Below are 144,179 nucleotides of genomic sequence, written 5' to 3'. Positions count from 1 at the left end.
TGCTTCCTTAGAAAAATTCTTGGAAAACAGTTTTTACAGTTGTTCCTGAAAGTAAATAATTTCTGTCTTTATTGTCTAGGTTCCACCTTTGAGAACACCCCAAGCCCTCACACAAGCACATCTAGGGATATTATTATTTTTAGAATGATTTTTATTGTGGTAACACCTAGGAGACTCAGTCAGGGATGAAGAGCCCATAGTGCACTAAACAAACACATAACAAAAAGATGGCCACTACCCCAAAGAGGTCACAATCTAAGTATAAAACAAGGAGCCAGTTGGATACAACAGAGAGGGGAGACATTAACAATGAATTTACAAATAAATCCCAATAGCAGAGGGGTAAAACAAGAATACAGAAGTCAACTCCAAGCTGTGAAAGACCCAAATCATAAAACATTATAAGTCAGAATCAACACGATGTAGACAAACTGGAAGGTAGTTCTAAGTAAAATTTCTGAAAAATTCTAAGTAAATAGTAACTACATTACATTCAGAAACGTCAGCTTGTGTGGAATGTGGCTACCCATTTACTCATGGCTGTCAGAGCAGCTCTTAAGCCACTACCTTCCCTGTCTCTGGTAGAGGAGGCATGTCTGAGGGGAAAGGACATGGCCAGGGTGCTACTACATTTGACTAATCTCTGGCTGCCAGAATGACCCCTTGGAGTTGTGGGTAGCTGGTCATACTAGAGCTGTCCACAGGGTGGTCTCAGGATTGATGAGGCAAAGGTTATTTGAGCCATCTTTATCCACATGCCTCTCTAGTTTTACACGTACTAGTTTGACCAGACTAGCTATGATTTTTTTTTCAGAAGAGACATTTGAAAACTTCATGTCTGTGACTGCACTCTACAGTCTATTACTTGACAGAAAGTGCAAGTATGCAAATTAAAAAGTCATGAGTATGACAGTGCACAAGTAGAGTAAAAGGACTTTAAAGGAGAAGAAATATATCAACAAGGAGTGTTCTGAATTATAGGGGGCAATTAGACAAGGGAGATAAAAGGACTTGTCAAACACTGCAAACTGTTCTTAGCTACAGTTTTACCATTGTGCCAACATGGAGTGCTGAAGAAACAGCAAACAAAACAGGATCTCTTCAATAACTGTGATATTTAATGTGACTACTGGATTCACAACATCATGAGATGCCCGTTGAAACAAAGACAAATTCTCTTTGAAAATGCTTCTTGCATCATCAACATGTTGGAGATTCCCTGTGGATTTCTTAATAGGCTGAGCAGTCTACCCAAGCACATAATGTTACTCAACTCCACTACCATGGGATTATCTCAGTTATGGATTTATACCACCCTCTGATGTTTGGTGATTTAGCCACTATTAATGAATTATTGTAATAGACCAGGGCATAGGCATTCTGGCCTATTGGTCACAGCTGGGCTGATGTCCACAAATCAAGGATGGCCACAAGGTGGTAGTCAATGAGCAGGGATTGGAGTAAGAACTGAAGCTGGCATCAATAAACAAGAGTCAGGATCAGAGTCAGACAAGGGTTGGCAACCAGAGACAGTTACCAGGCTGCAATGAAGAGCCACGAGTCAGGGTCAGAGACTAGAGATCAGAAGGCAAGGTGCAATCTGGAGTTGGAGCAGATCAGATGTCTGTGTTGTTGCCCTGTGACAACTTCTTGGGGCACCATCCAGGGTTAATTAGTATGCTTGGCCAATCAGAGGGCCACAGGGTGCTGTCACTGTGGAACCTTTGGGCAGTACTTCCTGTGTTTTTAATCTCCACAGTACTCTCTGCAGGCCCTCTCAGTGGTGATATGGGAATGTCAGTTGTCCAAGGCTCTGCAGCCCAAGAGTTTAAGTCCCGCAAATCCTTATGTTACCCCCCAACCTCCTACATGGTTGGTGCCAGGCCTAGTTTGTCCAGATGGTTTTGACAAAACCTTTTTACTGGAGCATGGACATGGGCAGCAGGTTCTCAGGAGCACTCTTCAGGAGCTTCCCAGTCAACGAAGTAGGACAGTCTCCCCCTCTGCAGTTTAGAGTTGAGGATAGCATGGACAAGATATTCCTCATGCCCTGGGACTAGGACTGGTGGGGGTGGAGAGGCTCTCCCTTGAGCCAGCTGAAGACAAAATGAAGGGGTCTAACAGGGGTTAAAATAGAGTTTCTCTTGTGGGTGGAGAGCCCCTCCAGTCTCCTATGCAAAATCCAGCTCCAAGATGGAGTTTTTGAGTCACATGGGCAAGTCACATGTCCATGCATGACTCCGTTTTTACAGGCAGCAGCCATTGCCCACATGCTATCTGGAATATGTCTCCAGTAAGACTTCTTATGTGGATTGGAGTCTTCCAAGATCCATTGTTCATTAAGTGTTTCTTGATTGGGCACTTAATTTGCACATTCCTTTCTCAAGAAGCTGACCAATGCTTTACTAAGGCTACTTAAAATCAAGCAAGTACACAGCCAATATTCATAACTTCGAGTACAAAAATGACACATGCATACAGATAGGATGAATATATTCAGTAGATCATAACCTTTACAGAGATATGTTACATGGCATATGTAGCATGAAACGTATTCTAGTTATGTCATATATACATTCATAAGCATATTCCCATAAAGCATCTTGGGGTGCAACATCACACCTCTGTGTAAGGCTTCAGAATAAATTCATGGAAAACAGGATATATCTCAAGGAATCAGGGGAGCTGCAATTTGAAGATGATGGGATGATTTGCTGACACTTCTGGAATGATTCAAGGAACTGGTGGTCTAGCTTGCAGGATGACTTCCAGAGGTCCCTTCCAACCCTCATATTCTATGATGAGATCCCATTGTGCGTGGAGCATTGCATTCTGATTCTGGCTTTTAGTGGCGTAGGCTGTTATATCACCTACTGGGCTAATGGATTGCCTCCTAAAGGAGATTCGATTAGATCAATCAGATCTTGGTGTACTGCAGTACTAAGGAATTTATGAGGTTTTAGAAGACAGGATGGTTCTTGATTAGGCTCCTTGACCTCTTGGTAATATTCCTTCTTTCTGTATAAGGCATCGGCTTTCCCATTCTTACTTCCTGGGCAACAGGTGATGATGAAAATTGATCTAGAGAAGAGTAATGCCCACTTGAGTTGTCTTTGGGTTCAAGGGTCGCTCAAGCCTTAGGCAGATATTCAAGGTTCTTATTGTCAGAAAAGTTTTGCACCGGGTGTTGGGCTCCCTTGAGGTGATGGCAGCCCTCTTTGATGGATTATTTAATCATGAGTAGTTCTAATATTTCATAATTCTATTCAGCTGGGGTGAGTTTTTGAGAGTAATACGCACAGGAGTGCAATACTTACTCTCTCAAAGGTGCAGCTTAGAGCATGACCCCAATGGATACATTGGATGTGTCAGCTTTTATTATGAAAGCCTGGGCCAGGGCTGTATGTGCTAGAATGGAAGCAGTGATGAAAGGAGCCTTGAGCTGTTCAAAGGAGTGGTGAGCTTTAGGCATCCAAACAAATTTGATGGCCTTTTGGAGGAGGTTTGTCATGGAGGCTGTTTGCCTTAAGAAGCCTGGAATAACCATCAGTAAAAATTTGCAAAGCCCACGAAACACTGTATCTCTCAGGGGGAACTGTGCACTGCCCAGTTGTGGATGGCCTCCATCTTTTGGGGGTCCATCTCAATGTCTTCTGGGGAAAGGATATAACCCAAAAATTCTGTGGAGACCAGTCAATTTCACATTCAGGCTGTGCTTCCATGGTCTTTCTAGAACAGATGTGGTAACAATGCTGCTCAGCATTATCTGAAAACACAAGACTATCATCGAGATAGCTGACTACATACTGGTTCAGGATGTCCCTAAGTATATCATTCACAAAGTGTGGAAAGGTTGCACGAGTGTTGGTCAGAGTGAATGGCATTACTAAATATCTGAATTGCCCATAGTGGCATTGAAAGGCAGCCTTCAATTCATCTCCTGCCCTAATGCACACTAGGTTGTAAGTCCCCCAGAGGTTCCATTTGGTGAAATTTCTGGCAGAACACACATGATGTAATAACTCAGAGATTAAGGGTAGGGGATACCCATTTCATACTCTCATCTGGTTTAGAGTCCAATAGTCTGTGCAGAGGCTATTTGTTTCTTAACAAAAAGGACCAGAGCCCCCTGCTGGGGAGCTGGAGTGCTAGATGAAGCCGTTGGCCAGGTTTTCCTGTATGTACACACAAAGGGCTGCCAGTTCTGACTTGGACATTGCATAGATCCATCTATATGGGACTTTTGCCCTGGGTTGTAGGTCTATGGGGCAGTCACAGTCCTGACGCAGAGGTAGCAGATCTACATTTTTCTTTTCAAAAACGCTTGCATAATCCCAATACTTATCAGGGAACTGGAGAATCAGGCTTGGAAGTGGTTCCTTCTGGCTAGCTGCCACCATGTGGTGTTCCTCCACAGTCATTGTAGCTTCTGATGGGCTGTGGCAGCACTGAGACCAGAAAGTTAGGACTGACTGCAGTCAGGCAGACCCTTTGGCAATATTCAGAGGGAAGTTGATCAATACTCTGTCACCAGGAGATGCAAGGGTTGTGCTACTCCAGACAGGCAACGCCAATAATTAAGGGGAAGTGTAGTGAAAGGATTGCAATGAATTGTAGCGCTTACTGATGACCCTGAAGTATGGCCTCCAGGGTTACTGTTTCCTGCATCACTGGCACCAAGGACAGGAGTGACCCAACTATCATCTTTATGAGAACAAATAGAGGGGGATTTGTAGCATATGAGTGGCTTTAGAGGCTATGAAATTATTAGCAGCCCTGGAATCGATCAGGGCCCACTGAGGGGGAAATCAACTTGGCCCCATCTGTGGTATGTAACTGTATTTGTTTTTGGAAGTTTGGGAGGGCCCATATGTCCTGGGTCAGGTTTCCTTCAAGGGCTGGGGGCTAGTTCTGGAGGATAGTGCCCTGGTGGTGCCCAGGCTGGCTCCCCCATATGGACTGGGCTTACTCATTTCCCTATTCCTTGCTGGTAAAGGTCTGTGCACCCCACAATAAAAGCATAGGTTATTATGCCATCGCCATTTCTTTTCTTCCAGGGGCAAGTGTCAGTAGCCCTGATCAACCTGCATCCATTGCTGCTTGGGCACTGGGGTTTTCAGCGTGAGGTGTGGGTGAAGTGGTGGCATGGTGCCCCTCCTCTCCTCCTTTTGCTCATGGAGTCAATCATCGATATGTAGTGAGAGAGAGGCTAATACAAGCATTAAAGCAGGTCGGGCTATCAGCACAGGCTAGCTCATTCTTTACCTCCTCTCTAAGTCCACACCAGAATTGGTGCAATTGGGCCCCCTTGTTGCACTCAGTGCTGGCACTGGGCAGGGTATGGTGCAGTTAACCCTCACCCTTGCTCGAGCCTTCATAGTGCAACTTCTGTGAAGTGAGCACAATAAGGATCATCAAAAAATTGTGGAAAACACTTGCAGGAAGGCATTCCAAGCCATTAACACTGGACTTTCCTGCTCCAGCAAGGGTCCAGGGGCCAGTCCAGTGCTTTTCCAGCTAGCAAACTGATCACTAGTTCCACCCTGGCCTGGTTGGTGGGATGCATTCAAGGACAGAGAAGGAAAAGGAGACAGCATTGGTTCCCATCAAAATATTTGCTTAGAAGTACTGCAGGACCCTGTTCAGAAGGCACTGGGCCAAACCCAAGCATGGAGCTTAGACCTCTCTTCCTGGGAATGGTGCTAGCTACTCATGGACGGTCTGATTTTCTGTTAGGAGCTGTGCCATATAGGACCACAGCACATGGTTCTTTTGGAGTTGAATGACACACTGGTCCTGCAGATCTGGTACCCCACTAGAGTTCAGTGGGTAGTGGTAGACTGACACCTTTCAAATCCCTGCTAAGGGGCTTCCATAGAGGGGATTGAAAGTGGGTCTGGGCAAATGGTAAGGAACCAGGGCAAAGGCAGTCTGGCCTAATGGCACAACTGGGCTGCTGTCCACAAGTCAAGGACAGCTACAAGGTGGTAGCCAATGAGCAGGGATTGGAGTAATTGCTAGAGCCAGGACCAATAAGCTAGAGTCAGGCCAGGGTCAGAGACTGGAAATCTGAGATAGTACCAGGTTGGAATCAGAAAGCAGGGTCAGAGTCAGGCTGGCATTGGAGACTGAAGATGGGGCTGGGGGGGAGTGCAGTCTGGAGTAGCAGCAGGCTAGAATCTGTGTGGTTACCGAGACAAGTTCCTGGGCCACCCTCCAGGGTTAAAAAGTGTGCTTGGCCAATCAGAGGCAGACGGTGCCATTGCTCAGGACCATTTGGATAATACTTTCCTGTGTCACCTATTTCTACAGTGCTCCTTTGATATGGCACTGCATGGCCTCCCAGGTGCAAAGTGGGAATGTTGTCTATTTTTGACTCTGCAGACTTGGGTTCTAGTCCTATGGATCCATACTATTATGGCTGTGTGAATATCTCTGATATAGCTAAAGGCAAATAAAATCTGCACCATGCTGCTGTTTGAGTATCTCTATTAAGGACATATGCTGGAAAGTGAAGTTTAGTAACTTATCAACTATATAGTTTCCTATAAATTACAGGCTGTAGGTGATAGTGTAGTAAGAACCACCGGCATATCGATTTCTAAACAAGCTACTGCAATAGCCTCCCCTTTCATGAACACATTACTTGAGTAAAGGTGGAAATAAATGCTCTTCAACATACGCAACCTTTTCCCACTACTTGTGCAGAAGAATAATTATAATCCCAAAGAAGAATTCACAACAACAGGTTCCATGACTGTTCAGTAGATGAGGGTGACTTGTATGTCCAAGAATCTGAAATATTAACATTAAAATATATTTTAAACCCCTTAATGACTAAAAAGGCCAATTTATTTTTTGGGGGGGGGGGAAGGATGAATAATATCATTTTTTCATATTGCACATAGTGAACCAAGAAAGAATTTCCAACATTAGATACATTGAGGGAGCAATATACAATATATTAAAAGATAGATGAATCTCAGAAATAAGGTTTCTGAATTATACCGCAGATCTCTGCCTTTTTTATCATCAGAGGAGAATTAACCCTGAGAATAGTTTGCCAAGTGCCTTAACCAAAAGTATCCATACAATTTATGTCTCTATCATGACCAAATTCTTTCAATTACATGAGGGTTATTTGGAACCTAGCAACCTCTCCAATGGACTATTCCCATTTTATTCTTCTTATCCCAACAGATGACAGGTAGTTGCTGAAATTGATATATTTTATGAGGTTCATAATACGCTCTTCAAATTGCTGTGCAACTTCTAATCTGCCTCTCCTTTCAAAGGTCCTAAGAAAGGTTAATAGCCTGTATGATAAGTAGTACCACTGTAGCCATGAGCTAGAGTACAGAAGTTACAGACTTAGTCCACAAAACTGAGCTTCTGCAATCCTGTCATTGGCTTCACTTTGGATCAGATAACCATTTGAGGGCAAGATTGTGTCAGACTTACTCATGTTGAGTAGTTTCTTACTCTGAGAATCGTCCCATTGATACTCACAAAGTAAGGTACTACTCATTGTAAGTAAGCCTCAAGGGTTCAACCCCCAAAAGTACCTATTGACCACACTTCTGAGTGATCACTGTGCTTGAGAGCAACCCCAAAGAACTAAAAGTATATTTTGAGGAAATGTTCTGAACTGTGGTTCTTATCTTTTACTTTGGTTTTCAGTGTATTTCCTCATTTTCCTGCTATATTACTTTGTAGTCACATTATCTATTTGTAAGTTTTGAAATGTGACACTACAGTAATGACATCTTCATTAGGTGATTTTCTAGTGGTCTGCTAGGACTGTTTTAAGGGCTGCCTTGCATTAGCGTTGTAAAGCAGCTGCAGTGCAGCCAAGAATCAGGACTACGGTGCTAAGGGGGACTGAGTTTTCTAAGTACACAGGAATATAGATTATGAACATGATTAGAGCCACAGATGGAGAGATTTCAAAACCTAATTTAGAAGAAGAATAAAACAAGAAATTACAGAAGTATATGAAATATATACTATATAAACCAATTTTAGGAAAGCATGTCAATTCAGGACAGCACTTAAGTGTATATTAAAGTGATGTAAGTATGTGCACAAATTCTATTAACATGAATCAAATATAATTACTGGCTCACAGACAAAGTGAATAGGGTGATATTATTTATGCTTTCAAATAATACATGAACAAGAGGACACCCAACAAAATGAAATACCTCCCTTTTAAGAAAAAACAATTTATAACTAACCTGTGGAGCTCCTTGCCACAAAACACAGTTAAGCTTAGTAGGATTCAGAAAGGAATTAAACATGTATAGCAAAGTGATACATGCCTTACACTTACCATAAAAGACTAAAATGGAACATCAGAGAGAAAAGTAGCATAATTTGATGTGATAATGCCATACCTGGCACAGTGATGTGGATTGATATTTTAAAATAGCCACAAATCCACTGTTGCAGCGAGTTCTGAACTGGTTTTACACAGGTTGAAAGAGAAAGACAAGAAGTAAATCTGTTCCACACACCGACCATGGAGCACCCCAAGATTTCTGGGACTAGAATATTTTCCAGCTCCATTTGGGCTAGCTCCACTTCAAATTGCATCTACCATTTAAGCCCTCTGATGCAGTCAGAAAAAATCAATCATAGGTTAACTCCAACTTTTTGTAACTGAATGTTAAATAAAGCCTCAAACTATTTTGCTTGGACTTTCAATGAGATTTAGGCTTCTCTGTACATAAGTCAGATTTGAAAATGTGACTTAGGCACTACTGAAAATCTGACCCATTTTGCAGAAACGCTTTCGGATGTAGGTGTTGTTCAAAAGATTCTCCAATACCATGAACAACTGTTACATACTGAGAAACAGTTGAGCATGGTGATTTTGATATTTATAAACCTTCTAATACAATGAAGAATGTATCTTTTCCCCCATAGTAAAGCTTATGTAAAGAAACTGCTATAAATGGTACATTTGATGATTTTCACTACAAAGACAAAAAAAAGCATATTTCATTTCTTGAAAAGGTTAGCAAACTATTTTGTAAAATGGTTTCCTTGGGGCTCTCCGGAACAACTGGGCCAATTCTATGTAGAAACAACACACAGAAGATAAGGGGACCAGACTCCTTTGAACCAGCAGCTGTGTAACCTGCGGCTCTCCATAACAAGCAGACCAATTCCATGTGGAAACAGAATGAGCACAAGATATAAAAAGATCAAAATTGTTTGAACCAGCAGCTGTGCTACCTGCAGCAGTTAATCTTTCCTGGCAATCTGTTGAGACACACATTCCTCAGGCTAAGAGGACTAAGAGGCTTTTGCTGACTGCTGTTCCTCTGAGAGAAGCCTAGTCCAATTCTCCTTCATATTATTGAACACTTAAACTGTGGACTGAAATATATTGGGAAAAAAAAGTAACTTTTGTTTGGCATTGTATGAAACTGGAAGGACATTTCTGATTAGGTGCTTTGGATAAGAGTATATCCCAGGTTCCCTTCTTAACCTGAACCTAGCTCAACTAATGGTAAGATATTTTGCTGCCAAGAAAATAAGTCTTATTTGTTAATATGTATATAAAATGATGATGGTGGGTGGAAACAAAAAAATACTGAAACCTGGCAATCTTAGCTGTAGCTGACTAAAATATCTGCTGAGAAAGGAGAAATAGGGTTTCAGGTAATTATCGAGTTAGAATTACAGTTTCTTTTCTCTTAAAAAGAATGTCTATATTGTTCCTATTTAAAGTTCAATTCATCTGTTATTCTCTATGGACAAGTCATCTCAGAACAATACATGCTATTGTGTTTCAGAAACCTCTATTATCCTTTCGAAGATGATTGCAGCTTCTTTCATTTCTACCCACATTCTCTCGCACACACAACTACTGTCATCTTTTACAGAATTGGAACATAGTGGGAGCTTAGTAGCACCGCTGAACACTTTCCATTATATTTTCACATATGCACTATTTTGCAAAACACATTTTTGGGATTTAAGTGTTCCATGCTTCTTGGTCATAGCCCAAAGGTGACTTTTGGGAAGGGGGAGGGGGGAGAAGGGGAATTTGATCAATCTTTTCAACCACTTTTGAAAAATGGACCCCTTTTTCTATTCTAAAAATATTTTAATTGCACTTAAATTGTAAAAATGGATGGCATTTGCAACATGAAAGTTGGCATAGCCTGTAACTAGTGAGAGAGTTTGGAGGGTTGAATGAAGAAGTGAAGTTTTAAAGGCTGAGGCCCTGATCCACACAGGGACCTAGGCATTGCAGCACTCAGCTGCAGAAAATCACAGGAAAACCACTGTGATCCACAAAGCCTGAGTTAGGCACCTAGGTTCCTCTACTCCAAATGGAGAGAGAGAGGCACCATAGCAAGCAATCCACAAAAACCAGCATGCTTGGCAGGGAGCTGCCTAAACTAGCCAATGGGAGATGCCAACAGAGGTGTGTGCTGAGCCCCCTCTCTGTCATGGAGATAGGTGCCCACATCTGAGCTGTGGAGAAGTGCCTAGGTCTGCTTGCTGATCCACAAATGGGAATCCCTCTCCTGGATTCAGGCAGCTTAGGTGCCTAAGCCTTTTCTTGCAGAAATGAGTTAATTACTGCCTTGCTCTGCACACAAAACTGTCTGGAGGAGAAGTACTGCTGATGGTGCCCACCTTATAACCTTTAGCTCAGTGCTTAGAGCACTTGCTGGGATGTGGGATACCCAGATTCAATTTTCCACCCCCTGCCAAAGGGGAAGAGAGAATTTGAACAGGTATCTCCCAGGAGCATTATTTCAGGTTTTAACAGGGGAGGACAACTTTCAGAGGTCCAGGTGCCACATAGGTCCCTGGAGGCTCATTAAAGATAAAAATCAGTCTATTTCAGGACCATTTTTTTTTAAATATTTTCAAACAGTATAGGTTTTCTATGACCAAATTACCATCCCTGACCCCCTGCTTTTGTTGTCAGCAGGATTTGAACTTAGAGCATGAGGTTCTACTGCTTGAGCCAACAGATTAATTCCTTTAGCTATTTGCTTTAGAAAGTTCTTATTTTTTCATGTGGAGCAGCCACTAGCAGAGGACAGAGACACACTGAGCTAGACAGAAGCAAAGACACTGCATTATGTAGGTTTCAGAATGGTAGCCATGTTGGTCTGTATCAGCAAAAAGAACGAGGAGTACTTGTGGCACCTTAGAGACTAACAAATTTATTTGAGCATAAGCTTTCGTGGGCTAAAACCCACTTCATCAGATGCATGCAGTGGAAAATACAGTAGATAGAGGATACACACCATGAAAAAAAATGGGTGTTGCCATACACACTATAATGAGAGTGATCAATTAAGGTGGGCTTTTATCAGCAGGAGAAAAAAAAAGCTTTTGTAGTGATAATCAGGATGGCTCATTACAAAAGGGTTTTTTTCTCCTCCTGTTAATAGCTCACCTTAATTGATCACTCTCATTACAGTTGGTATGGCAACACCCATTTTTCACCTTCTCTGTGTGTATATATATCTTCCTACTGAATTTTCCACTGCATGCATCTGATGAAGTGGGTTTTAGCCCACGAAAGCTTATGCCCAAATAAATGAGTCAGTCTCTAAGGTACCACAAGTACTCCTCGTTCTTTTTGCATTATGTAGGTTACAGAACATTGGCAGATTAAGAATTGCCTCACTGACCCATTGGCCTGCCACTGGGTAGCCCGGTGTGTCAGAGATCCCATTGACACCCATCCACTGCCTCTCCCAGGACTACTAAGGGTGGAGTTGCATATATAGCCTCTCTTTCCCAATGATGTGGAGCCCTGCTCTGTCCCACACATCAGGATCCAGCCATAGATTGGTCAGCAGACTGTTATAACTACAGCTTTTGTCAAGGTTTTTTGTGTGACCATATTTGTAACAATTCAGGCTGGCTTCATTATCAGTGTCCCAAAAGTTTTCATGGAGATGGACTTTGTTGGGAGTTTATAAAGATGGATTAAAAAAAAATTAAAAAACCTCTGACTCCTGACCCTCTGACACTTTGCCACTCCTCTGACACTGCAGGAGCAAGAGGCTGGACACATCTCACGCCGATCCTCCTGGGGAAGCTGGCATGGGCTAAGCCACAGCCTGTCTGCAACAGGAAGGGGAGATGGAGGGGAAAAGGTGCTGAGCAGCTTCCAGGCAACAGTGGCCAGAGCACTGTAGAGCCATTGCAGCTTCGCACTAGGGTGGTCGAGGGGCAAGATCATCACCTTCCCCACTGCAGAAGCCCCCTACCCCACCCCGCCCTCCACAGTTCCATACCTTTCTGTCCCTCTCACTGACCTTCTCCACACTCTGGAGAACACTGCCCACACCCATGCAAGCTGGGGACTACCAGGGCAGCTGCCACTGCTGGCGTTAGAGGGGGGCTGGGTCTCTTCCTGCCTTGCTCCGACGCCAGTCAACGCACATGGTAAGCATCAAATGGCCCCTGGTGTCTCCCACCTCTCAGGAGGGTTCTCTAATCACTGAACAATGGGATATTCTGAGTTGGGGCTTCCTCAGTTACTCCAGTTGAAGCTGTTCCAGTGGGGATAAATAAGTGTGATTGGAGCCAGAGGGACTGGACTGGACCCTGGGTTTTCCACTTCAGCTGGGCGCCCAAATCACTGGACTACAGAGTCATTCTCTCTCTCTCTATCCTCCTCCCCCTTTCCCTCAGCCCAGTAACTATTTAAGTATTTATCCACTGGGTCAGAGACAGATCAGATTGACCCCTGCACACAGGATAGGCAAGCAAATGCCTATCTTCCCTTGGTTCATGAATTGCTGTGGGGCTTAGGTGAGAGAGGTGTCTGGATGTCTCGCACGAGGCATCAAAGTACATGCCCACTGGTATAAACATAGTTGCAGAGAAACTTTTACCCTGAAACCATAGGTGAATGACTGAGTTTAGATGCCTACAAGGCTTGGCAAGAATTTTGTGGATTGCAGTGGAGCCTAAAACTGGACTAAACCCCAGACTTGGTCACATATGTATCTTTGTTGATCAGTGGTGAGTTTACTAATTTTCAGAAGGTGTGGTAAATCTCTGAGAGGATGCTGAAGGGCAGAGCCCAAAGTGGATACAACCATATCCATGTGTTTTAATTACATTTTAAGCTACATGAGGAAAGAATAAATACATTTCAATGTGTGAGAATAGGTTGAAAAGCTTTTCATTCAAACAGTTCACATTCTTATCACCTGGCCAATTAAGCTTTACATATACCAATTAAAAGTTATGGGACTGTCAGTGACAAAAACTGCACATTTGCCCTCAAGAAGATTGTTAATGATTCAAAGCCATTTCTGCTTTCCCAGGAAATTCACCATTAGGTCTAATTACAAGTAACCACAGCAACCTTTTGGGGATTATTTCTACTTAATAAGCAAGATGTGACACCACAGAAATATTACTGAATCTTGTAACATATAAAATGCCAACAGAATACTTTATGTAATCCACCAAACCATCCTTCTTACAAGAGACACTACATTTGTTCATCATACAGTCCATTTTAGGAAAACAAATTCCAGCCTCTGAGGCTCTCCTCTTCCATGTTTCCCCCTGTTCCTTCCTCTCCCCATTCTTTCTTTCCTCAGTATTCACCTCCATTGTCATTCACTCCCATCTGCCTTCTCCTCATCCACTTCCACTCTCACCTGCAGTCAGAGTTGCTTTCCCTCTCCCTCCTCCTTTCTTCACACTCCCCCACCCCAAAACACACTCCATTGCACCTTTGCTTTTCTGTCCCTCTATTTTCTCCCAACAATTCTGCTTTCGTTCTCCCTCCCCTAAAACTCTCCCTTCTCCATCAAACTCTCCCTTTTTCTCCACAAATAAATTTTCCCTATCAAAAAAGCAATCCTCCCCCACTCTGAAGTCAGCCCGTTAGATCAGCTCAGTCTGTCCCTCCCACTCCACCAATTCATCCCACACCTATGCAGAGTCCACAGAGATCAGCCCCTCTTTCCAGCCATGGATAGGAGACACCACTGGGAATATCTTCCCTCTCACCCCCAAGCCTGCTGGGGTAACAATCACTTATCTTCACTTACCCCAGTCCTCAGGTGCAGAGTTGTCTTGTCTGCACATAATTAGGCTTGGGAAGGATTGACAGTTATGGATTCCCCAAGGATTCTTTTCTTCATGCCTGGAGATGGGTGAGAGATTTTCCACCTTCATTCACACATCAGGTCTGAGCTAGGGGTCCACAGCTGCCTGATTTTCACATTTCCCTCACTCAGAGGTGAAAGAATTGGGGCAGGAGATAGGCAGGAAAAGATTAGTACCTGACTGTTTAGAGACTGGAGCATAAGCCACGTCTATGCTTCCCTCAATTTTTCTGCTCTCAGACTGCAAGCGCTGAGGGAGTAGGACAGGGACAGATAAGAGCTTCTGCTTTTTGGAGGCTTCACACCCTCTTGGCTGCTGGTGGATGGCTTATTGGGCTGCTTTCACTGCTTTCCTGCTCCCTGACCCACCTCAGGTGGCAGAGGTGGTTGGTCAGTGTAAGGCTGATATCTTCCGAGGGAGCTCTCTGGAACAGGGGAGGCAGTCATTTGGCAGCAACCAGTTTGTGTGTAGGGGACTATGGACGTTCTCCTCCTTGGTTTATGCCAGGCAGCAGTGACTGCATGTGATTCCTGCATACGTCACCAGCCATGGCTGCTGAGGCCACCAACTTCACATGATAGGCCAGGGGAGTGTCATCTGCAGCTAAGCGTTCCATACAGCCCTAGATCCAGTTTTGTAAGGAATTGGGGGTGCGGTGGAGGGGGAATCAGTGGACTGAATATTAGGATCAGAGTGCCACTGGAGCCAATGCAGAGAGAGAGAGAGAGAGAGCGAGCGAGCGAGCCCCAGGCACAAAGTTTCCAGTCTTGAACCCAGGTGTGGAAATTGCTATCTTGGCTGCCACATCAAAGATTGACCCAGGGACCTCCAGAGCTAGAAGTGTGAGTTGCTATAGCTTGAGCTAAACAGCCAGCCTCAGCATGCTCACATCTTCTTGGATCAGGTGCAGAGATGGACATGTAACAGACAAACCAGGGGGCTACACAGGCACATTAAGTACCTCAAGTTGTGGTACTTACATGTGATTAACTACCAAAAATCAATATTTAATAGCAAGCTAAATTTGCAGACATAAATCCTTTATTTCTGATTAACTCTGCATCAGTAAACTCACCTTTCACAATATGTCAATCTCACAGGGGCCCTCTGTTATGCACTTTTACGGTCACTTCACCAATACAAATAGTGCAAAATCTTACTTCTTTGCTTTCCTAGAAATTTCTCAAGAGGTATAAACACACATCTTACATTGTTACTACACATACAAAAAGAAAATCATGGTAGTAACTAGCACCTCTCATCAAGAGTGTTTAGAAGATGAGTTCAGAACCTCTAAAAACACTCACAGGAAACAATAACTGTGCATAGGAGGAGTGAACAGCAAACAAGTCAGCCTCATTGGAATTAGCGATGAAGATACTGCCACAATTTCAGGGTAACTGCACCAGTGTCCTCCACTCCATTGTCTTCTCCAGGATTTCCCAGGCAGGTCTCAGGTCTCCAGCCATCTCCTGTCTCTGGGCAGAGACCTATGTCCCACCGCCTTCTGAACACACAGGCCGCACAGCTCCCTGATTTACACTGATATCCCCCGCAAGCCAGTCTGCTGAATGGCTAGCATCTGTGCTTTGCTTTTTCTTCAAGGGCTATGACAGGTGTGATTTACCCATAATCCCAACTGCTCTTTCTAAGCAAACACATTTATTCTTAATGAAAAAAACCAAAACAAACAGATTTAAACACACACTAAATATACCAGCAATCATTAGCCTTATAGGTAAATTTGGAACGATTAGATTTTTATGAATAAATGCCCATTTGACCACAAAAATAAACCAATGAAAATATATTTGTATTTATAATAAAAATGTAGAGACAGGCAAAGAAAAATGCTACTTGACGACTTATTAGTGTTTGAATGTAAAGAGATTTACTTGGAATATTGTGACATGTACTGTTGACAAATTGTGTTTTAACACTTATATGGCTTTAATTTTTTGAATCTCAAGGTCAACTGTCATTAAATAATTATTGTTTGACACCCTCCACCCCATGATTTCCCACAACTGAAAATATAAATTTTTATTTTTATCAAAGTTCTTAAAATCCATAGTTTTGTGTAACTGAAAATTTAGAGCAATAAAAATTGAAAAATGCTTAATAGACCAATATCATCTGTCCAAATTCTATAAAAATATAAACATTAATTCTTCCAAGCCTACTTATGGAGCCTTAGTAGGCCAAAGTCTTTCCAATCCTTCCACAAGCATTTGGATAGAAGGTCCTGTCTGTTTGCTGGATCAGAAAGAAGGCCCTGTGTTAGTTCAAACTGAGCCTTTTTATACCAAAAGACCTTTTTTTGTTTGATTCTCTGGAAAACCTAGTTTCAAGCAGTATATGCAAACACCACACGGGTAACACTTCTCTGGAGTTATTTACAATCTCAGGGGTATTCACCCTATTTTTAATTCCTGTAGGAGCTGTGGTAATCATACATAAATGTATGAATGGTTTAACACAATGGCCCCCAAAAGATACTAGATGGGGTTTCAATACTGTCAAAGTTGCAACATCTGTTATAGATTCTTGCATCTGGGAAAGCTGTCCTCAGTTAAGGAACTTAGGGGATGGTGCAAAGGTGGTATCCCTTGCTCTTTAATCTGATGACATCTGGGGTCTGTTTAACCCTAAGATTGCTCTACATTATGCTAACTGGATAACAACCCACTACAAGGCCATTACAAAGCCAGGTTTTGCTAGAGGAGAAAGCCTAAACATGCTGAAGAAGAATGTTGAAGAATGTCAGATCCTTCTGGTCCCACGAGTGAAGGAAGACAGAAGGCAGAAGATTCTGGAGGTTATAGGGTTTGAGTTTTGTGGAACATTGGTCCATCTGTTATAGTTTGGATGGCCTTCATGTCAGTAGAAGGGAAATGAATCTCCTCAAGGACAGACTGGCTAGAGTAAGCAGGAGGGGATTAAACTAATAACAAAAAGGGGAAGGTAAGAAGGGGGAAGATATCTCAATTTTGGGCTGAAAACATCAATCAAGAAACCAAAGAATATGAAAAGAAGATTTTCCTGAATTGCCTATACAACAGTGCAAGGAGCCTGGGTAAGAAACAAGAGGAATTGGTTAATGCTTATTTATGAGCATACATTTGATGTAGTTGGTATTATTGAAACCTTGTGGGATGATTCACATGATCAGAATGTTAAAATCAATGGTTACAACCTATTTAGGAATGATCAAGTGGCCAAAGCGGAGGCAGGAGTGGTACTCTGTGTCAAAAATGGCATTACCTGTTTCCAGATTACTCATAATTTGGAAGAAAATGATCTTGAATGCTTATAGATCTGTGTCCTAATGGATAAAGCACAAGACGGAGCATTGGTTGGTGTCTTCTACAGATTGCCAAATCACATTAAGAGACATGATGACTGATTCCATATCCACCTGTCTATAATGTGTAGGGGAAAAAAGTTGTGTGATCATCAGAGACTTTGATTTGAGTGACATATGCTGGAGATCTCAGGCTGCCAGTACTAGAACATCCTTGGAATTTCTAAATATTGTAGATGACAATTTCCTAACTCAAAAAGTGTTGCATCCAACAAAGGGGAATTCTATATTAGACCTCATCTTGACAGATAAAGAGGAATGGATCACAGAACTAAAAAATGATAGTTTAAGTACAAGTGAATACATTTATAATATGCAAACCGAATAAAGTCCAGATGAGTAATATATACACTTGACGCTTTAAAAGGGACAATTTCACAAAGCTGAAAACTATGAGCCAAATCAGCAGGAAGGAAGAATTTAGTCAGAAAAATGTAAATAACTGGGAATTGTTTCAGAACACTTTACTAGGAGCCAAAAATATAACTTAATTTATGGAATTATGGGTAAGGCCTTATTGGTTAAAAAAAATTACCTAGGTTAGATGAGAAGCAAAGGCACCTATGAAAAATATATACAGTGGAAGAAACCAGAAGTTGAATATAACTCAAAAGCTAGGAATTTATAAACTTGTTAAGGGAAGCAAGTGACAAGGAGAAATCTATGGCCAGCAGAGTTAAGAACAATAAAAAAGATTTTTAAGTATATTAGGAACAAAGAGAATCCTAACAATGATATTGGTCCATTACTAAATGAAAATGGTAAAATTATCAATAATAATGTAGAAAAGAAGTGTTCAATAAATATTTCTACTCTGCATTTGGGGAAAAAGCCAGATGATGTAATCATATCATATGATACATTCTTTCCATTCCATAGCATCTCAGTAGGATGTTAAACAGCAGCTACCAAAGTTAGCAAAAAGAAAAGGAGTACTTGTGGCACCTTAGAGACTAACCAATTTATTTGAGCATAAGCTTTCGTGAGCTACAGCTCACTTCATCGGATGCAGCTGTAGCTCACGAAAGCTTATGCTCAAATAAATTGGTTAGTCTCTAAGGTGCCACAAGTACTCCTTTTCTTTTTGCGAATACAGACTAACACGGCTGTTACTCTGAAACCTACCAAAGTTAGGTATTTTTAAATCAGAAGGACCAAATAGGTCTTTTAAAACTCTTGGATGCAAGCTGAACTCCCTGGACGATTAATGTTGATTTTCAGTAAGTCTTGGCTCCACGCTGTGCCAATATTTAGAGAGGCTAAGTGGGATGACCCAGATAATTATCGGCATTGAATCCAGGCAAGATAGTTGAGTGGCTGATATGGGGCTCAAGTAAGGAAGAATTAATCCAGATAATATCATTAAGGCCAATAAATATGGGTTTATTGGAAATTGATCCTCTCAAACTAACTGGATATCTTTTTTGATGAGGATATTACAAGTTTGGTTGATACAGGAAATAGTGTTGATGTAATATACTTAGGCTTCTATAAGGCATTTGACTTGGTACTACATAATATTTTGATTTTTTTTAAAAAAAGGAAGTATCTAAAAATAAAATGGCACACACTAAATTGATTAAAAGCTGACTGACAGGTCTCCAAATGCAATTGTTAAGGGGAAGCCATCATTGAGCAAGTATGTTTGTATTGGGGTCCCACAGGGATCGGTTCTTAGCCTTATGCTATTTAACATTTTTATCAAGGCCGTGGAAGAAAACATAAAATAATCACTGATAAAGTTTGCAGAGGACACAAAAATTGAGGGAGTGGTAAGTAATGAAGAGAACAAGTCACTGATACAGAGAGATATGGATATTTTGGTAAGATGGGCACAAAAAATTATATTTGTTTTAATACTGATAAATGTAAATGTATATATCTAGGGACAAAGAATATAGGCCATACTTACAGAATGGAAGCCTCTACCCTGGAAAGCAGTGATTCAAAGAGATTTGTGGGGAAGTGGATAATAAGCTGAACATGAATGCTTAAGTGCAAGTGCTAATGCAATCTTTGGGCACATAAACAAAGGAATTTCAACCAGGAGTAGAGTGTAGAAAGGTTATTTTACCTCTGTATTTGGCATTGGTACAACTGCTGCTGGAATATTGTGTCCAGTTCTGATGTCCACAATTCAAGAAGCATATTGATAAATTGGAGAGAGTGTTCTGAGAAGTGCCATGAGAATGAATAAAGGATTAGAAAACATGCTTTCAGTGACAGACTCAAGGAGCTCAATCTATTTAGTTTAACAAAGTGAAGGTTAAGGGGTGACTTAAATAGTCTGCAAGTATCTACATCAGGAAAAAATATTTGATAATGTGCTCTTCAATCTAGCAGAGAAAGGTATAACAAGATCCAATGGCTGGACAAATTCAGACTTAGAAATAAGGTGTACATTTTTAACATTCAGGTTTTAATCATTGGAACAATTTAGTATTTCTTCAAATGAAATTAAGGGGGGAGATTTTTTCTAAACAATATGTTCTAGGGATTTTTATGGGGAAGTTCTATGGCCTGTTTTATACAGGTAGTCAGATTAGAGGATCACAAAAATCCTTCTGGCCTTGGAATCTAGGAATGCCCTCTATGCTAGTGGGAGCCAGGAAGAAGCAGTATAGAAATGGCTATGCTAACTTTATGTCATCTGGACAAACTTACAATTTCAAAACACCGTGCAATCACCAAGACCCTGCATACATATTCTAAATGTCCAGGAGGGCTCTTTGTCTTTAGACTCAGTGTGTCTTTATATTTCAGTGATGACACACTTGTACTGTTCCTTTCTGAAGCTGCCCTAGGTCTTGTTGCCTTATGTATATTTTTTTATATATATTCTCTATAAGTTGTCAGAATTCCATTTAAGAAAACTGACCCCCTCACAAATCTCATGTCCACTAAAGAAATATTATGCCACACACAAATCAATTTTAAGGAAAGGCACAAATGAACCAACCTGTCCCAAGCTTCTTCACAAGCTTGGGACAGATCCTCAGCTGGTATAAAGTGACATGCTTACATCACCTGAGGATATGGTTCACTCTTGTTAAGCAGAAAATATAAAGTTGGTTTCTTTGACTTCAGGAAACATTCAGTATATACTTCTTTTTACCATGAATATCTGGTTTGGGTTGCATTCAACCCATGATCCCGTCACATCTCTCATGTCCCTGGAAAATGTGTGAGAGACTGTTTTTCCAGGAAACAAACATTTAAACTAATATGTCACAAGAGACCACATTTGTCTAATTGTTAGGTACAGAACTGGAACCAGAAAGTCTTGTAGTTAGACATTAACAGTGACTTTTTAGAAAGCTTTGTATAAATCACTTAGCTTCTGGGGCAATTAATCCCTGGCGCAATGTCACTGAATTCCATTGACAGACATCTGTGAAATAAGGGCTTTAATATTTTCTTATGTACCATATTTGAAGATTTCTAAACTTCATGTTCTAATAATTAGAGTACTCACAGAGGTATGGAATACTACTACAAGTTGGCATTTTTTCTGGTAGGAATGGCAGAAATAGAGCATATAAGTTAAGTAAAATGAATGCTCTACAAAAGGGGATGAATTCTTCTAACAAAGAGAAAAAAAATGCTGCTATCAATAAACCCAAATGGCAAGGAGGTTGTGAATAAGACATTTAACATGCCATTGTCTTTGACAGGTGGAGAAGGGAGTACACTTTGGAACAGAATGAGCAATGCTGACCCCTCTTCAATCCAAGTGTCTTCCGGTTGACCATTTCTGTTGCACAGCTACTTCAGATGATAAGACTAAAGCCAGGCAGGGATGAAATGGCAAAGAAGGTAAACTACCCCAAGCAACATCACTTAAGATCAAAAGAAAATATATTTTTGGAGAAAGAAATTAACACTCAGCTTTTGTGCAAACACAGTAGTTACAGAAAAAAACCTGAACAGAAATGAGAGGTCCTTGAGCAGGCCTTGGAGATATTTATTTTAACATAAGAAAGATTTTGCTGAAGTACATGTGTGTTTAGGTCTACTGCACTTAGGAATATCATTCCCAACTATGTTCTAAATAAATGCATCTTTGCATTTGCCTTGCTGCAGTCTCTGGGCAAGCTGATTGCAATCGGACTTAAGGGTTTTCAGAACCTCCTCAGGCTCTTTGTGATCAGCCTCAGACCCGTTTACACTTTCTGAAATGGGACTAGCCACTATGCTCAAGTCAAATCTTATTTCTGGCCTGAATTCAAAGCCAGAAAGATGCCTTCTGTACCTCTTCTGCAGCTTTTCCATAGTCATCCATTTTTCTCTTTATGCACAATGCCAAGTGTGCTCACCATTCTCTGTGCATAATACATTGGGATTTTACAAAGCTCTAATTTTTTGTTTTTGGATCAGACATCAAACCAGCATTTAGATGAAACATTAAACATTTTCCTAAGATTAAGCATTTATCATGCTTATGGAGTTCACTGCCCTTGGGAATGGAGATTGGACTATTCTGAAGTCACCTGGTGTTTTTCCATCTTCAATAAATAAATGTTATCAAGGTAGCTTTACAAGGTTACCAAGTGAGAAGAGAGGCTGATTTATTCAAAACAAAAGTAAGCACTCATGCTCCAGAGGGAGCTCAGTCCCATTAAGAACTTTAGACTTCAGTTTTTAAAAATATATGTATACATGAAGTAAATATTTGCATCACTGCATTTTTAAAAAAATGTTCACTGTACTATCATTTGGAATATACCATAGGAAGTGCGTAAAATCTACTCAAACAGATTTTGGGAGAAAAATTAGGTAAACTTTTGTACGGAAAAAAAGTGTATAAACTGTTCAGAGATTTGTTGCTGACAGTTATGCTCAATAAACTCAATTATATATTAAGCATATTTACTATAATACATATTTCCAAGCTATCGATATAGTGAGCAGGAAACTAAATAAGTAGTTAAACATAGATTTGCTACCTCCTAGCATAGTTTGGCTAGAGAAAGCACTTCAGGTCACTATTTAAGGAGAACAGGTTACATTGTGGTTACTAAAAAATTAAACTGATAAATGTAAATGTATTTTGTGTAAATGAAACTGAAGGTGCAAATTTTGGACAAGTACGTGACAAACTGGAATGTTCCCGAACATTGTACATATATTAGGTTCATAACATTTTTGTAAAGAATAAATCACATGTACTCTATCACTCAGCATTCAGTACGCATATGATATGAACATTACAAGATATCTTTAACTAACTGTATACCAGAGGCCTAGACAAATGTGGATCAAATGAGAATTGTGATTGGCAAAGCTGATGAGTCCACTTTAATCTTATAACCTACCAAGTTCTTCCCCCTGCTACCATTTTTCTCTTTTCTTTAGACTTATATGTCCTTCCTTTGGGTGTTTGGGGAATGTGATGAGAACCAACAATTAATGCAGCTTGGTCCTAACTTCTTCTAGATACTTCTTTTCACTCTCTCATACAGCAATTACAATCCCCACTCTCTCTCTCTCTCCTGAAGTTGGTGCCATGTATTGACAGACTCTACAGACTCAGAGGAACCTTTCATGGCAAGATTAGTTTTTATAGATGCCCCTGAAGGTATAAAATAAATTGCTATTGCTAAGGATGGCTGAATCTGTCAGAATCAAATAAGAGCCAACCTGAATCTTTGCCCAAACTCTCTGAATCAGGCAGAGCAGGGACTTAAACCAGGGTTTCCCACATCCCACCTGTCTGCCCTAACCACCAAGTTATTGGCTCTTACACAGTTGCTCTTGCTAAACCAAGAAAACTTCTCAGCCTAATTTTTGTTGACCCAAATACATGTCCACAATAAGTTTTGGTTTTGATGAAAAAAATGTTTCACTGAAAAATTCCTGACCAGGTATAATAATGACTAAGCCTGATCCATAAGACTACAGGCCTTGGGATCAAAGATGTTGGCTGCTGTTAGAATAAACCTCCAATACATTAGGTCTTTATCCAAATTTTCCAAATCATCAAAAGTAATTACTGCAACAAGTCACTGGTCTAACTTCCTGCATCCAAATTGGATTATCTCAATATAGAAATGGAGGGCCAGATTTTTAAAGGTATTTAGTCACCTAGAGATGCAGATGGGCATCTATGGGTTATCAAAATCTTACTGGGTGCCTAACTCCCATGAAATCAATGTAAGCTAGGCACGTAGGAGCTTTTGAAAATCCTAGTAGGTGCATATCTGCATCTTTAAGCACCTAAATACCTTTAAAAATCTGGCACAGAGTCCTTCATCTAAATATTTTAAATGTTAATTGGACGGGTATCAAAACTGGAAAAGCACAAACTGGAAAAACAAAACCACAAATGTAAATGCTTCACTGCGTAGTAGATTTTTGATCTTGGAATCATCCCATGGACTAAAAGATTAATAGAAATTGACCATGCTTACTTTAATTACATAAAAATGAGTAACAGTCAACCACTCTCATCACAGAGTACTATTGTAATAGATGCGACAAACATATAGATAAGACTTAATGGGAAGGGATTGCTGCAAGACAGTAATAGCCACTATTGTTTTTGATTTATAAAAGGCTATAAATATTCTTCATGATATGGAAATAATTGCTTAAGACTCATTTATTTTAATATAGTAAAACAAAAAAAACAAGACACCAAAAAGCACACAGGATTATCAAGTTTCAAATTTAAGGAAATTCATTCATTCATTCATTCATTATAACAATGAACTATAGAAAAATGCCACATTCTCATTTAGATAGTCCAAACCAACCCAGGCAAATCACATAAATAATTCAATTTTATCCATATCTTTATTTTGTTGATTAACTGAGATTGCTGACTTTTAAAAAAAAAAAAAATCAGGGATGCACTCTTGTGTATGATACAGTAGTATAACCTTCTGGGACAACAATACAGATTTAGTAGACAAAAAATGAAATTGAACTTAAATTAAGCTTAAGATCTCTGTGAAAAAAATTGCTTGAAATTGATTAATAATGAGATGCTGAGTTCTAACTTTGAACTGTTTGATTTCTGAAAGAAATCAGTGTATATGGTTTTTTTAAATCTATATTTAGAGAGTCATTATTTTCCCATTTACTACAACTCTGCTGAATCAAAGCCAACATACATTAAAATTGACAAACTAACTCAGATTGGCTAAAGTAGTCAGATGACTAGCCTCATAATCATTAAGAAAATATTGTTGTGTTTCTATTAAATGTTTGCTAAGCAATAATAAATTTACCTCAGCTGAGACTCCGAGCTAGATTTTGCAACCTTTCATTCACATTAACAAGTGCTTACTCCCAGGAGAAACAACAATGACTACTCATAAGAAGCAAGTGCTCAGCACCGAGAGTTACAGCTGCACAATCTATCCTTTAGTTCTGATCTATCAGTATCTCAGGCAAAATTCCTATCTAAGTGAATGCGAGTGCTAACTACATAAGCACGAAGGCTTGTCTACACTAGAAAGGGTTTACTAGTAGAGCAACACCAGCAAACCCTCCTAGTGAAGACGCATCTAATACCAACAAAAGAATGCTTCTGCCAATATTGCTTATACCAGTTCCAAGAGCATTTTTTGCTCATGTAACTGTATGTACTTTAGAGTTTTTGACAACATAAATATGTCGGCTGGGGGATGCGATTCCTTCCCCTCGCTCACACACACACTCCTGACCAGCATAGCTATGTCAGCAAAACTTTTAAGTTTAGACCAGCCCTGAGTATAAAGTGAGGCGATGTTTATCCCCCTGCTTCCCAGCAGGAGCGCTGGGGGGGACGGAGTGGGGCAAGCCCCTATGCCCTGACCCTGCTGCCCAGCAGGAGTGCTGGGTGGGCAGGGGAAGGCCCTGCACCCCAATCCTGCTCCCTGGGGCAGGGCAAGCAGGCAGAAGGGGTGGGGAGGGTCCCCCACTTACTCTGGCCCAGGGCCCCACAAAACCATAATCTGTCTGCTTCTATTAGACATAAAATTTTATATCTGATGTGATTTTAGACAAATCATTCCATAGATTTCAAGGGAATCTTTCAAAATACTAACAGGCCTCTTCTGCCTCTGGAGATGGTAACCAGAGCATGCTGATTAAGAAAATGCTTGGGCCATGGTTTAAGTTGCCTCTATTCCAGCTGGAAGGCACAGGCTCTTCTGTGCTGCTCCATCTCTACTGTAGTTTAATGTATAAAATATGGCTGTCAAGTGATTAAAAAAATTGCACGATTAATTGCACTGTTAAACAGTAATAGAATACCACTTATTTAAATATTTGGATGTTTTCTACATTTTCAAATATATTGATTTCAATTACAGCACAAAAATACAAAGTGTACAGTGCTCACTTTATATTTATTACAAATATTTGTGCTGTAAAAAACAAAAATAGTATTTTTCAATTCACCTCATACAAGTACTGTAATGCAATCTCTTTATCATGAAAGTTGAACTTACAAATGTAGAATTATATAAAAAAATATAACTGAACTCAAAAATAAAACAAAGTCCACTCAGTCCTACTTCTTGTTCGGCCAGTCACTCAGACAAACAAGTCTGTTTACATTTGCAGGAGATGCTGCTTCCCCCTTCTTGTTTAAAATGTCACCTGAAAGTGAGAACAGATGTTTGCATGGTACAGTTGTAGCCAGCATTGCAAGATATTTACATGCCAGACGCGCTAAAGATTCATATATCCCTTCATCTTCAACCACCATTCCAGAAGACTTGCATTCATGCTGATGATGGGTTCTGCTCAATAACAATCCAAAGCAGTGCAGACCAATGTATGTTCACTTTCATCATCTGAGTCGGATGCCACCAGCAGAAGGTTGATTTTGTTTTTTGATGGTTCAGGTTCTGTAGTTTTCACATTGGAGTGTTGCTCTTTTAAGACTTCTGAAAGCATGCTCCACACCTCCTCCCTCTCAGATTTTGGAAGGCAGTTCAGATTCTTAAACCTTGGTTTGAGTGCTGTAGCTATTTTTAGAAATCTCACATTGGTATCTTCTTTGCATTTTGTCAAATCTGTAGTAAAAGTGTTCTTAAAAGGAAGAACATGTGCTGGGTCATCATCTGAGACTGCTATAACACAAAATATATGGCAGAATGTGGGTAAAACAGAGCAGGAGGTATAATACTCTCCCCCGAGGAGTTCAGTCAAAATTAAATTAATGAACTATTTTTTTTTAAATGAGCACCATCAGCATGGAAGCATGACCTTTGGAATGGTAGTCGAAGCATGAAGGGACATACAAATGTTTAGCATATCTGGTACATAAATACCTTGCAATGCCAGCTACAAAAGTGCCATGCAAACACCTGTTCTCACTTTCAGGTGACATTGTAAATAAGAAGCAGACAGCATTATCTCCCGTAAATGTAAACAAACTTATTTGTCATAGTGATTGGCTGAATAAGAAGTTGGACTGAGTGGACTTGTAGGTGCTAAAGTTTTAGATTTTGTTTTGGTTTTGAGTGGTTATGTAAAAAAAAAAAAAAAACCACACATTTGTAAGTTGTACTTTCACGATGAAGAGATTGCATTATGGTACTTGTATGAGGTGAATTGAAAAATACTATTTCTTTTATCATTTTTACAGTGAAAATATTCGTAATAAAATATGAAGTGAGCACTGTACACTTTGTATTCTGTGTTGTAACTGAAATTAATGTTTGAAAATGTAGAAAAAAATCCAAAAATAGTTAAACAATATAATACCAATTGAAATTTAACAGTGCGACTAATTGTGATTTTTTTTTGCATTAATTGTGTGAGTTAATGTATGATTAATTGATAACTCTAGTATAAAAACATGTCCCTGAACAGCAGTCCATATTGTATTTATTCATTTACGTGCTGTGTCCCACCCCACTTTCTTTTGTTTTGTTTTTTTGCAGACAACCTGTGTCAATGGGCCTTGTCTGCAATGAGTAGGAAAGCCCACTAGCCAGGAGAAGAGACGACTGAAAGAGATGTACTTGTTATAATACTAAAATACATACAAAGCCTTTCTAGAATACTGTCCATTCTTTTAGTGAAAGTTTTGAATTGACCTCTCTTTTGAAAATAACAAACTTACTTTGCATTGCTGACACTCTAAGGTGCCACAAGGACTCCTCGTTGTTTTATTTTTGATACTGTGTGTTTGGTATTTCCTTCTAGGTTTCTCTGAAAACAGGGAGAACAAAAGCTTTGAGAGGCAGCGAATCACTCAGTCAATGTTATACTGCCCAAGTGTTTTAATTCAATATGGCTGATGCTTGTTCGGTTTTATTATGTTGTGCATTTGAGTTACCCTTTGTACTGAGCTATCTCATAGTGAAAGAAGAAGTAGCTCCTCATGCCAGTATGGATGAGTTTTATACCCTACTTTGCAATTATATTTTCTCAACCTCCTCAGTTGCATGCTGAGCTGTCTGTTAATCATGGTGATTATGTGATTGCTACTGCTCAACACACAAGCTAATACAACCTCTTACAATATTCAGTGTACAGTAATGTTCCTTTTTTCCCCCAGTGGTAGGACGGGAAAAACACACCATGTCCAAGCATTTGAGTGTGAGCTATTGTCTCTCCCTTCTCATGAAGGCCTTCAAGAGTCTTCATTCTATTGCAAAATGTACCATTAAAAATCTTCCTGTAGGGTTCAAGCCACTGCTGCTCCATATATTGACAGTCAAGATTACTGCAGTAGAATTCCAGCTCAAACTGCCCCGGAGATGGCTAGTACCATATCCATGATGTTTTCATACTTATGGAGATGGGCACAGTATAGGCTTTTCAAAAGTCCTCAGCACCATCTAATTATGCTCCCATTGAAATAATAGCACTTAAATCATTAACCTCAGTAGACCAGAGATCAACACTGAACATTTTTTAAAATCTCACCCTATATAAAAAGATAATGTGTAAATTTCAACAGGTCCATAGGAAGTTCTAGAGATGGTCAGACATGAGCCTGTTGCACATCAGAACAAAGTGCTGTTGGTATTATCCCCAGACCAACACTAGAGGTTTCTTTATCTTTTTTTGGACCAGTTCCCACATTTATCTAAGTCACTATTGGCCACTTTGCTGCAAGATCATTAGTAATAATAACAGCATCTAATCTGGTTTTCAGTACATTGATTTAAGCATGTTAACTTCCTTTTATTGTGCAAGCTATTATCCTCCCAAATCATTCCTTGCAGCTGGTGATGACTGATTTGGAAGGCATTATTTAAACTGAAATAATATTATCCTGTCATATACTGACTTCTTCTTTCTTAATAAAGCTATAAAACATTCAGTAGTTCAGCATCAGCAGCTTTATATTTTGAAAGAGACCACACTGCTCTGTAGTGCTGAATGTGGAGCCGTAATAGCAGGATCTGTTCACATATTCTCCATGCCAGTGTCCTAATCCTAAAAAAAATGATATCATCTCCAAATATATATTTAGTGTTTAACAGTGCAAATGATCTTTCACATTTGGTTGAAAAACTTTCTAAAACTCATTGTGTAGATAAATGTTCTGCTTGAATACCTTCTTCTGTATTTTTCTGTTTAAGTGCTATGCGTTAAAGATCTCTCAGAATGTGGCTAATCGCTGGCTAGCTCATAATTTGAATCATCTGTTTGTATAAGAAAAGGTATTTGAATTGGTGATATGTATCTTTCCTTTCAGTTGGTTTTCAGGCAGTGGTAGTGCTGGTCCTGTAAACAAAGACAATTTTCTCACTTGTGTTCTAGAGTATATCTGGACATGTTTAAAAAATTATGCTAGCTGCTTTGGTCTCCTGGGATTCTCTTACAAAATGGCAGTGTTGTGCCATGTTCCTTTTGTGTCTCAAAGTTGCAATCTCCATTTTAAACTATGAATAATTTCATTATACATTGGAACTGGAAGTGTCTCATTTTTGTTTCTCAGTCCCTTTGGAGCACATAATTTATTATTGATTATCATTTAGATGGCAGTAGCACCTATAGGCCTCAAACAGGTTGGCCTAGCACAATGGCACATTGCACAAACTTAATAAATAATAGTCCCTGCTTGTAAAGGCACTACCTCTAAAGCACCTCCAAGTTTCTGGGTGTGATACCATAGTCCTTTTCTCACCCCTGGGGGCCTTTGCAGGCAGCTGGCTGATCGTCACTAGCTTAGCCCTCTGGCCAAGTCAAAGTCTGACTGAACCCCTTCTGGAGTATTAAAGGGTCCAATAAATAAACAGTCTATTTGCCGTTGCTAGTGTCTTCAACCCCAGCTCTTGAGCCTTTACATTTATCTTTTTGTTTGGGCTTTCAAATAAAGCCCTGTCCCCTTCTCGGGGGTCTGTCACTTTACCTGTGACCAACAGGGGAACCCAGGTCCACTCACCACTCCGAGTTCCAATCCAGGGACCCTACACACAGCAGCCACATACTGCTTACTTCAATCTGTCACTACTATTTCCCTGGGCCTCTTCTACAGAGCCTTTTAATCTCCAGCCCTACCTCAGAGCCGCCATCCTCAGGTCTTCTCCAAGCTATGTAAGTTCAGCTCACCACAAGCCAGCCAGCCAGCCAGCCAGCCAGCCAGCCAGCCTGTCTGTCTGTCTGTCTGTCTGTCTGCTTTAGCTGCAGAGGAGCAGCTTTCTTCACTCCTCTGGTCCCAGCCAGGAACTGAACTACTAAGGCCAGGCAACTCCTTTTATCTGGACTAGCAAGGCACTGATTGGCTGTTGCCAGCCCCTCTAGCCCTTGGAGGACCAGTTCTCTATAGTTTCCAAAATGGCTGCTCCAGAAACTTCTCTATAGGCAAGCATAGAGGACCTACCTTCGCTGCTATTTTCCTCTCAGCTCACTGCTTCTTAGGACAGGGTGTAGTAGGACCCCAGGGCGCACAATAGGGAGCCACAGAGGCCAAATACACCACATCACACACTCAAAAAGGCAAGACATTACAGGTTGATGAGCCAAACAAGCAGGCCCGATCGAGTGCAGAGGAGATAGGGCAAACATAATAGCATATGTACAATTCTTAGGACGTCAGTAGGAGAGCTGGTTGGTAATCTTTTGACAAAATGTATTCTTGACAATCTCCAATAGCTCATACCCAAAAAATATTTTGGAAAAAGTTTTAAAATTGTAAAAATATCCTATTTTGATATTTCAGAACTGAAAGATTTTTTTGTGGAGTGTTAATTGAAACAACTCTTTGGTTCAAAATTGTAGTAAATTTAAACTAAAAAGATTTTAAAAGAAAAATATCAAAATTGAAAGGAGAGTGTTGGGGGCAAGTGTGCCCCGTTTCCTCTTTGGGGTGGGGTGGGGTAATTACCTCCCTGCAGTCAGTCCTTACAACCACCCTTTGTCATGGGGTGGTGAGTACTTATAGTAAAAGTCAATATGGTCACTCTCTCTCTCAGGGTTGTATGTTCCAATGGCCAGAGTCAGGATGATGACCCCTTCCCACAGGGCCATGGGGTCCAATGACCCAAATAAAAATGGCTTTCCGGTTTAGCCAGGGTGTCCCACCAAGTGGTCAGTGTCAGTGTGGCCACCTAGCTCAGTAAGGCAATATGGCCTAATGACCAGAGTCAGTAGAGCTGCCATCTCTCGGGGCTGCTCTCAGGGCTGTGTGGGTCAATGGACAGATTTGGTAGGGTCACCTTCTCTCAGGGCCACATGGCCTAACAGTCAGAGTCAGGGTGGCCACTTAGCTCAGTAAGGCTGTGTTGCCTAGTAGCAAGAGTCAGTTGGGCAACCCCCTCTCTCAGGGCTGAATGGCCCAATGGCCAGAATCAGTCTAACTGCCCACTTCAGTAGAGCTGTAAGGCCTAGTGGACAGAGTCAGTATAACCTCCCAAATCAGAAGGGCTGTATGACCTAACAGTCAGATTCAGTAGAGCAGCCCTTTCTCAGGGCTGCGTGGCCTCGTAGCCAGAGTCAGTATCACTGCCCCTTCCATGGGATTGCATGGCCTACTGGCAAGTACGTCTGCCACCAGGTCAGCAGGGAATCTTCCCAAAACACCCTGACTCCCCTCGGCACCACAACTAGTCTCCCCGAGTTACTTCCTACCCGGTACGTGATGCCAGGGTCCCAGTGTCTCCATCGGCTCTGGGCTCCTCAGTCAGGGTGGCTCCCAACAGCTCTGCCATGCCTTGGGTGTTCTTCAGTCTCAGTGTCCCTGGTTCCCGCCATCTGGGGCTTCTGCTATTCCACAGCTGGAGCTCACAGCATGCATTCTCTCTCTTCAGCAGCCAGCCCTGACTGAGCTGAGCTGCTCCCTTTTATACCCAGTCTCCAGCTGGAGCATGCCCAGCAGTGCTGTGGGGGCATGGCCTCTTCAGCCCAGAGAGTGGAGTTAACCTTCACAGTATCAGTACAGGACAAGTGCACTCCATCACAGAGACATATCAAAATTATCATAATAAGATGTTTCAATTGAGCTAAACTGATTTTTTCCCCAGATTTTTGGTTTGCAACATTTGAGATTTTGACTATTCATCCTGATTTAGGATGGGAACATTTTTTGACATCTCAAAATTTTTAACGGGATGGGAAGTCAATTTCCCACTGAGCTGTCGACGGCAGTGATCACAATTCATCACCTACTAGTTGTTTCCATGTATGTATGTATGTATTGTGGAAGATATGAGTTTGGAGGTGTCAAGGTTCCTCCCCCACTCTGAACGCTAGGGTACAGATGTGGGGACCTGCATGAAAACCTCTTAAGCTTATCTTTACCAGCTTAGGTCAAAACTTCCCCAAGGTACAAAATATTCCACCCTTTGTCCTTGGATTGGCCGCTACCGCCACCAAACAAATACTGGTTACTGGGGAAGAGCTGTTTGGAAACGTCTTTCCCCCCAAATACTTCCCAAAACCTTGCACCCCACTTCCTGGACAAGGTTTGGTAAAAAGCCTCACCAATTTGCATAGGTGACCACAGACCCAAACCCTTGGATCTGAGAACAATGAAAAAGCATTCAGTTTTCTTACAAGAAGACTTTTAATAGAAATAGGAGTAAATAGAAGTAAAGAAATCCCCCCTGTAAAATCAGGATGGTAGATACCCTACAGGGTAATTAGATTCAAAACATAGAGAATCCTTCTAGGCAAAACCTTAAGTTACAAAAAAGATACACAGACAGAAATAGTTATTCTATTCAGCACAATTCTTTTCTCAGCCATTTAAAGAAATCATAATCTAACACATACCTAGCTAGATTACTTACTAAAAGTTCTAAGACTCCATTCCTGGTCTATCCCCGGCAAAAGCAGCATATAGACAGACAGAGACCCTTTGTTTCTCTCCCTCCTCCCAGCTTTTGAAAGTATCTTGTGTCCTCATTGGTCATTTTGGTCAAGTGCCAGCAAGGTTACCGTTAGCTTCTTAACCCTTTACAGGTGAGAGGAGTTTTCCTCTGGCCAGGAGGGATTTTAAAGGGGTTTACCCTTCCCTTTATATTTATGACAGGAGGAGAGACTTGGAGGAGCACTGGGTGATGGTTTCAGAGCTATTGACTGGGAGCTGCCCCCATACATAAGCAGTGGCATGGAGAAAGTACTTTTGGAGAAGCATGGAACTGGGTGATCAAGGCTGTCACCAGTCCCTGGAGTGAAGCAGGGAGTTGACCTTGCAATAAGATAATAAGTTGGATAGGAAAGATGAGGCTCAACTGTGGATGGGTTTGAAAGCAAAGAATATAAAGTTTGTATTTGATGCACTGGAAGAGAAGATACCAATGGAGGGATTAAAAAAATGGGGATGGGTGATGTAGTTGGAGTGACCAATGAGTTAGATGATCTAAACCGTCATGTTTTGAATGGACTTGATAATTCCACAGAATAAGAAATTGTTTGTGGGAGATACTTTGAAAATCTATTATTGTTTTAAGAAACTATTGTCTTTCTAATGTCTAGTGATTATTGGAAGTTACAAAGGTAGAATACAACACAATTGCTCCATTTTGCATTGCTGCTGTAATACTTTAAGGTTAAGAGCAGCTTTTACTTGTAGAACCATCAGGTTAAAAAGCCACATTGTCAACAGAGAAAAATATTTACAAAGGCACCCAAGGTCTGGAAGCCTGGCTATACCCCCTATATTATATCTTTGGGATTTAGCCACACAGCTTCCTTTAATTTAAATAGGAGCTGAGTAGCCAAAATCTGTGCAGGTCTTTGAAAATGTGTTTTTTCTTGATAGCCTTCAGAGGCTGATTTGAATGATGATGGGCTCAATGTACATTTTCTACTGAAGCAGATTATTATTTTTTTCTAGATGAGGAGTTCTGAGGGAGCAACAGACACGACAAGACATTAACATACCTGCTGTCCGTTGCCCAGGAAGGACAGTGTGGATCAGCATACAGTTGAGTATGTTCAAGTGTAAAGGCTGTTGCCAATTTGTGTTACTTTTTGTTTTAAGATCATTTCAGCTACTTTACTAATCAAAAGTATGTTGGTTTGTATTGTGAAACTCTGATGAACACAAATCTGACCTAAATTTTGAGATATACAGCATTTTGGAACAAATGTTCCTGTTAGAGCAGGTGACAACAAATTTAATTTCTAATACTGCACTATACATTGTAACTAAATAAGATACCCGACAACAAATGCATTACATTAAGGGAAGAATGTGTCAATTTCACTTGATGGAATTAAGTTTTAACTGTACTTATAGATGGGGGAATCCTCTTAAATACATTCACAACATTTACTCATTCTAAAATTTGCCTTTTTGAAATAAACGGGTGAAAATCTATAGTTGTCTAGTTGGATAATGAAGACCTGTGGATGTAAGGAACAACCTTAAATTCTGCCTCATGAAAATTTAGTAAGTTCCAGGCAGTGATAAACCATTGAAAACATCTTCCTTGAAACACAGGATTGTTACCTGGAGTGCAGGTTTTTCCTGTCTTCACAGTTCCAATGAGACTCACACAGAGATGTCACCAGCAAAATATGGGATGTGAAAATGTGCACCTGAAGGTCTAATTTAGATTATAAATCCTTTATTATTGATGAAAGGAAAAAAACACAGCTTCACTTTTAGGTCCTAGGTTGAGTTTTCAGGGCTTTCAGTTAGAAAATCATGTTTTATTTATAAAATGAGCTCATTTGGTCTGTAAACCACTCACAGACAATTTTCAGAGTAGCAGCCATGTTAGTTGTATTCACAAAAAGAAAAGGAGTACTTGTGGCACCTTAGAGACTAACAAATTTATCTGAGCATAAGCTTTCGTGAGCTACAGCTCACTTCATCAGATACATTTAATATCAAATCCCAAAATATCTTTTTTTAAAGTCGGTTTTCAAAGTGCAACTAACTTTGCTCTTGGGCCTGATCCTACAAACCGCTTATTTACCCAGGTAGTTCTAGTAAAGCCAATGGGACTACTCCCATGAGTAAAGTTACTTATGTGAGTAAGGGTCTGCAGGATTGGATCACTGGGTTCCAATAGCAAGCCCTAAGGTTTGGGGAACCAACTGTGAGACTGTCCTCTGTGGTCAAACTCTGAAAGCCCATTCTATTTAGAAACAATTTTAGCTGTACAGTTTACTATAAAATATGTTTTCAGGAAAGATGGGGTCCTACTTGGATGCAAGTATCACTAGTAATAAAACAGAGAAAAGAAATTTTTGACTTGCTACATTCCAATTGGCTTAGAAAAGAGTTAGACATGGAGAAGGGATGCTATTTAATTGTGCAAAAAGCATTTCTATATATATAGATTTTGACAGGGAGTAAGAGCAATGAATGGATCTTTGCCTGAACCCAAGAAAGGGGAATACTATTTCTATTTAAACTAGAAGAGCTCTCATTGTCAAAACCACTAGTGATCCCTTATCCCTGGGAGAATTGAATTGGTTTCATTCACAGAAACTGCTCTGTGGTTTTCCAGTTCATCCAGCTGAACAATGAGGAATAGATAGAATTTTTGAAAGGCAAATTTAAAGGTGGACAATATCTGATTATAGATCAAGGTTATATTTTAAAGCCATTTGGGTGCCTAGTGGGATTTTAAAGTGTTTAAAAATATGGCTTTTAGTGCCGCTTTATGTAGTTTCACATACCATTAAGTGCAGTGTAAAATATTATAAAAGAGATCCATATTGTAAATGTACGATATTTGAAGGGCATTTTTCACCTCTCCTCAAGATGTTTCTGTATAATTTTCCTATTACAAAACTCTAAGGGGTTGATCCAATGCTAAGTGAAGTCATAGGAAAGACTCCAATTGAGTTTAATGGTCTTTGGATCTGGCCCTAACAACAAATGTTTTATTGTAAATTGGAATTTACATAATCTGGAAATGCAAAAATAAAAGAAAGTGGGCATGATATACCCCAAAGTGGATTCATTAATTTCATTACATTAATGGCCATCTCTACACTACAAAGTTAAGTCGACTTTATGTAAGTCGACATTGAGCCTCCGATTTAAGCAAGTCTATCTTACATGTCCACACTACGCTCTTTGTGTCAGCGGAGTGCGTCCTCACTAGCAGGGTTTGCATCGATGCATGGAGCACTGCGGGTAGCTATGCCACAGTGCACATGGCCAAGTAGAATTTTGGGTTGGGCTTCCAATGCTTTATGGAACCATTGCAAGCCCCGCAAACATTGGCGTGAGTGGTTATGGGAACATGGTGTTAGCCTCCCATGATGCACCTATCTACCTACCTACCGTGAAATCAACCGCAAACAAATCAACCAACCCTTTTTCATGCCTTTTTTCATAAGCCTGGGTTACCCACACAGATGCCATAGCTTGGGAAACATGGACCCCGCTCAGCTGCACACTGTTGTTGTGAGCATTACAAACACCTCGTACCCCATCCTGTACTATTTATACAGCCAATACAGGAGCCGCTGCACGGAACAATGTGATGCCACACAAGCAGCCCTGCTGGAAGACATAGAGCGGAGCAATTAGCAGTTGCTGGCAACACCTTGACACATTTGAGCACCATTGTCACACATCACCTTGACACACTTGAGTGCTGTTTCTGGCCCGGGAAACAAGCACTGACTGGTGGGACCACATAGTTATGTGGTCATGGGATGGCAAGCAGTGGCTGCAGAACTTTTGAATGTATAAGGCCACTTTCCAGGAACTGCGTGAAGAGCTTTCCCCAGCACTGAAGCACAGAAATACTAAAATGAGAGCTGCTCTGACAGTGGAGAAGTGAGTGGTGATAGTGGCGTGGAAACAGCGGGGCATCAATTTGGAGTGGGTAAATCTACTGTGGGATACGTTTTGATCTAAATTTGCAGGGCCATTAGCAGACTTCTGCTAAGGAGGGTAGTGATTCTGGGAATGTGCAGGACAAAGTGGATGGTTTTGCCACAATGGGGTTGTCTAGCTGCAGTGGGGCAATAGACAGAATGCATATCCCTATCTTGGTACCAGACCAGTTTGCCAAAGAGTGCATAAACCAAAAGATGTTGCAATGGTGTTGCAAGTGCTGGTGGATCACAGGGGCCATGAGGCGTGCATCTTTAGGAACAAAAGTCTGTTCAGTAAGCTGCAAGCAGGGACTTTCTTTCCAGATTGCAAAATAACCATTGGCATTTCAACATCACCAATTGTGATCCTGGGAGACCCATCCTACCCTTTGGTCCCATGGCTCATGAAGCCATACACTGGCAGCCTGGACAGTAATAAAGACCGGTTCTACCACAGGCTGAGCAAGTGCAGAACAGTCTTTGTATGAAATGGAATGTGTCTTTGTATGTTTAAAAGATCGCGGGTGTGGTTTGCTTACTAGGTTAGACCTCAGTGAAAGCAATATCCCAATGGTTATTTCTGCCTGCTGCATGCTCCATAATACTGTGGAACAAAGGAAGAAAAGTTTCCATCAGGGGACGGGGTTGAGGCAGATCACTTGCCAGCCAATTTTGAGCAGCCAGACACCAGGGCAATAAGAAGAGCACATCAAGGGGCTCTGCATCTCTGTGAGGCTTTGCAAACCAGTTTCAGCAATGAGCCAGAGTAAAGTGTGTTGTTCCTTACCAAACTGTCCCCGCCATTGCATTTTCTCCCCTGTAAACTCCGCACACCCCCAACCCCTGTGTGTTGAATGAATAAAGAGCCTTTTCTCCTCAATCCATTAAGTTTTATTATGTACACAAACACAGAGAAACAGCAAAGAAAAGAAAGATAATCTGGGGAAAAAGTACTGATAACACCATGGCAGGAGAAACAAGGAAAGCTTGCTTATAGATGCACTGCAATAACAATCATCAGTGTGGGAATGTGCGCCTTCTGGTCCTTGTACCCTCCGCTGATGTTGAGCGCAAGGGATACCAAACTCCACCCCCTCACATCCGCCTCATAGGACATTTTGGGGAGGAGGATGTAGAATTGGGCGATGATGGAAGCAGGTTCAGCATAGGCTGCAGAGGGACCCTAGCATCCAGCTGCCTTTCCTGAACCTCAACCATATGCCTCAACATGTCTGATTGCGCCTTCATAATCTGCAGTATCTCTTCCTGCGTGGCATGCTCTTGTTCCCTGCATGCTCTCCTGTCCTCCCTATCCATGTCCAGGTTCTCGGACAGTGTAATCCTCCATGCTCTGAGCTCCATCTTGTTACCCTTAGAGGCGCGCATTAACTCATTGAACATGTCCTCCTGAGTCTTCTTTTTCTGCCTTTCACTCTGGGAAAGTCTCTGTCCCGATGTGGAGGATGCGCTGATGGACAAGGTTTGAGCTTCAAGGAATGCAGTGCACAAGGGTAGCATTGACAATGCATACATTGTTTTTGATGCAAGGTTAATTTTTTTTAATAAAAAATACACCCCTCACTGCAAGCCACAATGTAATCACAACCACTAGCTATTGCAAGTGTCTGTTTGCTGCTCCAGGCATGGTAAGGCCATGAGGCATGGGGCGAGAGGTCTTGTGCTGCTGCTTTTTTGAAGACATCCTTGGGATCACAGCTTGGAATTGAGAAAAGCCCCCTTTCTCCTAGCAACCTGGATGGTGCTTGATGACAGGCACCAGCGTAAAGCCCTCCAAATAGTGTGTTTTTTACAAAAGCAGCAGTGGGTCGGGAGGGAAGGGAGACAGGGAGCCATCCCCCCCTTTTTTTCCCCAATGCTGCTTGCAATACATGGTGATCCCTTCCAACCACAACATGTTTCGGAAAGTGTGGTTGTATGACCCATAATTCACCAAACGGGGGGGGGGGGGCGGGGGGTGGATTACTTGTTGAACTGTTTGCAGTTTAAGGGCGAGCACAGAAAAATTTACCCATTTTCCGTAGGTGACCCTATGCCATATCACTCTCCTGAGGGTAACAGAGGCGGCAAGGGAGCAGATGCTGCAAGTGTCTGGGTACAGACCTGGTCCTTATGCTGCAATGCTGTGCGCTGCAATGATGCCAGCAGAGTTAATACAGGAGTGCCGTGGGAAAGTGTCTTACTATGGTGGACGAAATAAGGCAGCCCTTCCCAGAAACCTTCAGCAAAGGATTGCAGAGTACCTCCATGAAAGCTTCCTAGAGATCTCCATGAAGGATTCCTGGGCCATCCCCATGCACATAAGCAGTCTTTTTCAGAGAGCACCCTCTGCATAGCTGGAGTGGCCAACGACACCCACTACGCCTACTTTTTTGTTCAGATTAAACATAAAAAATAAAGGCATGTAACCCCTACAGTTTGACTGGAAATGTGTTCTCACCAAAGGTGCCTTCCTGGGCATCATGCTCTGCTGCCAACTGGTTCTGTGAAGGGATGGGCTTCTGGGTTAAAAATAGTTCTTGACTGTTGGGGAGAATGGATCCTCTGCTTTCCTGCCTCACATTCTCCTCCTCCTTCTCTTCCTCATCAACAATGTCCTCTTCATTGTTGCTCAAGGTCGCCCGGGCACCCCTGGGAGGTGATCCACAAAGAATTTTGAGGTAGTGGTGGGGTCGCCGCCAAGAATCACATGCAGCTCCTCATAAAAGCAGCATGTCTATAGAACCACTGTTTGCCTCCTTTGTCTTCCGGTATGCTTGCCGAAGCTCTTTTATTTTCATGCAGCACTGCTGTGTGTCCCCAGTGTAGCCCTTCTCCCCCGTGCCCTGTGCAATTTTGTCATAGATGTCAGCGTTTCTTCTGCTGGATTGGCACTCTGCCTGCACAGACTCTTCTCCCCATACAGCAATAAGATCCACCACCTCCTGTGTACTCCATGCTGGAGCACGTTTGCGGCTTTGAATCTCCATGATCAGCTGTGCCGGCGAGCTTTCCACGCTGATCAAACAGGAAATGAAAATTCAAAAGTTCCTGGGCTTTTAATAAGGGAGTGGCTGTTTCCTATGTACCCGGCTGATGTGCAGTGGAGTTGATAGTGCTCTCCAGAGCAATCACAGTGGAGCACTGTGGGACACCTCCTGGTGGCCAATTCATTTGAATTACACAATGCAGTGTCTACACTATCCCCATGTCTACTTGTGGATGTCGAATGAAGCGTTACGCCTCTCACAGAGGTGGAGTACAGAAGTCGACTTTACAGGCAACTTAGGTCAGCGGAAGGGACTCGGTAGTGTAGGCACATACATTACATCGCCTTAACGCAGCTTATGTAGACCTAAGTTTGTAGTGTAGACCAGGCCATTGATTGTTACCATTTCTAGTTGCAACCTGTCATTATATAATACCTTAATCAGTGGTCTGACTCAATATTATGGCTCAGATTTGAAGTCTCAGAGATTGCCCTTCAATTATTTGTGCTTTTAGACCAATATACTTTAATATTGTGTGCTTTCACATTGTTAAGTTAGCGTTACATTCTCTTCTTTTGCTTAATGCTGTCATTTTTAGTAGTTATTTTTTCCTGTCAAAATTATCAGCAAGCCTTGAGTTCTGGCCTACAAACTTTCTTGCAGTTTTCTTCCCAGAAGAAATGGCAAGTGAAACAATTCTTAGTTTCATCTTTAGTGAAAATTCAGCTTGGATTTTTTATTTTTGTATTTTTGAGGGGTTAGGAATCATGGCATGAAACTTTCAACTCGCATTCCACATGTTAAAAAAAAAAATGAACGCTGGTTACTAACATCTAAATCTTTTAGTAGATCAAATAGGCACTTTGTCCTTTATACATGCAAACAAGGACCACACTATATCAAAGGGACCCAATGTATCCAGAGCAGATCATGTGAAGGACTGCCTTTTTCCAATCCTTTCCATTGCTATTTGTTGCACAGTGGGAGTTCTGAGGAAAGTACAGTGTTTTTAATGTTCAAGACATTTTAAATCACATTTTTCACCAACGATAAACATTTTATCTCGAAGCTTAAAATTCAGCAAAAGAAAAAGTTGGCAGGTCTAAGTGAATCAGTCCAGATTATTTCCCCCTGGCCCAAACAACCAATTCCTCTGCAGTAGCATTTTTCATAGGAATACAGTCTAACTCTAGTAATTTTGCCTGAGTAGGGATGGCTGTGATATAAAAATAGATTTTTTAAAAAAGTAACCCCATTTAGGACCTGATGTAAAGCCTATCAAAGTCAATGTGAGTTTTCCTCACTGACTTCGATAGGATTGCAATCAGATCAATTCACCTCAACCTCAGTGAGTGTTTGACTCCAACAACCTAATAGGATCAAGCCTGTAATGAGTACTTCAGATGTACTCATGTGAATAATCAAGTGAATAGTAAATACATAAACAGAGTGTAGAGTGCAAGGTTTGACCATTATGCTAAGCTCAAATTGTGGTAATAATGATGGATTTTTGATATCCGGAAAGATATTTGTTAAAATCCTATTTGTTGTTGTTTAACCAGTTACGCCAAATGACCAGTCAGGAAACAGGGTGCTTGCTGTGGTATAAGAATTTAAAGAGAATTTTAAAAATAATGACTTTGAGCATAGAGACCATAAACATGCCCAGAGAAGTCATTTTGGAAGAAATGAATAATTTGGGATAGACAGAATTGACAGCTAGAAGTACAAATATATGTTTTAAATAAAAATGAATATTGAATAGTATTTATGATGTCTTAAAAGAAAGTGACATTTGAAGATCCTCTCTCATGTCTCATTATTCTATTCAAATTCATCCATCAACCAAAGCTGCACATCCTATAGAATGTATTCTATTTTATTGCTCTCCGTGTCATTCAGGGTTAACCCCCGTACTACAGACATAATGGTTTGTCACAAATTTTCTCAGCATTTAACTTTTCGATCTGCCTATATGTTTTATTTTTCTCCCCATACTCAGTGTGTCTCCTTTACTTCACATCAGCACCTTTCAATGTTTGAAACTTAAATGGTGAAAGTTAAAGAGCATGGAAACCATAAAAATAGGTTTGAAGCCTAAGCTGTTACTACATGCTTTGAAGACTCCTCATAGGTGCCCATCTAGCAAGCCTCTAGAAAGTCATTGAAAAGGCAATCCTGCCTAGCTCTCATCTACTAACAAAATTATATCTTTTCCTTTCTGAAGTTGCAGAGGAAAGTCAAAATTATACTTGACGGGGAGATAGAGAAGAAATACATATGCCATGAGTAAGGAAACGAAATAATAAACAGCTGAGTTTTGTCTAAACAGGTACTATAGGAGGCCAGCTGTTCAACCACACATGGATTTTCAGAATAATTTGTCCTTGTGTATGTTTTCCTTCTTCTGACAAAGATGAATTCTGTATTACAAACAGCATGCAAATTAAATTCATATTCAAACATTAAGAGAAAATGAAAATCTAATTGAAAACATCACTTTTATTCAAGTACACAATACAATTAGGTAAAATATAAACTGTAAAGGAGCCTATGATGGATGTGGCACTCTTCTGTAATATTTATAAATACTGTATGCTGACCTGGTTATTGGGATATTTATTGTATGAATGTGTTGGCTGTAAGGAAAACAAGCAGGAAGTGAAAGAATGACTAAAGATAAGCCATCCCTCAGCACACGCTTGAGGGCTCCTAAGGGGCAATGCCCAAACTGTTGTCTTTCAAGATTTTACCTCCTCAGTCAACCTATAAAACGAGTTTGTCCAGAAGGGCCAAAGCTCGGGAATTCATCAAATCAAAAGAACTGAGGCACGTTTAAAAAGGAACACTCCGAAGGGAGGGGGGATTGTTCAGTGGAACTGAGATACAGACAGCCACCGAGTGTGTACAAAGAAGTTAGGCCTGTCAAGGTTACCGTCAGGGCATGGTAAGCCTTTAGGTAAGATGGATATGTAGCCTGATTTAAAATATTTTTTCTTTAATTTCTTTGTTCCCACTACAAAATAAACAAACAATGCTTTGACTTTAAGAAGGCTGGTTTTTCACTGGATATCACTGGTCACAAATTGCAGAGCTCAGTCAGACCTGCTGGGTAAGCATGGTTGATATGCAGTGTACTGTAGCCCAGGGCCTGGTCTAAGAGTGGAAAAATTGTGGAACTCCACCCCGGGAACAGTAAAAGCATGAGGCCTGACACCTGACAGGGTACATTCAGAGACACCCAAAGGAACATAGGTGCAGCTAGTCCTGTAACAGTGACAGTGCCCCAAATAAAACTTTGACAAGTTTCAGAGTAGCAGCCGTGTTAGTCTGTATCTGCAAAAAGAACAGGAGTACTTGTGGCACCTTAGAGACTAACAAATTTATTAGAGGTTTCAGAGTAACAGCCGTGTTAGTCTGTATTCGTAAAAAGAAAAAGGAAAAGGAGTACTTGTGGCACCTTAGAGACTAACCAGTTTATTTGAGCATGAGCTTTCGTGAGCTACAGCTCACTTCATCGGATGCATAGCATATCGTGGAAACTGCAGAAGACATTATATACACACAGAGACCATGAAACAAAACTTCCTCCCACCCCACTGTCCTGCTGCTAACAGCTTATCTAAAGTGATCATCAAGTGATCATCAAGGAAGGCCATTTCCTGAAAAAGCGCAAGATCAAATCCGCACAGACACACCCCTGGAACCCCGACCTGGGATATTCTATCTACTACCCAAGATCCATAAACCTGGAAATCCTGGGCGCCCCATCATCTCAGGCATTGGCACCCTGACAGCAGGATTGTCCAGCTATGTAGACTCACTCCTCAGGCCCTACGCTACCAGCACTCCCAGCTACCTTCGAGACACCACTGACTTCCTGAGGAAACTACAATCCATTGGTGATCTTCCTGATAACACCATCCTGGTCACTATGGATGTAGAAGCCCTCTACACCAACATTCCACACAAAGATGGACTACAAGCCATCAAGAACACTATCCCCGATAATGTCACGGCTAACCTGGTGGCTGAACTTTGTGACTTTGTCCTTACCCATAACTATTTTACATTTGGGGACAATGTATACCTTCAGATCAGCGGCACTGCTATGGGTACCCGCATGGCCCCACAGTATGCCAATATTTTTATGGCTGATTTAGAACAACGCTTCCTCAGCTCTCGTCCCCTAACGCCCCTACTTTACTTGCGCTATATTGATGACATCTTCATCATCTGGACCCATGGAAAAGAAGCCCTTGAGGAATTCCACCATGATTTCAACAATTTCCATCCCACCATCAACCTCAGCCTGGTCCAGTCCACACATGAGATCCACTTCCTGGACACTACAGTGCTAATAAACGATGGTCACATCAACACCACCCTATACCGGAAACCTACTGACCGCTATTCCTACCTACATGCCTCCAGCTTTCACCCTGACCACACCACACGATCCATCGTCTACAGCCAAGCTCTGCGATACAACCGCATTTGCTCCAACCCCTCAGACAGAGACAAACACCTACAAGATCTCTATCAAGCATTCTTACAACTACAATACCCACCTGCGGAAGTGAAAAAACAGATTGATAGAGCCAGAAGAGTTCCCAGAAGTCACCTACTACAGGACAGGCCTAACAAAGAAAATAACAGAACGCCACTAGCCGTCACCTTCAGCCCCCAACTAAAACCCCTCCAACGCATTATTAAGGATCTACAACCTATCCTGAAGGATGACCCAACACTCTCACAAATCTTGGGAGAAAGGCCAGTCCTTGCCTACAGACAGCCCCCCAACCTGAAGCGAATACTCACCAACAACCACATACCACACAACAGAACCACTAACCCAGGAACCTATCCTTGCAACAAAGCCCGTTGCCAACTGTGCCCACATATCTATACAGGGAACACCATCACAGGGCCTAACAACATCAGCCACACTATCAGAGGCTCGTTCACCTGCACATCCACCAATGTGATATATGCCATCATGTGCCAGCAATGCCCCTCTGCCATGTACATTGGTCAAACTGGACAGTCTCTACGTAAAAGAATAAATGGACACAAATCAGATGTTAAGAATTATAACATTCATAAACCAGTCGGAGAACACTTCAATCTCTCTGGTCACGCAATCACAGACATGAGGGTCGCTATCTTAAAGCAAAAAAACTTCAAATCCAGACTCCAGCGAGAAACTGCTGAATTGGAATTCATTTGCAAATTGGATACTATTAATTTGGGCTTGAATAGAGACTGGGAGTGGCTAAGTCATTATGCAAGGTAGCCTATCTCCCCTTGTTTTTTTCCTACAAACCCCCCCCCCCCCCAAGACGTTCTGGTTAAACTTGGATTATTGCTGTGCACATTGTAAGATGAGCTATTGCCAGCAGGAGAGTGAGTTTGTGTGTGTGGTTTTTGGAGGGGGTGTGTGTGTGTTGGGGGGGGGTGGTGAGAAAACCTGGATTAGTGCTGGAAATGACCCACCTTGATTATCATGCGCATTATAAAGAGAGGTTTCAAAGAGGGATGGGCTATTACCAGCAGGAGAGTGAGTTTGTATGTGTGTCTGTGTGTGTGTGTGGGGGGGGGGGGAAGAGTGAGAAAACCTTGATTTGTGCTGGAAATGGCCTTCCTTGATGATCACTTGATGATCACTTTAGATAAGCTGTTAGCAGCAGGACAGTGGGGTGGGAGGAAGTTTTGTTTCATGGTCTCTGTGTGTATATAATGTCTTCTGCAGTTTCCACGATATGCTATGCATCCGATGAAGTGAGCTGTAGCTCACGAAAGCTCATGCTCAAATAAACTGGTTAGTCTCTAAGGTGCCACAAGTACAAATTTATTAGAGCATAAGCTTTTGTGATCTACAGCTCACTTCATTGGATGCATAGAATGGAACATATAATAAGATTAAGATATATAGATATATATACACACATACAGATAAGTTGGAAATTACCATACAAACTGTGAGAGGCTAATTAGTTTAAATGAGCTATTATCAGCAGGAGGAAAAAAAACTTTTGTAATGATAATCAAGATGGCCCATTTAGACAGTTGACAAGAAGGTGTGAGGATACTTAACTTAAGGAAATAGATTCAATATGTGTAATGACCCAGCCACTCCCAGTCTCTATTCAAACCCAAGTTGATGGTATCTAGTTTGCATATTAATTCAAGCTCAGCAGTTTCTCCTTGGAGTCTGTTTTTGAAGTTTTTCTGTTGCAAAATTGCCACTCTTAAATCTTTCACTGAGTGGCCACAGAGGTTGAAGTGTTCTCCTACCGGTTTTTGTATGTTATGATTCCTGATGTCAGATTTGTGTCCATTTATTCTTTTGCGTAGAGACTGTCCGGTTTGGCCAATGTACATGGCAGAGGGGCATTGCTGGTACATCATGGCATATATCACATTGGTAGATGTGCAGATGAACGAGCCTCTGAGGTGTGGCTGATGTGATTAGGCCCTATGATGGTGTCCCCTGAATAGATATGTGGACACAGTTGGCAACGGGCTTTGTTGCAAGGATAGGTTCCTGGGTTAGTGTTTTTGTTGTGTGGTGTGTGGTTGCTGGTGAGTATTTGCTTCAGATTGGGGGGCTATCTGTAAGCAAGGACTGGTCCATCTCCCAAGATCTGTGAGAGTGAAGGATCATTTTTCAGGAGAGGTTGTAAATCTTTGATGCTGCGCTGGAGAGGTTTTAGTTGGGGGCTGAAAGTGACAGCTAGTGGCGTTCTGTTATTTTCTTTGTTGGGCCTGTCCTGCAGTAGGTGACTTCTGGGTACGCTTCTGGCTCTGTCAATCTGTTTTTTCACTTCAGCAGGTGGGTATTGTAGTTGTAAGAATGCTTGATAGAGATCTTGTAGGTGTTTGTCTCTGTCTGAGGGGTTGGAGCAAATGTGGTTGTATCTTAGAGCTTGGCTGTAGATAATGTATTGTGTGGTATGTCCTGGATGGAAACTGGAGGCATGTAGGTAAGTATAGCGGTCAGTAGGTTTCCGGTATAGGGTGGTGTTTATGTGACCATTACACATATTTGAATCTATTTCTTTAAGTTATGTATCCTCACACCTTCTTGTCAACTGTCTTTATGGGCCATCTTGATTATCACTACAAAAGCTTTTTTTTCTCCTGCTGATAATAGCTCATCTTAACTAATTACAGGTTTCAGAGTAGCAGCCCTGTTAGTCCAATGAAGTGAGCTGTAGCTCACGAAAGCTGATGCTCAAATAAATTTGTTAGCCACTGAATGCATCCGATGAAGTGAGCTGTAGCTCACGAAAGCTTATGCTCAAATAAATTTGTTAGTCTCTAAGGTGCCACAAGTACTCCTGTTCTTTTTGCAAACAAAACGTTGGGCTTTTTAAAATTGGATCTTAGCAATTTTTTTTAAAAAATGCACCCACGTGATTTCTCCATACAGTGGATGAAAAATGTCCTGCTTTTTAAAGAATTTACACTATGTTAGCATTTTGATTCAAAATGATCATTATGTTTCAAAGTCCCTACATGAAACAGTAATTCCAACCATTTTGGTGTTTCTATAGCTTCTAAGGGTATGTCTACACTACAAAATTAGGTCGATATTATAGAAGTCGATTGTGTATGTCCCCACTAAGCGCATTAAGTTGGCGGAGTGCATCCTCACGACCGTTGCTAGCATCGACTCACGGAGCGGAGCATTGTGGGAAGCTATCCCACAGTTCCTGCAGTCTCTGCTGCCCATTGGAATTCTGGGTTAAGCTCCCAATGTCTGGTGGGGCAAAAACATTGTCGTGGGGAATCAATTTGGAGTGGGCAAATCTACTGTGGGGACTGCTGTGATTCAAGTAGCCAATCCAATTACCGACGTTCTGCTATCAAGGGTAGTGACTCTGGGAAATGACTAGGTCATAGTGGATGGCTTTGCTGCAATGGGTTTCCCTAACTGTGGTGGGGCAATAGACGGAACGCATATCACTATCTTGGCACTGGACCACCTTGCCAACCAATACGTAAACCGCAAGGGGTACTTCTCAATGGTGCTGCAAGCACTGGTGGATCACAAGGGACATTTCACCGACATTAGCGTAGGATGGCCGGGAGAGGTGCATGATGCTCCCATCTTTAGGAACTCTGGGCTGTTTGAGCAGCTGCAAGAAGGGACTTACTTCCCAGATCAGAAAATTACTGTTGGGGATGTTGAAATGCCAATAGTTAACCTTGGAGACCCAGCCTACCCCTTGCTCCCCGTCTCATGAAGCCATACACAGGCAGCCTGGACAGTAGTAAGGAGCAGTTCAACTACAGGCTGAGCAAGTGCAGAATGGTGGTAGAATCCGCCTTTGGATGTTTAAAAGCTCACTGGCACTGTTTGTTGACTAGCTTAGACCTCAGTGCAACCAATATTCCCATTGTTATTCCTGCTTGCTAGCTGCTCCATAATATCTGTGAGAGTAAGGGGGAGACGTTTATGGCGGGGTGGGAGGTTGAGGTAAATCGCCTGGCTGCCAATTTTGAACAGCCAGACACCAGGGTGATTAGAAGAGCACAGGTAGGCGCGCTGCGCATCAGAGAGGTTTTGAAAATCAGTTTCATGACTGGCCAGGCTATGGTGTGACAGTTATGTGGGTTTCTCCTTGATGCAAACCCGCCTCCTTTGTTGATTTTAATTCCCTGTAAGCCAACCACCCTCCCCCCTTCAACCACAGCTGGCAAAGGAAATAAAGTCACTTTTGTTTTGAAACCATGCATTCTTTCTTTATTAATTAGAAGAAAAGGGAGATAACTTACAATGTAGCCCAGGTGGAGTAGGGTGGGGTGCGGGAGGAGGGAAGGACAAGGACACATTGCTTATTGTAGCCACACTACAAATCAAAACTGTTTGAACAACAGCCTTCTGTTGCTTGGGCCATCCTCTGGAGTGGAGTGGCTGAGTGCCCGGAGCCTCCCTCCCGCGTTCTTGGGCATCTGGGTGAGGAGGATATGGAACTGGGGGAGGAGGGCAGGCGGTTGTACAGTAGATGCAGCAACGGTCTGTGCTCTTGTTGGCTTTCCTGCAGCTCCACCAGATGCCTGAGCATGTCTGTTTGCTCCCCCATTAGCCTCAGCATTGCATCCTGCCTCTTCTCATCATGCTTACTTAATGCTTTCCTGGCCTCTGCCAATGAATGCCTCCATGCATTAAGCTGTGCCCTATCAGTATGGGAGGACTGCCTGAGCTCGGAAAAGTCATCACGAGTGCGTTTTTTTCGCCTTCTAATCTGCGATAACCTCAGGGACGGAGATGATAGGGGGAGCATAGAAACATTTGCACCTGCAGGGGGATAAAAAGGGAGAGTAAAATTTAAGATGATACATTTCTGAGAACAAAAGGGAGACTCTTTCACAGTGAATCAAGCAATTCACAGCAGACAGCACATGTGCTTTAGGTACAAAGTCGCATTTTGCCTTTTATATTGAGCGCCTGCCAGTATGGTGACACATCACATGCGGCTGGGCAACAGAATTCGGTTTCCAGGAAGCCATGGTAAGCCAAAGGGTACATGGTTTTGGCTTCTAACTCCTTCATAACATGTGGAAATGTTTTCAGACTGCACCGTCCTCCTTTCCCATAGCAAGCAATGCCGGTTGGGTTTGCCATTTAAAAGGAGGGGCTGCAGTTTGTGGGTGGATGTGCAGCACAATGCTACCCCCACCCCTCCACGTGGCTATTTGAGATGATCCCTTCACCCCTACCCCTGCCGCATGGCTATGGGATGACCCTTTTAGCCAAACGCAAACAGCCCTGCATGAACGGGGTCCTTTTACTGTTCCCTTACAAAAATTCCCCTATTTCAAGCTAGTGACCATGAATGATATCACTCTCCTGAGGCTAACAAATAAGATAAAGACCGAATGTTGCTTGAATGTGACCAAAACCCAGGACCATTCACTGCCATGCTTTGTGCTGCAATGATTCCAGACTACTTGCTACTGGCTTGGCGTGGTAAAGTGTCCTACCTTGGAGGACGAAATAAGGCAGCCCTCCCCAGAAACCTTCTGCAAAGGCTTTCAGAGTACCTCCAGGAGAGCTTCATGGAGATGTCCCTGGAGGATTCCCGCTACATCCCCAGACACGTTAACAGACTTTTCCAGTAGCTGTACTGGCTGCGAATGCATCCCAATTCTTCAGGGAAAATTAAACATTAAACACTATTGCTTTTAAACCCTGTACTGTAGTTACAAATGTGCACTCACCAGAGGTGCCTTCTCTGCCTTCAGGGTCGGGGATCCTGCCTGGAGCGGGTATTGGCTCCAGGGTGATGAAAAGGTCCTGGCTGCCGGGGAGAATGGATTCATCACTTGCCTGCTGCGCATTCTCCTCCTCCTCTTCCTCATCCACAAAATCCTCCTCCCTGTTGCGTGAGACTCCTCCATTACAGGTGTCCACGGACAGTGGTGGGGTAGTGGTAGGGTCCCCCCTTAGAATGGCATGCGGCTGACCATAGAAGCGGCATGTATGGAGCTCTGACCCAGAGCGACCATTTGCCTCCTTTGTCTTTAGGTAGGCTTGCCTGAGCTCCTTAACTTTTACGCAACACTGCTGTGTGTCCCTCTTGGAGCCTCTGTCCACCATGCCCTGTGCGATTTTGGCATATATATTAGCATTTCTTCTTTTTGATCGGAGTTCTGCCCGCACAGATTCTTCTCCCCATACAGCAATCAGATCCAGTGTCTCCCGTTCACTCCATGCTGGAGCTCATTTGCGATTCTGAGGGGACTGCATGGTCACCTGTGCTGCTGAGCTCGCCACGCTGACCAAACAGGAAATGAAATTCAAAAGTTTTGGGGGCTTTTCCTGTGTACCTGGCTTGTGCATCAGAGTTGAATGTGCTGTCCAGAGCAGTCACATTGGAGCACTCTGTCATAGCTCCCGGAGGCCAATAACATCGATTTGCATCCACACTACCCCAAATTTGACCCAGCAAGGTTGATTTTAGCACTACTCCCCTCACTGGGGAGGAGTACAGAAGTCGATTTTAAGGGTATGTCTACACTATGAAATTAGGTCAATTTTGTAGAAGTCGATTTTTCGGAAGCGGTTTTGTACAGTCGATTGCGTGCGTCCCCACTAAGTGCATTAAGTCGGCGGAGTGTGTCCACAGTACCGTGGCTAGCGTAGACTTTCGGAGCGGTGCACTGTGGGTAGCTAGCCCACAGTTCCCGCAGTCTCCATTGCCCATTGGAATTCTGGGTTGAGCTCCCAATGCCTGATGGGGCAAAAACATTGTCGCGGGTGGTTTTGGGTACATGTTGTCAGTCGCCCCTCCGTCTCTCCCTCCCTCCATGAGAGCAACGGCAGACAATCGTTTCGCAGCTTTTTTCCTGGGTTAACCGAACAGACGCCATAGCACTGCAAGCGGGAGCCCACTCAGCACACCGTCACCACTGCTGTTGTGGGCAAGTCTACTGTGAGGGCTGCTGTGACCCAAGTAGCCAACGCAATCATTGACATTCTGTTTTCAAGGGTAGTGACTCTGGGAAATGTGCAGGCCTTTTTAGATTTTAGGTGCATTCCTGTCCTTTGTCACTGGTGAAGAAGTCTTGCTGGCACACATTTCACATGAAACAGCTCCAGGGCTCCTGCTCTTTTGCCTTGGCCACACAGCAGCAGCTCCTGGGTGCCTTCGCATCAATGGTGAATGGCTCCACTGCTTCCGCTGCAACTCTGCAGCAAACGGTGCAGTAGGACTGCTAGCCATCCTCATCAATGCTGTTTTGCTCGCTCCACCGCTTCCGCTGCAATTCTACTCCTGCAAGCTGGAGGCTTCTGCCTCAGGCTGCTCTCCCAGCCAGCAGCACCATGCAGTTTCACCTACCCCAGCCTACCCCTTGCTCCCACGGCTCATGAAGCTTAGACAGTAGTAAGGAGCAGTTCAACTATAGGCTGAGCAAGTGCAGAATGGTGGTAGAATGTGCCTTTGGACGTTTAAAAGCTCGCTGGCGTTGTTGGTTAGACCCCAGCGCAACCAACATTCCCATTGTTATTGCTGCTTGCTGTGGGCTCCATAATATCTGTGAGAGTAAGGGGGGGACGTTTATGGCAGGGTGGGAGGTTGAGGCAAATTGCCTGGCGTCCGATTTTGAGCAGCCAGACACTGATTAGAAGAGCACAGCAAGGCACACTGCGTATCACAAGAGACTTTGAAAACTATTTTCATGACTGGCCAGGCTATGGTGTGACAGTTGTGCGTGTTTCTCCTTGACGCAAACCCGCCCCCTTTCTTGATTTTAATTCCCTGTAAGCCAACCACCCTCCCCCCTTCAAAATCAAGTAACTATTGTTTTGAAACCATGCATTCTTTATTAATTTAAAAAACTGAGATAACGGACAAGGAAACCACCAGTGGTTTTGGGTACATGTCGTCAGTGACAATTCCCTCGCTCCCTCCCTCCATGAAAGCAACGGCAGACAATCATTTCTCGCCCTTTTTCCTGGATTGCCCGCGCATACGCCATTGCACTGCAAGCGGGAGCCCACTCCGCTCACCGCTGCAGTTGTGAGCATTGTAAACACCTCACATTTGCCCTTGGAGATTTTGGCATATATATTCGCATTACATCTTTTGGAACGGAGTTCTGATAGCACGGATTCATCTCCCCATACAGCGATCAGATCCAGTTCCTCCCGCTTTCGGGAGACTGCATGGTCACCTGTGCTGATGAGCTTGCCATGCTGGCCAAACAGGAAATGAAATTCCCGGGGCTTTTCCTGTGTACTTGACTAGTGCATCTGAGTTGAAAGTGCTGTCCAGAGTGGTCACAATGGAGCACTCTGGGATAGCTCCCGGAGGCCAATACCATTGAATTGCATCCACACTACCCCAAATTCGACCCAGTGATGTCGATTTTAGCGCTAATCCCCTTGTTGGGGAGGAGTACCAAAATCGATTTTAAGAGCCCTTTAAGTCGACAAAAATAGCTTCGTCATGTGGATGGGTGCAGGGTTAAATCGGCCTAATGCTGCTAAATTCGACCTAAACTCATAGTGTAGACCAGGGCTAAGAGCCCTTTAGGTCAATGGATCAGGGTTGCATTCATTATAAAATCGACCTAACGTGGCTAAAGTCGACCTAACCCTGTAGTGTAGACCAGGGCTAATTGTATTATTCCTTTTCAAAAGTTTTTGGAGGTCAGATTTTTGCAATCCACTACTTGACATACTTTGTTTAACAGCTAGTATTCCTCACAATGGTGACTTTTAAACCCAGCAATAAGAAATGCTCATGAAAAAGGGTTATTGTTCTGTATCATTGTAGCAGCACTTTACATTAAGTGGCACTAATTGCTAAATAATGGTTATATAAATTGCAAACTAGAGTTGGAAGGAAACAATGGTGTTCCTAGTTTTCGTTATTCAATACCCTATAAAGACAGTCAGTTTGCAACAACTGCATTTCTGAATAATGCCCCAAATATGAAGTGTTAGTGTGGGTCCAGTTAACACAACTCCAGTTGTAACATCATTTTAATTTAAAGCTATACTATCGCAACTCCAGCTAGCACTGCTAAACTTAAGAGTCAGTCTGAATTTCCATTTTAAACTCTTATTTATAATGATTTATAGCTAAGCTGTAAGACTCTGCTTCAGTTTGAATCTTGGCATGGCATATACTAACAGTAAGGCTGTGAGTTTGTCACAGAGGTCACAGAAGTCATGGATTCTGTGACTTTCCATGACCTCTGCAGCAGCTGGTGCACCTGGCTCAGGGGCAGCTCAGGCAGCCCTTGTGCCCGTTGCACTGGCCGCTGCTGGGGCAGTCTTGGGCCACCGTGCCCCTCCCACCCCCAGCAGCAGTAGAGTTTAGGTGTGGGTGGGGGCAGGGGCATGGGACAGGGTGAAGCGGGGTCTGGGCAGCGCTTACCTGGGGGGCTCCCCAGAAGCAGCAACGCCCCCCTCATTCAGCTCTTAGGCAGTTCCCAGCCAATGGGAGCTGTGGGGGAGGCGCCTGCACGTGGGAGGCAGCACATGGAGCTGCCTGGCCACGCCTCTGACTAAGGGCTGAACAAGGAGCTAGGTAGGGAGCCTGCCAGACCCCCCAACCGCACCCCCACCCCAGTACCAGTGGAGATCCCGGGCCACATGCTGCTGCCGACCCCCCCCAGCACCAGTGGGGGTCCCGCATGGTGCACCATCCCCCACACCCCCAGCACCCAGGCCGCCCTCCCCCAGCACCCACAGTGCCCCCAGCAGACCACGAACCCCCCCGCCCCAAGTTCTAGTCCGGGGTATATAGTAAAAGACAGATCACGGGCCATGAATTTTTGTTTACTGCTCATGACCTGTCCGTGACTTTTACTAAAAATACTCGTGACTAAAACACAGCCTTAACTAAAAGTGATTATTTTTCATGTGATTTCAATCATAGCGGTTTAGCTGTTTAATATAAAGAAATATAGTTCACCAATTTGGAATTTTGTTTCAGTGTTTATTGTTGTAAACAGAGTAAAAGTTAAACATAACTGGATTAGAAATATTTATCCTTTGGCTTTTTTTAAGTCAATATTTAATGATCCACCATGATGTTAGGTGCTTGTGGAGGTACCATCTGTGGGATGAAACCTGAAACAAAGATCCTTATGTCTTGTGGTCATTACAAATCCCATGACGAATCTTATAAAGGGGATGTTTTCTCTTAGATCGTATGCAGCCACTATTATTCAGAAGGGGAATTTTTTCTTATTCCCCAAACCATGTATCACTTTTTTTTGTTTTTCTTTTTTTTGTTCCAGAAAGGCCAAATAGCTTCCTAATGGTTCATTAAGGGAATGTAGGAATGTGGTTCCAGCAGAAACATTGTTGTTTTTTTAAAAAAAGGCAAATCAAGTTCAATGTTTTTAAATAACTGTATTTTGGATCAGCAATATCAGCTATCTGCAGGCAAAATGGCTCACCTTCACCACAGGCTTTCCAACAATAATCTGGACTATTGAAAGTAAAGTTCACCTGAAGTTCCTTTGCTATATAAGAAATGGAATATTTGGACATATGTTTCCAGCCTGTCTTACAATCTGTTTCATTAAGTCAGTGGCAGAGGGCTCTGCATATTTACTGCATAGAATCAATTATTATTTTGTGAAAAATCCTCTCTAATTGCATCAGATAGACTTGAACTTAACCTCTTCATGTATGATTTTTTTTCCCCAAAAGCTACCAGCTCAATTCTTTAGTAAATTGAGATGTGCTATTCATTGATGAATCACTGTTACTCACTGATCCAAATCATGGTTTCTTCCTGACGTTCTCTTTCATTCTTCCTTATTTGTATATTTTGCACTCATTCTTACAAGTCCAACCTGATCTCATTATTTCTCTCCATCCCACCCATGTGCTCCGCTTCCAATTTGTTGCAAAATCATGTTGATTCTGCCTCAAACACTTGAGAAATTTATTTCCTCTTTGTACCTACGGCAAAAACTAGCTATGCACTAATCATGTCTTGCCTTGATTGTTGCATGGTTCCTTAATGCAGACAGTCCCCATTATTCTCTCTGTTTCTTTCCTGTAGCCCACATACAAAACTACTGGTAAAATTATCTTCTCCACTACTCTGTTTGCACCTTCATTTCCCGTCACCAACTTCCCACTCAGTGAATCTTTAATTACTTTCCTTCATCTTTGAAGGGTTAAAATCTATTGCTGATGTAATAACCTGGTATATGGATTTGTATACAGGCCCAAAGTCCAGAGTTTGGTCAAAAGGTCTGAGGCCTAGCAAATCGTGATTAGCTAAGAGAAAGCAGAATAACAAAAAGATAACTTTGCGTTTTCTAAGATATGCCTGGTCAGCAATATGCCAGATGTTGGGGGCAATAATTGTGTCTTATTCAAATTTGCAAATAGAACAAAGAAGCCCTGTTTCTGTTGTGTTAGTTTCTTCTGCAGGGAGATGTTCTTTCAACCCTGAGTTTATGAAAGGTTCAAGCATGTCAGTATAAGATATGGCCTCCTCCCACTTCCCTTTCCCAGGGACCAATGCCTCCCTTAAAACACAAATGAACAATTTGAAAGACAATCTTTATTGCCATATACTTTCACTGTTTCTTTGCCTTTACCCCTAGATATGTATCCTTCACTCCTCATAAGCCACCTATCTGACTGCTCTTCTCCACTCTCACCTCCTTGACTTCTTCCATTAGACCACTTGGGATGGTCTTCCAATTATTGTGCACCACTCCACTATCTTCTCCTCAAATCCCTCACATGCCCCCCCCTTAAAATACACTTCCTAAAATAAAGCTTTTACAAGATGATTCACCAAAGATAAGTACTTTAAATTACATAGTCAACTCAAATACAAAAACAGTTCCAATGCAACTAATATAGCTGGTTGAAAAATGCAGAAAAATACATTTTGGAAAAACATTTAATAAAAGTTTATAAAATTTGAAGAGTTTCCACTAGTTCTAGTAACTTAAAGGAAATATACTAAAACATAATATGCAATCCACCCTCTGAAGGCTAACAAATTCCTACTAAAAGGCAGCATTCCTCTCTCTGCCTCTCTCTTGCTATGGACAATTGCCAGTTGTGTTGTACTTTGTATTTCACTTCCAATTCAAGGATCTGAACTAGCAAAGCAGTTAAGCACATGCTTATATCTGACTTCAATGGGACTAGTCATATGGTGTCATTAATAAAGGGAAGGGTAAACCCCTTTAAAATCCCTCCTGGCCAGAGGAAATCTCCTCTCACCTGTAAAGGGTTAAGAAGCTAAAGGTAACCTCACTGGCACCTGACCAAAATGACCAATGAGGAGACAAGATACTTTCAAAAGCTGGGAGGAGGGAGAGAAACAAAGGGTCTGTGTGTCTGTCTATATTCTGTCTTTGCCGGGGATAGACCAGGAATGGAGTCTTAGAACTTTTAGTAAGTAATCTAGCTAGGTACGTGTTAGATTATGATTTCTTTAAATGGCTGAGAAAAGAATTGTGCTGAATAGAATAACTATTTCTGTCTGTGTATCTTTTTTGTAACTTAAGGTTTTGCCTAGAGGGGTTCTCTATGTTTTGAATCTAATTACCCTGTAAGGTATCTACCATCCTGATTTTACAGGGGGGATTTCTTATTTCTAATTACTTCTATTTTTATTAAAAGTCTTCTTGTAAGAAAACTGAATGCTTTTTCATTGTTCTCAGATCCAAGGGTTTGGGTCTGTGGTCACCTATGCAAGTTGGTGAGGCTTTTTATCCAACATTTCCCAGGAAAGGGGGGGGTGCAAGTGTTGGGAGGATTGTTCATTGTTCTTAGGATCCAAGGGTCTGGGTCTGTAGTCACCTAGGCAAATTGGTGAGGCTTTTTACCAAACCTTGTCCAGAAAGTGGGGTGCAAGGTTTTGGGAAGTATTTTGGGGGGAAAGACGTGTCCAAACAGCTCTTCCCCAGTAACCAGTATTTGTTTGGTGGTGGTAGCGGCCAATCCAAGGACAAAGGGTGGAATATTTTGTACCTTGGGGAAGTTTTGACCTAAGCTGGTAAAGATAAGCTTAGGAGGTTTTTCATGCAGGTTCCCACATCTGTACCCTAGAGTTCAGAGTGGGGGAGGAACCTTGACATATGGTATAAAGTTAAGCGTGTGCTTCCAGTTTCCCCATCTGAAAAATGATGTAATAATGCTTACTTCCTTTGTAATGTGCTTAGAGATCTATTGTATAAGAGATAGTTATTAACAATAATACCTATTTGCTGAATGGGGGCCTAACCTCTTTTGGGAAGGAACAGTTACTTTGATTTACCTCTGAAATACGATGCACAACTTTGGAGCCATATGGAGGGACCCGGGCATGGATGATCAGGCCTAATGATTAGAGTCAGGCACCAAGACAAAGGTCAGAGCCAGAGATAGCATCAGGTGCCAAGCCAGGGATCAGAGCCAGAGTCAGGAGCAGGGACCTGGAGTGAGGCAGAAAAGTGGGTACCCGGAACAAACAGGAGTATGGGATGAGGAGGACAGGAACCAGGAATAGTTGGTGAGGCAGGCGTCAAGACAGGTATGTAACTAGACAAAGTCCATAGTGGTAAAAAGAAAAGGAGTACTTGTGGCACCTTAGAGACTAACCAATTTATTTGAGCATAAGCTTTCGTGAGCTACAGCTCACTTCATCAGATGCATACTGTGGAAAGTATAGATCTTTTTATACACACAAAGCATGAAAAAATGGGTGTTTACCACTACAAAAGGTTTTCTCTCCCCCCATCCCACTCTCCTGCCGGTAATAGCTTATCTAAAGTGATCACTCTCCTTACAATGTGTATGATAATCAAGGTGGGCCATTTCCAGAACAAATCCAGGGTTTAACAAGAATGTCTGAGAGGGGGCGGGGGGGGGGGTAGGAAAAAACAAGGGGAAATATTCTCTATTCAAGCCTAAGTTAATTGTATCCCATTTGCAAATCAATTCCAATTCAACAGTCTCTCGCTGGAGTCTGGTTTTGAAGTTTTTTTGTTGTAATATCGCAACTTTCATGTCTGTAATCGCGTGACCAGAGAGATTGCAAATTGGATACAATTAATTTAGACTTGAATAGAGACTGGGAGTGGCTAAGTCATTATGCAAGGTAACCTATTTCCCCTTGTTTTTTCCTACCCCTCACCCCTCAGACGTTTATGAATTTGCAGAACTCTGGAAACATAAGTGCTACCACAGTATTGAAAATGACTCCATTTTTTCTTTTTTCTTAATGGGTAACAGCTAATTTAGGCACCATCATTTGGCATGTATAGTTGGGATTATATTTTGCTATGTGTACTACTTTGCATTTAACACTGAATTTCATCGGCCATTTTATTGCCAAGTCACCCAGTTTTATGGGGTCCCTTTGTAACTCTTTGCAGTGTGTTTTGGACTTAACTATCTTGAGTAATTTTGTATCATCTGCAAACTTTGCCACCTCACTGTTTACCCCTTTTTGCCAGTCATTTATGAATATGTTGAACAGCACTGATCCCAGACAAGTACAAGCCCCTTGGGGGATACCACTATTTATTTCTCTCCATTCTGAAAATGGACCATTTATTCCTACCCTTTGTTTCCTATCTTTTAACTGGAGTACCTGGGAATTCTTTCAGGATCATTAATGATCTTTAATTTAATGAGAAGCCTTTTGTTATCTTAATCACCCTGCCTCTGTTTATATACAAATTCCCTGCCCCAAGGGCAGAAGTTGTTAGCAGCACAGAACTCATCACATTCCACATTCAAACTCTGACTCCTGGGTGCTGAGCACCCACTATTTCTTTTCTGTGGGTGCTTGAGCCCCGGAGCATCCACTGAGTCAGTGCCTACGGCTGGCCATGGCTTGAGCACTGCCTGTGGGATTCATGGGCCTGAGTTTGAGGCCTGTGATCCCTCACACCATACAGATAATCATTCCATATCCCAAACTAGTAAAATTTACTTAAAAATTCATTATGGACACAAAAGTTTCACAGTCACAGGGCTCTTTGCAACTCTGTCCCCTTCCTGGTTTCTGAGTGTATCACATCAGGCCTTCAGATTAATACTCCCCGCACAGATCTGTAATTTGCTCCGTGTTCCTCTGATCTTCATAGAGGAATTATTTTCTCCCACAATACCTCCTCTCTTCCTTTGTCATTCTGGGGTTAGGGACAGTACTTAAAAATAAGTTCTATAAATGGATTAAATGCTGTTCATGTTATGTGACCAAATTACAATGTGAGTAATTCCCAAAATATCCACTCCAGTAGTTTTGGTTGGATAAAGCAATCCATTTGTCTCCTGGAATGGTTTCACAGTGTTGTTGGTGTGCTGGTTCATAGCTGCTTTAGGTAGTTAAGTTATCCCATCACAGAGAAAATTCTGACTTTGGCTACACATGTGCAACATGAATTGATTTCCGTGGTCGTTGTGTACCAAGGTGCCACAAGTACTCCTTTTCTTTTTGAGGATACAGACTAACACGGCTGCTACTCTAAAGCTCTTTAGGATCCTTACAGAAGAAATGTGCTTGTTGCCACTTGGCCTGAGCAATTTGCCAATATTCCAAGCCTTGCCAGGTTGCTTTTGCTAGGAGAAGAAATTGATATCAGTCAGGTATTTCTTTGGTGAAATCTTGCTTATTTACAAAGAAAGTACACAAAGTCTGGTTTCCCTGAACACCTCAGAAACAACCAAGAGGAGGCAGTTTCCTTGTCCAAAAATCGAAGCTTGCTTTCCATCCAGTCCGGTGTCCCAAAGAACTCTGCCTCTTCTCCTCTCAGGACCATGCTACCATCTGCTTCTCTGGCTTTCTAGCTGATTTTTCTTCTTGGCTTTTTCTGGTGGCTTTCTTCTTCTGATCCACAGAGCTCTGTCAGTCAGTGTCTGAGACCCTGTGTTTTCATTCAGGCCCGGGAAAAGCCCTTTTATGCTCCTTGAGTTACTTCTTGCTGAGATCATCTCCTGCAGTCCAATGCCTTGACTGGTGGCTTTTGCTGATTCAGCTATATTACTCCTCAAAGGAACTTAAATTTCTTCTTCTATTGAGTCTGAATAAAAGGCGGTCAGCACGTCCATCAGCCTCAAGAAGGTTTGTGATTGTCCACAGATTAGAAACACCACTGGCTCACAGCCATTAGCCCTTCCACCATAACACATTGTATGCTCTAATTTAACAAAATATTTAAACAAATGCTTCATGATAAGCTCAAAAAATATCATTTGGTAATGAGACTGCTCACATGCTTTAAGTTAAGCATGTGCTTAAATGTTTTCCTGCACCAGGGCCTATAAATGTATTAATAGTGTTACTACGGCACGCACTAAAGTTTATTACATAAAATGAAAACAGTATAAATTGGCCTTTTGAGTGGTGCATGAAGAAGTCAAGACCATGTTGTAAGTCTTTTGAAAGAACTGAAGGATAAGCCTTAGAGCAGTGATCCCCAAATTGTGGGGCAATGCAAAGGAACATTCGGGGTCTGGGTCAGCCCCACAGGGACAGGGAGGCAGCACCACCCAGCTCTGTTCTGCCCTCAGCCCAGCTCTGGCCCCCACCACAGTTCCACTTTGCACCCTACTCCGTCCCCAGCCCAGCTCTGCTTTCAGCCCAAGCTCCTTTGCTGAACCAGCTGTGCAGTAATGAAGGGCGGGAGCACAGACAGATTCCATTACTGGCAAGGGGGGAAAGACAGGAAAAGTTTGGGCACTACTGCCTTAGAAATTGGATGACTTGCATATTGAAACCATGTCAAAGTTATATATAGCAGAAGACTGCAGTATAAATCTCACATATTTGTCATATATTCTCATTGTTTGTCTCATATTAGGGAATCTCTTGAAACACATTCTCATCCAGATACTGTCAACCTGCTCTGAGTCAAAAAGACTACAAATGGATAAAATATGACGTGTAAGAATTCTGTGCCATAGATGGGAAACAGGCTTAACTATACATTTCTCGATTCACATAAGTAGATTAATTTTTGATCACCAAAATTAGGAAAGCTAAGGATTTAAGAGATTGTGTATGTGTGTACATATATATTTTACACATATACACACACACATATATACTTATAAAAGCTTCATATTCAGTATTCCCAGATATTAACTCTAAAAAGTATTACTTGCTATTTTGAGCATCATCTTTGCATGATATAAGTGGAATAACTATCTGATTTAAAAGAAAAAGAAAATGATACAGTATATCATAAACATAATGTATTACCGACTCTTAAGACCAACAGTGCTCTGTTTTTGCTATGGATGACACTGTTTCTATGACTCCCACTTACTTGCTGCACTGTTCAAGTTCCATGCACAACCCAAAAAGCACTCTTCCTCCTCCTTCTCCCTGAAGTATATATTTTAGTCTTTAGGTTTCTGCTGATTAAACTAAACAAAAAAGAATAATCATGATATAGGTATGAACTCATTTTGTGATCATGAAATGTTAAATTTTGACATAGCTGGAAAACATTTCCCATTGAACATTTTACAATATTTGATGAATTTGGGAAGGGAAAGTTGATTTTTGCAAGCAAACCACATACATTTTTTTCTAACATCTAAGTAACTACATATTTAATTGACACAGCAAAGTAAAAATGTATGTGACATACAAATAAACTGGTATTATTTACTGCTGCTTTAAGTAGGTGCTGCATTCTTTTTTTTCCTCCTCTTTAAAGGAAAAAAATATGAGCCTGACATTTCAATCAGTTACAAAAGGTTTGAGTTTCTTATTTCTCTTTCCTCAGTTTCTATGGGCAACATCAATACTCCTACTGTCACTTGAAATACCAAGGCAGCCATCTGCTCTACCAATACTCACAAACTTAGTATCCACTTTTTTTTTTTACTTACCAACAAAACAGGGAGAAAAAATTGGTCTGCATCTCTATAATACGTTGATAAGCAAAATTCATCAGAACAACAAGATTATGGGTCACCCAGTGTCATATAAGAGCCATATGGGAAAACATATTACAAGGAAATTGTTTGGTTCAAACGTTTTTATGACTAAAACAATACATTAGTTTCCTTTCTTCGTTTACTGGTTTTTTGAACTTTTTTGGAGTTGAAAATTATCCGGAAAATTCTTCTCAGTCATATACCTGCTTAAACATACAAAGTAAAAATAAAAATGCAATACTAATGATTTAAAAGATATAGTAATGTATCCTCACATTTGAGCACCAAATCTCCTCTCAGGTGCATGGAGTTTGGAGGTTTGGAGAAATGCTTCTGAAAATCTGTCATTTAGAAATTGTGTACATAATATGATAATCACATACATTCTCAGTCACACTTCAACAGTATTTAGCCTTACAAGCAGCCCTAATTAGTCGTGGGCTGCTGTTTGCATAAGACAGAAGTAATTAGAATCATCATGAGACCATACGTTTGGTAAACCATCTTAAATCTCTCCAACTTTTATAACATTGTCATTGCTTATCATGTACTATGGTTTATCCAAGGACCTAGGTGTGGAATAAGGCATGTGATATATCTTTTCATGGCCTGATTGTGCTGTCCTTAAAGCCAATGGAAAATGAGACGAACCTCAAACCTCTCCTACAGTAGTGTGTATATGATTCTGATGTAATACTTCCCTTAAGGTGAAGATCTACCACATACAGACTGATCATAGTACCTATATAAGTACCTAGACAGAGCATCCCCACATACACCAGTGTCTAAATCAATAGACCATCTCCATGTAATTGCTATAAAGACATGTTACTATCATCAGACAATCTTAAATTGTAAGTTTTAGGATATCAAGTATGATAAATTCTAGCCCTGTCAACCTAACAAGCCAGAATCTATGATTAATGTAGTCTTGCCTAATGATTCCTGAAGTTAAAGTTCTTCAATGAGATATTGCAGGCTTTCCAAATCAATGTGCCTTCCTGGATGGTTGTCAGAGGTGTACAGCAGTGATCAATATGCAAAGAGAAAGCAATATCAGCGTTTACAACTTTCAAAACACACACAATGGATTCCGCACAATCCATTTCATTTTCCAAAGAGGTTTCAGAACCCGCATCCTCCAGTTTAGCTTGAATTCAGCTCTGCCCTGGATCTATTTTTAAGTGTCTGCGATTTTTCTGGAGTTTAGCTTACTACATCAATTTAGTTGAACAAATGTTCTCTCTGTTTCCCTGAGAGATTTCTCTATTTCAAAGCAATTTGTCCCCCAACTTATTTTGAACTCTCATATATTCCTCCACTATGTTGTGCCTGATTTGCATTTCACTTCTGTGAAGCAGTTTGTTTCTTCTTGTAGGAATTTTTTTTCGTTAAGCTCTGTGTACAGCTTCGCTCTCTTGCTGGGTATTTTAAAATTTTCCTTCTACTCAAAAATAGGGAGTCTTAGTTTCCAGTTGATCAGCCTTGTTTTATTGTCTCACAAGTTTGAGATTTTGTTTCTCTTCAAGCTGTGTACTACTGGCTTCCTGCTAAGTTAGTGTCTTCTTATCTCAGTTCTATCTTGCTGAACTGCCTTTATTTGCTTGAGAAAATTTCAAAGCATTCTGCTTCTAACTTTTAGGCTACTTGAGCAGTCTATATTTGATTGTTATTGGTTGTCTGTGCTCCTAAGGAGGTATTGGTAAGTACACTGGTTAACTGTAAAATACAGAAAAATGGGACACAGACAAAAACTCCAATGTAAAGCAATTCTAAAGCCTAGGTTTTGCAAAAGCAGTGATTGTACCTCTCAGTTAAAAAACAAGAATGGAAAAACAAGATTTGTGTTATTCCCCAAATATCTCAAAAGAGTTCTTCTGACAAATTCATCAACCAGAGGATCCTTGCGATTGCTTCCTGTGGGCTTCTGGATCCCTCTGTTTGCCTGTTTTTAACTTCCTGGCTTTCTAAATGGAATCCAAACCGGACAAGTATCATCCATCTTGTGTGTCACTCACACATTCCTGTTATCCAGGATGCAGGTATAAGCTGTCACTGCAACTCGCAACCACCAGAAGCCACTGTCATGACTGGTGTTCAGGCAGCCAAGCAACCTCAGTATTGCTGTTGCCCTTGCTGGATCTAAGCAAAGAGAGAGCAATCAGGAGGAGCAGGCATGCAGTGTTGGTGATGGGAACAAAAAATAAGGGGGGGGCACACAGCCTCCCTCCCTCAGCAAGCAGCTAATCCCCTCACCCCCCACAAACAGTCCCATCACGTAAGTGCCCCACCTCAGTCCTCAGCTACTCTACCCATCTTACTTCAGCCACTCACAAAGTCCCCCAGCTATCCCTCCAGCTATCCCCATTTTCCCTGAAGCTCCTCAAGTTCCAACAAATCCTCTCCCCCAGCCACTCCCATCTTCCCCTAGACAATTGCCAATAAAATCTAGCAATTCCTAGCTTCTCCTTTTCAGCAACCTTGTTAGACATCCCATGAACCTATCTTCCTCTAGGTACCACACAACTCTAGCTTCTGTTAGTTATCACCTGCCTCACACACACCCCCACCCAACAGTCCTCAGCTATCCTATCTTCCACCCAGACATCCTTCAAAGACAACTTTCTTTACCTACTGCCTAACTTCCACAAGCCACCTCCACCTACCCAACCACTCCAGTAGCCACCACCATCTTCTGCCAAGACACCCCAGCTGCCCACACTCCTCCCTAAATGTTCTTAACCCAGCTTCTACCTACTCCCCAGACTATCTTCAGCATCCACCCTCCAGCTACAGAGTACATTGGGCAGTGTCCTTTTTCCTTAGGTTCTTAAGTCCAGCAACCAAAAGTTCCTTTAGCGTGCCCCCTCGCCCCATTCTCCCTCCACCGTACCCCACTCACAGTTGTCCTTGCTCAGTGAAGATCCAGAGTTCCGAGGTGCATCTGCAGGAGCTCACCTCCCATCCTGGCGGAGGGAGGGCACCTTGCTCGCTCTGCTGTCCAGGCGCTCGCTGCTCCACTCTTCACTCTCTAGCATGTTCTGAGTTCCCACCACTTAACACAGCTCTCAGTGATTTCAGCTGTTAGAGGGGTGCAGTATTGGTGCAGACTGGGCAGCCTATTGCATCAGGGACACTGTCCTAAAGCAGGCCTAATGCATAGGCCTGGTTAACAGTGATTTCAGCTCTAATGGTGTGCAACGAGACTCTCAGTTGAGTCTTAATCAGCTCTTTTATTAAACAGTAGAGAGAAGAAGGGTCAAATAGGATCTAGAATCCCTAGGCATGGCCCATACCACCAGGTACAAGTACTGGTCCCGACCCTTTCTCAATTCATCTGGACTTTGGCACCCATGACCCCTGGCTAGCAATCCACTGGTTGAGCTCATGCTCCCACTTGCCATAACTTGTGAACAAGTGCCAGAGTGGGGAATCAGCCTTGACACCCCTAGACACTTGAATTCATCCACTAAGGGAGCTGCTCCCCCGTCACCTGGAGAGATTAGTCCACTTTCTTCTGGGAGAGGACATTGACCTCTGATTTGGAGGTGCTGATTCTCATCCCAGCTGTTTCACACTCAGCAGCAAAGTGTTTGAGTGCATGTCAGAGATCGCAATAAGAAGCAAGAAGGACAATATCTGCAAACAACAGAGATGTCACCTCTGAGTCCCCATACCAGATTCATTCCACAGCTCAACTGTGCCTCGATATCCTGTCCATGAAAATCACGAACAGGAGTGGGGACAAGACACACCCTTGGCAGAATCCAATGCCCACTTTGAATGAACCTGACTTAATGCCAAGAATATGAATGCAACTCTCACTCCAAGAATAGAGGGACCGGATAACATGCAAAAACGGCACCAGCACCTCACGCTCTCTCAGCACTTCCCACAAGACATCTTGAGGAACAAGGTCATATGCCTTCTCCATGTCTACAAAATAAAGGAAGACTGGATTAGCAAACTCACATAACCCCTTGAGTATCTGCAAGAGAGCAAAGAGCTGGTCCATTGTTCCATGGCCGGGACAGAATCCACATTGTTCCTCCTAAATCTGAGGTTCAGCTAACAGGCATAACCTCCTCTCCAGCACCCTGGCATAGGCTTTGTCAGAGAGGCTAAGGAGTGTGATCTTGCTATAGTTGGAACACACCCTCTGGTTTTAAAAGATTGGTATCACCACCCCAGTTTGCCAGTCCAGAGGTACTTCATCCGCCTTCCACACAACATTGAAGAGGCATGTTAACCACGGCACCCCAACAGTCCAGTGCTTTCAACATCTCCGGGCGAATCTCATTCACCCCTGATGCCTTACCACTATGAAGGCACTTCATTGCCATATTGACCTCAGCATCAGAAATAGATCCGATCTCACCAGAGGTTTCCAGTGCTGCCTCCTGGAAAGGGGGCGGGTCTATCGGGTTGAGGAGTTTCCCAAAGTGCTCCTTCCACCTCTCAACAATCTCCTCAGTCAAGGTCAGCATTTCACCACCTTTACTGAGTACCACCTGGGCAATGTCCCGCCGACCCTTCCTAAGGTGATGAATGGTTTGCCAGAACATCTTTGAGGTCATCTGGTAGTCATTCTCCATGGTCTCTCCAAATTCCTCCCAAGCCTGGGCTTTTGCTTCAATGACTGCCACAGCTGAAGCCCTCTTAGCCAGCCTGTACCTCTCATCCATATCAGGAATCCGGTTCGCAAGCATTGCTTGGAAGGGCTTCTTTGACTTGACATCTTCCCTCATCACTGGAGTCCACCAGCAGGTCCTAGGGTTGCCACTCTGACAGGCACCAACCACCTTCAGGCCATAGCTTTTCCTGGCTGCCTCAATGATTGAGGCCCTGAACAAAGTCCACTTGGACTCAATCTCCAAGACATCACCTGTAATGCAGGAGAAGTTCTTCTAGAAGTGGGAATTCAAGTCTTTCCACACAAGGTCTTCCACCAAACATTCCCAAGCAACTCACACTGATCGTTTGGGCCTCCCACATCTATCCAGCCAGTGCCCCACGTGTCAGATCCAACTCACCACCAAGTGGTGATCGATTGCCAGCTCTGCCCCTCTCTTCACCCGAGTGTCCAGAACATACGGCCTTAGGTCCAACGAGACAACTATGAAGTCAATCATTGATCTTCAACCCCAGATGCTCTGGTACCAAGTACATTTATGAGCACCCTTATATTTGAACATGATATTCATTATGGACAATCCATGACTAGCACAGAAGTCCAATAACAACTCAGCTCTCGGGTCCAGACCAGGGAGGTCACTCCCCTCCAGGTATCTCCATCATTCCCCACATGAGCGTTGAAGTCCTGCAGTAGAACTACAGGGTCAGCTGGTGGCACTCTACTGAGCACTGATCCCACCATCTCCTGAAAGGCCGAATACTCTGAACTGCTGTTAGGCGCATAATCAGGGTTTTCCTCTCTGATACCCAGAATTTCATTGAGGCAACCCGCTTGTCAACCAGGACAAACTCCAACTGCACAGCACCCAGCCAGGGACTTGTGAGTATTCCCACACCCACCTGGGGCCTCTCAGATGGGGCCACTCCTGAGTAGAGAAGAGACCACCCTCGATTGAGAATGTGACCCTACCACACTTGCTAAAGAGTTGTACAGCTAATTTGTTCAGAAAACCAAAATAGGACCCTAGAGAAAAAGTCGGGCAAATAGTCTTCCAGTTAACCTGTAACTTTGCTACCTTTATTCATCTCTTTATCTGACTGCTGCACACTGCAGTCATTTTCTAAACAAAAAAAGTAAAAACAAAAAAACTCTCTTTGTTATATGTGCTACCCAAGTACAAAATAAATTCAATTAGTGGTAAGTTAAGAAGTTAAGGTAGTGACAGAGTTATAGATTTGGGTGTTCTTTTGCTGATAATTCTAGAGATATTCTATACATTTATTTATTCAATTTGATTGGTAATCTCAAGTGACAAGGCTTCTGCTTTTGTGCTTTGTCAATGCTTGATTGAACTTAAAGCTTCAAGACATTCAGTGAAACATGGAAAACTAGCTTTGACACAGCACTGGATCAGAAGCCTGGATGCTTGACAGCCAACCAACAGATTTGTTTCAAGAATTCACTATAATATCATCAATGGCCATCTTTTAGGTTTAAGTTTCTTGGCATTAAAAGGGCATGTCTTCACTAGCAATGCTAAAGTTTTTCACACCCCTGAGCGAGAAAGTTGCAGCACTGTAGAGTGCCAGTGTAGACATGCCCTTAGTGTAACGTTTAGAGCAGTTTTATCCTTGCCAGTTTTGGGCCTGGGTGCAAAGCATAATTCATAGTGATGAGTGCTTACTTATTGATTTCACTGGGAGTAGTTAAGTAAGTGAGTAAGGTCCAGATCCCCACAGGTATTTAAGTCCCACATTTAGGCACTACTGTGATCCACAAGACCACCTCTCATCTCTGCATCTTAGGCACCTAAGCTCACTTGGTTACCTACATTTTCACTGTACAAGTCCCCTAGACACCTACGTTTCTGCCTCTGGCATGCACACTGCTATCTCAGGTTGGTGTACGAACACCTCTCTCACATCTAATCCCCAGTATGATCCTCAAACTAGGTGAAAAGAGGGGTTGTCCCATGCCTTACCTATCTCACCTGTGGGATCAGATCTTGTAGGCATGCTCAGAGCACACCTAACTCCACATAAATTAGCCAGGGGAAGGAGGCAGCCTCCCTTACAACCTTTAGCTCAGTGATTAAGATATTCACCTGGGATTTGGGTGGACACTGGTTCCGTTCCCCCACCTGTTGAAGAAGAGGAATTTGAACACGTGTTCTTAATTAATATTTAATACAAAGTGGAATGGCTTTGACAAGAGAGATTAAGAGATGCCGTCTCCCCACATGCATCAGAATATCCCAAAGTCCACTGGTTAGAACACTCACCTGAAAGATTGCAACCCTTGTTCAAATCCCTTCTCCTCCTTAAGCAGAGGGGACAACTGAACCAGGATCTCTCAGCTGAGTACCCTCACCAGTGGGCTTAAGGTCATAAGACAGTCATTTTACCCACAGACACACCTGTTTTATGTGGAGTGAGGCAGGCACCGAAGCTATCCATTTATTTCAGAATGGCTTAGGCACTTGACTTCAGGAGAGGCACTCCCAGCTGTGGATCACAAAGAGATAGATGCCTCCCTACAGCCCAGATTTTGGTGCCTAATTCTAACCGGGGCAGGGCTTAGGTCACCCCCCTCTCCTCAGCATCTCCCATTGGCTAGCTTAGGTGGCTCCATGCCTAGCATGATGACTTGTAGATCCCATTCTTAGGCCCTGTGTCTCCACAGGTGCTGTAGAGAGAGTCTACACACCTAACCCAGGGTTTGTGGATTACCATGATTTTCAAGATGCCTAAAAGTTAGATGTTGCAAGGCTCAGCATTGCAATGCCTAAGTCCTCTTGTGGATACAGGCCTATGTGTTCAGCAAGATTAATAAAGGCCTTTCAGATTTTCTTAAGTATAAAAGAAGGCTCTTAAATTTATCCACAAAGCACAGTTTTGGCTTTAACCTTACCATTTATTTAAACCAGATTTACACATGCAAAAATCCATACCTTAGTGAGAATGCTCATAGCTAACCTAATAAGATAAAAAGGAGCAAGTATCAAACATTCCAAGCACCTTGTTTCCTTTGTTTAACTAAACAGCTTCATGTTAGAGTTTTGAAGAGTAGCTCCAAAGGGATAAAATATCTGTATGATTGAAATTACTCTGGAATCATTCGTTGAACTATAACAAACACTCCAAAGACAGCAGAAGAAACCATTTCTGCCAACATAGAAGTGTTTCTGTAGAACACTCAGAGATGGAACAGACCACCCTAATCCAAATATGAACACACAAACTGTACATGAATTTCCCAGATGAACTATTACAGCTAATTGTAAGCATTGTCTCTAGATCACCACAAAATGAAAAGCTAACATCCCCTTAGCAATCATAACCCGTTATAATTTATTGAACTCCAGATACCTTATGTCTGGAGGTTTATAAAGTGACATCTGGGATGCGTTGTATGGAAGTGCGAGCAAAGCAGACAGTTTTGGGCAGAATTCCCTTAAACAAAAATTTTGTCTTTCAGACAGTTCTAATTACTGCTAACTTAGCACATTCCACGTATGGAAGTAAATAGAGAAGAGCAAGGGGAATTCATGCATAATAGTAATGGGGACTGGATCAAATCTCATTTAATTTTGAACAAGTAGGTTATAGAGGAGTTGATCACGGTTCTGAAGTTATGCAGCCAGTCAGGTTAAAGGTAGAGTGGAGATAAAAGAATGAAGAAAGCATATTATAGATGTGTGGATTTAATCATTAAAAAAATAAAAAAACATATTTATACTTTGCTTCCTTTAGTCTCCTAGCAGAGCACTGAATGGACATTTAATATATACTGAAAACAATATAAAACAATAAGATGCCAAACATTGTGGTGTCATGTAGAAAATGGGGAAGAATTTAACAGATGATTAGCTTTACACACTAATTTAAAAGAAAATATCTTGTGTCACTAACCTCTGTAAGTCAATGTCTCAACTACATCAAAGTTCATGATATGCCAGAATAACTCAGTAATGGTCAGCGGTTCACAGTGAGATTCTTTTCCCCTGCCTTCTCCACAGCTCAGGAGATCACATCTGAAGTGAACAATGATATTCAATAGTTCTCCAGCATCTGTTCTTTTTCTGCCTATGACAAGTAAATTGTCCCCTTGCCTTTTGTGAGGGAGTGTTTTGGATACTTTGTTTTTGCACTGTCTTTTTTGTTAGGCCAAAGTTTTCAACAGGGTATGTAGGTATACCTTACTTGTTTTTATTTGCTGTCTGCTTCATTATTAGAAAGGTGACTCCAGCAGGTTAATTCCTTTAGGTGACACCACGGATAAGTTCCTGCTGCCATGACATCCAGCACTCAGTCAACTGTTTGAACCTATTGCAGAAGTCCCTCCAATTATTTTCGTTCTCCTCCACTGTTGTGCCACTTCCACCTGCAGGAACCACTAGAGACTGGTGTCCTGCCTCCAAATCATGTCTGACTATGACAGGAAGTTTTGGGAGCTCTCCCAACTCATCCTGAAAAGAAGTACTATCAGTGACAATGGTGTCAATCTTATTACCAGTGAAAATTAGATTCCTCTCTATCCCCTCTGCCAGCTCCCCCTACTTGTCCCAAAAGGATGCTGCTGTAACTATTCTACTTTGGTTACTCTCAAATCCTTCATCCTCCTCCAAGACTGTGGGTGCTTAGTCATATTTCCTGATTTATTTTCTCATTAAATTCCAGACAGAAGAGATTTCAAAGTGCAAACAACTAGAATAATTTATTTCTGATTGTACCACACAGGGACTTGAGTCTAATCAAAATTAGTTTTCCCAGCCTCCTGGCTTCCAGTGTGGGTCAACAACGTGGGATGCCTGACCAGCACAAGAGAAAATCTCATTTCAGTACATTAGATATTAGTTAATACTTTTTCTGTGCCCAGGCTGATTTAGTGAGTTAGAGGAGTTTTTCATCAAGGAAGAGGCAAGCATGTCTATTAGATTATCTCTCCACCCCCGATGAAATTTTAAAGTACCTTTGTATTATCCCAGAATGGTAGTGGAAATCATTCTTTTGAATAGTTCCAAGGCAAACCTGGTAGGTGATTCTTCATTAGAGTTATTTTGGGTTTTGGAGGGGGAGGGAGGTATTAGTAAAAAAAAGTGTTGGGATTTGTTTTCTTTTTTAAAATGTAATTAATTTTTTGTTCACCAAACAAATTTGACCAACTTTATAGCTGTTCCAAAAAGGCATCAAAGAGGAGCAGGTGGATTTTTTTGGTTAAAAAAAAATATATATTCAAGAAAAAAAAATTTAAAACTCAAAATTTGGAAAATTTCAACCAATTCTACTTTTCAATCATGCTGTACAGGTATTCCCATGCAGCCGCTGGAACATTCAGATTCATGTGGTCTTCTGTTTCCCTGCCTAGCTAGTCGATTCCTACAAGATTAATGTTCCCTCCCTCAGATTCCACACAGTTCACATTAGAGCCCCTTCCTTTTGTTTTACCAAGACTCTACACAATGACGAGATAAGAGCTTATCTGCTTGTTGCAACTGCTTGTCCTAGTTCACACCTCAGAGACCTCCATACTGCAGTGTTTCCTTTGAATGACAAAGAATGAGCTATGACAACCAGTTGGGTTTTATGCAAATTGTATCCTTTTAGGTTCAAAGTGTGTAAATACTGCCCTTATCTGCTTCGGTTTCAAGGCATGCATCCCTGCAGTGAATTTGAAAAGATACTTGAATATCACTTTTAAAAACCAGTGACCAATTCTGCTATCCTTGCCTGTATGAGACTTCTCTGTCATTTCAGATGCTGATTAAGTCATTATTCTAGCCTAACTGGGTAGATATACCATGAGAGTAACACTCAAGTGTCTCAATGAGGGGAGGCTTGAAATTTTGCTATAAGGAGAACAGCACCTGGAAACATACCACAATATAGTAGTGATCTTTTTAAGACCATACTGGCTAAGCACCGTGCTGAAAGCTGAGCACCCATATAACAAGGCTGGCCACTAATGAAAGCATACTTTCAGAGAACATAGTGTGCCCATATTCATTTTTGAAAATTCGGAAACTCCAGTGCAGAATGTCAAGCACAGGACCTTTGAAAATCCCCCTGTAAGTATTTTATCTCTTTATCTATTTATTATTTATGGATGACTGTATTTCAACCAATGAGCAGTGTTTTGTATATGTAACATTTAAATGCAGTTACAAATAACTTTAATACTTGAAAAAAGAAAAGGAGTACTTGTGGCACCTTAGAGACTAACAAATATATTTGAGCATAAGCTTTCGTGAGCTACAGCTCACTTCATCGGATGCATTCAGTGGAAAATACAGTGGGGAGATTTATATACATAGAGAACATGAAACAATGGGTGTTACCATACACACTGTAACCAGAGTGATCACTTCAGGTTATGCTTATGCTCAAATAAATTGGTTAGTCTGTAAGGTGCCACAAGTACTCCTTTTATTTTCACTTCAGGTGAGCAATTATCAGCAGGAGAGCAGGGGGGAAAAAACCTTTTGTAGTGATAATCAAGGTGGGCCATTTCCAGCAGTTGACAAGAACGTCTGAGGAACAGTGGGGGTGGGGGGAGGTGAATAAACATGGAGAAATAGTTTTACTTTGTGTAATGACACATCCACTCCCAGTCTCTATTCAAGGCTAAGTTAATTGTATCCAGTTTGCAAATTAATTCCAATTCAGCAGTCTCTCCTTGGAGTCAGTTTTTGAAGTTTTTTTGTTGAAGAATTGCAACTTTTAGGTCTGTAATCTAGTGACCAGAGAGATTGAAGTGTTCTCCGACTGGTTTTTGAATGTTATAATTCTTGACATCTGATTTGTGTCCATTTATTCTTTTATAACATCATAATCAAAAAGGCAGACAAAGGAGCTGCTGTCGTCATCATGAATAGGTTGGAATATGAACAAGAGGCTGCTAGGCAGCTCTCCAAAACCACATGCTACAAGCCATTACCCGCTCATCCCACTGAGGGTTACCAAAAGAAACTACACCATTTGCTCAAGAAACTCCCTGAAAAAGCACAAGAACAAATCCGCGCAGACACACCCCTGGAACCCCCACCTGGGGCATTCTATCTGCTACCCAAGATCCATAAACCTGGAAATCCTGGACGCCCCATCATCTCAGGCATTGGCACCCTGACAGCAGAATTGTCTGGCTATGTAGACTCCCTCCTCAGGCCCTACGCTACCAGCACTCCCAGCTATCTTCAAGACACCACTGACTTCCTGAGGAAACTACAATCCATCGGTGATCTTCCTGAAAACACCATCCTGGCCACTATGGATGTAGAAGCCCTCTACACCAACATTCCACACAAAGATAGACTACAAGCCATCAGGAACAGTATCCCCGATAATGTCACGGCAAACCTGGTAGCTGAACTTTGTGACTTTGTCCTTACCCATAACTATTCCACATTTGGGGACAATGTATACCTTCAAATCAGCGGCACTGCTATAGGTACCTGCATGGCCCCACAGTATACCACCATTTTTATGGCTGACTTAGAACAACGCTTCCTCAGCTCTTGTCCCCTAATGCCCCTACTCTACTTGCGCTACATTGATGACATCTTCATCATCTGGACCTATGGAAAAGAAGCCCTTGAGGAATTCCACCATGATTTCAACAATTTCCATCCCACCATCAACCTCAGCCTGGACCAGTCCACACAAGAGATCCACTCCCTGGACACTAAGGTGCTAATAAGCAATGGTCACATAAACACCGCCCTATACCGGAAACCTACTGACCGCTATTCCTACCTACATGCCTCCAGCTTTCATCCAGACCACACCACATGATCCAATGTCTACAGCCAAGCTCACATACGATACAATCTTATTTGCTCCAACCCCTCAGACAGAGACAAACACCTACAAGATCTCTATCAAGCATTCTTAAAACTACAATACCCACCTGCTGAAGTGAAGAAACAGATTGACAGAGCCAGAAGAGTACCCAGTAGTCACCTACTACAGGACAGGCCCAACAAAGAAAATAACAGAATTTTCACCTTTAGCCACTAATTTTCACCTTTAGCCCCCAACTAAAACCTCTCCAATGCATCATCAAGGATCTACAACCTATCCTGAAAGACGACTCATCACTCTCACAGATCGTGGGAGACAGGCCAGTCCTTGCTTACCGACAGCCCCCCAACCTGAAGCAAATACTCACCAGCAACCACACACCACACAACAGAACCACTAACCCAGGAACCTATCCTTGCAACAAAGCCCGTTGCCAACTGTGTCCACATATCTACTCAGGGGACACCATCATAGGGCCTAATCACATCAACCACACTATCAGAGGCTCGTTCACCTGCACATCTACCAATGTGATATATGCCATCATGTGCCAGCAATGCCCCTCTGCCATGTACATTGGTCAAACTGGACAGTCTCTACATAAAAGAATAAATGGACACAAATCAGTCATCAAGAATTATAACATTCAAAAACCAGTTGGAGAACACTTCAATCTCTCTGGTCACTAGATTACAGCCCTAAAAGTTGCAATTCTTCAACAAAAAAACTTCAAAAAACAGTCTCCAACAAGAGACTGCTGAATTGGAATTAATTTGCAAACTGGATACAATTAACTTAGCCTTGAATAGAGACTGGGAGTGGATGTGTCATTACACAAAGTAAAACTATTTCTCCATGTTTATTCACCTCCCCCACCCCCACTGTTCCTCAGACGTTCTTGTCAACTGCTGGAAATGGCCCACCTTGATTATCACTACAAAAGGTTTTTTCCCCCCTGCTCTCCTGCTGGTAATTGCTCACCTGAAGTGATCACTCTGGTTACAGTGTGTATGGTAACACCCATTGTTTCATGTTCTCTATGTATATAAATCTCCCCACTGTATTTTCCACTGAATGCATCCAATGAAGTGAGCTGTAGCTCACGAAAGCTTATGCTCAAATAAATTGGTTAGTCTCTAAGGTGCCACAAGTACTCCTTTTCTTTTTGCGAATACAGACTAACACGGCTGCTACTCTGAAACCTTTAATACTTGAATTATTCCCTGTTGCCTGTACATTACTTCTCCAGTGTCCGTTATGTTGAAATTTATAAGTGAGCATCTCCATGGATTTTAGCTTTCACAAATTAGGTTTTTAATTCAATAACTTTAAATTATCCTAATTAATTTTAACAACCCAAAAAGAGAGCCTGGATGCAAGCAAACACTCTTGAACCCCCAAATTACCAAACCTGTAGAAGGAAAGATATGGCAACTTTAAAAGTCAGAACATAGATTACAACTGAACTTTATTGCTAATAATATCAGCTTTTCATTTTAAGTTGGTCAAAACTTTTACAATGATGATTTTGTAGTGGTTCTGATTGTGGTGAGATTTATTCAAAGCACGTACAACCCCACATGAATGGCAGTTACAAGGATACTTTGCAAAAATTCACATGAACAGCACAACAAGCAACATCATGGTTACTTGCTAATTCCACGTCCAACTTCTATTTTGTTCAAAACTAGTAGACCCAGACAGGCACATCTGTGGCAGCCAATCCTGCTTTGGGTAATATGGATACCAAAGAGGTGTATGAGAGATCTGTGTTTCGCCTGGGATGCATGAATAAGGTACACGCACAGAGATATCCTGCTCATTTGTGTATGTGCAAGTAACGGAATGTATCATTTGTTAAGTGAGGCAGTGGTGGGATTAGAGAGGATGTGGTTAGATAATTAGGGCCCTACAATATAGTTTACTGTACTAGTGAACCATTATAATGGACGTTCTATTACTTTGTTCTGGAAATGTCCTGATGGCTGTTTTGGGGATGTCTGTGACAGAGTTTATTACACCCATTCTCTTTATCTCCCTTGCAAAATCAAATTTTTACTACAACCATCTTTCAAATTGGAAAAAAAAATAAATTACTCTACACAGCACCAGTGAGAAAAGGTAAAATGTTACCTCAGTTGGTGAGAAGTTACTCAAGCTCACCCACCAGAGTAAAGGGATCACAGTCTGGCTCTAAGCAAACATACACTTGGGGTAACATTTTCCAAAGTGCCCAAGTGATTTAGGAGCCCAAGCCCCGTGTTCAATACTGTCATTCAAACTAATGAGTCAGGCCCCCCAAAATCAAGAAATTGATTTAAAAATCATGAATTTTTTTAGAAAAGAATAAGTGTCATTCTAATTTTGAGCCTTTAGTGGTTACATTTCCAAGCTTTTAGTCATGAGTGCCAGAAATTTAGGGGTTTTTTGTTTTGTTTTTGGGTTGGTTTGGTTTTTTTTTTAAAGAAAGGAAACTGAGTCTCACTTAACAGGGTTTAAAACACAAACACACACACACACACCAGGTACCATGACACCCACAATAAAATTGTAAAAGTTGGCAACATTGCATTGTCAAAAGTGACATTAGTCCCATTGCCCTTTCATTTTTGAAAATGGGATTTAGGTTCTTTTGGAAATGGTACCTGGTACTATGTGCAACAATTTTTAAAATTTTCACTTTGGACAATGGCCATGGCAAACCCCCAGAGAGCTCATTCCCACAACTATAGTTCCATAACATTTACATAGCCAAACAATCTCAGAGGCAGCTTTATAGATACAAAACCAAACTTGCAGATTGCCCACTTACACAATGCTTGATTCCAACCAATGGAATCCGCCTCATTTCTCTGAAGTTCTAACAACAACAAAAAGGGAACGAGAGAGAAAGAAACCCAAATCAGTTTAACAGAAAGATAGACACGCACAGTTCGCTAATGGCCCTGGACTTCAGAAGTTCCCAAATCTTCAGAAGTTCCCACTGATTTTAGATGCCTCTGTTTTTCTGGGTGAGCTGAGCTACCACAAGGAGAACAGAAGAAATAGACTTCTTGTGTCACAGCCCTGGGAGACTGACAGGGACATCGGTTCCCTGGGACAAGTTTTTTTTGTTTTTTTTTTTAAAAAGCAACAGTCCCAGCCAAATTGGAACAGTTGGAGCTATGCAGTAACAGAATGAAGCATTCTACAGTTAATGTTTGAATGGATCAGTTGGTGACAGACAAGTGAACAGGCTACACTGCACTGTAATAAAATGAACTTGCTAAGGCCTCAACTCAGGAGTCCAGGTGTATTCACCAGCAGAACATTTAAACACATGCTTAATCCCATTGACATCAACTGGACTTCAACTGGAGCTAAGCATGTGCTTAAGTGCTTTGATGAATGGGCCTAAAACAGCAAAAAAAACTTGTTTTCCACATAATCAAATGGAGATGCCACCTACTGGGGTAGAACATAAAATGATGGGCCCAATCCCATTTACCCTTTGATACAGAACTCTTAATTGGCTGTGACTGGAGACACTCACCGCTCATGAGTGCCTCCTAGCAGGTGGGTGTGCTGCTGCGGTCTTTTTTCTCCTGGAACCTCCTGAAGATTGTTGACCTTCTTAGGCAGGCCTTCAGTGGCTCAGCCCTCTGGCTAAGTCACACAATCTAAATTGAATGCACTCCTTCTGGGGGCAGCAAAGAGTTCAACAAACCTGTCTGCCCTAACTAGGGTCTTCAGCTCTGTCTCTGAATCCTTTAAATCTAGCCCCTTTTCTTAGGATTTTTAAACTAGCCATGACCTCTTTCCAGAGCTTAGGCCAGTCTAGCACTGGCTGGTGGGGTGGTCCAGGCCTGCACACTACTCCAGGTCCCAACCCAAGGACCCTGAACACAGCAGCTACGTACTGCTCCCTCCAGTTCGCTGCTGCTATTTCATGGGCCTTTTCCCACTTTCCTTTCACCCTTACCTTAAGGTTACAGTTCTCAGCAGTCCTGCAACTCCTTTTATCTGAGCCTGCTGGGCTCTGATTGGCTGCTTCTATACAGTGTTTCTAGGCAGGCCTGAAGGAACCACCTTCACTGCTCCTTTCTTGGGGCAGGATGTGGTAGGACTGTGGAGCCTCCAACATGTGGTAGGACTGTGGGTCCTCCAGCAGGGGGCCTTGAAGCGCCAGTACTCTCCATCCCATGGCCCCACAATACATTGTTCTGGGCAGTAGAGGTTCTCTCCAGTTGATTATTAGATGTTTAATAAATTCATCTTACTGTATTACAATCCAATCTGTTCCACTGTCCATCCCCAATTATTCCTTTCAAACATTCCTTCTTTTATGCATTGCCCTGCTATTGCACAGCTGCCAACTGTTGTGGTTTGGCCAGGACTAGGAATATCCTAGGATTTCAAAACCTGCCCCAGGAAACTGATGTCTCAGCCAGTCCTGTGTGGCAGAAACTGGTGGCCCTTCAAAACTAAGCGATGACGCCTGCTCTCTTGGCAGCTAAAGATGGGTGGGAAATGGTTTTCCCATCCCAAAACCTTTTCAAGATTTCTAAAACTTTCCCATTCCACATCAGAAAAGAGCTGTTGACAATAGAGGTAATTGGGAACTTGTAGCCTTAATGGTTTTTCATGAGAAAACAACAATTAGTCAAAACCAAAACCATTCAGCCATTCATGGGAATGTACCAGTTTCAATGAAACTTTCATCAGGAAAATTTTCTCAGGTTTATACAGCTTCAGCAAAAGAGATTACCCACTCCCACTCAATAATCAATAGCTTGGTGGTCAGGACACTCCCATGTGATATGGGAGATCCAGGTTCCAGGCTGTGGTCTGAATCAGACAGAGCCAAGGTTGATCTGTTTCTCCCACAGTCATGGCCTGATCAAATAGTTAGTCTGAGGTGGGTATCTGTGGTTCTGATCATATATTTCTTCCTGGATGAGAAAGCTTCATCAAAACTGGTACATTCCCATGAATAGTTTTGATTAATCGTTATCTTCCCATGAAAAATCATTTTGTCAAAAATATCTCAACAATCTCTACTGGCAGAGACCCTCGGAGCAACAGCCTACACTTTTTAATCCCTAGAGACACTACAGCTGGAACCAGCTGCTGAGACAGAGGGGACGTCTACAATTAAAACGCTGCATCAGCGCAGCTGCACCACTGTAGCACTTTAATGAAGACGCTCTATGCCGACAGTAGAGAGCTCTCCTATCGTCAGAGTTAATCCACCTCCCCGAGAGGCAGTAGGCATGTTAACAGGAGAAGCTTTCCCACTCACATAGTGCTGTTTACATGGGGAATTAGACTGATATAACTACATCACTCAGTGGTGTGGATTTTTCACACCTCTGAGCGACAGTTATATTGTTATAGGTCTGTAGTGTAAACCAGACCAGAGAGAGGATGGAGGGAAGATCGCTGCCAGGAATAGCAGGAGGGGTCACTACATTGCTTCCAAGACAGGAGCCTGCAGGGGACAAAGGTTAGTCCCTGGGCATAGACAGCCATAGCAAGAAGAAGAGAAAGTAGTAAGCAGTCATGGGAGGAGAAGTGGGAATGGAGGTAGGCATGGTGGGATGTTGCTGTAGGAGCCAGGATGCAAACCTGTGTGGGTAGAAGGAAGAAGCTGTTACCAGGGCAAGGAGAGAAGGGGGAAAGTCAGGGAAGGTTGAAGGGGACAGCAGAAAGTGGGAGACAGCAGGGAGACGAGAAAGGGGGAAATATGATGGGAGCAAAGAAAAGCACAGGAAGGAAAAGCTATGGGGATAGAGCGGACACAGGAGCGTGAGGAGGAAGCAACATTTCTAAGGGGGCAATTTTTCAAATAAGGTGGTGGTGGTTGTATTTTATATGCATATGGGTGAATTTTAGATTATTCTTCTGTGCCTTTTGCTTTGACCCTACTAGGAAAAAAAGAAAATACCCTGAAATTAATCTAGCTGTGTATGTGACCTCTGTGTAGTAAGAAGCAGAGGAAAAGCCAATCTTGGATGAAGCATAGAGCAGGCAGCAGTATAATAAGCTTCATTACACTGTTCCAACTTGTACCGCAGTCTGAACCTCAGGGAACATCCTCTCCTGGATGATAGGTCCCTGTCATAAATGTAAAGGGAAGGGTAAACACCTTTAAAATCCCTCCTGGCCAGAGGAAAAACCCTTTCACCTGTAAAGGGTTAAGAAGCTAGGATAACCTCGCTGGCACCTGACCAAAATGACCAATGAGGAGACAAGATACTCTCAAAGCTAGAGGGGAGGAGAAACAAAGGTTCTCTCTGTCTGTGTGATGCTTTTGCCAGGAACAGAAAAGGAATGGAGTCTTAGAACTTAGTAAGTAATCTAACTAGATATGTGTTAGATTCTGTTTTGTTTAAATGGCTGAGAAAATAAGCTGTGCTGAATGGAATGTATATTCCTGTTTTTGTGTCTTTTTGTAACTTAAGGTTTTGCCTAGAGGGATTCTCTGTGTTTTGAATCTGATTACCCTGTAAGGTATTTACCATCCTGATTTTACAGAGGTGATTCTTTTACTTTTTCTTCAATTAAAATTCTTCTTTTAAGAACCTGATTGTTTTTTCATTGTTCTTAAGATCCAAGGGTTTGGGTCTGTGTTCACCGATGCAAATTGGTGAGGATTTTTATCAAGCCTTCCCCAGGAAAGGGTGTGTAGGGTTTGGGGAGGATTTTGGGGGGAAAGACATTTCCAAGCGGGCTCTTTCCCTGTTATGTATTTGTTAGACACTTGGTGGTGGCAGCAATAAAGTCCAAGGGCAAAAGGTAAAATAGTTTGTACCTTGGGGAAGTTTTAACCTAAGCTGGTAAAAATAAGCTTAGGGGGTTTTTCATGCAGGTCCCCACATCTGTACCCGAGAGTTCAGAGTGGGGAAGGAACCTTGACAGTCCCCTATTCTGGAAATTTAATTATCCTCCCAGCAAAGACTAACACTTTTCAGATCCAGTCAAGTTTAACCAGTAGCTTTGGTGAGAAATGTTTTTCTATTTTGTGAGATATGTAGCAGTTGATCTGGAATATCTAATTTGAACAATGAATGCTACATGTTTGCATTGAGAAGGTATTCTTTGCTAATAGAAGCCAGATGAAAGGAAATAAACAATCAATTTAAACTTGCAGATATTTAGAACTTCAGTTCCTTTTTTTGTCCCTTACAATAGCACTATATTTATGAAGCAATTTTGATATGAGTTAAGGGTTAGTGCATGACTATACTGTCAGCATGCATCATTTCCATGTGCTGTTGATGCTACAGTTAAATGCTATCAGACTGCATATTTCTGCCTAGAGCTGCTGCGAAACCTAATTGTGTTTGTGTTTTGTCTAAAACATATGTTTTGAAGGGTTTTTAAATGTTTCTTCAACCATGTATGCCCTACTCTCGATTTAAATTATTTTAGAACCTGACATTTTAAACTTTTTAAAAATAAACTCTTAAATGGCACTTGAGTCAGACAGTGAATAGAATTAGTCAGTTTTACTCTGGAAGGTAATTAATAATGACTACTCTGCATAATATCCCGTTAATAAATTCTATGCCCTGTAAACCACAGAGGGATTTAGTTTAACATGTTCCACGGTTAAAAAGTAACAGTGGGAAACACACAAATCTGGAATAATTTACTACAACGTTTGTATGAAGTCTCATGGACATGGCTTCTGTCTCTTCATTTACACACAAATTAATTGCATTCAATTTGCATTTTTTATTCTGTGGAGATCTGTTTTTATGAGTGTTGCAGAACAAGTAGGAATGTTGAACAAAAGTATCACAAATTGTTCTGTTTCAGAGTAGCAGCCGATGAAGTGAGCTGTAGCTCACGTAAGCTTATGCTCAAATAAACTGCTGAATTGAAATTAATTTGCAAACTGGATACAATTAATTTAGGCTTGAATAAAGACTGGGAGTGGATGTGTCATTAAACAAAGTAAAACTATTTCCCCATGTTTATTTCCCCCACTACTGTTCCTCATACATACTTGTCAACTGCTGCAAATGGAAATGTAGTGATCATCACTACAAAAGGTTCCCCCCCTCCCCACTCTCCTGCTGGTAATAGCTCACCTCACCTGATCACTCTTGTTACAGTGTGTATGGTAACACCCATTGTTTCATGTTCTCTGTGTATATAAAATCTCCCCACTGTATTTTCCACTACATGCATCCGATGAAGTGAGCTGTAGCTCACGAAAGCTTATGCTCAAATAAATTTGTTAGTCTCTAAGGTGCCACAAGTACTCCTTTTCTTTTTACAAATTGTTCTGTGCAGCTGTTGGAAAAACTCACTAGGAATATGCCATAACAAATCACACCAGTAGTGCATCTAATCTGTGAAGCCTCTCTGACAGCAGGTGATACCAGATGCTTTTGAGAAAGGAGCTAGAATCCTTGTGGCGGACAATTATGGAATACCCTACCCATAAGAGAAGTTCCTTTGCCCCTGTCAGAGAGGGAATGGCCCTGTGCAAAAGGGATTTTAAAAAAATGTAAGCGATTTAATGTAATTGTGGATCTTCTCATTATCCAGATAGATATTAACAATATTGGACCTATTTCAAGTTTATTTAAAAAGGAGCTGCATTGTAAAAGTAAAGCTGACTGAAAAATGAAGCTCAGAAAGAGGTTTATAGAATATCCATTACTGCATTTATAGAAGCTCAAAAAGAGGTTTATAGAATATCCATTACTTAATAGCACAATGCCTTCTTTGAGAATAATACATTTAAGCATCTGAGGTCCTTTGGGCCTTGTTTGCTCTCTTATCTACAGACTATAGAATGATATGGGGTTTTGGTTATTGCATCCCATGTGAAAAGTCCAGATGGTGGAATTTAGAATGGTGGAGAACATATCATTTCTTATCAGCAATCCAGCAATGCAATTTATTTGAAAATTAGATATACTGAATTAGAGTTCTCCTTTTTACATAGAAGATGTCTAATTTAGACATTGGTCTCCTATTTTTTTTTTAAATGTAGAGAGACTACAGTAAACAGTAAAGCCACGTTCCCATTTAAGCCCAGTTTTGACATGCTCACCCTCAATTTGCCAAGATCAATCCAATCCACCTGAAATTTCATAATTAAACTTAGTCAGAAGTATTATTTTAATAGTCTGAGGCACATTGACATTGAACAAGGTATTTAAGACATGAAGGTTCAGAAACCTATTATTTATAGTGCTGTAATGATTACACACCACAATCAGAGATAAAGACCACATATTACTAGGTGCATGTTGAAAAAGAGGCAGTCCCTCTACACAAACAATTATAATCTTAGCATGTGATGAGAGACAACAGGTGGATACTTGAAAAAATGAGGAAGCTTTTGTAATGTATTTCTTCCTATAAATATCTCCAGAAGGGCTTGTCCTAGAAATCCCAACTTGTTGTCTCCTGTTCCTTCGGAGGTGTTGGGTTTTTAGGTAGTTTTGGAGGAGTTTTTACCAAGGTAAACTGGGGGTGTGAAATAATGATGATTGCCATATACAAGAACATATATGACTGATGTGTTTTTTAAACCCACATTGGGGCCAAATGGGTTTATACAGTGTGCGTGACCTAGTCGTGTGCCTAACAAGCATGCATCAGCCAGATATCAGATGAGTTCCAAAACAGAAAAAGGAGAAAGCCTCATGTGAGAATTCTGTGCCCCAGAGGTATCATAAAGTAGGAAGCCTCTCTCTTGTTCACCTCAGCAGCTCTGTATGGAGAAGGGTGATCCAGTTCCAGTCCTGCTAAACACTAGTTTCTCCCACCATAATCTCAACTCCTTTACTTACACTCCAGATCCCCATGGTCCAGTCTCAATCCCTGGCCCCTAAAAATCACCCAGCTCCCCTTCAGTGAGCAAACACCCTACATCCATCTTCCACGGTCTCCAAACTACCCACGCCCTCCCTTCCACCCATCATTTCCCTACCCCCTGCTACCACTTAAAACCTGACCACCCTGGCCCCAGTGGTCCCAGTGTTTGGGCAACTAACTGTTCTTTTCCATTGTTTACAACGGTGGTAAAGCTGGCCTCCATTTTTTCACAATTAGAATTTTTTGACAAAAGTTTGCATTGAAATTTTGAATTTTGATGAAAATTGGTGAAAATTTCATACTATTTCCTATTTTTTTAATTTTGTTTGTTTTTTAAAGTGGAAATGTGACTTTTAATTTCATTGCTTCCCATACTTTCATTCACCACAAGCAGTCAGAAAGATTCTTTTAAGGCTTTTACAAATCATGAAAGCAAGACTGAAGGCAAACTGCCTGTTGTGTCTGCTAGGCTCTAACTCTGAGTTAACAGTTTGTTTTCTTTTGCCTGGGAATGCAAGTACAGTCCTAAAATTGTTCTTTTTATAAACAAAATAAAGTTATGCTAACGTGAACTCACAGTAAACGTCAGGAGTCAAATGAGTCTGCAATCAGCTTGTTGGTTGTGATAAAATCCTCTTTTGTTTTTGTTTTTTCATTTCTAGCATGTGTATGACATTTAAAGCACTTTTGCTTTGCTGATAGGTATTGAAGACCAATACTTGCTCTAGCAAACTAACTATTCAAATACAGTATGTTTACTATGTCTATCAATTTTCTGCCTAGCAGAGTCTTCCAAAACCAGTTAATAGCAAAGAGCAATGTCAAATGCTTGGTTAATTGTTTAGGATATCCTTTAAGGCTAACTCTTATAAACCCAATTAAAAATTTAGGCCCACAGGACCAATTTCAACCCTAACGTAAAGAGCTACAACTTTAGTAGGCTTGGGGAACTTGTAGCTGCTTACACTAGAGATGCATTTAACTCACAATGCTCAGCCCATCATAACACAGCATCATTCCAAAATCAGTCATCAGAAAGCAGCAGCGTATTGTTAGCTGCCTCTTCATCACATAAACACTAAGAAACTATATTCAAACAATTTATTTCAATTATATAGACCTAGACTAACACTAAGACCTCCAAGGAATGAGAGGAGAAAAACCTTCCGGCCATTCCACAGCACTACAATTTGTGTGGTAAGTACATATAAAAACAACAGTGAAGCAGAAATGCACAAGAAAAATGAAGATTCTAAGTCACTCTGAATTTTCCACAACCCTCCCTGCTCCTTCTCTGAACAATTTACCCCATTTCATTTCCCAGCAAATATAGAAATGAGTCCCAGAGTGGTAATCCAAATTAGCCACAAGATTGCACAGGAAAGGTGGAGGCTCAGATCCTCAAAGGCATTTAGGCCTAATTCTCACTGATTTCAGTGGGCGTAGCATGCCTAAATCCCTTTGAAGATCTGGGCCTAGGTGATTTAGACCTTTTTTGAAAATGTTGCCTATTGATTGAAAAGCTGTACCTCCACTTGAACACTTTTATTAGAAAAATAATCTTTCAATGCACATACACACACCCAAGCTTGAAAACACACAATACATTTACTCGGCAGCACCTACCTATAGCTATACTACTTTGTTTTACACTGCTTTTCAGCCCACAAACAATAGGTTACAGACTGAGCAAGTTCAGGCTACCTCTTGTGACAATCAGGAGCAATGACGATGCCATACATCAGCTCTGGAGAGCCACTAAAGAATTCCACAAACTTCATTGTAACAATCTGACAAAAATACAATTTCATTTTTACATTAGTACTTTCAGTATGTGATAGCCTACAGAAAAAGAGAAAGAGTGATGGTGAAATTCATTCACTAAACTAAGTAGGAAAAAGCAATAAGAGTTCACTCAGGCCTGCTCCACACCTAAAATTTAGGTCAACCCCTAAAATTCCCACCTCTGAAAGATGTAGTTAAGCCAGCCTAAACCCCTGTGTAGACACTGCTAGGCCAACAGAAGAATTCTTCCGTCGACCTAGCTACTGCCTCTTGAAGGAGTGGATCCAGTACAGTGATGGAAAAACCCCTTCCATCATCATAGTAAGTGTCTACACTACAGCTGCATAAATTCAGCACTGCAGTTGTACCACTGGCAGCATAGACAGAGCCTTAGTAATCTCATAGCCAGGAGCCTTACAATGGACTTATGACAGAGGCTAAAGAGAAATAGTGACAGTTCTGTTTCTTTCTTCCTCAAATCTGCTCTGCTACTGCATCCTGCAGAGATAAAGGGCACTTGTCAGAATCCCTTTTTTACTGCCAAAGTGGCTGGCTGGCTAATACTAAATGACACTTCAAGGCAAGCCTTCCACAGAGCTAGAGGTATACACATAGTTTACGTTTATTAATTCAATATAACAAATTATCTTAGAGGCAAGTAATGCTTCTCAAGGCTGTACCACTCATGGGTCAAATTCATCGGTGGTGCTCAGTACTTGACAAGATCAAGTGAGGTCAGGTGTTTGTATTTTTATTAGCTAATCTCAATCTTATTTAAAACCATTTTTAAGAGTCTAAACCTTGTCTGGAGTGATTGATATTGAAGGTCTTCTCCATTGTTAGCTGACAGTGTTTTCATTTCTATGAAAAGAAAAGGAGTACTTGTGGCACCTTAAAGACTAACAAATTTATTTGAGCATAAGCTTTCATGAGCTACAACTCACTTCATCGGATGCATGTAATGGAAAATACAGTGGGGAGATTAATATACATCGAGAACATGAAACAATGGGTGTTACCATACACACTGCAATGAGAGTGATCACTTAAGGTGAGCTATTGTTGGATCATATTAAAGAAGTTCTGTATTAAAATCACAAATGAGTTTGATTCCCCATAGTTTAAATTCCAGGGTATTACTAATTAAGAGGTCTCTTGGTTTTTGGTACTGTTTCTCTCCCTCTGTGTGAAACTTGCAAGCTGCTAATTGCATTAGTACATTCTAAGACAGAGTCTGTACTCAAAGCAATTCACACAGAGAGAGACTCAAAGCAATACTCTGTAACAACAGAAACAGCACCCAGAGACTCCCCGCCCTTTTGTTGTATTAACAATTGTGATTAAAATAGAGATAGAGAATGTATGTGGATGGATGCTTGGTGTGGATAATAACTGAATGATCAGGGAGGTGCCAGCCTAAGAATCCAATGTCCATCGGCTGAAGAAGGCATCAAGTGGAAATAACCAGAGGACCCCCGGAGGGCAGACTGGAATCCACCCAACAGCCTCAAGAATGGGAGAACCAAAGAACAAGATAACATCTAGCAGCACGGAGCCGTCAGGAATGTGCCATCTGCTGATTGATTCAGCAACAGTATGATGAAGCAATTCCCATAGACTGGCATAGGAAGAAATTCCTATAAAAATGGACTCTAGAAAGTGAGAACTTTGGGGTCTGATTCTGCAAACCAACTTCCAGGAGCATATCAATGAGCATCTGACAAGGCCCTGCTCCCTCCTCATGTCCAGGCTACCTGGCCAGTGGCTTGGCATGAGCAAATCTAAGGCTGGTAACTATGATAACAACCTTGCAGAACCCGTGTTTGTATGAATGAATGTGTGAATAAATATGAGATTGAATGGAATGTTATAGCTATAACTAACTGCTTACTATGATTCTTTCCGTATTCACAATAAATGTGGTATTTTGCCTTTTCCCCTTTAATAAGATCCTGCTGGTTTTTAAATTTATTGGTATAACACTATTACCAGCAGGAGAGCGGGGGAGAAAAAACCTTTTGTAGTGATAATCAAGGTGGGCCATTTCCAGCAGTTGACAAGAACGTCTGAGGAACAGTGCGGGAGGAGAATAAACATGGGGAAATAGTTTTACTTTGTGTAATGACACATCCACTCCCAGTCTCTATTCAAGCCTAAGTTAATTGTATCCAGTTTGCAAATTAATTCCAATTCAGCAGTCTCTCGTTGGAGTCTGTTTCTGAAGTTTTTTTGTTGAAGAATTGCAACTTTTAGGTCTGTAATCGAGTGACCAAAGAGATTGAGGTGTTCTCCGACTGGTTTTTGAATGTTATAATTCTTGACATCTGATTTGTGTCCATTTATTCTTTTACATAGAGACTGTCCAGTTTGAGCAATGTACATGGCAGAGGGGCATTGCTGGCACATGATAGCATATATCACATTGGTAGATGTGCAGGTGAACGAGCCTCTGATGGTGTGGCTGATGTAATTAGGCCCTATGATGGTGTCCCCTGAGTAGATATGTGGACACAGTTGGCAACGGACTTTGTTGCAAGGATAGGTTCCTGGGTTAGTGTTTTTGTTGTGTGGTGTGTGGTTGCTGGTGAGTATTTGCTTCAGGTTATGGGGCTGTCTGTAAGCAAGGACTGGCCTGTCTCCCACGATCTGTGAGAGTGATGGGTCGTCCTTCAGGATAGGTTGTAGATCCTTGATGATGTGTTGGAGAGGTTTTAGTTGGGGGCTGAAGGTGACAACTAGTGGCATTCTGTTATTTTCTTTGTTGGGCCTGTCCTATAGTAGGTGACTTCTGGGTACTCTTCTGGCTCTGTCAATCTGTTTCTTCACTTCAGCAGGTGGGTATTGTAGTTGTAAGAATGCTTGATAGAGATCTTGTAGGTGTTTGTCTCTGTCTGAGGGGTTGGAGCAAATGTGGTTGTATCGTAGAGCTTGGCTGTAGACAATGGATCATGTGGTGTGGTCTGGATGAAAGCTGGAGGCATGTAGGTAAGCATAGCGGTCAGTAGGTTTCCGGTATAGGGCAGTGTTTATGTGACCGTCACTTATTAGCACCTTAGTGTCCAGGGAGTGGATCTCTTGTGTGGACTGGTCCAGGCTAAGGTTGATGGTGGGATGGAACTTGTTGAAATCATGGTGGAATTCCTCAAGGGCTTCTTTTCCATGGGTCCAGATGATGAAGATGTCATCAATGTAGCGCAAGTAGAGTAGGGGCATTAGGGGACGAGACCTAAAAGTTGCAATTCTTCAACAAAAAAACTTCAAAAGCAGACTCCAACGAGACACTGTTGAATTGGAATTAATTTGCAAACTGGATATAATTAACTTGGGCTTGAATAAAGACTGGGAGTGGATGGGTCATTACACAAAGTAAAACTATTTCCCCATGTTTATTCCCCCCCACAACCCTACTGTTCCTCAGATATTCTTGTCAACTGCTGGAAATGGCCCACCTTGGTTATCACTACAAAAGGTTTCCCCCACCCTCCCCCCGCTCTCCTGCTGGTAATAGCTCACCTTAAGTGATCACTTTCATTACAGTGTGTATGATAACACCCATTGTTTCATGATCTCTATGTATATAAATCTCCCCACTGTATTTTCCACTATATGCATCCGATGAAGTGAGCTGTAGCTCACGAAAGCTTATGCTCAAATAAATTTTTTAGTTTCTAAGGTGCCACAAGTACTCCATTTCTATAATAATCCTCTCTAGATCCACATTCCACATCAATTTATTGTAAACTGTCAGAAGCATAAAAGCTAAATCTGCCAGACAGTGACACAGCAAAACCTCTCTGCGCCAACCTCCACTCATTCTGTTGCTCAAGGACGGCCTTTTGTTACCACAGGAAGAAAATAGGGACATGATCTTGTCAGGTGCTGAGCACCCTTCACCGCCTTCAGTGGTAGAGGAGCGTGTTCAGCACACTGCAGGAGCAGGCCGTAGAAGTAGCCCTGTTCTTAGATCATTTTGCAGTTATCTGGAATTGATACCTAGTGACTAGAGTCACTAAAACTAAAAATTCTCCCTCTCAGCAAAACCGGTAAAAAAAATTGAATTGTAACAGGATCACAGGAATTAAATAGTTGGTTTTGGTTAGGCTTCAAATTATTTGCAGGTATAATATTTACTCCTCATAGGCAAATACTCAGGAAGTGAAATCTGTAAGTTTCATACATCTTTAGCTCTCAATCGGGATGAGAGCTAAGGCTTTTGTATGTCCACTTGTAATTATTTAGGGATGGGGAATCTGTTCCTCAGTTTGCACATTCATGCCAGACTGAAACAGCAAAACTCTGTCCCAAATATGCACTGTTTTCTTTTACTGCTCTGTGTCCCAAATGAGTGATCTTTGTCATTTCTAATATCAGCGTTCATGGGCAAGACTTCTGATTTTTTTTTTATTTTTGATTTTTTTTTAAGGTGGATTACTCATAGCTGATAGTACACGAGGGAAGGTTTAGAACTCCCATAGTGATAGACACATATTTTGCTTTTGACCAACCAGCAATACACAGAAGATCATAGAAAATGAATGTACATGTTGCCAGTAATGTGGATAACTGGGGATCTTGCATAGTAAATTTTTTGTCTGAAACAGGTACACTGGATATGACTAAGTGAATTTGTGGCTGAAGTGTCTTCATCCAATTGCCATTCCTTAGCAGAAAAAACTGCTTAAGTATTAGGGCCTGGAATATTATTTCTTGGTCTGTGTTTAGGTTTAAAGCTGCATTGCAGGGGCAACATCATTTTGGAAGCCTTGGTGAGGCTGCCAGAAAGAGAGTTTTTCATTATTGCCTCCAAAGGGCTATGATCACTCTGTTCTAACATTTTTCCTATATACGTATTGCTCTCCTATGTACATATTGCTGACATATAACGTTAATTTCTTGTTCAATCTATGCACAGTTTATTTCTGTATAAGTGCAAGGCTCAGATGCATAACCCACAGGCTTCCTTTTTGCCAGAATATACTCCCCAATCCACCTGAGCTGATACCTCTTTCCTTATACTATTGTATGAAAATGTAGCTGCATTTTGGTGAAGTTATTTACTTCATTTTGGTGCAGGCAGACTCTTGTTGGAAATCCCATTGAAACTCTGAGGACCAAGGTCAATCAGAAGAGATACATAATAAAAGTTGGACCTCACCCCCTTGCATTCAGATATCCTGAGACCTACTCACACTCACTAAGACCAGGTGCAAGGGAATGCAAATTGGTCCAGCTTACATGCTTAGGAGCCAAGAGAAGATGTATGATGATGTACGTTACAACTTTTAATTCAGGGGATTCAAGAGAGCCTTAAAGGAGGTCTAACTTACACACCACCTTACCCATCACTTCTGAAGTTGGCCCCAAATTCCCCTTTAGGAGATCTCTTAGCTATGCCAAAAATTCTGCAAAATGATATTTAAAAGATTGTGAATAGCAGCAAAATGAATGAATAGTTCTTATTTGCAAGAAAAAGCATTGCAAAAGGGTGAATATTGACAACATAGTTCAGTGTAGTCCAGCTCACACCTATAGCTGACATTTCTTAATGAAAATCTAACCTTTGAAAAAACCCTAATATTAGAATGTTTGGAAATAAATTATTGGGGAGGAACTAGATGGCGCTGCCTAGAAGGATTCAAATGAGTGAAGGTAAGGATATCAGCCTTCCCTAGTTTGTGCTTCCCAGCATGGTTATGTTTGATTTTTTATTATTCCTAAACCCTTTCAAGCATATAATACAAAGCTCCAATGAGTCTGAATGTATTGCTTCAGTAGGTTGTATTTTTCCCCCCTTCAGCATAGACAGGATTTCTCTGGCTTTGACAAAACATGAAAAGTGTTCACTCATTTTACTGACATAGCTGACATTTCCACTGTTTTGCTATTAAGCCAAAAAGCCACTGTTGAACAAGGAAGTAACATTTATACCTGGGCAGAATCAGGGAAATAAAGACTTCAGCTCAAACAGCACACAGGTGTATGTTTGATTAAGAAAATAAGTGTAACCCTTCTGCCAGGTGGAGTGGGAAGCAACAGTGGCCTTGTTCAATATCTAGGGGTTCCTTTTCAACAATACAACACAGAAACAGCTCAAGCCCCCACCCCAGTAAACTGTGACAGTTATACCCCACCCCTGGATGCCTCTAGGAGGCAATACTTCCCTACTCACAAGCACAGAGTCAGAGCATGGAAAAGAAACTTTTAATAAAAGGAGGGAAGTCACCTAGCATTAATTTGGGAAAATGCTGCAAGCAGGATTCATAAACATAAAACCATAAGCAAAAGACCCACCCCAGAGTACATTGGGCAGTGTCCTTTTGCCTCAGGTTAAGTCCAGCAACCAAAAGTTCCTTTAATGTGCACCTCCCTTCTCCCTCCACAGAACCCCACTCACAATTGTTGCCCTTGGTCAGTGAAGACCCAGAGTTCAGAGGTGCATCTGTGTGAGCTCACCTCCCATCCTGCCTCAAGGGGGGGGAAGTGGGGGACACCTTGCTCAGTCTGCTGTTCAGGTTACCTGCCGCTTCGCTCCGCTGGTTGCTGTCCAGGCTACCTGCCGCTGCTGCTCTGCACACTATTGCCTTCTGCTGCCACCTGCTTCTCTACTGTCACCTCTGCGGGTCAGTCTCTTGAGGTTCCACACAGCTCTTAGTGATTTTCAACTCTCAGTGATCATCAGCTCTTAGTGGGGAACTTCATTGTTGAAGAAAGCTGGGCAGAACCGCTGTCCCACAACAAGTAATTTCAGCTCCAGTAAACACTTAACAAAAAGAGACTCCTACTGGAGCCTTAATTAGCTCTATCTTTGAACAGTGGGGAAGGGCAGGTTAAATCGTGCCTAGCACTCTTAGGTAGAACCTCCGACAGGTACACCTGTCCCCACCCCCTTTTCTTTTCACAGGCGTCTGGCATTCACACCCCCTGCTTAGTAACTTTGTTTCAGTTGAAGGTGACCCCCCTCAATCAGTACTTATACAATAAGAGTAACAACATTTCATTACCCCTGCATTCAGTACTAAAGTGATTTGTAACCCAACACCAGCGAAAGTTGATCACTTTGGCAACACAGCTCTATCTACTAGGTACCTAGGCAGAGTGGGTGTGTTCATGTGAATACAGTATGGTCCTGAAACCTTTTCCCCTCCACAACTAGCTGTCAGGGGAGAACTCATTTAGACCCTGCTTACATAAGAACGACCATACTGGTCCATCTAGCCCAGTATCCTGGCTTCTGACAGTGGCTAATTCCTGTTTCTTCGGAGGGAACGAACAGAATAGGCAATCAGAGTCGTCCACTCTCAGCTTCTGGTAAACAGATGCTAGGGACACTCAGAACATGGTTTTGCATTGCTGCCCATCCTGGCTAATACCCATTGATGGATTATCCTCCATGAACTTATCTAGTTCTTTTTTGAAACCTGTTAGAGTCTTGGCCTTCACAACATCCTCTGGCAAAGAGTTCAGCAGTTGACTGTGTGTGAGAGAAGTACTTCCTTTTGTTTGTTTTAAACCTGCTATTATTTTTATTTGGTGACCCTTAGTTCTTGTGTTATGTGAGGGAGTAAATAACATTTCTTTATTCACTTTCTCCACACTATTCATGATTTTTTAACCCTTGATCATATCCCTTCTTAGTCATCTCTTTTCCAAGATGAAGAATCCCAGTCTTTTTAATCTAGACTCGTACTGAAGCTGTTCCCTACCCCTAATCATTTTTGTTGCCCTTCTCTGTACCTTTTCCATTTCCAATACATCTTTTTTTGAGATAGAGCAACCAGATCTGCAGCATTCAAAATGTGGGCATACCATATGGGTGCCAACCCTCCAGCATTGTCCTGGAGTCTCCAGGAATTACAGTTTAATCTTTAATTATAGGTTATGTCATTTGATGAAATCTCCGGGAATTTGCCCAACCAAAGTTGGCAACCCTAGTATACCATGGATTTATATACAGGCATTTGATATTTTCTGACATATTATCTATCCCTTTCCTAATGGTTCCTAACATTGTTAGCTTTTTTGACTGCTGCTGCACATTGAGAGGAAGTTTTCAGAGAACTTTCCACAGTGACTTCAAGATCTCTTTCTTGAGTAGTTACAGTTAATTTAGATCCCATCATTTTGTATGTATAGTTGGGATTATGTTTTCCAGTGTGCATTACTTTGCATTGTTAATTAGTGGAATTTTTGAAGTCCCCCATACAGCCACTGCTACAATGCAAATCAATTTCCAGAACTTAGAAAATGAGCATTCTGGCTTTGATTGTGCAAGTCATCATGCAGGGCAAGAAGAAGCAAAAGGTTGTTGTGCTTCAACACAAGTGTGAGAGGGCTAAGAGTATGTGCCAGTAAAGTAGGTGGAGTGGTAAAGCAGAGTAGAGTCCACCACAGAGTATGAATATGTTTCAGTCCCCTGCAAAAAAGAGCCCACAGTAAAGAAGGAGTGAGCTATATGTGGAGGACAGACATATCATAAGATTTAGCAAGATCCTCAGAAAGCAAATGTGATGCTGACCAAAGTCCTCTTTTGGCCATACTTCTGCTTGTAGGTAGGAGAAACTTAGCATCCTCACACTGGGACTCTTCTTACTGCAGTATAGGGCTCCGTTGTACTGCTTTTCCAGGGCAGCCTTTACTCCACCTGTACAGCAGGATCAAGCTCTCTGAGAATCCACTTCAAGGAACTGATTTCTCTCCATGCAAGCAGTTGCTGTGGTTGCTATAGGGGTAGTATCCTATGAGAAGGAAGATGGCTCATCTGATCCTTACTGGGTGGGGAAGTGTCCAAGAGACAAACTATTATGTAAAATCTAGTCCATATTATAAAAATGTTTGAGAAATCCTGGATAGAGGTTTAATGTAGAACAATGTTGCTCTGAGGCTTTCAATACACACAGCTATTAGTGTCGCATGTCTTCAGACACCAAGAGATTGAACTAATCACAGTGTCAGATTAAGTACAATAGTACCCAGAGTTATGAACAACTAAAGAATGGAGGCTGTTCATAACTGAAATGTTTGTAACTCTGCACAAAACATTATGGTGGTTCTTTCAAAGGTTTACAACTGAACATTGACTTAATACATTTTTGAAACTTTAATATGCAGAAGAAAAATGCTGCTTTTAACCATCTTAAATTTAAATGAAACAAGCACAGAAACAGTTTCCTTACAAATTTTTTTAAACTTTCCCTTTATTTTTTTTTTAGTAGTTTACATTTAACACTGTACTATATAGTATTTGCTTTTTTGTTTGTTTGTCTCTGCTGCCTGATTGCGTACTTCCAGTTCCAAATGAGGTGTGTAGTTGCTGGTCAGTTCATAACTCTGGTGTTCATAACTCTGAGGTTCTATTGTCGTAACTGTCTGAAAAGCACAAGGTTCTGTCTCATGTTTTCTGAGTCTCAAAAGCTATTGAAATTTCAGACTCACTCATACAGTGGAATCCTGGAGATAGCTTAGTAAAGCAACTACATGGTATGGCTCTATATATAGTTGATGTGGTATGTTATGTTTAATTTGATCTGGTGTTTAAATTTGATGTAAAAAGCACAATATGGGAAAGACAACTAAGCTTTATGGGAATTTACAAATAAAGAAGGAACCCATTATAAACCTCTTGGTTTGGTCTAAGAATCATAGGATTGGAAGGGACCTTGAGAGGTCTTCTCATCCAGTCCCCTGCACTCAAGGCAGCACTAAGTATTATCTAGACCATTCTAGACAGGTGTTTATCTAACCTGCTCTTAACAATCTCCAGTGACAGAGATTCCACAACCTCTCTATGCAATTTATTCCAGTACTTAACCACCCTGACAGGATTTTTTACCTAAAGTCCTACTTAAGCTGCCCTTGCTGCAATTTCAGCCCATTGCTTCTTGTCCTATCCTCAGAGGTTGAGGAGAAAAAATTTTCTCCCTCCTCCCTCTAACAACCTTTTGTATACTTGAAGACTGTTGTCATGTCTCCCCTCAATCTTCTCTTCTCCAGACTAAACAAAGCCAATTTTTTCAATCTTCCCTCATAGGTCATGTTTTCTAGACCTTTAATCATTTTTGTTGTTCTTCTCTGGACTTTCTCCAATTTGTCCACATCTTTCCTGAAATGTGGTGCCCAGAACTGGACACAGTACTCCAGTTGAGGCCTAATCAGGGGGGAGTAGAGCAGAAGAATTACTTCTTGTGTCTTGTTTACAACACCCCTGCTAATACATCCCAGAATTATGTTTGCTTGTTTTGCAACAGTGTTATACAGTTGACTTATATTTAGCTTGTGATTCACTAACAAGTCCACTTCAAGGATCACCAAATATTCTGATAAAGCTAAACAGAAATGCCCCCAAATGCTTCAACAGTCTAAAGTACCATAGAGAAGTCTAGCAGAGTGAATATGAATGTACTTCCCTTGTGTATGGAAAGAAGGACATCAACCACCAAAGCAACAAATGCAGTCTCAGCACTTTACCATAGCCTAAGCCTGACTAAGATGTATCCAGGATAATAGCAGATGACAGGTGGCTTTGGAGACTTTATTTTTCTTGCCAGCCTTTCAATTAACTTGCTTAGAAAAGGAGTTTATAAGGCCTATAGCACTGAATGGTAGTTTCATTAGTACTAGTCACAATATGGCATGTTTTAAGGAGGGTGTAAAATGAGGTTGCAAATGGAAAGCATATGGTTACAAAATAGAAATTAATAATAATGATAATATAATGATAATATATTTGTAGAGGTGTAGGTGTTAGGCCCCCAAAAGATTGTGCTGCCGATACCTGACAACACAGAAGAAACACCACCCAGATTCCTCTTGGAAGTGAGAGGAGGAAAGAGTGAGATGCTGCTTCCTGGGTCTGGGCTTGAAAACTCCCTCTCAGGAAGATGAGTTCGTTTTGTGTAGGAGAGGAAGAGTCCAGTTCTACTTCCCACTGGGAGAGGGAAGGACAGCGTGTTTCAATCTTTAGGGTGCTTCTAATTGACGGGGGAAGGTTCTTTCTGTATTAGGAGTGATGGGTAATTGCAACATCACTTCATTGTGATGGTTCTGTCCTGTCATTTGCACAGTTGCTACCAGACAGAACAAGAAAAATGAAACACCAGTCTTTTCTTTCTCCTTTTGCAATGTCTCCTCATCTCTCCCACAGTCCCTGTTCTATCTTCTTTTTTAAACCTCCTATACATGCTATGAATATTCCTGCTTTGACTATTTAATTTGTACATTTTTGCTTCACCTAATTTTAATGTGCTAAGATCCCATATGAACACCGAAATCTTGGGACATGAGGAGAGATAGGAAACAGTATACAAATATGTTTAGCTTGGATTTGACAGCATGGCTGCAAATATTCTTGTCATTCTTTAAATTATTGTTCTCAATTATTTATATTATCATCTTGTTGTAGTGCTGTGTAGGAAGTTCAGAAATCTGTCTCTTTTCACTTGGGAAATATTAATATATTGATGTTTTCATAGAATATCAGGGTTGGAAGGGATCTCAGGAGGTCATCTAGTCCAACCCTCTGCTCAAAGCAGGACCAATCCCCAATTTTTGCTCCACATCCCTAAATGGTCCCCTCAGGGATTGAACTCACAACTTTGAGCTCAAACCACTGAGTTATCCCTCCCTCTCCTGTCTTTTCTATGGGGCTCAAACTTTACATACTTCTTGAACCAGACCTTCAGCTGATATAAATAGCGTAACTCCATTGAAATCAAGAATGTAAAATCAGTTGATTTATATCAACTGATGATCTGGCCTATTATGTTTACTTTTTAAAATATGCATCACCTATGTCATCGGTGCCAGCTGATTGCTTCTGAATCTGCAAAGCAATTTGTCACAGGGTCATGCAGTTACACAAGATATTTTAAAATGTCTTAGCAGCTAAGAATGCTGGTGTACACACAAACACACAATATAAAGATGGAAGACATCTATCTATCTATGCAGTGTTGTAGCTGTGTTAATCCCAGGATATTAGAGAGACAAGATGGCTGAGGTAATATCTTCTATTGGACCAACTTCTGTTGGTGAGAGAAGCTTGTCTGACCAACAGTGTGTGTGTGTATATCTATAGATATACACAGAGCTCTTCTTCCTGCCTGGGAAAGATACTAACAGCTAAATACAAGATTGAACAGATAGCATAAGTAGCTAGCTCATAGTCTATCTGTGACACTCTGAGTACCTTTCCCAGACCTGAGAAGGAGCTCTGTGTATATCCATACACACACACTCTGTTGGTCAGTTCTTTCATTTGGTAGAAGAAATGGTTCTAATGATGCCAGAGTCAAGGTTTAATTCCTGTAGAACCAACAGCTTTTGAGGTTGTGGGGTAGCCTGGTAGATCGGACACTGGAGATCAAGAAACCAGGGGATTCTATTCCTAGCTGTGCCACTGGCCTGCTGTGTGACCTAGGGCCATGTCACTTCACCTCTGTTCTTTTTTCCCCTTTCTACCGTAATATAAATAAAAACATCTCCCCTTCTCCCAAATTCTATCAATTTAAAACACCACTCCATAAATTTGATCTATATGGTTTGTCTGACTACTATATTGGAGTGGCAGTGCTACTGAAAATTTCAAGGAATTGTACTCAGGGAACATTTTAAAAACTTTATTTTTGGAGTACATTTTCTACTTACTAAGTTTAAGTGAGTTCAAAATGTGCTCATTAGTGTGTTCCTAAAGTATCTCTAATAAATATACCTGCATCTTTGCAGACCATAAAATTCCTTCTGGCTGCTAAGTTAGCAGGCTTTTAAAAGCATACGAGAGAAATGTTTCCATTTAAAAAAAACTTTCCTTAAGATTATCAAAGTGATATTTTGTTCCCCTATAAGTGACAAATAATACCAAATTTCAACTCAGGAGAATGAAAAAATACTTATGAATAGTAGGTATCTCCTTGTGCTATTTTCTCAAGAAATATCTATATTAGAAACACACATATGATAGATCTTAACGTATAATTTGAATATATTATAGACACTTGGTATTTCATCATTCACAATAAGCAGTAAAATGAATGTAGTGCATTAGTGGAATAAGTTGAAGTCAGATTTCAACAGTGTAACAACAACCAACAGCAAGAAATCTTTTTAGTAAATAAGAAAAGCTGAAAAATAAAGGTTAAACGGTATATGACAGAGAATCGTTTGGTTTCTATGGTCCAATATTTGCCAAGTATTCAACCATGACTCCTTGGCCTTGTAGTTGATTAGTGTGTCATCATTCATTCAACAACACTCTGAGTACCCACTAACTTGCTCCAGCATAATTTCCACCAATGTTATGCTATAAGAGGAGAATGAACAGGTAGGTGGAAGTGGTGCTTGCAAAGGAACAGGACAGATTTAGAGTAGGTCAAAGTACAATAAATCCACTATTTGTGATAAGACAGTTTTCAGAGAAGTACATAGAACACAACCAAACCTGTTTCAACAACTTTAGAGACTTCAAAACAAGCTTTTGATAGCATGTGGTAGAAAGGGTTATGTCAAGCCCTGAGAATGTAGGGCATCCCCAAGAAATTGATCACACTGATAGAAAACATCTACAAGAAGTCGATGAGTGTAGTGAGAGTAGACAAGAAGCTCACTGAATGGTTCAGAGTGACTGGACAAGATGACTTGGAGACAAGGATGCATGCTAGCACCAGAAATGTTCAGCTTGGTACTAGAAGCAGTACTGGATGTAGTACTGAGAGATGAAACTAGAGGAGTCATGTTATGTGGGAAGACAGTGAATAACCTTAGACTCATAGAGGATATTGACCAAGGAGGTTTTTACACAGAACTGACAAGACAGACCAGAAATGCAGAAAGTCCAGAATGAAGATCAGAAAGGAGAAGACCAATATTGTGGCAATTTGGAGACAAGAGGTGGAGGTAAAAAAACAAAGTACTAAAACAATGGAAAAATGTGTGTACCTTAGAGGGCTAGTATCAAAAAATGGGAATTGTGAAGATAACAAAATAAGAATCACACCAGTGGCTACTGCATTCAGAAAACTCTGCAAGATCTAGAAGGCTAAACAACACGTTTCAATAAAAATGAAAATCATCTTATATGACACAATTGTCATGCCGATGCTGCTGTACAGGTCAAAATATTAGAGTATGACGAAAGCCAACGAACAAAAAATATTAACTGCAGAAATGAATTGGCTGAGAGCAATATTGAGCATTTCAAGACTGCAGAAAACAACAAATGAAATAATAAGGGCAATAAAAGCTATTTCAAAAGATTAAAGAAAGATGATTGACAGTCTGAATACATGTCAAGAATGGACCCAGAAAGGTGATACATACCAGAGTGCAAGGAACTGTCCACTCCAGACAGCATGACATCCTCATTATCTACAGCTAATGTTTCATAATGTTTATAAAGAATTAGGATCTATCTACTAGACAGTTAATTCAACATGAAGGCAGAATTCAAGTTTTATTATATTAATACATCTCATGTTCTTGAAAATAAACATACTCTAAGCATATATTGTGTGAGGAACCCAATGCTACACTGATGACTCTTTCCAGAGAGAATATTGCTAAGACAGAAATTATTATGAGTGAATACGATCTGAAGAGTAACTATGATTAAATAGTGCACATCAAGCGTGTATCTCTTTTGTGCTACCAGCTATGCATGTTTTGAAAGTATACTTAGCCACCAAAGCTGCTGTCAAAGGCACCAAGTTCTATGAGTGAATAAATATTGATCATACTCCAGCCATCTAGAATCAGAACAAGGTGTAATTGTTATGGATACACATTTTAAATTAAGGCCAAAATATCAACCCCGGGGTACCTAAAGATAGGCCACTAAAATCATAAAAGTGGCCTAATTTTCAGAAGGTGCAAATCCCACTGGCATTATTTTATTGTATTAAACTTGAGTAGTATCTTACTCATATGAATATTCCCTTGGACTTCAGTAGGACTACTTGGATGGATAAAGTACTCCTGGGTGTGTGCAAGAATGGAAGACACTAAGGCTATGTTTACACAGCAGCTGGGAGGTGTAATTGCAAACTTGGGTAGACATACATGGGCTAGCTTCTTCAAGCCAGTGTCTAAAAACAGCAGTGTGGCCACAGCAGCAGTCTCACACTAGCCACCCAAGAACAATGCTATCCAACCCTCTAGGTGCCTACTCAGGCAGCTAGCCCGAGCTGCCACCGGTGCTGCCACAGCCACACTGCTATTTTTAGACACTAGCTCAAACAGAGCTACAATGCGTATAATTTACCTCCACTGGAAATTACACCTCCTTGCTGCTGTAGAGACATACCCAAAGTTAGTGGCAGAACCAGCATTAGAACTCAGGAGCTGTGGATGTCTCTGCTCTAACCATTATACTACATGTTTCAAGAAGGGGACATGACTAATTTTTTTCCTTCAAGAATTACTATTCTTCTAAAACTCACTTTGAGCTATGATTATAAAGAACAGTATTTCACAGCTGGTGTGGTATGAACCCTTTAACTTTCATCTCAATCATTCGGTCTTGGCCATTGTCAGAGATGCAATTTCAGACTAACTGAACCATTGCTCATTTCTTATATTGTATTAGTGTTTTTACATTTATAGAGCAGCTCAAGACAGACATCAGAAATATGGCAGCACTGCCAAGACCCCCTCAACATCCTTCCAGGTCTGATCGTACATTAAAAGTTCAGTTCGCTAGAGCAAATATAAATAAGAAAGTAGATGTATCTTTCTAACTTTTTGAGAACTTGTCTTTTTAAACTCAGTGGCAGCTTTGGATTTTATTTTGTTGATTTGAATTTCATTTTAAGCAGGTCTTTAATGCTGCATAACTTTGTTTACTGTTGGTTTATGTTATTCAACCATATCCCTTAGCTTAATTAAGTTTATTTGTTCATGCTACACCTACTTTCCATTGCTCTGCAGCAAGAATAGGTAAAAATCAAGGGACACTCAGTCAGCTGTGACGCTGTCAGTCCATCATAACCTGAATATTGATTTTCAGGGGTTGGTGACATTCCCTAGGTATACATATCAAGATTGTTGACAGAGAGCTCTATACTTAATTGAATGTGATATCTGTATGAGAAGTGATGAAGTATGTTGGTGATATACTTAGCTCCCTCCCAGTAGATTCAATGGAGTTTTATGAAATGCCATACTGCTCTGACAAACCTGTATTTACTTACTTTCTTTAACTTCACAAACTGTGAGGCTGATTTTGACCTTACGTCTTCCAACTTCACACTGGTGTCTCTCAGTTTACTTCAGTGGATGGCGAGATCAAAATCAAGCCTCGTGTTTTTAAATACATGAAAAGGCAAAGTGGAGTTAAAGCAGTCCACACAAAAAAGGCAATATGCTTCCACAGCCCACAAAAAGCAGAGTGCTAGGCCTTCAAGAAGCCAAAGGGAAGGGCAGGGAGCATAGAGAGAAACATAACCGCCCATCTGCTTTCTGAGGGCTGGTCTAAATGTACAGCGCTGCAGCTGCGCTGCTGTAGCGCTTTATGAAGACACTACCTAGGCTGACAGGAGAGGCTGTCCCATCAGTATAGGTACTCCACCTCCCTGAGAGGTGGTAGCTATGTGGATATGAGAAGCTCTCTCATTGACTGTCTAAACCAGGACTGCAGTCAGGATAACTGTCACTCAGATAGGGTGACGAGATGTCCTGATATTAGGGGCTTTGGCTTATATACACAACTCCTCCCCCTCCCCCAAGCTCCCGCACCTCCAAAAAAGTGTCCTGAATTTTCACATTTGCTATCTGGTCAGGGAAACATATTTATACCAACATAAGTCTGTATGGTAGACCAAACCTGAGGGGGTCTGGGCAGCCAACACTTTGAGGCTGTTTTGGTACCAGGGAGCTCTGAGTTGCAGTCCTCCTCTCTCAGAATGCCACCCTGCACTGAGCAGAACTCCTCCTTTTTAAGGGTCCACCCATCTCTAGGCTATACAAGCCTCAAAGGTGTCTGGGACTGATTGTAGCCAGAGGAGCTCTTTAACCACTTTCTGACTGGGGTAGAAAGAAGTTATTCCTACCTGAAATTGTAGTCCCCAGACTCAATTAGCAGGCACAAGTAGCTGTGGGAAGGACTGCAGAGATGTCTGCATCCTTCCACCCAGGAAAATTAAAAATAAACAACATGCCACAACAGAGAAATGGCATGGTAGGGAACAATGGGGAAACTAGTCCAAGAACATCAAAGGCAACTCACAGAATATCTACCCATAAGGCTGATGATGAGCTTGGTCACTTATGTAGTGCTCCACAAACAATATCTATGTGTGTGCACAGCCAGAGGGCTTCTGCTTTTAGCAGGCAGGTCCCAAGATAAAACAAAACAAGGAAGACGTCAGTATGGGGAAGATCCAGGGAGTGGGATTAATATTCAAAATAAACAAATTGTGCAGAGGGTAGAAGTGTAACCCCCTTTTCTTTTTCTTATTTCATAGTGTTCAGCCAAAAAAAAAACAAAACAAACTTAGTGCTGTAATTACATCTACTGTTTCTACTTGCTCTAAGTTGATATGGAAACATTGCAAGACAAGGCAGAAATATAGAACCTTGAGTGACTCGAAATACCATAGTTGCTATTTCAGCACACTACAGAGAGTGCAGGAAGTTGTTAACCATGCTCAATAGCTGTTTGAAGTTGGTGTGGAAGGCTGCATTAAGAGCAGGCATTTCTGCATGTACACATATACCCCCCTTAGTTAGAATGTGGAAGCTCCTGACCAAGCAGTAAGTTCTTCCGGGGATACAAAACTGAGAGCCATATCATGCACCAGTCAGATCCAAGCCAGCCTTCAGGGGGATGAAAGAGCTGCTGGGGTAACCCAGGCCCAGACTGAATCTCCGGGCTGGATCTCAATACAGTTCCCAGTAATTTTACAGAAGTCAGTGGCATTGAGAGTGGGAAAACACCATAAAGAAGGAATCGCAGTCTGGAGGCCCAATGTCTTTGTGAGGTGTATCATATGATTGAACCAAAGACAGTGTGTTAGCCTGCAGCTACAGTAACTGGCAGGTATTCTTTATTTCTTATTTGAAATTGCATATATGCTGAATAGTATGGATGCTGAAACAATTGGTTTTGCTCTATAGCTAAATATTTTATTTAAATGGCAATATAATACCCAGGGTGAGCCTATGTGAAAGCAAAAGATCTCAGATTGTCAAGTCCCAATCCCTGTAGTTGTTTAGTAAGGTGTTATAAACATATGTAATTTAGGCCCTGCGTTATAGTCTTCATTTAAAAAAAAAAAAAATCTCTAGTGCGTGATGTTAGTCCATGTAGGTTGCACTATAATTGCTGTGCTGTAACAGTGTATCTTTGGAGTGTTATTCATTAAAAGGAATTTGAAACTATTAATTGTGCATGTGCAAACTGTCTTTGGTAAAGACTGGTACTGGATTCCTAACAAGAGTAAGAAAGTGAATCCTATTTAGAGGGCTTCTATAGAAAATCCAGTGGTAGTCTCTTGCAAGGATAGGAATTCATGGTCTACGGAAATACTTTGTCAGATAGAGGAATTCTGTAGCACAGAATCGGTAAGTAAATTGACTTATCTCCCCTCTACATAGGTTACAGAAGCACCACATGGGGAGCATGCCAATACACTGGCCTGGGTATATCAGTAGCTGGGCCATGTGGAAGGTTCCATTATTGTTGTGGTTGATTCATTTGAGGTGTCCATCAACAGCCTTTTGACTTTGTTAATGCATTCAAACAGACACAGACACACAGCCATGGTGGACCACTGTTCTCCAGAACAGTGATAATTAAATTAATCTCTATCTCAACATGGCTGCACATGACCACTGTTCCTTTCACACTCTCTCTCCTTAACTCAAAAAGGAAGAAAAAAAGTTTCTACTAGGGAAGAAAGTTTGAGCCAGATTTTCTTTGATGTGAATCACTTTCCTAAGCTCTATGACTTCAGTATCTGCCCGTAAGTGGCTAATGTTAGAATTTCTCACCAAGTAATTCTAATAAATGTGTTATTTACCTTTCTGTTACTGAAATAAGTGTAAATATTTAACAGAGAGAGGGGAAATAAATATCAAGAAAGAAAGGCTATCTTCTTATGAGGTGAGCTTGGTAGACCAAAAATTACTCTATCATACTTAAAGAAAAAATGAGCCCTTTTTGGCTGACTTTCTAATGGGAATACATCTAACAGGCAGGAACATTACCTCTAAAATCCTGTGATTGAGGTTGTGCTTAGAACCCTGAAAATCTGCGGATATCCATTTTATATCCACGGTCCATGTTTGCACATCACGGATCAGATGCAGCTACAAATTTTATATCTATGTGGGGCTCGAATTGTGCCAACTTTCTGAAGTAAAGAAGAAGTTGCAGTGAAAAATAGGTAGTGATTGTGCTGAATTTTGTATCAGGAATCCAAAATTAGGCTTTAAAAAAAATTTCTGCTCCAGACAGTCTGACATTTAAAAAATAAAGACCTTCACAAAGTCACATATTTTCTGATGTGTTTCAGGCACTTTATGTGTTCAGTAAATGTCATAATGCCATTAATTTTCTTTGCAGAGACATGTAATTTTATCCCATTAGCAGGAAGTTGTGCAACTAGTTGACTGTCTGAACACAAAGTCTGGAGTGGACTTGCCTGCAAAGTCAGGTGTTTTAAAATCAAATGATCCTGTTTAGAATTAGGGTGCAATATAAGTTTTTTTTCTTCAAATACCTGGACTCAGTAAAACAAATTTTCAGGGCATCTATAGTCTAATAAGCCTAAAATAATATTTTAAACTGTGTACTTTAAGTAAAAAGCATGTATGGGGGGGGGTATGTATTTAATACTATTTCATGTAACCATATTGCTTTCATCACATGACATAACCAAGTGTGTTGCTAAGCAACCTGCTGTGGCCTGGGGAAAGTGCAGACTTTTTTTTTTTTTTTTAAACCAGAAGAATTATTTTAGAGGCCCTGATATTGAGAAAAACTACAGAGAAAATTGACTAAATACCTGAAATCTCCAACAGGTAAAAGAAAATCCCTCTTCAGCCAGTTACTTGCTAGTGCTAAATAAAGAGTTTATTCAGCAAATCATCACTTCACAATTCTTTTAATCACACAAAATCTTCATGGCATAAATAGATGGACAAATAATATTTAGCACTTCTACTGTAAATCTTCACAGTTTTCAAAGTATTGTCATGCAGTGGATGAGCAATCATGCCACCTCACCGAAGTTCTTGGGTGTGACAGCCGCTTTTCTATTAAGGCTAAATGGGGGAACAATTAGATGCTTCTTTGTTTAGTGATAGCTAAAACAATGGAAAATCTATGCAAGCCTGGGCAGTGGCTGATTGTACAATGTGCATTCTGGGGGTGTAATAACAAAGGAAGGAGTAGGGGATTGACTTGATTGCAGCAGTGTGCCTGGGTAGGTGAAAGAGCGGCAGCAGAAGGGGAAGCTGACAGAAGCAGCAGAAAGCCAAAGAGACAGCCAATACAAGAACTGGGAGCATAGCTTTGAAAAAAGCCAAGAGAGATATTTTGGGGCAGAGTGTTAATTGAAAGAAGCTTGGAATTGTGAGCAAAGAAAATGTCTCCTGCTGTTTGGTTCCTACTATGATCAGGAAAACAGGACTGTATGTACATTCTTTTAAAAACCAACAGGGTTGCATCAAAGAAATATCTCATTTCATCATCAATTCTCCCTCTAAAAAATAATGCAGAAGAATCCCAAATTTTGGCTGGCCACTTGGATCAAAAGGGGCAACACTAACTAATTGTAAAATTAAACTAATTAAACTTTAATTAATTAAAAAATGTTGCAACATCTGATCAGCAGGTGTCACCTCATTTTCTAGATGGGGAAAATGAAACCAAGATTACTCATGACCAGGCAGCAAGAAAGTGTCATAGGCAAGATGCAGTAGTTTCAGATATAGTGCCAATGCAGTTCCATCACTTCCCTGAACACATTTCCCCTCTTTTCTATAGATAGCTTGCTTTTCACTAGTTTGGTATCATCAGGAGTATTTTTATTTCACCTGGTAATTCTGAAGTGTCTAGTATAAGCTACATCACCTGGTGTCTTGTATAAGTTACACCACGTAAGTTTCTGGGAAAGGTCTCCATTTTCTCCTGCTAGATCATAGGATAATTATCGCTAAAGGATTGCTGTATGTTACCCTCTACTCCATAAAATGGCTTTTAATTTACTATTAGAACTCATTTCAAACTACATTTTTTAAACGACCTGTTACAGAGCTTCTGCAACTATTTCCATACTGCAGACCACTTTGTAAGAGAGATTTTGCCATTAGCCATCTCCACAACCTGCACCCCAATCCCCTGCTGTTATTTACTTCATGGTCCAAATCCTCAGGTACACTTCAGCTACTTTGCAGAAGTGAAATCTTTATGCTGCTGTGATCCCTTCCTCCCTGCAGCTCAAACATTAATTAATTTATCCTCACAACATCCCATTTGGTACAAAAACATTACTGTCTCAATTTTACAGATGAAAAACTGAGGCACAAGGAGGTCGAAGGCCTCTTTTTCTGAAGGCCTGACTGTCTGAAGGCCACCCACAAAATCAGCAGCAAAGCCTAGAACTAAATGCAGGTCTTCTAGACCCTACTCCAGTGCCTGAACCAGAAGACCATCCATCCTCTCCTAGTAATTCACTGCTCCATGGTCCTCAAAGTGCTTTACAAGTAGCATTATTCCCATTTTACCTATAAGGCGATTGAGACATACCAAGGTTAAGTCACTTGCCCAAGGTCCCACACCAGCTCAGTGGCAGTGCTAGGAATAGAATTCTTGCCTCTTGATTCCAAGTACAGTGCCCTAACCACTAGATAACATTACTTCCAAGGATATTTGGCTCTAAGAGGATCACCCTAGTGCAAAGGAGCATCTGGTGGCATAGAGCTAGCCCCCTTCCATGCTGTTGGTAGGAGAAAGGGGGTATGGTTGGGATGTCCTTGGTATGTGGATCCTGACTGCAGTTTTAGTCCATGGGGACCATAAGCTGTCTTCAGGCACCCAGGATCAGGACAGTGTAAAGACTAATTTTATGCCTGCCCTCACTGCAGTTTGGCCCCTCTGATTTTTAATTCCACTGACTATCAAGAGCGGTTCTGCACAGCCAGGGGTTGGGTTGGTCTGGCCCACAGTGGTCTGACAAGTCAGCGCTTTTCCACAGTATCATGTGCTCGGAATCTAAGACAAATGTATTCTCTAGCCCTTATTATGGTGCCTAAATGGTAACTTTTGAAAATCTGGCCTTAGCAAATCACAGACTTCAGTGTGAAAATGAACCTTCTATTGTACTAGTTTTCACGCCACATTAAACTAGACTTCAAACTGCTTGGAAATCCACCTCAAAAACAAGGACAAAATCAGTGACAAGCAATGAGCAAAGTATCCTGTATACAGAAACTTTCACAGTAGAATGCCTACAATGCCTAAATACCCATAAACAATAAATACAGTTTCTCACTTATTGGCATTTTAAATTTACAATCCAGTATTAATATGCCGAATCCCCTGCTGGGTTTGTGGTTATCTAAAGGAAAGTTGATCTTTGCTGATCCTCAAATGAACTGAATAAGCATTAGGATTTTGGCATGCAATACAGGGTCTGAGACTACAATTAAAGAAAGAGATAGCATTAACAAATAAGTCATAAGTAATGTTCATAAACCTCTTAGAAAAGTTCTGCCATGCAAAAAATAACTAGTATTAGAAACAGACTCCTTATCTCTGGAAAACACATTTGTTAGGCTTATAAACAAGATATAAATTATGTATACCCTTGCTGCTGTGACAAAATACAAGAGTTACATTAAAAAAACATTTCATTAAATTTTAAATAAATTGCAGTTTTAACTCATTTCAGGATTTTTTTTCTTTTTTTCTCCCCGTCTTACTTTGTTTTGTCTTTATATGGCCAAAGTCATTGCAAGCTCCTGCAGAACAAAAAGTCACCCATTACAACATATTAGCAAGGCATGTAGTATTGCAGAGGGGAAAATTAATGAATCCCACAGCCACCAACAAAACAAAACAAAAACAAAACAAACCCAATTCTTTCAATTTTACAAAATACTCAGGGCTAAAAGTCAGATGCCCCTGACTTTTCTGTGGCATTACATTAACCAACTTCAAGGGGAGACACCAATAATTTTGCCAACAAATCTGGAAAGGACAAATGCCCTCTTCAGCAGTTCCACAAGATCTCCCAACCCCCTGATGTTCCCGGAAGATCTATCCATTCCCTCCCCACCATTAGATATTTCAGCTCTCCTCAGCCCTGTGGCCTCCTCTGTGCTAACTGCAAATCAACTCGTTGCTTCCTGTTTTTCTACTGCTTCAGGCTTCCACAGCAGCAGAGTTCAGCCAGCACTTAAGGTTCTGCTTCTTGCTTTATCTTTCTCCCATCCCCATCACCTGTTTCCCCTTACCCTTTCCACTCTTCCTGCCTCAGACACCTTAGGCCTGGTCAGCACTACACGGCTAGGTCAACACAAAACAGCTTACACTGACCTAGCTGTGCATGTGTTTACACTTCAGTTTTTCTCCCACCAACATAAGTGCCCCACTATACCGATTTAACAACACTTCCCCTGCCCATCAGTCCGAGCAGCATAAAGTCAGGGTCTACATAGTGAGAGTTTCAGAGCGGTAGCGGTGTTTGTCTGTATCAGCAAAAAGAACAGGAGTACTTGTGGCACCGTAGAGACTAACAAATGTATTTGAGCACAAGTTTCATGGGCTGTCTACTATTACTGGTCTACAGGAGCCATCCCACAATGTCCCACACTGGTCACCACTCTGCTGCCCAAGGGTCAGGTGGACAGGAAGCCGCTCCTCTCTTGTAAAGCCTCGCAATTTTTTTGAAATTCCTTCTCCAGATTGGCAAGCACACCTCGCAGCTCTCCATTGTTGGGTGTAACTGCCCAGCTGACCATGCCGGCTGCACATGGCAGATGTACTCCTGCCTGGCATACACTGGAGGTGTTGGATCTCCTGGGCTTGTGGGCAGCAGAGGCTGTGCAGGCACAGCTCTAATCCAGCCATAGAAACATGGACATCTATGAGCAGATTGCTCAGGGGATGAGAAGGGCTTCAACAAGGACCAGCAGCAGTTCTGCCTGAAAGCCAAGGTGCTGCAGCAGACATACCAGAAGGCCAGGGAGGCCAACAATCCATCTGGTGCTGAGTTGCAGGTCGACTGCTTTTACAAAGAGCTGCAAGCCATCCTCGGCGGAGACCCCACCACCTCCCCCAGAGCACTGTGGATGCTGCCGAGGAGCCCAAGTCACAGACCCCTGCTGTGAACAGTGAGGAGGAGGAGGTGTAGTATGGGGGACAGGCAACCTGGGGATCCAGCTGTGCAGTGAAGTAGGACATGTTTTTGACTCCACTGCAGTCGAGTTGAACAACCAAGAGAGGCAGAATTGCTATCCCCTCTAAGTTAGGCAGAGGGAGCCACGCAGAGCAGTGTTGCATACGTGCATCGTGATGTCTCATGATTCCTCCATAGAGATCTTAATTAAACTTTCCTGGAGGTATTATGCAATCCTCTGCTGAAGGTTTCTGGAGAGGGCTCCCTTATTTCTTCCACCACGGTAGGACACTTTCCGATGCCACTCAACAATTACTTTAGCAGGCACCATTGTGGTACACGGGCTAGCAGCATATGGGCCTGGGCAGCATTCGGACACTAGCAGCAGCTGTGCGCTTTCTGCCTCTGTTACCCTCAGGAGTGAGATATCAGCTAAAATCACCACCGCCTATGGAAAATGATGCCACTATTCAGTGCCATTGCCCTGTCCTACAAGACTCATCCCTGTGACGTATTTCCTGCTGATTCTACCCCCCACAGGCCATATTCACCATGGCTGTGCTGTGCTGTATCAGTCCCAAGAAGAAATCTGAATTTGGTGCTTACAACTTTACAGGAGCAAGGGAAGTGAGTTCAGCATCCTAAGTTTTGATTTCCATCATAAATACACTGCCAATGGTAACTCTGTGCACTGTGTCTGCAGCTGCTGCCATTGTGCCCTTCAGGATTTCCCGCCCCACACCCACGGAACGTCTGAGCCAGATAAGGAGCAGAAAGAAGAGGACTCGGGATGACATGTTCCTGGAGATCTTGCAAGCCTGTGCTGCATCAGAGAGTGAGACCAGGGTCTTGCAGACAACATGGTGAAGAAAAGAATGCAGAGGAGAAAGGCCCAGGGGTCTAAGCAGAAAAATATGAGAGAGATGCACAAGGACATAATAGGGGTCCTCAGGCAGCAAACAGAGATGCTACGGACTCTAGTAGACCTGCAGGACAACTATCCTGTGCTCGCCTCCCTCTACATCCCATAGAGAACTCAATATTGGAACCTTCCTATACCCGCCTCAACGTTCCACCTTGCATCAGGAGTCGCTGCACTACCTCAATCACTCCACCCCAGGTGAAATTAAAGACAATCATAGTTTCACATATGCTCATCTGTGAAAGCCACTGTTGGAAATGGAAATGTGTGTTCTTTCCCCTTCATAAGTTCTGTTCCCTTAATTCATTAACTTTTAAATGGTTTTTTTCATTGCCTGGGTCATGTTATAGAATAACTTTTTTTTGTTTGTTTGTTCAAGATTCATCTTTATTAGTTCACAACATATGCAGTCTAGTGCTGAGCTGGTCTGATACACACCAGTTTTCTGTTACTTCATTTTGTCACAGAACCCATATCATCACTCACAGACAATATTAATAGGTGTTTTGACAATGTTATATTCCTACATACACAGCAATCATTGCAAGATTCATTCCTGGCTGCAAAAGAGAAAGGCCAGGCAGAGCACATTACACACACTATTCTGGCTCACTATTAAAATGGTCTTTCAAAGCCTCCCTGAGCTGTATAGTTCCCCATTGAGCTGCTCTTATAGCCCTTTTATCTGGCTGTTCAAATTCAGCAGACAGCCATTCCACCTCCACCCTCCAGCCCAGCGGAAACTTTTCCCCCTTTGCTTCACAGATATTTCATAGACACAGCAGGCAGCTATGACCATTGGGATATTTTTTTCTCACTGAGATCCAATCTTGTAAGTAAACAATGCCAGTGACTCTTCAAATGACCAAAGGCACATTTCACTGTCATTCTGCACCTGCTGAGCCTGTCGTTGAAGTGCTTCTTGGTGCTGTCAAAATGGCCAGCAATACAGCTTCATAAGCCATGGGAGCGAGGGGGTTGGCTGGGTCTAGGGTGACCAGATAGCAAGCGTGAAAAATTGGGACAGGGGGTGGGCGGTAATAAGTGCCGCCATAGTATTTTGGTACCCTGGCGCTGGAGGAGTGGGGTGAGTTTGGCACACAGATCGAGGAATATGGCCTTGTATATCTAAAACTTCTGCAGCTACTGCTCCTCATCCTAAACCTGTGTGACAATGCAATCCCACCAGCCAGTACTTGTTTCTCAGGCCCAAAACTGGCATTCCACAGTCTCCAGCTGCCCCATGAATGCCACCAACAACCCTGAATTGTTTCTTTCTATGTCCCACAGCAATCTAGCCTCCAAAGAATCATCATGTTCCCTGCGGCACTTCTTGTGGCTCTGCAGGATCAAGTGCCCTGTTCTTGCAATGATCATAACAATAGTGCAGAATTGTGCAGGATCCATGTTTCTGTCAGAGATGGCTGACAGCGAGGATGGATGTGTGGGTCTGTGGGACTTTGAAAAGAAGGTGAAAAATATTATGGGCTGCAGATGAAATTATGGGATGGAGAACACTGTATTAAGGAAACTCATTTCAGCCCCTTTAGGCATTGCAAAAACTTCCCAAAACACATTGCACTGGATGCTGGCAAGTTGTACAGTGGGATACTTACCCACAGTGCACTGAACTCTACATTGATATAAGTGCTCCTAGTGAGGAAGCGCACAGCTGACACAAGTTACGTACTGTGCACATGTGATATAACAACTGTGGCAGCTGGATGCCAACGTAACTTAGATCAAAATAAGTTTGTAGTGTAGACATGGCCTTAGGATCTTCACTCCGGTCTTGCCTCTTACTCTCTCCCTTCCCACAAGTCTTGTATTTCATCCCCACTCTTTTCCTTCAGACAACCCACCCACCAATACCCTGCCTTCACCACCTTTGTTTCTGTCAACCTGGTAGCAAAGAGCCAGCCTTGCAAGAAGAGGAGTGCACAGAACACATTGCCTGAAAGTTCCCAAATGCCCCTCACTACTATCAATAGAATGGACACTTGTTTGGGCTGTAAGTAAATTTAAACAACATATTGGCCCTATTGTCAATGTTATTACCAATGTATTACACATACAAACAAAAATCTAATGGAAGGAAGGATGGCAGGATTTGGGAATTATGGCAACTATTTTGTTTCCTCCTGGTTAACTTGTTGTCTGACAATTCACCAAAGTCTATGAATTATTTTGAGTAGGATGTAGACTGTTAGAGAAATATTTTAATAGGTCATCATCTTAGAGAAGAAGCCTTACTGGAAATATTACCAGCCTGAATTCCTGTGAATCACTGGCTGCAACTCAACAATTCAGATAGAGGCTTTATATCAACTAAAGCAAAATAACTGAGGAATTGGAATTTGTAGGAAAGAGTATAGCCAATTACAGCCATGTTTTTATATATATACAGGAGCTTTAGCCATTTAGTACTACTGCAAAGCAGATTCTTTTCAAAGTGACAAAAAGGAAGTACCATTTAACAGAGTTGCAACATATCAAAGCATCATAATCATGATGTCTCATTGTTTTAAAGGTAATATGTAATACTGAATAATTTAAATAATTTGTGTGAAGTTGACCTCTGTGGCCTAAATCCAGATTGATCAACTGGTGATTATTTGTTCCCCTTTCAGTATGTTGAGCTCTGCTAATATCTTAAGGAGGGATTTTTCATTGGCCAAACTGGGCTGCCCGTTGAAGTCAGACATTTTACCATTAGCTGCAATGCGAACAAAGTTAGACCAAAGCTGAATCCTTTTGAAAATTCTACCCTAGATAGCTAGGGAGAGCGGGGTTATGAGTAGGGTTACCATATTTCAGGTTCCCAAAAGAGGACACTGCCGGGGGGACGAGTGTGTGAAGAGGGAGGGGTATTTGGGCGGTGGAGGAGGGGTGTGTGTGTGTGTACTAGAAGGCCTATCTGGAGGGTGCTGAGGAGGGGGAACCTGGGACCTTACTCTTGAGGTGGGGGGCAGCATCGCTCCCTGTCATGGTGGCAGGCGCAAGGCCAGGCCGCAGCAACAGCCATCAATCAGTGCCTTCCTGCGGGATTTAGGGCAACCACCTGTCCTGAATTGGGTGGGTCAGTCCCAAAACACAGAGTTCGAGTCCCAGGCTGAACGACTCCAGGACAGCATTAGTCGCAGAACAGCACCACAGGGATTCTGAACCTGCCCAAGGCTCAGGGCAGCACCAGCCTCTTCCTGGTAGAGTAATGCTGAGCTGGGCTTTAGTCCCCACACCTCTACACAGGCTGCTCCTCCTCTTCCCCGAGACTACACCCCCTGGCCAGGCTGGAAGAGCTGGGCCACAGTAAGAGCTGCTCAGGGAACCCGGGCCACTGTGGGGAGCCCCAGAATCCTGGACCCTACACCTGCCTTGGCAGTGCGCCCTGGGGGGCAGGGCCACAGTCTGCTCTTGGGAACCCCAGGCCCCATGCCTAGGGAAGGTGGAGGGTCCAGAGCTCCCCACAGTGGCCCGAGCTCCCTGGGCAGCTGTTACCATGGCCCGGCTCTGGCTTCTGGCTTGGCCAGGGGCAGGATCTTAGGAGGAAGAGGAGCAGGGGCGAGGCCTCAATGAGAAGCGCTCCTGCATGTGTCCCATTTTGGCCTTTTGAAAAGGTGGTCTCCTTAGCAGGACCCTCTCCCAGGGCTGGGAGTCAGGCTTGGGTGGGCGGGATCCAGCAGTTCTGGCTGCAAGGGAGGGACCAATTGGGAATTGAGCAATCGGAGCTCTTTCTGAGCTACAGCATCTGCTCTGCAAAAATACAGAACATTTCCTGTTATTTGAAGAAATCCACCAGGACAGAGGCTCAGAAAAGAGGCAGTGTCCTGGAAAACCAGGACGTATGGTAATCTGCTATGAGCCTATGGGAGGAGTACTGTAATGGCTTACACTTGGTTTGCAGAAAAGTATGTTTTTGGTCTAGAAGTATTGAAGGAGAGTGCTTACAGTGAATTTTAAATATACATATCTAACAGTGTTAACGAGTTGTTGAATGACTCAACGCATTCAGCAAGCAAATTGGACTGAAAATCAACCGCAATAAGACAGCTGGGGAACCATTGAAAGACTTGCCAGAAACAGACAGGAGTGGAGAAGGTTTGTCACGGCCCTAAATGCCGGAGGCAATATAGGAGCATGATGATGAATAGCGTTAACAAGTTCCTGCGTGTTGGTTGCTTGCACCAAAGATAGCCTGAATTTTTGATATTAGCTAAATATGATTTAATTTGTGGGGTGATATCGTATTCTAGACCATTAACAGAATCTCTTGTTGACTAATATACGGTGATAAGTGAGTGAGACATTATTATGTATGCAACATCTTCCTGTCTCAGGAGCCATGCTAAAAGCATCTAACTTCCATTTCTCCATTCATAACCTTGGCTTAAGGCTTTAAAAATGTATTCCAGAAATTTAGTTTCCTGGGATATATCTACACTGCAATAAAAAAATCTGCAGCACAGCCCCAGCTGGCACAGGTTAGCTGACTCAGACTGCAGGCCTATGAAAATGCAGCATAGGGCTGGAGCCTGGGCTCTGAGACTATGTCTATGCAGGGATAAAAGACCTGCAGCTGACCCATGTCAGCTGACTTGAGCTGGTGAGGCTCAGGGGCTGAAAAAACACTGTATTCGAGCTTGGGCTGGAACCTGAGCTCTGGGACCAGTGAGGGTTGAAGGTCCCAAAACTTGGGCTCCAGCCCGAGCCTGAACATCTATACAGTGATTTTTAGCCCCAAAGTCTGAGCATCATGAGCCTGGGCCAACCATGGCCATGACAGAGGTTTTTTATCCCTAAGTAGATGTACCCTGATACTCTGTGAGAGAGAATGTCTTTTAGAGCCAAGGCTGCAGCCTAAGCCCGAACATCTACACTACTATTTTAATCCCGCATTCTGAGCCCTCCGAGCCTGAGCCAGCTGACCCGGGCTCTGAGACTCAGTGCTGGAGGTGTTTTATCAGAGTGTAGACATACATCTCTAAAAATCTCAATCTCTGAGAGTGAGGGAAGGTGAACTTCAGTACAAAATCTAAGTCTTTGGGCCGTTTGTATTATATCCTAATATTCTATATGGTTGCTTTGAAAAATTTCCAGCTAAATGTCAAGGAAGGTTTTATGACAGATATGTTAAAAATATAACTTGATATCAGAGTGAAAGAAACGCTTAAAGTGAGGATTTTTAAGTGGGGGGGGGGGGAGCGAAGGGGAATTACAGCACCAAAACCTATCTTGTATGGAATAGGGGCATTACATCTACTTTTATACATGACCAAACAGTAATCTGTGCTACCTCCTTTCTGTATTCAGTATGTGTAAGTCTTCCTTCAATTTGGTGGGAATTAAAAAGAAATGTAGATGAGAAAGAGATTTAGCAGTCCAGGAGTGAATTGGCAGTACCAGAATTGTTGAGTTAATAAGTTTAAAATACACTAGAGATAGGAGGGCCTGTTTACTGTGTCATATATTTAAGAGTCTGTTTCTTCTCCTTGTTGGAAGGGTTCTATGGAACAGTTTAGGAAGCAGGTGAAATTACCACTGATTACATCTTATAAGTTTTAAAAAGACATATGCAAGAAATAGGGGTGGATGGTGTGAGTGGAAATCTGCCAGAATCCAAATGTGGAACACCATGTGTAAGAAAGCCCCCTCAGACACAAAAATTATTCATATCAGAAACTGAAAATGCTGTGGGGATCATTCAAATTGAATGAAAATTTATATTCAACGAGCACAGGGAGGGAATAGCAAATTTGGATGGAATATAGTTAACTATGGAGCTAAAAAGAGTGACCTTTTTTAAAACAAAGTATATTTGAGAGGTGTGACTAGTAGCATTTTGCACAGTTTAGAGAATCATACTTAGCTCTTTAGTTGTCCACCCCTGGGTTTCCTGTTGTGAACAGGGTTTTTCTGCTTTGCTGACATTCCACAAAATGGTATCATTGTAACGGAAAGGAGAATCAGTTCTTATTAGGTTTTTTACATCATTTTGTTTGCTTACACATAAACATGCGGACTTCCCAGGCAAACAATATAGTCAGAAAACATACTTTACTGATATACTCAGTATGTTAAAAAAAATTACATCACAACTGACAATAAGCATTTCTTTAGTATCTAACTTCCATATATTCAGATAAACAGTTCATAGAACGCTATCTGTAATCCAGCTGGTGACTTCCAATAAGGATGAGCTTTTTTACAATGATGAGCTTTTTCCAATTATAGAAATATGACCCTTTAACTGACACTGGAAAATGGGCAGAAGCATTTTTTCCAAAATATTCTCCACACTGAGACCTTCTCTCTCTCATTGTAAAGGGCACTTCCAGGAGCGCCCATCAGTCTTATGTTATTGCTTCTGGATCAGTTTCCAGATCCTCCATTTTTCATTAACTTCTGCTTCTCAGATTCTCCTGATAGCTCAGATTTTTATGAAACTGCAGCATTAGCTGATCTCAATGCCTTTTTTTCTAATATTGATCTTGTTGCAGTAGTAGAATACATTTTAAATCCATCTTCCCCCATCACCCACATACACTGTACCTATACAGACAGAACATCATAATATTTCCAGTTACTAATTTCAAGGCTTTGAAAACCTCTTTACAGATTTTATATTTTTGATGTGTTTTCCAGTATTTCAGATATTGTCACACAATGCTAATATGGAGGGAACTGGTATATAATAGGAAATTATTTCTTAAAATTTCTTTCGCTCTGCTAAAAAGATATTTTAAAATATAGTAATTCAAACAGGATACCAAACATGTATAATTTTGTTCAAAGAGCAGTGTTAGCAATTTTTTCCCTTTACAGTAGCTCATTCAGCTGCAGAATATTTTAAAGAAATAACTAATTTATTTCCAAAGCAGCAAAACAAATTCTTGAGTAAAATGCATAAATGATACAATAATTAGAATGTCACTGTCAGCTCCTGAGTACTTAATGAAATACTATTCATAATGAACAAGGCCCACTTAAAGTAAGAATCAGATCCCTAATCATCCAGAGTACCTTTGTCTGACATCTGAATTTTAAAAGAAAAATAAACCACTTTTTCCTCTAACTGTAAATTCCACTTTATTCTTAAGAATCAGAGTAAGTTAGCATGATACATAAAGCGAGGATGTGGTGCTAAAGGAAAAAAAAAGATGGTCACCTTCAGGGCAAGCCTACTTGCTAGGGATTGTTGGTGAAAAAAAAAGAGAACAAACTAGCACCTCTTCTGGAATACACTGCTGGAACCGACCAGTCTATTCTCATCCGTCACTACAGAGGAGCATAGGAATTGTCATTGTATACCATACTAAATTGGTGTGTTGGCAGTGGTCAAGACTGGTTTCTTCAGAGGACGATCGAAGCCTTTATAGTGCCTGACCTAATGTAATACTATATTATGAAAGGAAATTTCCTATTAAGTTGGTATATTATACCAGCTAGTCATTATTTTATGCCCTATCTTATAACTTGTGCCCTCCATGAAAATTAGTAGTTTTAATAACTTTTTTTTATTAATCTGTGTAACTGCATTTTTGTTGTTAGTCATTTAAAGTAGAATCTTTCTTTGAGTCTTACTAAGCAATTTCGCTCATCAGTGATATCCATGTGATAATAGTAAGCAGTAATGTTTAATGGTTAGTTCAATGGACTGGGAGACCTAGTCTGGGACTGGGTGTTATTCCTAACCTGACACTAGATCTTTATAAGACTGAAGGTGAGTCACTTAACCTCTGTGTGCCTCTGGTTCGTAATCAATAACATTGGGATAATACTACTTACCCAGTTTGCAAAATATTTTGAGGTACTCATATTAAAGGCATAACAGAGTATAAATTAATAATTATATATTAAAGAAAAGGTATTTTCAAATTATTCTTGCATAATAAAAAGGCAGCACATTGGTTATGTTCCTTCTATCTTCTGTTATTTTATCTAATCTCTTCTCACATGCAATCTTCGCAACCAACACACGAATACTTCTATAGTTCTTATGATTGTAGTAGTAGAGTGCTCCTCAACATCGCTGTGATTTAGGAAACTACGAGCCTCATTTTACAAATAGAGAACTTGAAGCACAGGATAGATTAAATGACTTGCCCCAGGTCACACAGGAAGTCTCATGTTGATGCAGAGATTGTACATTGGCTATGGACGCTTGGGACGCTAAGCAGCTACGAAACTGCTCCTTTTGTTCTTGGTTCCTCTTACATTCAGAGAAGCAGGACTTTGTACATTCCTTGTAAATCAACAAGATTGCATCAAATACTAGATGCCATGAATTTCTGCTTCCAACTAGAACATCCCCAAGGTGCCCATCTTTGACTAGCCACAGGGATCTAAAAGTGGCAACAGTATTTAAAAAACATCAACACATGAAAAACTCAAAGCACAAAGTGTTTTCATGCATATACACTTGGGGAAAAGGATGGATCATGGTTGGAAAAATATCTTATCACTTGTTGTAAGTCACTGTATTTAGATGAAATAATTTATGTAACAAAAAAAGACATTTTCAGAGGCTCTATAGCACTCCAATTCACATGCATTTCCTAGTTCTAAACAAAATAGTGCAACTGTTCCAATGCCGCATTTGCCGCCTTCTATTGTGCATGTAAAGTAGGAGTTCAGCCTCTGTGGTTTTGTATGAAAAACAAAGGATATCTGCCCCAAATTTTCACCATATAATCTGAGTAAAACTTGAATTTTCTGGGGAGTTTCTAAATAAATGTTATCTAGTTTGAATTGTAATCAGTTACAACTTAAAGTTAAAAAAAAGTTCATATTTTAAGTCTTGTGACTTTTTATTTTTTTGTGCCTTTCTAGCTTCAAAAAACTACCCACATAGAAAAAAATCAAACTTTCATACACAGGGTAGGATTATTTTGGTTTTGGTTAATTATTTTGTTTTTTAGCAGTATTCCTTTTAAGTGACTCTTTATGTGCCATGGTTAATGGACAGGGTATGGAATTTATATCAGCTACATTTGGTCTCCAGCATGGTATGGGGAAGCCTTTATGAATACTTTGGAGAGTAATACACCAAGCCTTTTGACACATGACCCCAGGAATGTTCCCTACCTCCAAAACTGGGAGCTAACTTATTGCATGGGGAAGGTACTAAGCTATTTCAGAGGAAATGCAAAACTTTTTCTTCATGGTCATAAAGATTGCAGTCAGTCTTATCACCATGCTTGCAATCTTCTTTCACTTGGATTTGTTTTTAACCTCCAAATATTTCAAAGGAAATCAACAGCATAAACAGCTAGTTAAGGACTGTATCTTCTATTCTCCTTTCCTTCTAGTTAAAGTAAACCTTATAATTATACTTACTTATGTAGTGCCCTTGATGCAGAGCACAGGGGAGAAGTAATAGAAGGACAGAGCAGTAAAAACAAACAATCAACAATACAAATAAGTAAACTCCTCGTAGCTCTGATTGAGACAAAACATTGCTCTTCAAAGAATAAACAGCAAATCATTAATCAGTAGCATTAAAAAGAGCATATTTATAATTTTGTGGCATTTCCATTACCGGAGGTCTGAAACCCTGGTCGCCCATTCTTCATGATCTTCTGCTTGTCTCTTTGTGGATGAATAGTTTTTTTGATCCATCCAGGATACAACACTGTCTGTCCAAAATATTTTTCTGCCTCATGTTCGTCTCCCATCAACTGTCACTTCCAGTGCCCGTAAACACACATTGCCCATTGAACATCTTAAAATATGCCCTGCAAATAGAATTTCTCTGTTCTCTGAATACATCAGAGATCATCTGACTAATCTGAATAAATTCAAGTCAGCAAAGCCAGATGCTATTCACCCCAGAGTGCTGAAGGAATCTCAGAGCCACTGGCAATAATATTTACAAACTCATGGATGACAGGAGAGGTCCCGGAAGACAGGAAAAAGGCTAACATACCACCCATCTTTAAAAAGGAGAAAAAGGAGGAGCCGGGGAACTATAGACCCATCAGCTTGACTCTGATACCTGGGAAGTTACTAGAACAATGTATAAAATGTTCAATTTGTGAATACCTAGAGCAGTGTTTCCCAAACTTGGGATGCTGCTTGTTCAGGGAAAGCCCCTGGTGGGCCTGGCCGGTTTGTTTACCTGCTGCGTCCGCAGGTTTGGCCGATCGCGACTCCCACGGGCCGCGGTTCGCCGCTGCAGGCCAATAGAGGCTGCGGGAAGCAGCGCGGGCTGAGGGACCACAACCTCAACATGAGTCAGCAATGTGATGCTGTTGCAAAAAAAGCAAATGCAATTTTAGGTTGCATTAACAGAGAGATAGCATACAAGTTATGGGAGGTGTTAGTACCACTCTACTCAGCTCTGGTCAGGCCTCATCTGGCATACTGTGTCCAATTTTTGTCACCAATGTATAGAAAGGATGTAGAGAAACTGAAAGGATCCAAAGGCAAGCCACAAAGATAATCAGAGGAATGGAAGGCAAGCCCTATGAACAAATGTTGAAGTAACTGGGTACTTTTAGTTTGGAAAAGAGATTTAGGAGGGACATGATAGTGGTCATGTTTTTGTTCCATTTTATGAACAATTATTTATGCTTTGCAGGGTTCATGCTTACTAAGAAACTGAACTCTTAAAATAGACAGTAACCTATCTTTTTTTTTATTACTCCCTACCTCCGTTTGCCACTTTTGTATATCTTCTTGTCATTTTTTCTTGCCACTTCTTGATATCATATTTTCCCTTTCTATCTCCATATCTTTGAAACCCTTCCCCTACTGGTTTTTAATGTAAAACTCCATGTTATACCCCTTAGAGAAGATGAAAAATTGGAAACCAAAGTCAGCACCAGAATAAAAACAGTGAAAGACAAGGTGGGTGAGGTAGTATATTTTATTGCACCGTCTGTTGGTGAGAGACAAGCTTTCAAGCCACACAGAGCTTGTCTCTCTCACCAACAGACGTTGGTCCAATAAAAGATATTATCTCACCCACCTTGTCTCTACAATATTCTGGGACTGACGCACCTATAGCTATAGTGCATACAAGAGTGGAAGACATTCTGGAAGAATAAACATCTGGTGAGATGGGACAAAAATCTGAAGACTAAATTCTGATTCTTACAACACCCTTTACATTTGGTTTCTGTTAAATTATGGCTGTGAAATAATGGACATTCAAACACTCAGTAAAGAACCTAAATTATTCAGATTATGGCATTATACAAAAAATCTGAAAATATCATGGATAGACTGTGTAACCACTGAAAAGAATATTGGAGATTATTGAAACTCAGCAAACACTAGTCAGAGGTAAAATTATAGAACCGTAGGCTTAGAAGGGACTGCAAGGGTCATCTAGTCTAACCCCCTGCCAAGATGTAGGATTTGTTGGGTCTAAACTATCCAGAACAGATGACTATCAAGCCTCTTTTTGAAAACATCTAGAGAAGGAGCTTCCATGACTTCCCTAGGCAGTTTGTTCCATTTTCCTACTGTTCTGTTAGGAAGTTTTTCCTGAGATTTAATCTAAATCTGCTATGCTGTGGTTTGAACCTGTTGCCTCTTGTCCTTTCCTCTGTAGCAGGAGAGAACAATTTTTCTCCATCTTTTTTATGGCAGCCTTTCAAGTATTTGAGTAGTAATCAAGTTCATTGCACATTATAATCTGCCAGCAGATCGAGGGACGTGATCGTTCTCCTCTATTCGACACTGGTGAGGCCTCATCTGAAGTACTGTGTCCAGTTTTGGGCCCCACACTACAAGAAGGATGTGGAAAAATTGGAAAGAGTCCAGTGGAGGGCAACAAAAATGATTAGGGGACTGGGACACGTGACTTATGAGGAGAGGCTGAGGGAACTGGGGATGTTTAGTCTACGGAAGAGAAGAATGAGGGGGGATTTGATAGCTGCTTTCAACTACCTGAAAGGGGGTTCCAAAGAGGATGGCTCTAGACTGTTTTCAGTGGTAGCAGATGACAGAACAAGGAGTAATGGTCTCAAGTTGCAGTGGGGGAGATTTAGGTTGGATATTAGGAAAAACTTTTTCACTAGGAGGGTGGTGAAACACTGGAATGCGTTACCTAGGGAGGTGGTGGAATCTCCTTCCTTATAAGTTTTTAAGGTCAGGCTTGACAAAGCCTGGCTGGGATGATTTAATTGGGGATCGGTCCTGCTTTGAGCAGGGGGTTGGACTAGATGACCTCCTGAGGTCCCTTCCAACCCTGATATTCTGTAATTCTATGAGAACAATATGAAGTGTACGACCATTTAAAATATTAATCTATATATGACTCTGCTTGGTTTCTAGGTGAAGTTTGAGGCGCTGGTTTTATCTATTGATCCCTAAATGATTTGGTATCTAGTTATCTGAGGTGAGAGTTGTCCTCCCTCCACATATAGCATCACCATCCTTGTGATCACTGGGCTACCCATGCTATCAGACTCCCAAGTTGAAAATGGAAAGAGTCAATGTTTTGTTTAAGGAGTGCTTGACTGTGAAATTTCATTCACTGGAGCCTGGAGTTGTTGACCTTCAGAGCATGCTGCAAGGCTTATCTATTTTTTTTCAGGCCTTTCCTCGTATGGTGATTTGACAGATTTGGACTGGTTGGTGGAGGAAGAGAATATTTAACAATGGGTGGTCTGTATTTGAAGAAATAGGGATTGTGTGGGGCAGGACAGATAAATGTATGTATTGCGGTTTTGTTGTAACAGAGCCTTGGTTAGAATGGAGCTTTATAAACAATAGTACAGAAGTATATCAAAATAAATAAAAAAACTGAATCCTATAGTATATCCATGTCTTCAATATATATTTTCTAATCAAGCCATTGTGTGATATTTGTATTCTACTGCAAAACACCAGATCTTGATCTTCTGATTTATGAGAATGGAAGAATGATTACTGCTAAGATATCAGGATAAACAACAAACTGGAACAGAAAGGAAAAAAAAATGGAGTTTTCAAGAAGGGAAATGTCACGGAAGTCAATAAGGATAAAAAGGGGTAAGCTAGTTTGTAGGAGATAGGGGGATGTCTTGTGAGTTAAGTTTAGTCTCTTGAAAGCATATTATGATATTGTTTTATATGTATGTATGTATGTATTTCCATCTCTCACACTTGTTTTTTATTTTCTTATTTTTTTGTTTTATAATGGAACATAAGTACTGTGCATAGTACAGGAGTGATGGTCTAAGGTAAAACTGGTAGACTGTGGTATACTGCTCCTTTGGAACCAGAAGATCTGGGATTTCTGTGGGTGTCCAGTGATTACGGGCTGTATACCACAGGGGAACACTTTGATGGGACTCAGGGGCTGGGTTGTCAACCTGCCAGGTAAAGACAGTAGCCAAAGGAGAGTGCTTTAGTAGTGGATAGGCTGATAGTATTAGGGACCTAACACCCAGCTAGCACAGGCAGGACGCCCTGGAGCTGGAGGCAGGTGGTAACAAGGTGACTCTCAGCCCAAGGTGCCCCAAGAAACAGGGTTTGCAGTGTCAAGTGGTGGGAAAAGATTCCTAGTATCAAAATCCTTAACTGTTATTGGATGTCTAGCATTTAAAGCATGCTCATGAAAGCTCAGCTGCATGGGTCTAGACATCTTGTTTGTAGGGCCAACTTGAGAATACCCAAGGCCATATTTTATGGCTAGCTAAACAAGGCATCCATTTTCAAGATAGCCACTACAAATGATATAAAGACACACAGAAGTAAAAATTGAATGCATGTTTGGTTGACCCCCAGCAAATGGGAAGCAATAGCCCATGACAGAGCAAGGTGGCAGCAGATTTATGATGTCACAGTTAACTGCTTTGAAGCAAGGCACCTTAACACCCTATGTAAAAACCATGAACAGTGCAAAGCAAGGGTACAACAGAATGCAATGGTCATGGACAATCTTGTAACTATTTGTGGTTCTTGCAGTGGTCTGACCTCCCAAATATGTGTTCACCTATAGTGTTTTCTGAATCCTTGTACATCTACATGAGACTCAATCATTACCCATTAACAGTAAAAAAAAAAAATAAAATAAAATAAAATAAAAAGTAAAGCAAGCTTTCAATTTTCCTTCCACCAGAATCTGACGCTGTCTCTTTAGGAATCGTCAAACAGTTAAGAGAGCACCTGCTGTTCATAACAAGAGAAACATTTATACTGCCAAAAAAAGTATTCAGTACAAGGCTGTATGGATCAACAGTGGCACCCAGTGGACAATTGATTTGTCATAGAAGTACATTTACTAAAGCTGGATTTTCTAACAGTTCTATCCATAATACTTTCTGCATGAAAGGAATAACTCTTAAGCAAGTCTAGTTTAATAACCTGTAACCAAATATTACTTTTTCCCTCATTAATGTTTTGTAATACTATGTACAGTAGACAGCACAGCTGAGTTTGGGGTTTTGTACAACTCAAAGAGAGGCTTGTATTTGACGATGCTGTGGGTATTATGCATAGTCAAACTGACTGGCAAGTGAAGACAATTTAGAAAGTCATAATGCTGCTTAGGTATTATGGTCATGGGTGTCCTAAACATACCACAGACAGCAGCTGAATTAGATAGTGTCAAGTTTATATTAAAAAAATGGAGGGGGGGGGAGAGGGAAGGGAACTAACATGAAACCTATTACATTGTTGAGATGCACACAAATTACTTGGGACAACTAAATGATCCCTCTGCCTTCTCCTCCCCTGCCCCCCAACCCCTTATTTGTGAAACTCAGAATTGAGGTCATCTTGCAAACAAATGGATTATATCACTAGGCACTAAATGAAAGTGGTGCAGCCCCATTTCAAAATGTTTGGCAGTACTGAGGGCGGAGTAAAATCACCCCCACATACCCAACCTGCAGATCCTCATTTTGTTCCCAAATTAATCTGCACTGGGATTCCCTTTCCACTCCCTTGCAACATTACTCTATGAAAACAATGAAGCCCTATTTGCTTCATGGTATAGATGAAAAGGGAAGATGAATTTAATCTCCTGTCCATCAGTGGACTGACAACATATAAGAAACATCTCTTATTGTCACAGGTATTTTAATTTTTTGTTATTCCAAGAATGCACACAGTAGCCTACTTTGCCCACTCATGTATGCAATCAGTTACCTATGAGATATTTATTGTTCACCTGTGTAGCTTTGAGAACAATTGATTAGAACTCATGTTTTAAGTCCAGAAAGTTGAAATTCAGGATGAAGCCCTTGAACTGGCAATGAAAGCAAAACTGAGGGCCTGTGTGGAATTGAAGCACAGGTGGGATGTGCTCATGGTGGCCTAACTTGGAAAGGGTATTTTTCATTTTTAACAAAAAGGTATTTGGGGGGGGCTGTTGTTTAGTTCCTCTGACTGCTATAGTGCAGCCAAACCAATTTAATGGGAAATAATTTTTCTACCGTTTTTTTAAACATACATGCTCTTACGGAAGGAGTCTACAAGTGGTGCGGTTACCCATAGTTTACATAATTTTACAAGTTCCTTTTCTTAGTATGTGAGCAGTCTGGAGAAATGTTATGTTGTGGTGAGGCTGTTTTTATAGATTTTTGCAAAACAGGAGTTTGCTCTCTGCCTTAATCCAGTGGTTCTCAACCAGGGGTACGCATAGGTCTTCCAGGGGGTACGTCAACTCACCTAGATCAGTGTTTCTCTACCAAGGGGTCACAAATGCAGGGCCAGCATTAGGGGGTTGCAACCATGCAAAAGGGAACCCTGGGCAGCAGAACTTCAGCTTTAACCCATGTAGCCCTGCTCAGGCTTCCGGGCTACTGTTTGGAAAGATAAACAGATAAAGGCATTGGTTCTCAAACTGGAGTCAATTCTTGGTGCAGAGTTGCTTCCTAGGATCTGGTCATTAGTGTTTGGGCAGAAATTCCGAAGAGGGGGGATTGATTATATGCTGTTTGTGAACACCTCTGTTCTAGTATCGTGTGCAAAAACAAAACTAGTTACACTAAGAAAATACACAGATTAGGTCTCTCATGTCTCCTCAAAAAGGAAAACAATGTGTAAAGCCCTGAAATCAACTGTTGCTTGGCAGTGTGGTGACAACTAGAATTTTACAGAGAGGATATAATTTTCTATAAAATTCTATGGGATACCTTAAAAATTCTACAGAAATGCCATATTCTCTATTAAATTCTATATATTTTAGAGTAATTTCTATAGAACATTACTGGTTTAATCCCTATTAAGTTTTAGAAAACTCTTCCACACCAGAAATGCATTGGAAGTTTTCATAAATTTATATCATCATAGCACCTAGGAGCCCAAGTCATGGACTAGGACCCTGCTGTGATAGGTTCTGTACAAACACAGAACAAAGCGACTCTCCCTGTCACAAGCTAATATTTATTGCAATTTTACAAAAACAACAAGGAGTCCGGTGGCACCTTAAAGACTAACAGATTTATTTGGACATAAGCCTTCATGGGTAAAAACCCCACTTCTTCAGATGCATGCTCAAATCTGTTAGTCTTTAAGGTGCCACTGGACGCCTTTGTGGATCAGACTAACACAGCTACCCCCTGATACTTGACACCATGCAATTTTACAGAATGTAAGAAAAAATATAAAAAAGAAATATAAAAGCAAACAACAAGAACCAGGGGGCTTATCAGAACCTCAGAACATTCTAAGGTTCAGCAACAATGAACCATTAATTAAAAGGTGCACTAGACTAGTTAAAATAACTTGTAAGGGTAAAACAATTTGAAAGATAATTCTATCTAGAGAATTGAAGAGATTTTAAAAGGAGGGAGAATGGAATGGAAGGTCTTCTCATTTTCCTTTTCATAAAGGGATTGTTTTAAATGTAAGGCTCTCATATTTCAGAAATGTATCTAGTCATTAATATTTCTTAGGCATTTGTGCCACTGCCATTATATATTTGTTTTATATTTCATCCCTTTTATTTGTATGTCTTCGGTATCAGCTGAGTCTTTCATTAAATGCCAAATAACCCATGCTGATTCATTCAAGTTACAGAAGAGGGACATATTGTACAATTTATTTGTCTAACTTATGCAAAAGTTGACTTTACAAGGGGCCTAAGTCCTTGAATTTAAACCCTTGATGAGAAATTTTGCAATAGGTATATGCCTTGCCTTCGTCCTTGTTCATCTGACATGTGTAATTACCTTGCCTACATGGCAGAAGAAATCTCACTGCTGATATGTAATATCACTTAATAGTCTCAGGAACTGGCTCCATTTAACCATGCCATTCTGACAGAACACTAAGAAATTGTCTTAGAACACATGTAGTTTGTAATAAAAAATTTTCCTTAAATAGTCCATAGAGGTTTCTTAGTTTTCTGGGCATACAACCCTTCAAATAGTTAACATTTTTCTTATCACATTAGAGCCAAGACTGTCCTTAGGGCAAATGGAGAGGGAGCCTTTTAAGACACCTATCTGCTTGTTTCCATGGGAAGGGATGAGTCAGCTGTTTGCATGGGACCTCTTTGCTCTTCTACAGAGACCATGGAGAGTTTCCATGAGTGGGGAGTGCATTGTTCCCAATCCCAGACCCTAGGGACTTCTTTTTAGGAGCTATTACAGTCTTGGGCTGTATTAACTCCTGAGCAAATCCCCGCTGTGCTGTGGAGCTACATCTTTGAGGGATGAGGGTTGTGATAGGAGTTCCAGGGGCAGCTGCTGTCATGAGACCTGCATTGCCAGGTAGCTGAGGAAGAATCAAGGGGTGGGGAGGATAAGGAGGCAAAGGGTCAATGTGTGAGTATTCCCATGTACACAAAGAATCTCAGATTCATGGTAAGCTAAACGCCTTGTTTCTTCCACAGAAGAACAGAATTTGTCCAACTGAAGAACTTAGAAGAAAATTCACAATGGGAATTTCCTTTTCTCTCTTTTGACCCCATTCAACAGAAAGTCACAATCTGGCTCTTGGCTCCATTTTTTTGACCTCGCCTTCTAACATAAATACAAAGTAATGTGTATTAAAAGCACAACCTCCCTGTCTCTCACACACACCGAAACAAAACAAACACCTTCCCAAAACAAGACACTCCACTGTTCACACTTCTATCCCTGGGGAAGAGGATGAAAAAACAAACGTGATAAAAGTCAGTCATGTCGCATAATGCACTACCAGAAGGTGCTTGGTTACCACTGTGAAGAGAACCTATACAGAATAGAATAGACAGTGGCTGGCAAGTTGTGTGAGCAGAACCAAGGCTCTGCCTATTCCCCACCCCTGCCCACCCAGGATACTCCCACTTGCTCTCCCTTTGCCCCCTATGTTGCGTCATAAGCACCAGGGCCGGCTCTACAGTTTTTGCTGCCCCAAGCAGTGAAAAAAAAAGCCGCCGCGGACGGCCAAAGGAAGAAGCTGCTGACGATTTGCCACCGCGGCGGGCAGAACAGAGAAGCTGCCGCGGAACCACCTCCCCTTTCTAATTGGCGCCCCAAGCACCTGCTTGGAACGCTGGTGCCTGGAGCCGGCCCTGATAAGCACAAACCATAACTTGCTCCTCCCTCCCTCTCCCAAATCTAACCACCTTCAGAGCACACTGCAAAATCTTCCCCATTGATGAAGTATTTCCACCATATGCAACATGATGATTCTTTCTTTTTAAAATAACATCGCAACAGAACCTCCTTCAACCAAGGTACAAAAAAAAAAGCAGAAATATACAGGAAGTTCACTAGAGATCTCACCATGCAGATTTAATTGACCTACTTTAAGTTCTTGGATACTGTGGTGATGGACATTATAGAAACTAAGGTAAACAGACATCAGTGCATTTTACAAACATTATTTAGTTGCGATCTCACATTAAGGTTAGGCAGTGGATCCTTGGGTGAGTGTATAAACTGAAATTTGTCTGACTAAAAACTTCAATTTAAATATTGTATTAATAAATTTTAGATGTTTAATGAGATGCTTGAATTTTTGGGAGGTGCTCACAGCTGTCAATAGGAGCCAGATAGCCTAAAAGAATAAGTAAATTACAACAATTAACTCTCTCTCCAAAAAACCATGTGAAGCAATGCTTACATGCTTCTTCTACTAGTAGTACTGTTTTTTGGCATAGGACTAAACTGACAGAGGGGAAGCATCTTGCTTAAGTTTATGCTGCAAATCAGGGTAATGCAGGAAGAGGGCCCCAGGAGTCCTGACTCCCATTCCCACGTTCTAACCACAGAAAAACACAATGATCTAATTCATCTTTCCTGGACTCTGGTTTCATTAAAGGTAAGTATAAACTATAATGATGAAGTATGATATAGTTCAGAGCATAACTCTTTATTCTAACATTTCTTTTGTCTCTAAATACTACAAACTTTTCATGATACTGTGAGCTCTCAATCTTATTTATTTTTAATTTAATTTTCTGTAGGCTGCTTTTCATCATCACATTGTGATCCAGCAGAGCTCAGGCTCACAATGCTGAATAAGCCTTCCAGGCAAGCTTAAATATTTTTTATGTCTTAGCTTCAGTTGAAAAGGTTGCTGCATTAAAATTGTTGTCATATTGTGAGTTAAACTCTTCTTCCTTCTCTTTTAATGTTGGCACAAAATATTTAAGATCCTGAGAGTAGACACTGAAAAATTCTGGAACCTGATCTTGTTAATTATATTTTTAAAAAAACACAATAATAATATTCTCTACAGACAATGTTATTTTTTTAATGTTATTCTTAATATTGTGTACTATATGCATACATTCCTGTATAGAATTGGGGGCCTACCTTATAGCAACCCCTTCTGAATGGACCCAGGCTTGTGCCTGCTGAACCCACTCCCTCCCTAGGGAAGGTCAGCCTGGAGCCCCCTCAGAATCCAGGGAAGGTAGTTTCCAGCCAGGTAAATTGCTGTGTGTTTTATTTCAAGCCTTCTGAATGAAAATAGTATCAAACTTCACAGCATCTTCCCTGAAAGTCTGAACAGGTTAAGTCCCTTTCACCAAGTTTGCCCCTCACCCCACAAGTTCATCAACCCAAAAGTTCCTGGCTCTTACCTCAGAGCTTTTGGGATAACAGGACTGTCCCCAGTTTCCCTTCTGTCCATCTGTTTCTTAAAGCCATTCTTCCCGGCAGTTGCTCCAGTCGTCCATTTCCTGCTCTTCCTTTTATGGGGATCATCCAATTAAATTTTTGGGTCTTTTCCCAGGTGCAGCAGGTGGGGCTAATTAGCCAGCCAGCCAGCTGCAGGCTCTGACCCCAGAAGAATGCTATCCCTCATACCTTCACAATCCCAAACAAAAAAGTGTAATTATCCTGGAGTTAGGGTTAAGAGTGTATATCATTAACTGAAATGTAAAAATCCTCACTAGAATGTTGCAATTAGCAGTGGGGGAAATTTGAAAAGCATTAAAGAGAGTCAAGGTGGGTGAGGTAATATCTTTTATTGGACAAACTTCCATTGGTAAGAGAGACAAGTTTTCGAACTGCACGACGCTCTTCCTCAGGTCTGGCAAAGGTACTCTGTGTACTCTGGATACTCCGAGTACCTTTCCCAGACCTGAAGAAGAGCTCAATGTAGCTCGAAAGCTTGTCTCTCCCCCCCTTGTCTCTCTAATATCCTGAAACCAACATAGAACACTGCATACGCAGAGTTAAAGAGAGTTACTTATAAGGCATGGGCACATTTGAAAGGACGGAAATTGATATTTAACATGCTCAAACTTTTTTTTCCTACATATTATATTGGATTAGGAATGACACAATTTCCCAATATAAGCACATTTGCTTCTGGTATTGTTTGGATAAAAATGGAATATCTATAACATATCACTGTTTTCCATAGAATTTCATATGATTGAAGTGAGTCTCAGCTCATACTATAAACCTTTAATGGGTTTGTCGCATATTTCTATTATCTATCAATCATCTGCTTTCAAAATAAAAATTAAAGTCACAAATGGGAACTACCCTACTTCCTTGGTAGCAGTGGTTTCAAAGTATCCATTGCATGAGAAGTCCAGTGTAGGGAAGGAAAATATCAAAAGAATGTTTCATTTCCTAAAACAACAACAACAAAAATCTCGAAAACTTCCTATATGGTTGCTCTGTATTTTCACTCCCACGTTCCTTGTTTTTCTGTCTGATTTCTAAAAAGCCAAAAAATCCAAGATAAAGATAAAATACACACACAGTCTTCCAATATCCTAGCACAAAGGGTTGTCACTGTAACAGCTTGCTTAGGGCCTGATTCAAAGTCTAGTGAAGTCAAAAGAAAGACTCCCATTGATTTCATCAACTTCTGGATCAGGAGTGAAATCCTGGCTCAATTCAAGTCGATGACAAAACTCCCATTGACTTGTGTGGAGCCAGGATTTCACCTCAAGTTCTTAATATTCCCAGTTGTATCTTGCGTGCATGTATGTGTAGAGTATATATTAAAGTTGTGCTTTGTCTATGCACTTATCACAATGACATTGATTGGGTAACAGATAATGGCCATGCTGTCCATACAAACATGCAGTTTAATCAGCCTGGGTAGAATTTTAATATCTTATGTGCTTATATCACATTTGCTAAATCTAGTGTTGTAATTTGCAGCACCAGAAGTAATATCACATTTAAAAAACGATGATGAAATCCTTTGCATGATTACTTTTCTTGGTATAAACTTTTAGTTTTGGTTACTGTCCTTGGGGTTAAGAACGAATGATGGAGAAGTCAGGAAGGCTTTTCCTTTAAAGCTCATCCAATTTAAAATGCTGGGTCTTTCTTGATTTCTAAGCATGGCTGAGCTTTGCTCAGCACTGGACTTGGAGAGAGAGATAGGGTGAATTTTAGGACACCTTCATGGCTTCCAAGTTCCAGGGCCTACTGGAGTATAATTCATGCTCTGCTGTAAGGTAGCCATTGTGACAGATATTGCAACCCTCTGTAGTTATCTTTTGGGGAACATTATATTATATTTATGGATGGTTTATGTACAATTGTGTATTGCTCTCTGGTGGAGGGTTACCACAGCTCCTCTAGGAACTGAAAACAGCAGAGGGTGATTAAAATGAATTGCCCAGAGTGTAAATAACAACTCCAGAGAGGTAGCACATCCTGGAGTGGTTTGCATAAATTTATTCAGAGAACAGACAAAGAAAGGGTTTTGCTATAAAAGAAGGAGTTTAAACAGACAGGTGGTCTTCCTTTTGATAAAAAAAAACCCTGAGATGGCCTTTGGTCCCAGGGGGACCCACAACCCTGGCTGAAGGGTTGTTAAGAGTGATACCTACCAGAGCCCTATATTGGAGATGGTGGATGACCTCTGGTAAGCTGCTAGTAAGCATGTAGGTAGTGTGATACACATCACTTTCATATTGGTGCACATAACAAAATTCATGTGGTGGGGGACAGGCTGAGGGGTTCGGAGTGTGGGGGGGTGGGCTCAGACCTGGGGCAGAGGTTTGGGGTATGAGGGCTCTGGATGGGGGTGTGGGATCTGGGGTGGGGTGGTGATGAGGGGCTCAGCCCTGGGGCAGAGGGTTTCGGTGCAGGGGATGGGGGGGAGGGCTTCAGCTGGGGGTGTGGGCTCTGAGGTAGGGCCAAGGATGAAGGGCTCAGGGCTGGAGCAGAGGGTTGGGATGTGGGTGGGTGAGAGCTCTGGGGTGGGGCTGGGGATGAGGGGTTTGGGGTGAAGGAGGGTGCTCCGGGGTTATGGCAGGGAGAGAGGACTCCTCCCAGCTCTCTCCCCCTATAGGAACACCTGGGCTGGAGGGGAGAGGTGCCTCTCCCCATCGCGACAGCTCCGGGGCTGGGGCCGCAAGGTAGGTGCCCATCCCCTGGACACAGCCTGTCCGGGCCTTGGCTGGTTTGGGCTGCTCCTCCCCTGGCCGTGGCAGGTCTGGGACTGAGTTGGGGTTGGAAGAGGGGCACCCCCATAGGTGCCGACTCCATGGGTGCTCCAGGGGTGGAGCACCCACAGAGAAAAATTAGTGGATGGTGCTCAGCAGCACCCACCAGCAGCCAAGCTCTCCCCACCCTCCCAGCACCTCTCATCTGCAGACCAACTCCTCCCCCTCCCTCCCAGTGCCTCCTGTCTGCCAGCGGCCCTGCTGACCAACTCCTCCCTTTCCCTCCCAGCGCCTCCAACCTGCCACGAACCGCTGCTTCACAGCGTGTAGGAAGCTCCGGGAGGGAGGGGATGGGGCACGCTAGGGGGAGGAGGCAGGGAAGAGGCGGGACAGTGGCAGAGCAGGAGCAGGAAGAGGCGGGGTGGGGATGAGGACTTGGGGGAAGGGGTGGAGTGGGGGCGAGGCCTGGGGTGGAGGTGCACGGGCTCGAGCATCCCCCAGCTAGAGGGGAAGTCGGCATCTGTGGTGCGCCCCTCCCCCAGCAGTGGCAAGTCGACTGGGCGGGTTCCCTGAGCACCTTAGGTGCTGGCCTTTAGGCAGACTGGCTTGCTGGGGATATCACAATGGCAAGAGGAAAGGCAGCCTTCAAACAGAAGGGAGTGGGAGAAGGGTCCCTACCCAGAGACAGGTGATGGGTGGAAACCCGAGACCTTTCTCTGCACTCTTGGAGTAGACTATGGAGGGGAAATACAGGTGCAGTTAGCAGATCTAGCTATCACAGTTTCAGGGTAACTTTATGACCTTTTTCAGCAGCAGAGCAACAGAACAGAATTGTAAGGGACCTGAGAATTGGGAGCCCTGTGTTAGCCCTCAGGGGTGTAAATGGGCTGAGCCAAGCTAAACTTCTATGTTCCGGTTATAGGTTTACTGCCCTTTGCAAGGAAAACACAAACACTAACTTGTCCAAGATTATTTAGTTTGAATATGCTCCTTCTTTATTTTCTAATATAATTTGTGTTAAATATTAATTTGTGGAGAAAAGATAACATGTACCATAAATACAGCTTTTTTTAAAAAAAAAAAAGAAAGCAGCACAGTGACTGAAGAAAGCCAGAGATTGTGCCAGAAAGAGTTTAATAACAGTGCTCTGGTCACAGAAGCCTGGTGCTTAAAAATGAATTTATAGTTTAAAGCTGTTACTGGCAGCACCAGGAGTGTACAAAGCACATTTTCTCATTACCAGATCTGTTTCTAGAGTATAAAATCCAAATGCTCCAAGGTAAAGACAAGGGGGACTTTCAAATCTGTCAAAGATCTGAGAAATGTATAAAACTTCCAGGCCATGAAAAATAGATTCCCAAAAACAAATGAAGTGCTAGAAGGCAAAATAGAGAGTTTTTTAATTCCAGCTTTTTACAGCCATAAAAGGAATCCACTTCACAAGATCATGAACATGAGATCATGTTAATTTAATGAAAGACTAATTAAGTGCGGTCTTGATCTCTCTCCAATTCAAGTAAAAGTAACATATTCTAATGTCTTTGGTGCCACTCAAAAGGAAAAATAAATGTTTACCTACTTTTCTGACTTACAACTACAACAAACATAATGCTACTTTTCATGCTGCAAAGGGAAATACAAACATTGGCAAAATCAGTCATTGGCCTAGAGTTGTACTCCTGCATACACTCACAAGCAGAGCAGAAAGACTTTATTGTACTCATCAAAGATCTCACCATGTGTATAGGATCAGATAGTTTGTGCTTTCATCTGTGATCTGAGAACTACCGAACAAATCTGAACGTTCTTGTCCAGCAGTGTCACTAATATTTTAATGGCGCCATTGAGAACCTTTTTATCTATCCAGACACTATTATCTGAACTACTTCCAGCACTTCAGTGAATGAGTGTGATGATTTGAAGAGGTGAGATTACATACTGCAGGAACACAGAGCACAAGAACCAAAATGTGAAAGATATAATTCTAGTTATATCTAGTAAAGACTAATCTCTGATTGTTAATAGTATTCATTGTGCATCAAAAGCCAAAGATATTAACAAACTCTACAGAAGGAGACAGAGTCTCTAAGAGCTGGATAAATCATTCAGAGCAAACAATTTCTGTGATAAGTTTTGCCCCTGTCGATAGAGTTTGATTTGTATCAATGTATTGATTATTTGGACTTGTTTGACAAACAGCTTATGTAAATAAAAGTCATTCCATGGGTTCATTAACTATTTATTTCAGTCATATGCTACTTATTATTCATAGTGTCATTGGTCACCTAAGTAGCAAAGGATAGTTTCTGTTTCCTGATTGGATGATTCAAGCTTTTAAAATCTGAAAACAACAAATAATGAATAATCATCTGGGGATAGAAATGCACTTATTTGCATGCACATACAGGTCTCCATCTGAAGAACACTTATTGTCAATAGGAACAATACATTCACATGAATATTTGTAAATAGCAAGTAAAAAGGAGGCAGGAATATAGTCAAAGTGAACATCTGTTCAGAATTTGAATGAATGTTTCCCAGCATCTGAACTAATAACTTTCATGAGCCTGATTCTCCACTGCTTTTGGACCTTATGCAGTCATGTACACTTTTTCAAAGTGAGCACAAAGAAGGAGTAAATTGCTACCAGATCAGAATTCTCCACCACACACATTCGTTGTAATGTTGTACACTCAGACTTTATACCAGTGTAAATGACTACAATAGGAGAAAAGCAGAACCAGGCTCCAACCCTCCACCCCCACTCCCAGCTGTTTACCTATGCTATTTAAGGTGAATGGAACTTATGCTGAAGAACAAGAACCAGTTAAATTAAGTAATTTACTGCTGGTGTTTTTGATAATCCATCATAATGCATTACAGTAATTAACACACCCTAATTGTGGAGTGTGAAGGGTACGGCCACATCTGTCTCTGATCCCTGTTTTGGGGAACATTTCAACAGATCTAATTTTTCTGGTGCATTAATTAAGAATATAAGAACGGTCATCAGGCTCAGACCAATGGTCCATGTAGCCTAGTATCCTGTCTTCCGACTGTGGCCGGTGCCAGTGCTTCAGAGGGAATGAACAGAACAGATAATCATCAAATGATCCATTCCCTGTCATCCAATCTCAGGTTCTAACAGTCAGAGGCTAGGGATACCCAGAACATGGGGTTGCATCCCTGACCATCTTGGCTAAAAGCCATTAATGAACCTATCCTCCATGAACTTATCTCATTCTTTTTTGAACCCTGTTATCATTTTGAACCCTTCACAACATCCTCTGGCAACAAGTTCCACAGGTGTGCGTTACGTGAAGAAGTATTGTTCTGTTTTAACTGCCTTTACTGAAAGTCCCTGCACCTTTACCCAATCCCTTGGAACTCCACTGCCAGGATTTCCCCTGCTAGTGGCTGTCCCAGGACTCCCCACAAAGGGAGGTTCTACAGTGCAAAGAAGGGCCACAAGGCTGCAGCAACATTTTCCTGGATCTGCAGCCGGGCTTGGGAAGGCCATTGAGTGTCATCCTCACAAGCAGGACTCACTTCCATCCTTTGCCTACTCCCTCTGTATTCATGGATCTCTGCCACAACAGAGAATGAGTGACAGTGCCACAAAGGTGACTGGCCCCGTCCACACAAAGGTCCAGGATGGGTACCCTCCACACCACAAATCTCCAGGGCACAGTTAGACCCTAGGTTATTTGGATTACTAAGAAAGACCAGAACCAACCCCACCCCCATATTGTTTAATCATAATAATAATTATTTCCAGTTGCCTTAGCAAAATTTTCCTTCCACATCTTTTATGTGAATTTTACTTTGCACAACAGATGTCATGCACTCCTGTGCACCACTGAAGAACCACCTAAGTCTTATTTTGAAGTCTTCATTGGTGCACAGACCTTATGTCATCTCCCCTCCCAAGTGAGAATTTCACTCACTATGCATGACTCCACATATAAGTGACTGAGGAAAAAAGAGAATGTTAGGAATTATAGAGACATGCTTGCCTGGCTCTCGTATCTTGGAAGTAATAATGATACAAATAAGTGGCAGGTGTATATTTTCTCCTCCACCCTTAGAAGATAAAATGTTTAGCTGTTGAGTTTTAACCGAAGGCCAGAGCTGGACAAATAGAAGTGTCATTTTACTTCACGCTGTCTGAATTGCATCAAGCTTAATACCCATGCTGAGCACAATATAGATACTTATTAAAAATGCTGACATTGGCATAAAAATGCAATTACAGTGTTGTGCCTCCTTTAATAACAAACTAGTCTGCTTCCCTATCTTAGAGGTGACTCAAAGCCTTAAATTAAAATTCTCAGCATATTCCACATAGGCAAACTGCAGGATTTGAATGAGGAGATCTGCTTCCTGATCGTGTTGCTTACTGCTAGCTATAATTACAGTATTTATGAATTTAAACCTTAATGACAGGAAACACAGCAGCTCTGCTGCATTGTGCAACAATGTCACTTTCATTTTTCTATAAATATCTTATTCAAAAATAGATGACCATTAGAACAGAATGGGGGAAGTGAGGGTGAGGGGGCAGGATTCAGATTTGTGTGCGGTCACAGACTGGAGAGTCATTCTCAGCCAGACTTCAAGGCATTACTGCAAAGCCCAGAAATCCTTCAACTTTGCTGGAGGATCACGAAGTAGCCTGTGGTAACAAATCCCATCACAAAATCTGGATGGAAATTGCAGGAGACACATTATCAATTCTCATCTGGTTTGCTTGACTGACTGACTTTTAAAAGCATTTTGTTTTTAAACTATTATATTTATCAGTTGTTGTTCACTGCTTCTGTAAATTTTGTGCAGCTGGTGACCCACACGACTAGTTCTTTTCTCATCTGTTTTTCTTGGTACCTTGAACCATCTGTGATAAGATTTGGCTCAAAGCATAATAAAATGTTTTCAAAAAAAGAAATTAAAAAAATTGCAAGAGATCGTGTAACAAATACAAAATACACATGGGTCACTAAAGCAACTCCTGCCTAACTGTGTCGCATGCATACTGTGACAATAGTTGATCAGGTGCAGTGTACGCTATATTCTGGATAGCGCAGCCAATATTAATAGGGAAGGATTGATCATTCTTCCAACATTGTACATAACATCTGTTGTTTCAACCTGCTGGCTTTTTTTCTCCAAATGGCAGTTCTCTTGAGCCATCTTAATGTCTCTCTCTAATTCCAGGCCACCCAATGGCAACTGCTTAGTATAGGCAAAGCCTAATCGGTTTTGACAGGTTGAAATCCCAACCACTGACAATGAGGAAACCAATATAATGCAACTCCCTGCTGCTGGAGCTTTTCACTGTGGCATGTAGCTACACACTGTACTCTACATGCTGCCGTAAATGTAGACATAGCCTAAGCTACTGTGTGAAGAAAAGGGATCTCTCACTCAGCAATAAAACAATGACATATTTGAGCAGCACTGTTTTCTCAGGGCAGAATAGAAAGGAATGCCAGATACCATTTGTTTTCACTTGGGTTACTCTCCACCTTTGTCACACCCTTTCACTCCAAGTGGTTTTGTTTTCTCTCCCTCTTCTGTCATTAACCTGCATTTAGGCACCTTTCAGCAAGCATTATGCAGATGTTTATGTTTAAGCCCATGAGTAGTCCCATTGAAGTCAATAGGACTGCTCATGTGCTTAAAGTTGGACTGGTGTCTAGCAACTAGATCCACAAAGAGATTTAGTTGCCTAATTGCCACTTTAGTGCCTAAATCCAAGCTTTAGATACTCAGAACCCTGCCCAGCTGCTGCCTAATCCTGTAGGCATCTAAATTTCCTAGGCACCTGCTTTTCTGCTGATAAAGTTCCCTGAGCCCCTACATTTCTGTTGGATGGAATGTACACAGGTATCTAATTCCTGATACCCAGACATAGCTCTCACCTAAACCCCAGCAGGATCCTCAAGCTAGGCATTCCCTTGCCTGTTTCACCTGTGGGGCCCAACCAGATCAAGTCTCGAACAAGACAATGCAAAAGAATAACCTTTATAACCTTTGGCCCAGTAGTTACAGCACTCACCCAGGATGTGGGGTGCAGATTAGAGCTCCCCTCTGCTGCTGTGGAGCAGGGATTTGAATCCAGGTCTCCCACCTCTCAGATGTATGCCCTCACCAATGGGCTAGGGGATATTCTGGAGTGGGTCTCTCTCAAGTTCTCCTGTTGAAGCTGTTCTACGTCATATGCCATACTTAAGAGACACTGGACCAGGAAAAGAGTGAGAATGACTCTATAGCCCAGTGGTTAGGGCACTCACCTGGGACTTGGGAGACTAAGCAGCATTTTGTGCAAGAGTTCATGGATGTGAATCCCAAAAAGAGGGAGACACCTTCCTCTAGCCCAGAGGTAGGCACCTAAATCCCTTTAAGAGGTTGGGATTAGGCCACACCCCTTTCCTTGGCAGTTCCAGTTGGCTAGTTTAGGCAGCTCCCTGATCAGCATGGTGGCCTCTGTGGATCCCATTCTTGGGTGCCTAACTGTTCCCAAACACCGTATAAGGAACCTGCATATCTAAGTCGGGAGCCACAAGACAGCAGGTACCTGAACTTCAGGCATTGCAGCACTGAACTTGCATCTGGCCTAAGAGCCTTGCTGAACTGGACCAGCAAGGGGCAGCCTTAGGGGCAGCAAGAGAAGTCCAGACCAAAAGAAAATTTAAATCTTAAACATTATGCCAGTCACTGTCTTATGAATGCTTATCTTCCTTCTCCTTCCATTGTAATGCTGAAGAATTTTGTTGGTCTAGTACAGTGGAGGGCAACCTGCGGACTGCGGACACAGCCTGTCAGGGTAATCCGCAGGCAGGCTGCGAGACAGTTTGTTTACATTCACTATCCACAGGCATGGCCACCTGCAGCTCCCAGTGGCCACGGTTCGCCGTTCCCAACCAATGGAACCTGTGGGAAGTGGTACAACCAGCACCCACCATTGGTCTAGTAGAACACACATTGTTAAAAATAACTGAACCTCATTAAGCTTAAATATGTCACTGATTTAAAATTATACATAAATATGGTAAAACCACTGTTTGGGACTTAGTCCCTCCACTGCCCTCCCTTGGGGGTCTGACAGGGTCCTGTACTCACTCAGTCCTTGTTATCTGGGTCCAGGCAGTCATTAGCACAGGCCTAGGCATGGGAGATTTCACAGAAGTCTACCCCTTTCAGGGCTGTCATAGTTCCCCCAAAATGCAAAGAAAACAAAACAAATTAATTAATGGAAGCTAGGAATTAGCTTTCCATCTGGCAAGGGGCCCCTTGCAAGAAGTAATACAGTTCAGGCAAGTCACCCACAACATTTCTAATACAAATATTCAGGCCCACCTTCTACTCAGGATGCTCACGCTGACCATGGTTATGCAAGCAGTCTTTCTCCTCAGCTACACTACTCTCCAATAGCTGCCACCATATTGGCTAACTGCCCCCTTTTTATGGGTTAGTATACTCCATAACAAGCACTAGTTATAGGCATAGTATGAAAAGAAACCCAGCCACATACAATGAAGACGTCCATAAGCTACAAAATCCCACAAAAATATTGCAACCAAAAGGATAAATGGTTTTTCTCCTATTTTCCCTTCACCCTGTCAATAATTCCAGACTTATTAGAACTGGTCAATAATTTTTTTAGTGGAAATTTCTGAAAATAGCAGTTTTCTTTCTCTCTCTATTTCTTGATTAACCCCCTCCCCCAAACTGAGAAACTGGATTTTTTTTTTCAAAACCAGGTTTTGGTTTTCTCATCCTTTCTTTCTTTCTTTCTCTTTCTATTCCCTCCCTCTCCCCACTCCCCATCTCGCACTTTGTTTCCTTTTTCCACTGGTTTCCACTTAGAAAAAAAAGAAGAAAGAAAAGAGAAAATAGGGGAAAGTGATAAATTGAAGCATCAAAAAACAATTTTTTTCACAAAAATATATTTACCATTTTCCACTAGCCCCATATATTTTTGTTAACATCACCTGACAAGACAAATTATGAATTTATACAAAGACCAATTTCCAAATTGTGTGATGCCTGTACTAGTATATATATTGAAAGGTATTTCTAAAATATCGTTGATTTCTTCACTTCACAGCCTTGCCTTACTTTGCATGCTGCGTTTTTCGTATATTTTTGCCATGCCAGTACATAGCAGTATTACCATGATGTGAAAGAAAAAGTTCTGTAGATACCTTCCTGGCTACTTCATGGTTATCATACATCCTTTTCCCTTTTTCACATATGTGTGTCCAGATATCCCAGATGTGGTCAGCCCTAGAAAGGAATTTAGTGCAATTCTCATCTGCTAAGAGGCAGAATTCAGCCATAGAGTGAAATCCTGGCCCTGTTGACATTAATGGGAGTTTTGCCATTGACTTCTGTGGGACCAGGATTTCACCCATAGAACCATGCCACCAGTGATTTTCAAGAGAACCTCCAGAACATGAAGAAGAAGAACCTTAAAAGATAGCATGAGACCTCCCTTCATTTTCTATTCTGCCCCAAGAAAGCATTTTCCCCCTAAGCAACTCTGACATCCTACCTAGCTATTTAGCTTTTCAGGGTTCAGAGAAATAGCTGGACTAGCTAGCTAAGCAGCAGTTCTGTAGAAAAGGACCTGGGGATTACAGTGGACGAGAAGCTGGGTAAGAGTCAACAGTGTGCCCTTGTTGCCAAGAAGGCTATCGGCATATTGGGCTGTGTTAGTAGGAGCATTGCCAGTAGATCAAGGGAAGTGATTACTCCCCTCTATTCGGCACTGGTGAGGCCACATCTAGAGCATTGCATCCAGTTTTGGGCTCCGCACTACAGAAAGGATGTGGACAAATTGGAGAGAGTCCAGTGGAGGGCAATGAAAATGATTAGGGGACTGGGGCACATGACTTATGAGGAGAGGCTGAGGGAACTGAGCTTATTTAGTCTGCAGAAGAGAAGAGTGAGGGGGGATTTGGTAGCAGCCTTCAACTACCTGAAGGGGGGTTCCAAAAAGGATGGAGCTAGGTTGTTCTCAGTGGTGGCAGATAACAAAACAAAGAGCAATGGTCTCAAGTTGCAGTGGGGGAGGTTTAGGTTGGATATTAGGAAATACTATTTCACTAGAAGGGTGGTAAAGCACTGGAATGGGTTACCTAGGGAGGTGATGGAATCTCCTTCCTTAGAAGTTTTTAAGGTCAGGCTTGACAAAGCCCTGGCTGGAATGATTTAGTTGGGCTTTGAGTAGGACGTTGCACTAGATGACTTCCTGAGGTCTCTTCCAACCCTAATCTTCTATGATTCTGTGACCACTGATAAGGTGTTTTTGGAATCCCAGATAAACTAAACAAACAGGAAGAAATAGAAATGATCCATTTGTATTCAGAGTGAAGGAAGGCGAACAGTAAATTCATCATATACTGTTACAAAACAAATACAAAGACGTAAGAAAAACAATCACGAAACTTGCTCTTTGATTAGTGACCTTCAGTTTTACTAATATGTGACTCATGATAATTCCATGGAAAATTAGCTATTTTTCTCCATGATGTCATGAACTATCCACTCATTAGATGGTAATACTTTTGTAAAATATTTATTGAAAACAGTAAATATTTTCATGGATTCTGATGGGAACACTTAATTTGAAAAGTTTACTTTGGAGTATACATTTTCAATTTAAAATGAAATCTAATTTCCCTAGTGACTTGATCAGCATTCTATAGCACTGACTAGGAGTCTGTTCTATTTTTAATAGCCTAGTGTCCCCCAAATAAAAAAAATATGTAAATAGCACATGAAAAATAAATAGAAAAGAGATGTATTTTCAGAATTGCTTTTGTTGTATGATTTCTATTTATAATGATATTAGAAAGCAGAGAATACTATGTGATTTATGTGGATAATTATCCTGTAATTTCATATCAGTCTGACATTTCCTTCTCTTTATTTTGCAATTTAACTGATTGTTTTTCCTTGTCAATATTGTGTATGTATCAAAACTTTCTCTTTCAACTTTTGCTAAATTATTTTAATTAAAATGGGAGTGTTTACACTTCTTTATATCACATTCATATTCCAGTAGGCATAAAAATTTCACTAAATAATATTGAA

General features: G+C 41.6%; 1 long non-coding RNA gene across 1 annotated transcript; it reads right to left on the bottom strand.

The window, feature by feature from the left end:
* Positions 1-48,905: 48,905 nt before the first annotated feature.
* LOC141985945 (uncharacterized) lies at positions 48,906-131,383 on the bottom strand. The gene is made up of 3 exons (XR_012639071.1): positions 131,298-131,383; positions 61,426-61,525; positions 48,906-48,964 (listed from the first exon to the last, which is right to left on the bottom strand). It is a non-coding gene; the product is annotated as an uncharacterized LOC141985945 (long non-coding RNA).
* Between the last annotated feature and the right edge of the window lie 12,796 nt (positions 131,384-144,179).

Source organism: Natator depressus, chromosome 4, assembly GCF_965152275.1.
Source record: "Natator depressus isolate rNatDep1 chromosome 4, rNatDep2.hap1, whole genome shotgun sequence".
Lineage (NCBI taxonomy): Eukaryota > Metazoa > Chordata > Testudines > Cheloniidae > Natator > Natator depressus.
Note: the sequence above shows the minus strand (reverse complement) of the source record. Positions and strands in the feature narration are given on the sequence as shown.